At 47.0% G+C, this 140092-nt stretch overlaps 2 protein-coding genes across 3 annotated transcripts; one reads left to right on the forward strand and one right to left on the reverse strand.

Annotated features, from left to right (window-relative positions):
- Positions 1-229: 229 nt before the first annotated feature.
- On the forward strand, positions 230-36203 carry TNFRSF13B (TNF receptor superfamily member 13B). 2 transcript variants are annotated; one of them, XM_058703145.1, is made up of 6 exons: positions 230-350; positions 20022-20159; positions 23949-24194; positions 35058-35234; positions 35632-35894; positions 36109-36203. In XM_058703145.1, exons 1-5 carry the CDS (start codon positions 269-271, stop codon positions 35880-35882), a joined length of 894 nt encoding a protein of 297 aa, XP_058559128.1. In that variant the 5' UTR covers positions 230-268; the 3' UTR covers positions 35883-35894; positions 36109-36203. The 2 variants fall into 2 exon arrangements, with proteins under 2 accessions (XP_058559128.1, XP_058559129.1); XM_058703146.1 differs by lacking the exon at positions 230-350 and adding an exon at positions 409-524.
- A 10879-nt stretch (positions 36204-47082) lies between these two features.
- On the reverse strand, positions 47083-92527 carry USP22 (ubiquitin specific peptidase 22). Its single transcript, XM_058703135.1, has 13 exons — positions 92132-92527; positions 74044-74176; positions 68082-68195; positions 66188-66289; positions 65338-65507; positions 64165-64312; positions 61862-61967; positions 58505-58663; positions 53894-54020; positions 52902-52993; positions 52028-52090; positions 50967-51116; positions 47083-50207 (listed from the first exon to the last, which is right to left on the reverse strand). Exons 1-13 carry the CDS (start codon positions 92300-92302, stop codon positions 50165-50167), a joined length of 1578 nt encoding a protein of 525 aa, XP_058559118.1. The 5' UTR covers positions 92303-92527; the 3' UTR covers positions 47083-50164.
- Between the last annotated feature and the right edge of the window lie 47565 nt (positions 92528-140092).

The following is a 140092-nucleotide window of genomic DNA, read 5'->3' on the forward strand; positions in this document are numbered from 1 at the left end:
GCTTCCCGGAGGAGTTGGCCCCTCAGTGGAGCCTGAGGACCAAACAAGAGATGACCCCGCAATGAAATAGGAAATGGTCGTCAAGGAAGGGGGAAGGGCCTGAGGCTGGAGAGCTGGTTCGTCCTGGGTGCAGCCTGGGGTGTGTGCCAGGGGGCAGGAAACCAGGTCCAAGTGCGGGGTCAGAGCCAGATGGGGGTCATACCAGAGTCTATACCTCATCTCAAGGCCAGACCAGCCCCCCCCTGCTCTGTGGGCCCTGCCGGGCAGCATGCAGAGGAGGCTCCGCAGACAGCACCGTTGGGGACTCCTGAAGCACGCCCAGGCCACGGGCTTCGGCTCCTACCACGCAGGTGCAGGGGCGGGAGGGGGTGCCGCTGATTTACATCCTACAGGTTGGGGGGGAAAACCCAGGAAGTGCAGCTCAGGCACTAATCAAATCTAAGGCTAATAATAAACGTCCTGAGTAATGAGTGGCTTGGGCCGGAGCAGGCGAGGTGGCCGGACCCGGGTGGGCCCGGAGTGGTGTGAGTAGCCGGGGAGGTGGCCGGGTGTGGGGGGCAGTGGGGGCAAGGAGGGCTTGGCCAGGGGCGCCCCGCATGGGTTCGGTGGGGTTCGGCGCGAGTAGCACCCACAGCAGATGGACAAGCTCGGGCTTGTCTGGGGGCCACCCCAAGTCTGGGGGCTCTGGGGGTTTGCAGCTTGCACGCCAGGAGAGGAGCTGGGAGGCTGGGGGGTAGGTATGCACCTTCTGCATCCATCCCCTGACTTTAACAATTATCAACGTATGGCCAGCCTTAGATCGTTTATGCCCGCCATTTTCCCCCTCCAGCCCCACTGGATCATCTTAAAGCTAATAACAAACATTGTATTCTTTGATGTGTGGATGCCTCAGCAGCCATCTCTTAAAAACCTTTTCAGGAAACAACACCCAGAAAACTAACCACCATGGCCTGACCGATTCTGAAAAGAATGACCCCCTAGTACTAGGACCAAATAGCCGATCAGGGTTGAGGTTTCCCAATTGTCTGATCAATGTCTTTTCCAGTCGGTTTGTTCAAATCAGGATCTGAGCCCAGACCACATTCTACCTTTGATTGTATGTGTTAATCTAGAGCAATTCCCATCTGGTCTCATTTATTCCCCCTGCTGTTTATTTATTGAAGAACCTGGATCGTATGCCCTGTAGAATTTTTATCAGGGTTTTAAAGGTTCGTTCAAAGTGACAGAGCAGGAAGCATAGGTTGCTGGAGCCGATGGGACCCACGCTGCTGCTCTGTCCCCCACACGTCAGGCAAGGAGTCTATCTTTTCTCTGATTCCTTTTTGCATCCAGTGACCATGTCCCCAGACAGGTCCCCAGCGAAGGGCTCAAATGTATAAAATTTCTGAGACAGCCGGAACAGGTGAGGACGCCCACCTTGACACAGGGTGAGAGTGCCGGGGCCTCCAGGACCACGGGCTGAGAATCGGTCAGAACCGTGACCCAGTGCTGAGCGAGGCTGCCTGGCACAGCAGAATCGGTACCGGCCTGCAGTCAGGGGTTCTGGCTCCCCATGTTCACGGACTCACCGTGTGATCTTGGCCGGGCCCTTCACCTCTCCAGACTCTGTTTCCCCAGCTGCACAATGAAGAAGAGTCTCTGCCCCGCCAGATGTCCCTCAAAACCTCACAAGGGCTTCGAACCCTCCAGAAGCCCTCTTGAGGAGTCACAAGCAAAGGTTCCGAGAAGGGCTGTGCAACTTCTTTCGCAGGCTTCTATTCTGCCCAGCCTGTGTCGGTCCTGGGGTTTTCCTGCCCTCCTTTGGGGCTGGATGATGGTTCTGGGATTTTATGTAGGTCCAGGTGGAGGTTGGGGAGTGGGGAGCAGCTACGGCACCCTCTGGTCTGCTGGTTGTCGACCATCTGCCAACTATGTTCCCATCAGTCTCCACAGCTTGCTGGCTTCCAGACCATGAATGAGTCTTAGAAGCTCTCTAGGGCTGCCCTGTCCAATCTAACCCACCGCCCACCCAGCCATCCCTTCACAGTGGGTTAGCACCCTCCCTCTCCTGTCCCCAAATGAGGGAAGGGTCAGAGGTCTCTTTTTAATTTTGTGTGATTCTTTGGCGTTTTAAATTTGCTTGTTGAGGGGCGCCTGGGTGGCTCAGTTGGTTAAGCAGCCGACTCTTGATTTCGGCTCAGGTCATGATCTCACGGTTTGTGAGTTCAAGCCGTGCGTGGGGCTCTGTGCTCTCAGCTCTGCACAGAGCCTGCTTGGGATTCTCTCTCTCTGCCTTTCCCCCCTCCTCTCTCTCTCTCTCTCTCTCTCTCTCTCTCAAAATAAATAAGTAAACTTTTTTTAAAAATTGGCTTTTTGAGTAGGTAGTGGTCACGCTTTGCAAGCCCAGACAGTATAAAAAGGTATATAATATGAAGTCTTCTTCCCTCCCTGTCCCCCATCTGCCCAGTTCCTGCCTCCCCTGGAATAAACAGCCTTACCGACATATAATTTACATGCCTGAAAGTTTACCCATTTAAAGTGTACAAGTCAATGTTATTTATTATAGTTACAGACTTGTGCAATCATCACTATAATCTAATTTTAGAACATTTTCACCACTCCCCACCCCTCAGTCCCTCCACGCCCCCAGCCTTAGGCTTACCACTGATTTACTTTCTGTCTCTATCCATTTGCCTAATTTGGACCATTTTATAAAAATTGAACGTGGTTTTGCAACTTTCTGTCTCTACCAATTTGCCTACCGTGGGCCATTTTATAAAAATTGAATGTGGTGCTTTGCAACTGGCTGCTTCTTCTTAGCATGATGTTTTTAAGGTTCATTCATGTTGTGGCACATGTCAGCACTTTGTTCCTCTTTATGGCCAAATTATATTCCGTTTAACGGATATGCCACGTTTTGTTTATCCATTCGTCATGTGGTGGACATTTGGGCCGTTTCTGCTGTTTGGCTATTATGAATAATGCTGCCGTGAACTTTCGTGTTCAAGTATTTGGGGTGACATATATTTTCATTTTTCTTGGAAGTGCGATCGCAGCATCTTGTGGCAATTCTGTGTTGAACATTTTGAGAAACTACCAGATTGTTTCCCACAGTAGATGACCATCTGATCATCTTGCTTCAAATTCTCCACATCCTCACCAACACTTGTCATTTTCCATCTTTTCATTATAACTATCTTAGTAGGTATCTCAGTGTCGCGTTGATTTGCATTTCCCTAATTGACAAATGATGTTGGGCGCCCTTTCCTGTGCTGATTCAGATGTATTTTTGGAAAAATGTCTAACTCCTTAACCCATTTTTAAATTGAGATGTTTCTTCATTGTTCAGTTGTAAGCATTCTTTATATATTCTGGATCCCTTAACAAATATATGATTTGCAAATGTTTCCTCCACGTCTGTGGACTGTCCTTTTCTTTTCTTTTCTTTTTAATTATTTCATTTATTTTGAGAGAGAGAGAGAGAGAGAGAGGCAGAGAGAGAGGGAGAGAGAGAATCCCAAGTGAGGCTCGATTTCACAAACTGTGAGATCACTACCTGAGCCCAAATCAAGAATCAGACACGTAACCAACTGAGCCACCCAAGCACCACCCCCCTTTTATTTTCTTGATGGTATTTTGTGAAACACAAATGTGTTTGATTTTCATGAAGTTTAATCTCTTCATCTTCTCTATAGTCATTTATGCATTTTGTGTCATTGCCTAACCCCAAATAATGAAGATTCACTCCTGTCTTCTTCTAAGCTTGTCGTTTTAGCTCTTACATTTAGATCTATGATCCACTGTGAGTTAATTCTTGTGTGTGGTGTGAGGTAGGCGTCGAAATTTGTTCTCTTACACATGGCTATCCTGTTGTCTCAGCACTATTTGTTGAGAAGATTATCCTTTCTCCCATTGAATTGCCTTGGTACCCTTATCAACTGAACATAAATGCTAAGCTTTATTTGTGGACTCTCAATTCTATTCCATTGGTCTATGCTTATCTTTAGGCCAGTATCAGGCTGTCTTATTTACTATTGCTTTGTAGTAAGTTTTTGAAATTGAAAAGTGTGAGTCTCCCAGCTATGTTTTTCTTTTTCAGGATTGTTTTGGCTCTTCTGGGTCCTTTGCATTTCCATAAGATTTTAGGATCAGCTGTCAAATTCTGCGGAAAAGCCAGTTGGTATTTTTATTAGGATTTCATTGAATCTGTAGAATAATTTGGGGAATATTGCCACCTTAACAATATCAAATCTTTCAATCCATGAACATAGGCTTTCTCTCCATTTATTTAGGTCTTGAAATTCTTCTTTCAACAATGTTTTGTAGTTTTCAGTGTACAAGTTTTACACTTTTTTGTTAAATTTATTTCTAAAAATTGTATTTAAAACATCATTTTTTGTTTCTTACGTTTCTTTGTGGTGTTTCGTTACATATATACCAACTCTTATAGATTTGAACTTCCCCCCTTCTTGCAAAAATAAAGAAAGAAGGAAGGAAGGAAGGAGGGAAGGAAGGAAGGAAAGAAGAAAGAAAGAAAGAAAGAAAGAAAGGAAGAAAGAAACCCTGTTTATTTTTATTTTTGTTTTTCCACATAATATATCTTGGAGTTCTTTCATAGTAATATATAAAGAGCTTCCTCATTCTTTTTTATAGGTGCATAGTCCAGTATATAAGAATATTATAATTTACTCATTCACTCCCTTATTGATGGGCAGTTGGTTTTTCCCCAATATTCTGCTATTATGAACATTGCTGCAATGGATTTATTATCTCACACTTTGAGATAAATCAGAGTTTGATCACTATATCAGTGGTAACTACATCAGTAATTTTGACAAATGTTGTCAAATTGCCCTCCACGAGGGTTATCCCTGTTTCCTCTCTTTCCTTGGTGAATGAGAGTGCCAGTTTCCTTATGGCCCTGCCAATAGAAGGTGCAATTAAGCTTCTGGATTTTTAAGTCTATTAAGGAAAGATAGAATCAGCATAGTTTGAATTTATCTGTCTATTAGGAATGAGACCAAACATCTTTATGATGTTTTCCCCTGTCTCTGAATTGCCTGTTCATTGTGTTTGCCCAATTTTCTATTGGGTAGCTGGCCTTTTCCTTTCTGTTTATAGATAAGAGATGCAAATGTTTTGTTTCCATTTTTCATTTGCCTTTGGACTTTCCTTGAGGTGTTTTTGGCCATGTTTGGTGATTTTTTGTTTGCTTGTTCTGTGTAGTCTATTTTATCAGTCCTTTTACAGATTTTGGATATGGTGTCATAGTTAAAAAAGTCTTTCATATTCTAAGGTTATAAAGAAATATCACATCATTTTTTTCTTTAGAATTTTAATAATCTTATTGTTTTCCACATTTAAATCTTTGGGCTATTTTTTTAATAGAGGGGAAATTATTTCCTGTGCTAGTTTCTGGCCCAGTTATTTAAAAAAAAAAATTGTTTTGATGTCTGTTTATTTATTTATTTATTTATTTAGGTTGATTCATTTTTGAGAGAGAGAGACAGAGTGTGAGCAGGGGAGGGGCAGAGAGAGAGAGGGAGACACAGAATCCAAAGCAGGCTACAGGCTCTGAGCTGTCAGAACAGAGCTGGACATGGGGCTTGAACTCAAACAGTGAGATCATGACCTGAGCCAAAGTTAGGCACTTAACTGACTGGGCCACCCAGGCGCCCCATAATGTTTACTTATTTTTTGACAGAGAGAGAGACAGAGTGCTAGCGGGGGAGGGACAGAGAGAGAGGGAGGGGCAGACACAGAATCCGAACCAGGTTCCAGGCTCTGAGCTGCCAGCACAGAGCCTGACACAGGGCTCGAACCCACCAACCGTGGGATCATGACCTGAGCTGAAGTCGGACGCTTAACCGACTGAGCCACCCAGGTGCCCCTCTGGCTCAGTTACTTTGTTTCTGTCATGAATATCCTCCCCTAAGTTTTGAAAGCAAAAGCCAGCATTTTTTTCTCCTCTCCCTCTCCAAGACACCTTTACCCTGAGTCCTACTTGAATGACAGAAATGCAGGCGGGGGAGGGGGCAGAATAAAACTTAAATATTGTCCCAATCCAGCTGTCTATAACACAGTGCAAAAATGGAGACTGCTTTTCATTCCACAAGTCTTGACTGGGGACAATGATGGACAAGGTCATTTATGAGGTCATTTATCAAGGACCTACTGTGTCCTGCTATTATGGAAGGCACCGGATACAGAGATGAATGAGAGTGTCAGGAGACAGAATGGTGACTCCCAAAGGTCAAATTACAAAACAAGAACCATCACCAGGAAGACATGCTCAGGCCACACGGTCATCCAGGGAGGCACATGTAAGGGCTCAGAGGAGAGGCAAGGGGGCGAGGCAGCTATGGGGGCAAGTGTTTTTAGAAAATTATGGTGCTTAAGCCACAGGCTGAGGTTGTGGGAGCAGTTCCCAGGCCTGGAGTGCTAATTTGATGATACTATTATTATTAATAATAATAATGTCATAATAATTCTCTATCATTATGATTATATGGTTTTATATTACCGTAAGATGATTTTAATTGTGACTACAATTAATCCATTATATTTTTTGCCACTTATATCAGACTAATAACTGCCACTTGGCAGCTTCGTCTCTGGCCAGTTATACGCATGTCACGTACACGTCCTTGAGGGAAACTTCTCTGCAGAGGGAAGCCTGGAACGTCCATTTTGCAGATAACGAAAACCGAGGTTTTGTGCCCTTTGCCAAGGTGATCGGTAATGACACGAGGCATAACTGTGCTTTCCCCACCACAGACCCCTTTGCTCTCTCACGCATGTTCTGCCACTGAACTGTGGCAAATCGATTTTCAAAATGAGCTAACAGGAGGCAAAAACTACAATGGGTAGAAATGGTCGCCCCCTTTCTACAAACACGAGAGGGGCCCCTGGGTGGCTCAGTCGGTTAGGCGTCCGACTCTTGCTCTCACCTCAGGTCTTGATCTTGATCTCAGGGTCATGAGTTCAGGCTCCATGTTGGACCTTGTGCTGGGCGCGAAACCTACTTTAAAAAAAAAAATTCCCTATAAGCACAAAACTGAGAAAGTGACTTGACTAGTACTCCCGGGACTCAGTTTAGTTCTGACTTAGATCCAGCGTGGGGATGGTGGGCTCACCACCCTGACAATCTCTGAAAGGTAGTTTTGGGTGCAGGTGGGAGCTCCCAGGGGTTAGTCTCAGAGCTATTTTCAATACCTCAGAAGAGCCTGGTAAGAAATCACGTACAACAAACCGAAATGAAAAGCCACCTTCTCATTTCCTTCTTTGCCTCCTCCCCTCCCCCTCCTCTCTCCCTCCTCTCCCTTCTTCACGGGAATAAAAGCAGACTTCTAAGTGGTCATTGCCAGTTCTCCCACATGTGCCCCAGGTGTCAGGCTGTGACCTCCTCCGGGGCACACACCCCATCTCTTCATGTTGGAATCTCCTTCTGACCCCTCCCCCCCCCCCCCGCCCCACTGACAGCCTAGTTCAAAGCCCCCAGCTCATGTGTTTACTCAAAGATTGGTGAGAAATTCCTCCTGTCTTGAAGCTTTTTTTGGTCCCTTCTTTTCAAGTCACATTGACAGATTTTCTTGGCAAAATTCCAAAGAACGAGAAGGAGTTGCTGAGGCTTTTATCCATCTTGCTTCTTTCTCATGGGGACAGGACCCTCTCCCCACCATGGAAAAAGGCACAGGGTTGTCTTGGGTCCTTGTGGCAGGAACTGGCCCTTTTAATTTTCCCTTGACCCAGGTCCAGGCCTTGGCCACTACAATACTCCATAGTGCAAGGAGTGGCAATGTTAATAAGGGCAATAGCTCAGGGGGTTAACCTTTTACTAATTGCACAGTACCATACCAGGCAAAGCACCTGCCATGCATGTAATAACCACAATGGCCTTATGAAGTCAGCAATAACATCCTCATTTTACAGATGAGGACACTGCGTTTCAAGGAGGCAAAGTTCTGCCCAAGATCACACAGCTAGGAAGTGCTGGACCCGGGATATATAGTCCAGTGGTTTCCAGCCATTGCTACCTGAATGTCCAGAATATGATATGCACACACTGCTAGTTATTGACTTTTCGATTTTAGACATTGTGCATTAATTTCCTGCTTTCTAAGACGAGAACTCAACTCTTACATCACCCTCTGTGTACCCACCACCTCCCCTTCACCCAGTCTCCCAGAGCACGGTGTTTAGTTAGATCCATGGGGACGGAGAGCAGTTCTGGCGCCAGCAATGGGGCTGACCCCGTGGCAGATGTGGCAGGACCAGCCGACCATACTCCCGACAGCCTGCGCGTCTGTCCACTCTGACGCCCTCAGGATTTCCAGAGTCCATCAACAATGGAAATTCTTTTGGATCCCCCCGGTCAACCCCAGTGCTCAAGGGTAGACTGCCAGCTAATCAGCTTGCCCCCAAATGTAAAACCCTCCACAGTATCGTTCTCCCTTTTCTTCTTCCTCTCTCTCCTAAGTCCTGGTATTGCCTTTGTTCCTTGACAGTGGTCCAATGACGGTCCCCGCTCACGCAGATGAGGAAACTCTTGTATGGGAAGCATAAGTCAGAGTCCTTGAGTTATTCACTGACAGTTGCTCACACGTTTATGATGCTGTGAATTTTGTTCCCAGCTGAACTATCCGTGTGCTATGATTTCCCTGGCGTTGACAGCTCCTGAGTTCTCTCTGCACGTGTCAGCGATTTATCCTCAACTCTGTGACAAACCCAGCCTGTCAGTTGGTCAAACATACTCACTTGTCTATTATTTCAGTGTTCATCAGAGACATTCCTTCCCTCTCTTATTTTAGCTGGGACAGTGTTCCCTCCAGGCCTGCAGGCAACTGTCCCCCGGGATTTCCTTCGGCATCATTCTGAGAATTTCTACCTGCACCTCTTTGCTGAGATGGATCCTGTGTTTCTCCCCGACTTGTCACCATTTGGCTTACTCCCTACACTGGATGGAGTGTATCCCCCAGCAGCTTACCAAGTCACCACTATCTAGATCCAAAATCTCTCATCATCCCAGCTTTCCCCTCCCCTCAGCCCCTGGTAACCCCTGGTCTACTTTCCGCCGCCATGAATTCGCCTATTCTAGGTGCCTCGTGTAAGCAGAATCAGACAGTAGCTGTCTTTTCGTGGCTGGTTTATTTCACTTACCATAAGGTCTTCAAGGTTCATCCATGTTGCTGCATGTGTCCGTACTTTACTCATTTTAATAACTGAGTAATATTCCAATATATATATAGCACTTTTTATTTATCCCTTCATTTATCGATGAACACGGGCTTTCCACTTTCAGTCTATTGTGCATAATGCTGCTGTGAACATTGGTGTACAAGTATCTATGTGAATCGCTGCTTTCAGGTCCTTTGGATGTATATCTAGGAGTGGAATTGCTGGGTCATATGGTAGCTCTATATGTAACTTTGTGAGGAAACATCAAAGTGTTTTCTATAATAGTTGCAGCATTTTTCATTCCCGCAATCAATGCATGAGAGTCCCAATTTCTCCACATTCTTGTCAAGACTCATTATTTTTCACTTTTTGGATAATAGCCATTCTAATGAGCATGAAGTGGTGTCTCACTGTAGTTTCGATTCAAATTTCTCCAATGACTGGCGATGTTGAGTATTTTTATATGCTTATGCGCCATTTGGATGCCATCTTTGGGGAAACGTCAACTCAAGTCTTTCGCCCAGTTTTGACTTGAGTTGTTTCTGTTTTGGCTGTTGAGTCTCAGGAGTTTTTTATCTCTTCTGCCTATTAATCCCTTATCAGAGATGTTATTTGCAAATATTTGCTCCCATTCTGTGAGCTTTTTGTTTTTACTGTCTTGATGGACAGAAGTTTTTAATTTTGATGAAACCCAACATATCTAAGTGTTGTATCAAAAGTGGAATTGCCAGATGGAATGCATGAAGGTGTTACCCGGTTTTCCTCTAAAAGTTTTATAGTTTTAGTCTGAAGTTTAGGTCTTTGATACATTTGAAGGTAATCCTCCAACTCTTCTTATTCTTCAAAATTACTTTGGCCTATTCAGGGCCCCTTGCAATTCCATATGAAGTTTTAGGATGAATTCTTGTATCTGTGTAAAAAAGTCACCGGGATTTTGTTAAGGACTGTAATGAATCTGTAGATCACTTTGGGGAGTATTGCCATTTGAACAACATTAAGTCTTCCAGTCCATGAACATAGGATGTCTTTTATTTAGGCTTCTTTAATTTCAGCAGTGTTTTGTAGTTTTTCAGGATATACTTTTTTTTTGTCACCGTGGTTAAATTTATTCCTAAATATTGTATTCTTTTTTTACGCATTTGTAAATGGAATTGTTTTCTTAATTTCCTTTCAGGATTGTTTGTTGCAAATATGTGTGTGTGTGTGTGTGTGTGTGTGTGTATTTGTGTATGTATATCTATACTTGCATATAGATATATTCGTGTATATATATATTTGTGTGTGTGTATGTATATATATATATATTTGCGTGTGTGTGTGTGTGCATTGGTTTTGTATCCTACAACTTAATATTAGTTCTAACAGGTGTGTGTGTGTGTGTGTGTGTGTGTGTGTGTAACTTTTAGGGACTTGACATGTAAGATCATGTCATCTGTGAACAGAGATAATTTTATTTTCTCCTTTCCAATTTGGATACCTTATTTCTTTTTCTTGCCTAATTTCTCTGGCTAGAACTTTCAGTACTATGTTCAATTGATGCAGGAAAAGTAGGCTTTCTTGACTTGTTGCTGATCTTAGGAGAGAAGCTCTTAGTCTTTCATCATTGGGTAGGATGTCAACTGTGAGTTTTTTCATATATGGTTTTTATCATATTGAGGAAATTCTCCTCTATTTCTACTTTACTGGGTGTTTTTTTTTAAATCATGGAAAGATGTTGAATTTTGACAAATGCTTTGTCTGCATCCATTGAGATGAACATACAGTTTTCTTTCCATTCTTTTACTGTGGTGTGTTGCATTGATTGATTTTCATGTATTGATCCATTATTGCATTCCAGGAATAAATCCCACTTGGCTGTGGTGTAGAATGCTTTTAATATGCTGTTGGAATTTATTTGCTAATATTTTGCTGAGAATTTTTACATCCATATTCATAAGGCATATTGGTCTATAATTTTCTTTTCTTATGTTGTCTTTATTAGGCTTTGGTATCAGTGTAATGTTGACCTCATAGAATGAGTTAGGAAGTATTCCCTCCTCGTCAATTTTTTAGAAGGGCCTGAGAAATACTAATGTTAATTCTTCCTTAAATGTTTGGTAAAATTCACCGGTGACACCATCTGGGCTTTTCATCATGGGCTTTTCATTGAGAGGTTTCTGATTACCATCAGTCTCCTTACTTGTTATATATAGGTCTGTTCAGATAGTCCTTCTTCGTGTGTCAGTTCTTATAGATTGTATGTTTCTAGGAGTTTGTCTATCTAGGTTACCCAATTTGTTGGATGTATAATTGTTCATAGTATTCTCATAATCTATAAAATCTGTAGTAATATCCCCACTTTCACTTCTTTTTTTTTAATCTTTCTCTTTTTTTCCATTTTATTTTAGTTTCATCATGATAGGTGTACTCTTTAATCCTCAGCCTCTATTTTCCCCCTCCCCCCACCCTTTTCTTCTCTGGGAACCATCAGTTTGTTCTCTACAGTTAAGAGTTGGTTTCTTTTTTTGTTTGTTTGTTTGTTTACTTTTGAGAAGGACAGAGAGTGTGAGCAGGGGAGGAGTAAAGACAGGGAGAAAGAGGATCCAAAGCGGGCTCCATGTGAGTCTAATGTGGGTCTCGAACTCATGAACTGTGACATTACAACCTGAGTCAAAGTTGGACGTCCAACTGACTGAGCCACCCAGGTGCCCCAAGAGTTTGTTTCTTGGTTTGCCCTTCTCTTTCTCCCCCCCACTTTGTTTGTTTTGTTTCTTAAATTCCACATACGAATGAAATTGTATGGTGTTTGTCTTTCTCTGACAGACTTATTTCGCTTAGAATTATACTCTCTAGCTCTATCCATGTTGTTGGAAACGGCAAGAGTTCATTCTTTTTTATGGCTGAACAATATTCCATTGTAGATCTATATCACCTCTTCTTTATCCATTCATCAGTTGATGGACATTTTGGCTGTTTCTACAGTTTGGCTATTACAAACAATGCTGCAGTTAATATAGGGGTGCATGCTGTTGGTGGGAATGCAAACTGGTGCAGCCACTCTGGAAAACAGTATGGAGGTTCCTCAAATAATTAAAAATAGAACTACCCTACGACCCAGAAATTGCACTACTAGGTATTTATCGAAGGGATATAGGTGTGTTGTTTCAAAGGGGCACATGTACCCCCTTTCATAGCAACACTATCGACAATAGCCAAAGTATGGAAAGAACCCGAATGTCCATCGACTGATGAATGGATAAAGAAGATGTGGTTCATATATACAATGTAATACTACTCGGTGATGAAAAAGAATAAAATCTTGCCATTTGCAACAACATGGATGGAACTAGAGGGTATTATGCTAAGTGAAATAAGTCAATCAGAGAAAGATACATGATTTCACTCTTATGTGAAATTTGAGAAACTCAACAGATGAACATAGGAGAAGGGAAGGAAAAATAAGATAAAAAGAGAGAGGGAGGCAAACCATGAAAGACACTTAAATACAGAGAACAAACTGAGGACTGCTAGAGGGAAGGTGGGTGGGGGGATAGATGAAATGGGTGATGGGCATTAAGGAAGACACTGGTTGGGATGAGTGCTGGCGTCATATGTAAGAGATGAATCACTAGGTTCTACTCCTGAAACCAAGACTACACATATGTAAACTAACTTGAATTTAAATGAAAAAAAAAAAAAAGAAAGAAAGAAACATAGGGGTACATGTATCCCTTTGATTAGTTTTTTTTGTATTTTTTTGGTAAATACCTTGGTAGTGCAATTCCTGGATTACAAGGTAGTTCTATTTTTAATTTTTTGAGGAACCTCCATACTGTTTTCCAGAGTGGCTGCACCAGTTTGCATTCCCACCAGCAGAGCAAGAGGGTTCCTTTTTCTCCACATCCTCACCAACATTTACTGTTCCTTGTGTTGTTGATTTTAGTCACTCTGACAGGTGTGAGGTGATATCTCACTGTGGTTTTGATTTGCATTTTCCTGATTGTGAGTGATGCTGAGCATCTTTTCATGTCCCACTTTCATTTCTGACTTTAGTAATTCGAATCTCTTCTGTTTTTCTTAGTCAATCTAGCTAAAGATTTGTCAATTTTGTTAACCTATTCCAAGAACCGACTTTTGGTTTTGTTGATTTTCTCTAGTACAGTTTCTTTGTTCTCTATTTTATTTATCTCCACTCTAATCTTTATTATTTCCTTACCTCTGCCATCTTTTGGTTTAATTCACGCTTCATTTTCTAGTTCCTCATAGTGTACAGTTAAGTTATGATTTGAGAATTTCTTCTTTTTTAGTGCATATGCATTTACAGTTATAAATTTCCCTCTTAGCGTTACCTTTTCTGTATCCTGTAACTTTTGGTAACTTGTGTTTTCATTTTCACTTATCTCAAGATATTTTGTAATTTTCCTTGTGATTTCCACTTTGAGACATCAGTTGTTCAAGAATATGTTGTTGAATTTCCACATGTCTGTGAATCTTCCAGTTTTCCTTCCGTCATTGATTTTTAGTTTCATTCCATTTTGATCAGAAAAGATACTTTGAATGATTTCAATTTTTTAAAACCTGTTAACGTTTGGTTTGTGATCCAATATATGGTCCACCGTAGAGAATGTTCCATGTACACCTGAGAAGAATGTGTATACTGCTGTTGCTGAGTGTAGTATTTGTATATGTCTATTATATATCATTGATTCATAGTGTTGTTCAAGTTCTCTATTTCCTTATTGATCTTTTGCTTGGTTCTTCTATCCATTACGAAAAGCAGGGTATTGACATATGCAAATATTATTGTAGAACTATCTATTTCTCCCTTCGATTCTGTCAATTTTTGTTTCATATATTTTGGGGCTCTTTTGTTAGATGCGTGTATGTTTATAAATGTTATTACCTTCTTGCTGTATCAAACTTTTTATCAATATATTTTGTCCTTCTTTGTTTCTTGTAACCTCTTTTGATTTAAGGTCTATTTTGTCTGACAATAATATAACTGCCTCAGCTCCCTTTTGGCTATTATTTGCATGGAATATATTGTTCATTGTTTTTACTTACAATCTCTTAGCGTCCTTTTATCTAAAGGAAGTCTCTTGTACACAGCATATAGATGGATACTGCTTTCTTTTTTAACCCAATTTGCCAATTTCTGCCTTTTAATAGGGGAATTTAGTCCATTTACTTTGATGTGATGACTGATAAAAAAGGATTTACTTCTGTCGTTTATCTGTTTTCTGTATCTTATGTTTTTTGTTCCTCAATTTCTCCATTACTCCCCTTTTTTGTATGTAGTTGGTTACTTGTAGCATTAACATTTTGATTCACTTTTTCTTTCCTTTTTTTAAATGTTTATTGATTTATTCAGAGACAGTGAAGTGGGGGTTGGGGGGAGAATCCCAAGCAGGCTCCATGCTGTCAGCAAAGAGCATGACACAGGGCTCGATCTCACAAACCGTGATATCACGACCTGAGCCGAAATCAAGAGTTAGATACTTAACCGCCTGAGTCACCCAGACGCTCCTCCTTTTTTGTACTTTTAAAGGTTATTTCCTTAGTGGTTACCTTGGGGAATATAATTAACATTTTAAACTTATAACAACTTAATTTTAATACTAACTTAGTTTTGATAATATACAAACATTTTCTTGCTATATCTCTGTCCCTTCCCATTTACATTGTTATTGTCATAGATTACCTCTTTATGCATTTTATGCCCATTAACATAGGTTTATAATCGTTTTATGCATTGATACACTAAATCATATAGGAAAAAAAAAAGAGGAGTTACAAACCACACAAAAAGTACAATAATACTTGCTTTTATATTTACCTATGTAGTTACCTTTACCAGTGTCCCTTATCTGTTCTCATGGCTGTGTCTACATCTAAGGTACTTTCATTTCAACACAAAGGACTCCCTTTAGCATTCCTTGTAGGGCAGGTCTAATGAACTGGGAATGAACTCCCTCAGCTTTGAAGGATAGTATTGCTGGATACGTAATTCTTGGTTGGCAATTTTTTTTTCTTTCAGGACTTTAAATATATCATCCCACTGCCTCTTGACCTCTATGGTTTCCAAGGGGAAATTAGCTGTTAATTTTATTGAAGGTTACCTGTATGTGAAAAGTTGTTTCTATGTTGCAACTTTTACAATTCTCACATTTTGATTACAATGTGTCTCAGCATTGGGCTCTTTGAATTTACCTTATTTAGAGTTCATTGAGGCTCTTGAACATATATTTATGTCTTTCCTAAGATTTGAGAAGTTTTCAGCCTTATTTTTTTTTCAAATATTATGTCCTTTTCTCTTTCTCTCTCTCTCTCTCTTCCTCTCTCTTTCTGGAACTCCTAAAAATTTATGGTGGCATGTTTGATGGGGCCCCACAAGTCCCTCAGGTTCTGTTCACTTTTCCTCATTTTTAAAAATTTCTGCTTCTCAGACTAAGCAATTCAATTGTCCTTTCTTCTGCCTGCTCAAATCTGTTGTTGAGCCCCTTTAGTGACCTTTATTCATTTCATTTATTAGATTTTTCAATTCCAGAATTTTTTTGTTTCCACTTTTTTATTTAAAAAAAATTATAAGAATGTATTTTGAGAGACAGAGACAGAGAGAGAGAGAAAGAGAGAGAGCAAACACAAGCAGGGGATGGTCACAGAGAGAGGGAAAGAGAGAATCCCAAGCAGGTTCTGTGCTGTTAAAGCAGAGCCCGACGTGGGACTTGATCTCATGAACCATGAGATCATGACCTGAGCCAAAATCAAGAGTCAGATGCTTAACCGACTGAGCGACCCAGGTGCCCCTGTTTCCATTTTTAATAGGCTATTTTTAGAGCAGTTTTGGGTTCATGGGAAAATTAAGTGGGAAGTACAGAGAGTTAGTTCTCCTATACCTCATTCCCCCAAACATGCACAGCGTCCTATACGATGAACATCCTGCACTAAAGTGGTACATTTGTTACAACGGATGAACCTATGTTAATACATCATTATCACCCAAAGTCCATAAGTTTACACTAACGCTTATTTTTGGCGTTGTACAGTCTACGGGATTTCACCAATGTAGAAGGACATGTATCCACCATGATAGTATCAAACAGAATAATTTCAGTGCTCCCTTCCCCAACCCCTAACAACCACTAATCTTTCTACTGTTTCCATAGTCTTGCCTTTTCTAGAATGTCAGATAGCTATAATCATGCAGTAGTAGCCTTTTCAGCTTGGCTTCTTTTAGTTAGTAATATGCAGTTAAGATTCCTCCCTGTGTTCTCATGGCTTGATAACTCAATTCCTTTTTTAAAAAAAATTTTTAATGTTTATTTTTGAGAGAGAGAGAGAGAGAGAAAAAAAGAGCATAGGGGCAGAGAGACAGAAAGCGAGACATAGAATCTGAAGCAGGCTCCAGGCTCTGCGTTGTCAGCCCAGCGTCCAATGCAGGGCTTGAACCCACGAGCCATGAGATCATGACCTGAGCTGAAGTTGGACGCTTAACCCACTGAGGCACCCACGTGCCCCAATAACTCATTTCTTTTTAGTGCTGAGTAAATTCCATTGTTTGGATGTACCACAGTTTATCCATTTCCTTACTGAAGGAAACCTTGCTTGCTTCCAAGTTTTGGTTCCTGTTTTACAACTTCTATCTCTTTATTCATATTCTCATACTTCATTCATACATAATTTTTTGATTTCCTTTAGTTCTTTGCCCATGATTTTCTTTAGGCATTGAATATACTTAAGACAGTTGATTTAACATCTTTGACTAATATTTCCAACGTCTGGGCTTCCTCAGGGATAATTTCTGTCAAATTCTTTTTTCTGTAAATGTGCCATATTTTCTCATTTCTTTGAATGTTTCATAAGTTTTCTGAGAACTGGATATTTTGAGTATTCTGTTGTAGTAATTCTTAATTCTCCCGTTTCTCAGGGATTACTGTATCTTGCTTGTTGATGGCTGGAGTCCATTTGTGGCTTTTCCAAACTATTTTTGCAAAGTATGTACTTATTGTGTGTGGTCACTGAAGTTTCTGTTCCTTTATCTCTGCAGTCAGCCAGTGACCGGACAAAGATTTCCTTAAATGTCTGGCTCCCAAGAGCTGGGGGGAGAAGAGCACCATCTCTTTAAAATTCCCTGGAAGCCACCTCAGCCGTTGGGGGTTGAAACAATGGTCACCAACCTCTGTGCCAGCCCCTCACTGATCAAAAGCAGCAAACAGCAATCCGAACCTACAACCCCAATGTTTGGAGGACAAGGTCCTCCTCACCCATCGGGGTTCCAGCAAGTTTCACCGGCAACATGAGCAGCTGCCTGCACAGTGGCATACGTGGGGTTGGAAACCAAGGAATGCTAGCCACCACCATGAAATACATTGAGATGCACCAAAATTCCAAAAACGTACCAGCTTCTTCCTCCAGTTCTCCCTGGGATAACTTCCAAAACAGTCACTTCAGACGGTTGCTGCCAGCTCAACATCTGTTAGGCGGGAAGGCAGATTACTGGCGCTCCTACTCTGCCGTCCGCCCTGACACTGTTCTCACATCCCAGTTTTGATTTGGGATCTCCGCTGACTTCCTAACGGAACTCTGTGGGTAGCCTGCTTGTTCTCGAGAAGGTTTTAGAACCTGCTCTTAATCTCTGGTCCTCCTACGTTTTATGATGATGGGTCATGGCTTGTGAGAATTTATTGTGCCGGACACCCGACTGGTTCTTTGAATCTGGAAGCTGTATCCTTGAAGTCTGGAAACTCCCATTTAATCAACCTCTGGGCTTCCTAAAGTGATTGTACAATTGTCGTATCTTTTCTCTCCCTATTTTCTAGGAAATTTCTTCAATTACATCTTGCAACCCCTTCTACTGATGTTTATATTCTGGCTATTATATTTTTAACGTCTAATAATTCTCAGTTGTTCTATGCATATTCTTTTTTAAAGACAGTACTCATTCTTTTTCATGAATGTAAAAATTCATCTATCTTTCTATCAATATCAATATCAATATCAATATCAATATCAACTGTTGGTATTGTTGCCTTTTAATTTTCTTCAGTTCCTTGCATTGTCTCTCTTGGCTCCCAGCATGTCCCTTCTGCTTGCTTTGTTTGAGTTCTCTTTCATGTAGGGGTGGCACTCCAATATCAGGTGACCTGTGGCTTTTGGCTCAAACTCAGATTGAGGCAGAAACAGCTGTTGGAAGTTCTGGGTAAATGAATGGGGTTGTTAATGTAGAAGCTTTGCTCTCAGAGGGTCAAGCAGCAAACTTGGTCATTTTCTTGAGAGAATCTCCCAGTTAGTGCTTTTAGGTCTTTTCCTCTGGGTCGGTTTTCCCAGAGAAGGGTCTGTTGATTCCCTGCCAGTTGCTGGATGGGGAAGGAGACGTTTTTTAAAAACATGGTCACACTACTCCTTAGGTAGTATTTTGGGGAGTGTGGACCTTAGGGCTGCCCTCAGCTGTGCCTGAGAAGACACCAGATCTTCTGCTCGGGTTGGTGAGAGGCTGTTACCTGCCTGGAGATGGAATCCGGCTGGGGTCAAGCTGTCTTTCTGTACATTTTCAACCAGTCTTTCTTTCATTGTTTTGCCTTCCCATCTCCCGTTGTCAGAGATACTTGGTACCTCCAGTTCCAGAGGCTTCCTGGGGTTCTGTGGCTCAAGTCAGCTTCCTTCTCCCTGAGGGCATCAAAGAAAAGAGACCTTTAACTGAAGTCAGTCACCCCAGTCCACGTGCCTTCCGTATTCCAAAATGTCGCTCACATCTGTCTCCTGCTGCGGTAACTTCTTCCGCTCTCTTTCCCTTTGAGGATAAATATCGTTTTGGAGAAGCTAATACCAGGAAATCAGGCAGAAAATTCTAGAAAACGTGGTGCATTCATAAAATGGGAGACTCGTCAATACAAAGCAAATGATTGAGAGAGCCTCAACAGAGAATGTGTCCCAGATATCTTGCGGAGCCAACACCCAGACACAAAAGTTCAAGGATGGGCAATATTAATGACCTACAGGGATAAAAGTCAGAATAGAAGTTACCGGCGGAAGTGAAGTATTGGACGGGAGGGGACCCAAGAGAGTCTTCAGGGAGCAAGAAATTTCTAGGCCTTGATGTGGGTTGTGACACAGGTGTATACATATGGAAAAATTCATCAAGTCGCACACCTAAGATCTGTGCATTTTACACACATCATTTTGTGTGTCTCATACCGCAGTAAAAGAAGAGAAGGGGAAGGACACTGACATTTATTGAATGCTTGCTGTATGCTAGGCACTGGCTGGATCTGCTTTTCTTTTTATTCGCTTAATGAGCACCTAATATGTCCTAGGCATTATCTAGGTTCTGAGGGCCGAGCAGTGCACAAAAAAATTAGAGTTCTCGCCCGCATGATGCTCGCAGCTAATGGGGGAGACACTATCAAATAGTCCCAGTCATAAAAGTGAAGTGAAAACAGTGACAAGTAGTGCAGAAGAAGAGGAGTGTCCTAATCTGGGAAGAGAGTCGGGCTTTTCTGAGGAAATGAAATTGAAACAGTGACCTAAAGGATCGGGAAAAAATAACCAGCAGAGAGGGAAGAAGGGCATTTTATGCAAAGGGACAAGCAGGTGAAAAGGCACTGTGGTCGAAAGAGGCACATTGGCAGGACAAAGAACGAGGATGAGAAGGGCACAGCTGGTGGAAGAGCGGCGGCCCCAGAACTGCCATCTCACACATGGGGAAACCGAGGTTTGGGGACTTGAGATGGTTGCCCCAGGTCACCCAGCAAGTGCAGCTGGGGTTGGAAGCTAGCTTTGTCTGGTTCCCCCTCTGCGTGCCGGGACAGAGTAGGAATGTGAGTGGGAGAGGCTGGGTTCTGACCTACGGCAGGGTGCCAGCTACCCTCATGCTCCCTGCCTCTCAGCTCCACAGGGCCTGCGGATGGGGGTGGCCATGGGTCAGTGCCCCGAAGAACAGTACTGGGATCCCCTACTGAACATCTGCCTCTCCTGCAAACTCATCTGCAGCCACCAGATTCCACGCACCTGTGCAGCATTCTGCAGTGAGTTCCGGGGCCTGAGCCCCATGGGCTGGATCACCCCTTCCTTCCCTGCAGAGATCCCCCTGGCCCATTGTACTTGGGTGCCTGAGAAGGAGGTGGGGGAAGGAGATGTACACTGTGGCACCCCTTTACCCCCGGATCTTTCTGCTCTGGCCACACTGGCCTCCTTGCAGTTTCTTGAACATGCTGTGTTTCTTCCTGCCTCAGGGCCTTGTCACATGTTGTATCTTCTGCTTAGAATGCCTTTCCCTGTTATTCTTCCCTCAGCTCCCTCCTATTCAACCAACCTTCAGGTCTCAGGCCAAATGTCAGAGGTCTTATCTGATGGCCTAATATATTAAATCCCCCTTTGTCATTTTCTGTTCTGACTTGCTTTTGAAGCTTTTTATTACAGGAACTATCACAGAGGATAGCATAATAAATCCCTATCTACCCATCATGAGCTTTATAGATTCTGCCTTTTTATCCCCCAACCACTTTTCTTTTTTGCTTGTGCATTTTAAAGCAAATCCAAGAGCTCATGTAACTTTACCTGTAAATACTAGATCATGAATCCCCAACACATAAAGGCCTTCAAAATATAACCTTAATATCTCGTCACCCACAGCAATAATTCCTTAGCATCATCTGTACTCAGGCTATATCCAAGTTTTTCTGATGGTCTTGAAAAAGATATTCCCCTTGCTATTCTTTTATTTTCAATGCTTGTTTATATTTGAAAGAGAGAGACACAGAGTGCAAGCAGGGGAGGGGCAGAGAGAGAGGGAGACACAGAATCTGAAGCAGGCTCCAGGCTCTGAGCTGTCGGCACAGAGCCCGACGCGGGGCTCGAACCCACCAGCTGTGAGATCGTGACCTGAGCGGAAGTCGGACGCTTAATTGACTGAGCCACCCAGGTGCCCGTGTTTGTTATTCTTTTTCATAACTTGTTTTTTTCCTTGATGGAACTTCTCATGATTTGTGTTACGTTCTTTTGTGTGTATTTGTTTCATGTATACCTCAACCATCAGTCCGCGAACTCCTTTTGAGCCTAGCACCATGACTGAAACATAGTAAGCGATTCATAAATACGGATTGAGTAGAGCTCAGAGAGGCTGAGTTGCTTGCCCAAGGTCACACATCATAATAATGGAAAAGTTAACATTTGAACTGGGACTCTCTGACTCCAAAGCCATGACTCTACACTATTCACGGTTGACTCTTCTATCATTAGGAGGTAGAATGTTCATTGTGTCATTCCACGAATATTCATGGAACTCTCTAGCCCCTTGAAAATAGGAAACTGATGTGATCCTTTGAAGGGAGTATCATCTGACAGGAGAAATAACTACAATTCAGGGGAGAAGAGTAAAGTACCATAAAACGCTACAGTTGGGAGAGATGCCCCCCCCCCCCCAGCTGATGGGTTGGGGGGCAGGGAAGCATTTTTGGAGTAAGCGCACCGGAGATAGATTATTAAGGGTCTGTAGGCGCGGCAGTCAGATGCGGGGGGCAGGGCACTCCAGGAAGGACCAGTATGGGCAAAGGCAGGGAGGTAGAAAACACAATAGGAAATATCAAGGTCATAGGGGAAGTTTATGGGGTTGGGCAGTGAGGGTTGGTGGCCACGCTGGGGGCCCTGAGGAGGGGAGGGGGTCCACACATAAGACCCCGGGAACACCACTGCCCTCATATCAACTCTGTCTCATGAGTGGCGGAGCCAGTGGTCCTATGTGACTTAGTGGGACCCCGGGGCAGAGACGGGGCAGGGGGAGGTCACCGGTCCCATCTGAATCTTCCCTGAGATCCCGGGTCGACCGTCTTCCTGGTCTTTTCCTTTCTTCAGTCAAGGACATAAGAGCTGCTGTGTTTGTGCTGCAAAGAGGCACCAATGAATATTCTAGTTAAACCTCCCATTCACCCAAAATTCTTATCACGCATCGGGCACTGTGCCGGGAACTTCAAATCCTCATAGCGACTCTAAGATGTCAATATTATTATTACCTCTGTCCTGGAAGTGAGGAAACTGAGGCATGGAGAGGCTAAGACCCCGCAACCTTCAAAGGTAGGGCCAGGGATGCTCTTAACCCTGTCTGACCTTGAAGTCTGTGTTCTTACCCTCTATCTGGCACTGCCTCTGGAATGTGCCCTTAAAGATCTGTGTGAGTCCCATTTGCACATAAATAGAATCTTATTTTAAGACAAGGGAAACTTGCCCTGTGAAAGTATAGATTGCTGTTATGCACTCAAAATTGCTCTCTGAGGGGCGCCTGGGTGGCTCAGTCGGTTAAGCATCCGACTTCAGCTCAGGTCATGATCTCATGGTTTGTGAGTTCGAGTCCCGCATCGGGATCTCTGCTGACAGCTCAGAGCCTGCCTCAGATCCTCTGTCCCCCACCCATCTCTTCTCTCTCTCTCTCTCTCTCTCTCTCTCTCAAAAATAAACATCTTTTAAAAATTCCTCTCTTACAGCAAGTGTGATTAAGCTGTAGTTTGCGTGGCCTCTGCTCCTTGGCACTGACCCCTGTTTAAGCTCTTCGAATTCTCACTCATTACAACAAAAGAAACACTATCAATTTGAGCTTTTCCTTCTCCCTTCCAGCCCCCTCCCTCAACTTGCCAAGGTGGTTTCTGGCCAATTCCTCCAATCCTTATGTTAAAATGAAAGGTTCCACCTCTATGAAGTTGGGAAAATGCAAGTACACGACTTATGTGATGATGTAACAACCCAGACTTCAATTTTAAAAGATACCTAGAAAATTCTTATGTTTAGAAGCTAAGAAATGCACTTTTTAAGTTGTTGCGGGTTTTTTTTAAGTTTTATTTATTTACTTTGAGGACAAGAAAGAGCCGGTGCATGTGTGCACTAGTAGGGGAGGGGCAGAGAGGGAGAGAGAGAGAGAGAGAGAGAGAGAGAGAGAGAGAATCCCAAGCAGGCTCAGCACTGTCAGCATGGAGGCCATGGTGGGGCTTGAACTCATGAACTGTGAGATCATGACTGGAGCCGAAATCAAGAGTCGGATGCTTAACTGACTGAGCCACCCAGGTGCCCCAGGAAAGGCACTTTTAAATAATCTATAGGTCAAAGAAGAAGTAATAATGAAAAGGAAAAATAGGGTAAAGTAAATATAGGAAAAATACTATGGATCAAAAGTATATATTGTAGCTAAGACAGTATTTATTGGACAATGTATAGCCTTCCACTCATGTATTGGGAAAGGCCTTGCATCACTCTGGAATTTCTTCCGGGGAATTGCATTGTGATTTTTATGTTTAATGTTTATTTATATTTTTAATTTTGTTAATGTTTATTTATTTTTCAGAGACAGAGAGACAGAGTGTGAGTGGGGGAGGGGCAGAGAGAGAGGGAGACCGAGCATCCAAAGCAGGCTCCAGGCTCCAAGCTGTCAGCGCAGAGCCTGATGTGGGGCTCGAACTCACAAACCGCAAGATCGTGACCCGAGCTGAAGTTGGACGTTTAACCAACTGAGCTGCCCAGGCATCCCAATGTTTATTTATTTTTGAGACAGAGAGAGAGAGACAGAGTGTGAGAGGGGCAGAGAGAGAGGGAGACACAGAATCGGAAGCAGGTTCCAGGCTCTGAGCTGTCAGCCGTCAGCACAGAGCCCGACGCGGGGCTCGAACCCACAAACCGTGAGATCATGACCTGAGCCGAGGTAGGACGCTCAACCGACTGAGCCACCCAGGCGCCCTGTGATTTTTTTTTCAACTGTGAAGCCCTTGGAGGCCAGATTCACGGGTCCCGCAGGTCCCTGTCTCCCAGTAGCACCGCTCATTTCTGTCCCCCAGAGTCACTCAGCTGCCACAAGGAGCAAGGCAGGTACTACGACCAGCTCCTGAGGGACTGCATCAGCTGTGCCTCCATCTGCGGACGTCACCCCAAGCAATGCACGTACTTCTGTGAGAACAAGTTCAGGAGCCACGCGAACCTCCCGCCAGAGCTCAGGAGACAGCGGGCTGGGGAAGCTGAAACCAGGCCAGACGACTTGGGAAGGTACCAGGGAACAGAGCACAGAGGCTCCGAGCCAGTTCCAGGTAAGCCCCCTGAGGCCGGCCTGCACGGTGCCTGAGGGTCAGAGCAGGAAGCAGGGCCCGTGCCAAGCCTCCACAAGGAGGGTCTGCAAAGCAGGAAGCGCAGAGTCAGGGCAAATGGCCAGAAGGCAGGGGAGGGTCATCACAGGATAGAAAAACTTTTAGGCAAAAGATCTAGAAGTCTGTGGGCCAGAAGGAAGGGGGGTGGGGGAGGGGTGGGGGAGGGGGAAAGACCTGGTCATTGAGAGTCTTATAACAGAGGCTAAATGAGTTCTTAAAACATGAGCAGCAGCTAACCAGCAGAGCTGACCTTGTGAGCAAGGTCTCTGATTCCAGTTAGACACAGTGGGCACTTCCTAAGAATGAGAGGGACCGAAATATCACAACACAACTTATGCTGGGGGTTGGCCACTTGGGATATGGTGAGAAGGGTCCCTTGAACCGGACATCTACCGCGTGCCAAGCATTGAAAGTGTTTAATGATCCTCCCAGAAAACACCTCTTGGCTTACCCACCCTGCTCGTGGTGTCGGAAAGAATGGGAGGGGGGTGCCACGTGGATCCATAAACACTTGAGATAGTTACGCTGCTCTTGGCCTGTCAGGGGAGAGACAATAGTCCTGAAGGCCCCTGGGGCCCCGACTGGTTTCTTTTCTGTGCTGTGACTTTCCTCACAATGGCATCATTTCTGTGATGCCAGAGCTTAGTGCCAAGACACCAAAGGACAGGTGTCGTGCACCCTGATAATGGAGGTTGCCCAGCTCCACGTTCTACTCGGTTAGACTGTTGTCTTTTACTCTTTTCTGTTCTCCTGTCAGTGAGCTGTTGCTGTGTAACAAGCAGTCCCAAAACTCAGTGCCTTATTATTCTTCTGTATCTGGATTTTGGCTGGGGTCAGCTGTGTTCAGCTGGCTCAGCTAGACGTGGGTCTGCTCCATGGATCTCTCTTCGTATTCCTGGGGCCAGCAGGCTGGCAAGGCGTGTCCTTCTCGTGGTGACGGCAGGAGTGCAAGAGGTAGAAATACACCAGGCTTCCAGCTGCCTAGGCTGGGGACACGCATTGTATCATCACTGCTACCTTCTATCACTCAAGTCGCAAAGCCAGTCAGACTCAAGGATGGGGAAAGAGATGCCACCTTTTGGTGGGAGGAGAGACCAAGAATTTGCAGCCACGGTGAGGTTGTGGCTGATTTTAATCTAGCACAGCATCCTTCTCATGAGAACTGCAGATCCGCATGCATAGGACGTGGATACAGAGGGAGCGATGTATGGGACCATGAAACGGGGCTGGGGGGGCACCCCCGTTCCTCTGGTGTCGGTGACCTGTGTGTCTAGCCTGCCGTTGGCAGTGTATTTGGATTCTTCCAGCCAGACCCAGAACTTTCCCACCTCTGATGCACTAGAGTCCCCTTCAGATCAATCTCACCCATTTCACGCATCAAGAAATGGAGTCTCAGAGTTTAGGGTTACTTGCTGCGAGTTGTGCGATGAGTTCATGAGCAAAGCTGAGCTGAGATCGAGGCCAAGTCCGGGGGTCCCAAAGTATATCCCCTCTGCTGGAGCCAAACTCCCAGAGCGGCATGCACGGGGTTATCACTTCCTGAGGGTAACCCGTTGTCCGTGGGACACGATTAGCTATTCCTGTGTGTGATGACCCATCGCAAGCCCCATCCCTACAGGGCACCGGGTAGAATCTGGGAGCCTCATCTGGGCTCCAGGAATAGATCCCCCAGGATGTGTGGATGGGGATGTGTAAGGACATGGTGGGGGGCGAGTCATACCTGACCCTGCAGCATTAGCGGCCCCATGCATACCACAGCCAGGGGACACCACGCGTCCCCCCAGGGACTCAGGGAGTTAAAGACTGTCTTGTTGTGCCCTGCCCCAGGCCCGAGTCTCTCCAGAGGCCTGGGGTTTGGGTCCCTTCTGCTCTGTCCTCTGACACCTGGGTGTGCTGGTGGGGCAGGAGCTGGGCTTGGCATGGATTGTAAACCCGGGAGGACCAGGTGTGGACCTGTTCGAGGGCGTGGACTACAGGATGTCACGTGACCAAGCTTGCCTCTGGCTGCAGCCAGTGTGGAGCTGATGTGATCCCGTCCCCTGTGGGCTCCACAAATCCGGCCACCCACCCCACTCACTCCCACCCCCGCCAGGCCCCACCTCAACCCTACTCGGGGTCTCTCACGGGTCCCTCCCAGGTTGTCATTCCTCCATGTGACATGAGGTGTCTCGAGCACGACAAATCCTGTCCCCGGCCCCACAGAAGTCACAATCTAACAGGAGAGTCAGACATAGACAAGACTCACACAAATGGTAAATTAATCGCGGTGCATGGTGGCAACGTAACCCAGCCGGGGGTGCGATGGGGGGCAGGGCAGCCTTCTCTGGGGGGAGGGGGCTTGGGGCAGACTGGAGTGATGGGGGGTGGGGCTGCGGAGCCAGACCCTGGTTCCATCCTTCGCTGTGTGACCGTGAGCAAGTTCCTTCACCTCTCTGAGCCTTGGTTCTGTGAGAATGGGGTCACACACCTTCCTGGGGCTGTTGTGCAGAGTACAGGAGAACGCTCCCTGGGGTCAGTGAGTGCCCGCTGTGCGTACATAACCGCTCGTTTAAAAAGAAAAGGGGGGCTCAAGAGACAAGGTGGAGGAAGTCTGCTCCAGGCAGGGGGAACAGCATGTGCAAGTGTTGTGAGGAGTAAAGTGGCTGTGACATGAGGGGCTAAGAGGAGCTTTGGGCCAGAGGGGGAGCCCGAGGAGGGGCGGAGGGCTGAAGCCGGGACAGCAGAGCACGCTAGGGGGCGGACAGGGCCCAGAGAGGGATCAGGGCCCATGACAGAGGGCCCTATCTACCAGGCTGGGGAGACAGACGTGCTCCTGGGGGCAGGGAAGTCGTGGGAGAGGTGGGGACTGGATGGCGGGGGGTCTTGAAGGGTAGACGCTGGCAAAGGCAGCAGGGGCCGTGAGAGCCTCTTTCTAGCAACAACGAAGGCCACAGATGACAAGGACTTGGATGGTCCTTGAGAGGCAGCACATTGGCACGGGATCGGTGGGACGGAAGGGCCCTCACGTCTGAGTGGCCGTGGAGGCCTAGAGCACAGCAGGGCCACTCAGCCTCTGGGATGACCAGGCACCAGGGGACCCCTTCTGGGAATAACTTAAAAGTGCCTCAAACAGGGGCATCTGGGTGCCTCAGTCGGTTAAGCATCTGACTCTTGATTTCAGCTCACTCAGGTCATGATCTCCCAGTTCACGAGATCGAGCCCCACATCAGACTCTGCACTGACAGCCTGGAGCCTACTTGAGATTCTCTATCTCTGCCCCTCCCCTACTCATGTGCAAGCTCTCTCTCTCTCTCTCTCTCTCTCTCTCTCCCTCTCTGCTCCTCCCCTACTCATGTGCACGCTCGCTCGCTCTCTCTCTCTCAAAATAAAAAAAATAAACATTTTTTAAAAAGTGTAGGGGCACCTGGGAGGCTTAGTCAGTTAAGCCCCCAATTTCAGCTCAAGTCATGATCTCACAGTCGGTGAGTTCGAGCCCCGCATCGGGCTCCGTGCTGACAGCTCAGAGCCTGGAGCCTGTTTCAGATTCTGTGTCTCCCTCTCTCTCTGCCCCTCTCCCACTTGCTCGCTCTCTCTCTCAAAAATAAAAATTAAAAAAAAAAGTGCATCAAACAAAGCACATAGGGCTACAAAGAAACCAATGACATTGAGATACTATCAATATAGTATCTCAAAATATCAAATCAAATTAAACATTAAATCAGAGTATTACCAGAGTCTGGCACAAATTGCAACCTCAGAATGAATCTGCGTGCTTCTCTATCAATGCATTAAATGGCGAGACGGGGCGGTGGGCTGGATGACGACAGGTGATTTCAAACTGCTAGGAAGCAGACAACATCGCAGGCTGCCCGACCCACTGAGGCAGGATACGGAGACACCTGGGGCTCTGCTATTGACAAAGCCACAGTCCGCTGCTTGTACAACTCGGGGCCAGCCTCTACAGAGGGTGGAAGCGAAAGCCAAATCTCAGTTGGCCATCAGTGAAATAAAAGATGCATCTTTCTTATCCGAGCCTGCGGAGCCCCCTGACCCCATCCCTGGGCCCCCTGGGCCCCACGTTAGGAGCTCTGGGTGGTGTTGGGAGCAGGGCTCCCAGCGAGCCTGCCGGCACCTGGATTCCAGCCCATGCTCTGGGTGAGCCAGGGAAGCTTCTGGATGGCTTGCGCCTGACTGTCCCCACCTGTAGTGATCATGACAGCACACAGGGCTCTCGTGAGGCCTAACTGCCTCTGAGACTTGGGGGCACGGGGCCGCGCCTGGCACTTCAGGGACGTCGCTGGGTAGGACGAGCAGAATGTGGGTCCTTTCCCGGGCTGGCGGTGTCAGCGTCCTGCGGCTGCCGTAGCACCATGCCACAAACAGCGGGGCTTAACGCAGATGTCCTTCTGGCTGTTCTGGAGGCTGGAGGGCTGAGATCGAGGTCTCTGCAGCTGTGCTCCCTCCTACGGCTCTGGGGGAGGATCTTTCCTCGCCCCGTCCAGCTGCTGGTGGCCCCGGGCCTTGGCGTGTGGTGGCCCCCATCTTCCTGTGGCTCCACTCTGTGTCTTCTCTCTTTCTAAGGACACTTGTCATTGAATTTAGGGCCCAGCCTGATCCACACTCTCTCTTCTTGAGATCCTTAACTTAATCACACTCACAAAGGCTCTTTTTTTTCCCGAATAAGGTCACAGTTGCAGGTTACGAGGGGGCATCTCTTTGAGGGGATGGAACCAGGGTCGCCGGGGAGGAAACCAGAGGGACCCCAGAGCTCTGAGTTGGGTCCCCCATGGGCAGGTGATGCCAGCCTTGGAGGCAGCCAGGACCCCTCACATGGGTCCAGAGCTCTGGGGAGCATCTCACTGGAGAACTTGGATTTCATGGGCCTGTGGGGTGGCAGTTTTGGTACCAAGAGTGGAAAAGATTCCCTGGGGACCTAGGAGGTGCGAGGAGAAAAGGGCTGAGAAGGAAGCTGTCATGGGAGAGGGGTCTGCCTCTGAGGGGTCAGTAGAATGTCCCCCAGACACACTGCAAAGGAGCAGTTGGGGAGGTCAGAGCAGAGCCCAGAGGACCGTATGTCCACAAAGGCAAACAAGGAGGAAGGTTCTGGAAGGAGTAGGTCACACCGCAGAGAAGTTTGCAAATGTCCACCAGTTCTGGCCACAGTGAGGTCAGAGGACCCTCTGAAGGGCCACTTTCAGGCGTCCCTGGGTGGAGGCGGTCCTGACCTGAGGAAATGGTGGGGGCGAGGCAGGGAGCCCCTCTCTTACCGTCCATGAGGCCTTTTCCTCTCCCTTTCCATGCTCAGTCCGATCCCTTATCAGGCCTTCAACATTCCCCCCTCAGTCTGTTTCAACCTCATTCCACCAGATGGGAATGCGCAGGGGCAGGGTGGGGGACACAGGGGCATAGACTGCCCGCCAGGGCCCCGCGTGTTCACTGAGCAGCTTAGGAAGCCGGGCCTGGAGCTCACAGCCCCACCGTGACGATCACAGGCGGGGGCGCCGAGGTTGGAGGAAGTGAGGGCGCGTGGGAGCCGGGCGTCCGCAGTGTCCAGGGTGGGGGGCAGCGCCGAGCTGTGGGGCACACGCACCCCAGGGAGAAAAGGCCCAAGGCGGTCAGAGCTGGAGTGCCGGCTCGGCAAACAGGAAGCACGACAGGCCTTTAAGGAAAAGAGACACAGGGACTCATGCATTTGCAGGTCACGTGTGCAGGGTGGGGAACAGCCGTTTTCTCACTGGGGGTCACAGCCATAGAAGGATTTGGGGGTCGGGGAGAACGCCACTTTTGTCCCAGGAATCGCTCAGGGTTTCCTTTGGTTTGGGAACTACAGCTCCACAGGGTGGCCCTGGGGGTTGGTCTTATGCTTGGCTTTTCGTTTGTTCCCTCAGGGGACGCAGTGCAGCCCCACCCCACCGTGACAGGCCCCACATGCCCCTCTCCCCAGGGCGGAAGCTGAGGTCCTCACTAAAACCCTCTTGATAAAACATGGGGGCAGAAGCCAGAGAAGAGAGCGTGGACCAGTGACCTAGACGTGAAGGCACGGAGAGGACCGTGGGGAAATCGGGCAGTAGCGGGATTGAGAGCCCGGGGTGCAGGAGGCTTCCTTCGTCAGTTGGAGCAGGTTGAGCAAGTGGAAAGGCCGATGGGCCTGATGCAGGGCTGGGGAGAGGGGCTGCACAGGAGCAGTGGCCGAGTCTGTGTAGGAGCCCTTCCCCCAGCAGGATGGAGGGTCACTCTCAGAGGGGGTGGCCCCAGAAAGAATGGGGACTCGGGGATCCCAGGCCCTGATGAGGGGGTGTGAGGAATGGGGGGGATGTGGTATTCTGGAAACAGAGCCCCCCATCCTTTCCCAAATTGTCTCCCAAAATGGCAGCCAAGTGTCTCTCTCTCTCTCTCTCTCTCTCTCTCTCTCACACACACACACACACACACTCACACACACACACAATAGGGGGGCCTTCCGTGGGCATTTGCAGGCCCCCAATAGCCTAATAGTGAGGCTCACACTCACTGCAGGAAACCCCTTCTCAAGGCAAACTTTGGACCAAGTGTCACCGGCATGTGCAGAGGGAAGGAGGGACAAACAGAGTGTCCGGGATGCTGAGCTGGCCATCCGCGCGGCCGCAGCCCACAAGGTGTGCCCAGAGTCTTCCCAGAGGGAGGAGGGGCAGAAATCCCCATGTGTCTGGCGTCCTGCAATTGCCACCCCAAACCCACTCCTCCCCTATGGACAAACTGCCCTGCCAGCTGAGTGAGCTGTGGCAGCATGGGGACACCTGGTGACTTTTGCTGGACCGGTCCTCCCAGGCCCAGCTGCCTCGTATGTATTTACTTGTATTATGTCATGGATGCCAAACAATGCTGATCGGTATATCATTCTCCATTTTACAGATGAGGAAACTGAGGCCTGAGGAAGCAGAGTAAAATGTCCAAAGCCACGTTCGCCTCAAGCAGTTGTGGCTGCAGGGCCCAGGCTTAAAATCATGCCTTCCTGCCCTCAGCTACCTCCGGCTGAGGCAGTGGCGTCTGGATTCTTGCACAGCCCTTGCCAGGGCCACAAAGGCCCCTTTGCTCTACCTCTAAGTGACAAGTTATCATGTTAAGGTCCCTTAACTCTGTCCCTAACAGACAAGTTATAATGTTGACCGGCTGGCCAGCCTCAACCTGAGCTGGGGACAGCAGCAGTCTGGGGGAAATTCTATTTTTAGATAAGACAGGGCTTTGAAGACAGTGAAACGAAACAAAACAAAAACAAAACCCAGCTTGCAAATAAACTGTCCTTGGGCTAGGGCCAGCCTAGCTCCCAAGCAGCCAGAAGCTTTGAGTGGTGCCTCCTGGTGGCGGTTTCTGGGAACTTCACCTCCAGGGGCTGTATCCCCAGGGCTCGATTTTCAGACAAGGACAGAGAATGCATCCCTTTTTCTCACAAAAACTTTTGATTGTGTCCCTTTGCTGCTGGGGGGGGGGGGGGGTGCAGACAGAGAAGCACGGGGCAAGGCCTCTCTGTCTTGCAGGGTCCCGGTCACTGAGGGCTGACAGAAGGCCACTTCTGAGGTCGTGGACCCAAGTGATCTTGGAGACTGAACGAAGAGCAGAGAAGTGCACACTCCCCACCTCCAGCCCCCAGGAGAGTCTGGGCGCTCACCGCTGCCAGACCTAGTGCAGGGCCCACTCGGGTGGTGCACAAAGCAGCGGGGACAGCTTTCCCGTTAGCGGCCCCGCCAGCTGCTGGAACTCTATGACTTCCCTGTCCTCCTGGTGCGCCTTGTACACGGTTCTTTGGACACGCGGACCGCTAGAGCAGCTTCGAGCTGTTTTGTGTTTTGAATAGACGGCACACACAAATCACCTGAGAGAAAAGGAAGAAGGTGTGGGGGGAAGTCTTCAAGGTGTGGGGAGAGACACAGAGAGAGAGACAGAGCATGAGCAGGCGAGGGGCTGAGGGAGAGGGAGACACAGAATCCGAAGCTGGCTCCAGGCTCCCAGCTCTCAGCACAGAGCCAGACGCGGGCCTTGAACTTACCAACCGCGAGACCATGACCTGAGCTGAAGTGGGACACTTAACCGACTGAGCCACCCAGGCGCCCCGGGGACATCTGTACTTTTAACCTGCCCTCCTCGTCCTGGTCCAGGAACTCTGCAGAGCATGTACTAGGGGCAATCACCAGGCAGGAACTAGGTCCACTGGCCGCAGGAAGCAGCAGATCGCTGGTCTGGGCAGTGGGGCGAGGAGCAGCTGGGACCAGCCCCTCAGGAGCACTGTCACCGTTTGGTTGTTTACTGCAGCACCCAAAAGCCACTGAAAACGTAGTGGCCTCCAAAGAACCGCTTTATTATCTTGTGTGGTTCCGTGGGTTGCTGGGCTCAGCTGGGCAGGTCTGGTGTCTGCTTGGGGTCTCCTTGTAGCCACAGGCAGGTGGCGCGGGGCTCTGAATCTGGGACGGCCGGGCCTCGCTCCTCCCCGCGGTCCCCTCTTCCCGTGACTACTCCGAGGGGCGCCTCCACGTGGCCCCTCCAGCTGACCTTCTCGAGGGGTGGCTCAGCGCTCCCAAGAGAGCAGAAGCAGGGGCTGCGGGCCTTCGGAGGGCGCAGAGCGGGGCTGGCGCCGATGGCCTCTGCCGTCTGAGGTTTCAGGGAGGCCCAGCCCGGCCCTGGTTTGAAGGGCAGGCTGTGGGGAGGTGGTTCTCTGGGGACCATCTGTGTGCACTTGCTGCCAGGTCTGGGTGTTAGAATTTGTGCTGAGAACATCTGAAATACGCAGATGTTTGGACTCCCTCCTTGAACCTACATGGCGGTGCATCTGTGCTTAGCAATCTGGTAGCCGGGCACCCGTCCCTGATGCAGAGGCTGCCGGCCTGTCCCCTGCTAAGCCAGCTGTACGAGGTCATCTTACTCCAGAGGCGAGCAGGAGCAGGTAGGCAGACGGAAAGACCTGGGAGTTGGGACGTGTGGATGGCCGGCCTGCTCTGCCTGAGGCCCTGTGACCTCCCTTGGTTCCTCTTTCCTCTTCGGGCCTCAGTCTCCAGATCTGTAGCACTGGCACACGGTGAGCCGCACTGGGGGTTCTCTGCATCCCCCTCCTCCGTGGCTTCTCTGAGCTCTGGGCAGGGGACAGAAGGCCAGCACCGCCCACCCAGAGCTCCCATTCTCCCTCTGTAAATGTCAGGTGGCACCTGCCAGCTGTTACTGTATAAAAATCGTGACTCTGAGGAGCATGTGCAAGGAAGAGGGCAGTGCCCTTCCCGCTGCCTGTGTGTGGCCAGCCCGGAGCACTGGCCTGGAGCCCGTCAGACCCGACCCCAGTAGCAGCTGCGACTGTGGACAGTGTGACTTTGAATCTCAGTTTTGTCACCTGCAAAGTGGGGTGTAAAACGGTGCAGTCACGGTGGAAAACGTCCGGTTTTTCCTCAAAAAGTTAAACGTAGAGTTACCCTCTGACCCAGAAATTCCACCCCTAGGTGTATACACCCCAGAAAACTGAAAACGTGTGTCCAGATGCACACTTGGGCACAAATGTTCACAGCAGCATTATTCGCAACAGCAAAAGGTGATAACGACCCAAAGGCCCATCGGCAGCTGGACGGATAAACAAACTGTGGGGTGACGGTACAATGGAACATTATTCAGCCACAGAAGGGAGGGAAGTCCCAACACACGACAATGACGATCGGCCTTGGAAACATGCTCAGCGAGAGAAGCCAGACACAACGGGCCACACATTGTGTGATTCCATTCGTATGAAGTGTCCAGAATAGACACATCCGCAGAGTCGGAGTGTAGCTTAGTGGTGCCAGGGGCTGGGGCAAGGGAGGTGGGAGGTGACTGCTAGGGAGTACGCGGGTGACAGAAATGTCTTCAGATCAGACAGTGGTGATGGTGGCACGACCTTGTGAATATACTAAAACCCACAGTTGCCCGCTTTAGAATGGTGAATTTGATGGCATATGAGTTATATCTCAATATCCAAAGGTGGGGTGATCAGTCCTCGTTCAGATTACGGAGACACTGCCCGAAGCACCTACATATGGTAAGGGCTCGGTGGGGGGCCCACACCATGCGTATATTACACACACACTTACTGACTCTGGCTCATCTGTCCTTTTCTACCTGGGGCCTACGGAGCACCCCAATTCCAGGAGCCAGGAGAAATTTCAAGGGGAGAGCTTCGGCTCAGGGCTGCCTTCCTCTGGCACCCAAACCAGAGGCTCAAGGCCCTGGGAAGAAAAGTGACCACCCCAGCTCCCCAGGACTCTCCTGGTTTGCTAGCCCAGATTCACCAGCAACTGCGCCTGGCTCACTCTCAAAGTATGCTTCCCCAGGACGGCCCCCTCTTACAGGAGGGCCCAGGTCAAGACAGAGACATCTTCCGGGGACTATAGTCTGTCCATTTTTCCATCCACCACTGGTAGTGTCCCGATCCACATCCTGTAGCAAGAGCAGACGTAAAAAGGGCGAGCTCCAGAGGTGTCCAGCTCTGAGGTCTTGGAAGAAGTTGCCACCAGCCTGGGGTGGAGGGGGGCTGATTTCTTCCGGAGTCCAGAAAAGGGTCCACACGAGCCAAGCTTCAGGGTGAGGAAGGGAACCAGCTTCTCCAGGAGCCAGACAGGTCCACAACACGCCAAGGGCCGGGGGCCGGGGGCTCGGCCCTCCAAGGGGGCACGGGGATGGCCACGTGGCTTGCTTGGGTCTAATGAGGGAAAAGAAAGACGGTAGGACAAGGGGGATGCTAGCCCGAGGAGGGGACACTTCAGGGAAGGGCCCTGGGCGGTGAAGGGCCCCTCCTGATCTCGGGGCCTCATGGCTGTCTTGCAACCCCCCCGGCCCCAGGGCTGAAGCTGAGCGCCGACCAGCTGGCCCTGGTCTACAGCACACTGGGGCTCTGCCTCTGTGCCATCATCTGCTGCTTCCTCCTGGCCGTGGCCTGCTTCCTCAAGAGGAGAGGGGACCAGTTCTCCTGCCAGCCCTCACCGGCACCGTGTCAGACCCAGGCCAAGTCCTCCCAGGGTGAGTGTGAAACGGGCACTGGCACCGCATGTGGGGCCGCTGCGGGAGGTCCCTCTGTCCCCGCACCGGCCCTGCTTCCGAACAGGAAGCATCTTTTCGGTCTTGGTGAAATCAGGTTCCACATGGAGACAACAGATGGGGCGCCCGAGGAAGGGTGGGGGTGCGGCGATGGCCATCGGGTTGGCAGGGGCGCAGGGCTGCCAGGGCGCTCCCCGAGGCGTTCCTACACAGGCTTCCCCAAGCAGAAGGGGAGCTGGTGCCGGGAGAGGGGGGCTGCCTCTGCGGCGGGGGGCGGGGGAACCCGACCGCCCGGCCGCGGGTCCCCTCCGTCCGTGCAGGGCGGTAGAGAAGGGGTCAGGGCCAAGGCCAAGGCCATCGCCCTCTCACCTTCCCTCAGATCACTGGATGGAAGCTGGAAGCGCGGAGGGCGCGTTGCCAGAGCCGGTGGAGACGTGCAGCTTCTGCTTCCCGGAGCGCAGGCAGCCCACCCAGGAGAGCGCGGGCGGGCCCGGGACCCCCGGCGCCGCGCGCTCTGGGAGGTGGGGGCGCCTCGGCCGGACCGCGATCGGACAGCCGTGCGCGCGCGCCCCGCAAGGCGGCCTTGAGGTCCTGTGCGCTCCTGCGGAGGAGGGAGGCCCGACCTCGTGAAATGGGGGCAGGGTGAGACCGGGAGAGAGATGGGGGTAGGGGAGAGAGGCGGAGGAGGGGGGGAGACAGGTGGAGGAAGGGGCAGAGAGGTGAAGGCACGGGAAGGGAGGCGGAGGAGGGGGGAGAGGTGGGGAGGAGAGAAGACAAAGGGGGAGAAAAGAGCTGGAGGGAGGGAGGTGCGAGGGAGGGAGGCCTGTCACCAACTTTATCCACGTCTCCACTGTAGGTCGCCATCACCTAAACACCTGCAGTGAAGTCATACCTACCTGCTGGCCACAACCCCCAAGAGCCCTTCTTTAGAAATAAAACCCTCCCCGGCTGCCCGCTCCTCCCTTTCTCTGGTTTTCGTCGTGTCTCCCCCGTGATGACTCTGGACGTCCCACCCTTCCCGCTGCCACCACAAGGGGTCCGCCTGGTTTCTGAGGCCCTGCAAGCTGATGGTCCCACCAGGCTCACGACCGAGCTCGTTGACCTGTGCTGGGTGGGAAGCGGGTGGGGGGGGGGGGGCGGGTACACGCTGGGACTGTGTTGTGCCTTTTCGTTCAAGAGGGGAAGCCAGAGAGAGGGGAACGCCAAATGGCCTGAAGGAGGCGTGCCTCCCACCAGAGGCCTGGGCTCTTTACATTTGTTTTATTAAACAAATTCCCCACCACCGTGCCTCCTTAGGCACAGCAAAGCACAGTGCAGTGTGTGTGTGTGTGTGTGTGTGTGTGTGTGTGTGTGGTGGGGAAGGCACAGGCTGAGCCCATTGCCTAGCTGCTCTGAAAGCCCCAGGCTAATTGCCCGGATATCAGCAGGAGCGTTCTCGTTGGCACCCACCTTTGGCCCCATCTGGCCACCAAGTTGCACTGTTCGTGGCTTAATATTCTTCTTTACATCAACTCACCTTTTCTTCTAGACCGGCTCTGACCTCACGCTGCATTTCCTGCATTCTGACTGATAATAAGCAATAATACCTGAACATCCACAAGTGTTAGATGTTACCTAGAAGTAAAACCTTGGATCGCGAGGAAATTCTGCCAGGGTCCCGCAAGACGAGCAAACACGTCTAATAAATTTTAACCTGATAAACGAGCGCCGCTTGCCTTACGGGTAGCACGTGACGCCGAACGTCACATGATCACACTTGAGCCAACGGTTCTTGGAATTCGCCCTGATATGCAAATGCTTTGGGTACACGCGTGTTTCCGGAATGAGTTATGCTCGCAAACCAAGGTTTTACTGTATTTTATATGTTGAGTAGCATCGAAACCCGCACTTTAGTCGCATTTAAAAGGCATAACTGTTCTTAGAAGCATTTACCCAGTAAGACAAATACATGGTTCTGTAAATCAAAGTAATTCATCCTGTGCCACCCCAAATTACCTGGCACAACTGTGAGGTTCACATAACATGCTTTGGGAGGTGTAGACGGGAAGCCTGATGCTTCCCCCAATGCGCTACAGGCCGTATCCGCTTCCCAGGGCTCTTCGAACAAAGTAGGACGCGCTGGGTGGTGTCCCCCACTTCTTGAGGTGTGACACCTGCCGTCAAGGTGTCTGCTTCCTTCTGAGAGTCCTCCTGAGGCCCGTGAGGGAAGGGCCCTCTGTTCGGCCGGCGGCTCCCCCATGTGTGTCTGTGTCCGCATTCTTTCCTTTTTATGAGGACACCAGTCCTACGGGATCAGGACCCGCCCTCACGTCTCATTCAACTTGATCACCTCTGTTAAGACCCTAGCTCCAAATAAGGTTACATTCTGGGGACCTGGGGTTTAGGGCTTCAACACATGAATTTGGGGGACACAATTCAGCCCATCACCCAGGCCCTCCCCAAATCCACCTCTGCTTCATATCCCTTGACAGGCAAGTTGACTTCTAATTTTTTTAAGACATTCTTAAAAAATTAAAAATTTTAATTTTTAACAATTTAACGTTTTAAATTGTAACTTAAAATTTAATTTAATGTTTAATGTTTAATTGTTTTAATGTTGATTTATTTTTGAGAGAGAGAGAGAGAGAGAGCATGAGCAGGGGAGGGACAGAGAGAGAGGGAGACCCAGAATCCGAACAGGCTCCAGGCTCTGAGCTGTCAGCACAGAACCCAACCTGGGGCTCAAACCCACAAACCGTGGGATCATGACCTGAGCTGAAGTCGGACAGTTCACCGTCTGAGCCACCCAGGTGCCCATGTTCGATCAACTCTTCAAACACCACTATTTTTGCTTTAGAAAGCTTGCAGAGTGATTAAAAAGAAGAAAAACGAGGGACATCTGGGTGGCTCAGTCTTCCGACTTGGCTCAGCTCATGATTTCATGGTTTGTGAGTCTGAGCCCTGAATTGGGTTCTCTGCTGTCAGGGCAGGGCCCACTTTGGGTCCTCTGTCCCCCTGTCTCTCTGTGCCCTTCTCCTGCTCGCATGCTCTCTCTCTCTCTCTCTCTCTCTCTCTCTCTCTCTCTCTCTGTCTCTCTCTCTGTCTCTCTGTCTGTCTCTCTCTAAAAAGTAAACGTTTTCTACAAATAAGAAAAACAATGCCCTTTATATTTACCTTACTCTCTGGAAATCCTCACTGTTTGGTGTAGATCCAAGTCTGTTAACACGTTCCTTCGTCTGAAGAACTTCCTTCTGCAGGAGATGAATTCTCTCCATCTGTGTCTGTTTGAATAAGTCGTTATCTCTCTTGCATTTGTGAAAGATGTTTTTCTCCTGGGTATGGACTTCGGGGTTGCCAGTTCTTTCCTTGGAGTATTTTAAAGACATTATTATCCCTGGTTGGCATAGTTTCTGACAAGACATCTGCTTGGATTCCTATCTCTGTTCCTCTGTAAGCTGTGTCCTCAATTTTCTCTCTTTCTCCTACCTTTGTAGCAGTTAGAGTATGTTGTGTCTAGGAGGGGTTTTTTTGGGGGGAGGGGGTAGGTTTTTCACTTATCCTGCTTGGGGTTCTCTGAGATTTCTTGATCTGTAGTTTGATGTCTTTCATTATTAGGAGATATATATAGACATAGACATAGACATAGACATAGATAGATAGATATAGATATTACACATATCTATCTATCTATCTATATCTATATCTATGTCTATGTCTATGTCTATGTCTATATCTATATGCCATTCATTATCTCTTCCAGCTGTTTGATATCATCACAGCTCTGGTGCCCTATTGTTTTGTGTTTTTTTTTTTTCTTTCCATTCTTTCTTCTCTTTGTGTTTCAGTTTTGGTCATTTCTATTGACCTTCAAGCTCACTGCTTCTTCCCTCAGCTGTGTTGAGCTTACTGACGAGCCTTCGTCTGATGTATGTGGGTTTGTCTTCGGTTTCCATGGGACTCTTCCTCATAGTCTCCGACTCCCTGCTGAAGTTCCCCCATCTCTTCAGGCATGTATTCTACATCTTCCATGGGAGGCTTCAACTTATGAATCTTTTAATTATTTAAAAATTCCAGCCTAATACTGTCAACACCTAGATCACCTGAGTCTGGCTCTGTGGAGTGATCTGTTTCTGGGCAGTGGGTTGTTTTTACCTGCTGTCTGGTGTGTCTTGTAATATTTTTAATGAACTCCAGATCTGTGCAGGGCGGTGGGCAGACTGAAGTAAGAATGTGCCCGGAAACGGGCACGCCTTTTCTCCTGCCAGGCTGTCAGTGGGAGGGGGTGAGCTGAGCTGGATCAGGGTTGGTTGGTGTTAGGTCACCTTCTGCGCCTCACTGGCTTCAAGTTCCCCTGTCGTTGCCATGTTCTTGGTGGCAGAGGGTGGCCGGGTTTGTAATGTTCCTGCTACACCCTTGGCTCTACCCCTTCCCTGAGTGCCTCTGCCTAAAGAGGGTCTATCTCCATTCTGGGCCTTCCGTCGGGGGAGACTACCCTACTTGGTGCTTGCCAGCCTAGGCGGCGGCGGGAGCTGCCTGCGGTCCTGTTCCATCTCAGTGGCGGGCAGGCCACGTTCCTGGACTGGGGGAATCAGCCTCGTCCGGTGATCCCTCCCTCCCTCTAGGAATGGAACCCCCTCCCATGGGTCGGGCCCACGACAGCTTCCTGCCCAGCCGCAGTAGAGGGTATGTCCCTTCCTACCGCCCGCGATGGGTTTGAAGTCCGTGGACAAGAACCTCCAAGTGGGTGCTGACGCCCCTTGTTTGCAGTTTCCAGTTCTATGCTCTCATGCTAATCCATACTCAGTCTTCGGCAATTCTTTAAAGCATTGGAAGGACTCCTCTTGCCCACTCGCGTGGCGGCTCTGCCTTCTTCCCTGTGGCCGCCGTTCACATCGCCACTCTCCTTGGAGGCACCTGCCTCCCTTAGACTTCAGGCTACTTGGTTGCCCTGTGGCTGCAGCTCACAGATGGGCTCAGAGAAGACACGGTTTGGGGGGTTATCCAGCTTATTATCACTTAGGGAGGAGTGGTCCTCTCTCTGGCTTCCTACTTCCTAGGTGCCACTGGAAGCCAGGGAGATCTGTTAAAAATATCACTTACAGGGGCGCCTGAGTGGCTCAGTCGGTTGGGCGTCCGACTTCGGCTCAGGTCATGATCTCGCGGTCCATGAGTTCGAGCCCCGCGTCGGGCTCTGTGCTGACAGCTCAGAGCCTGGAGCCTGTTTCAGATTCTGTGTCTCCCTCTCTCTCTGACCTTCCCCCATTCATGCTCTGTCTCTCTCTGTCTCAAAAATGAATAAATGTTAAAAATATATATATATATCACTTACATCCTGTCTTTTCACGGCTTAAACCCCTCCAGTGGGTTCTCCACACAGAATCAAAGCTCAGCCTCTTACAAGGGCCTTTGAGCCCCATGTGCCCTGGCCTCCTCTCAAACTCCTCTCAAACTCTGCTCCTATCACACCCCATGGCACCCACCAGCCTCCAGCCCCACTCGCCCTCGTCCTCAGGGAGGTTTTCCTTTCCTCAGGCCTGCCCTGAGGCCTTGGCCTTTGCTGTTCCCTCTCCCAGGAATGCCCTTCCCTGCATCTTCACTCAGGTTGAAGGGGTGCTCCTATCGTGCAAGCCTCAGCTCAAACGCTACCTTCCCGGAGGCCCTTTCCCTCCACAGTTTCCCTTCTCCCTGATTTCCCAAAATTTCAAAAATCTCCCAGATACGATCTTGGAACAGAGGAGACAGGGAAGGGAGAGAGTTCCTCCAGCTGTCCTTCTCTGGCTCCTGATATTTTACTGGGGCTACCGGGCCGGCAGCTCTCAGCCTTAGCTGAACATTAGAACCCCGGGGCGGGGAATCTGTAAAAATTCCCGAGGCCTGGGCCACACCTCAGACCAACTAAATAAGATTATCCGGAGTTGGGGGGCAGGCCTCAAGAGGCTTTGTAGGCTCCCAGGTGGTTCCAGGTGGAGAACCAAGTGGTCTGGTCCTAAAACGGGCCCTGTCACCCACCAGCCTGACATTCGGTCTCTTTCGAACAGGACAGGTCCCACATCTCTGCCTCGCAAAACACCCTGCTTCTCCTTCCCAATTTTTGTTGACACTCTCTCATTTATAGACTAATCAAAGGAAAATCCCAAAACGTGTCCCAGGAAAGGGGCATCTGTGCTTGTTATGCATTTTCCTGTTGGAAAATACACCGCAGATCCCAAACAGCCCGGAGCTTTGCTCTCGGGCTTGGGGCTTTAGAGAAATATTTACAGAATTCTTACTACATGCCAAGCAGTTTTCCTAAGCAGGGTGCAATTGTTTTCCATAGAACAATCCTGTGAGAGGATGTTACTAATGTCCCCATTTTATAGGGGAGGCTCACGGTTACCCAAAGGTACCCAGAACCAGGATTCAGGCTCAGGCGGTCTGGCTCCACAGTCTGCCTCTTACTCACTGGAATATACTACAGAGAGGGTTCAAATTACAATGTAGGGTATTAGGGAAGCTGGAACTTCTATATCTTAGCACGCAGAGCGTGCCCCTGACACGGGGCAGGGAAACCACACGAACCCGCTGGTGTGGAAAGCATGAACCATCCTGGCTGGAGACCAGGAGGAATTTTTCCACTGGCTCCTGGTGAGAACCAGGTCACAACATCGGTCAGAGGTGCAGTGGTCACACAACGTGCTTCCTGCAAGCCCTCGAGACTCGGCTTTTGGAATCAAGGGGAAACCGCCAGTGTGAGTAGGATTCAACGGGAGACCGCAGGGAGCTCGCTAAGGTGTGTCCCTCTGAGCCTCAGTTTACCCATCTTTGAGGACACGCTGTTCCTTTTGCCTGGAACGTTCTACCTCTGAGAGCCTGTGCTCAGTCTCCCTTCATTCAGGTCCCTGCCCCGAGGTCGTCTAATGGGAGAGCCATTTGACCACCTGTGTCAACAGCATGCCCACTGCTGTCCCACTCTGGCCCCCGAGCCTGTCTCTTCTACGCAGCCTGACACATATGTGTCCCCATCAGACCAGACGCTCCATGAGAGTGGGACTGTGGCCTCTCACTTCCTAGTGTCCAGAACAGTCCGAGCCCTGCGGGTGTCAAACAGTTGCCAAATGAATGAATTCAGGAGCCCAATGTGATCATTGCTAAAGTCATTTCTAGTTTGAACATCCTACAAACAGGCAACTTATTTACCCTTCCTCTTCCTCTCTTAGCTACCGGCATTTACATCCATTGGTGACTGGTTTCACCACCAGGAGAAGCAGGGAGAAAAAAATCTTTAGACTCATCCAACGTCAGGGTCGGGAGGGAGATTCCCGACCACCCGTTTTAAGCTCTGCCTCTTCCTCAAGAGAGTCTCGAGCCGCAGGAGGCACTGCCAGAGAGCACGGAGCCCCAACTAGAGGGGTCATCTCTTGTCCCCTGAGAAGAGTCTTTCCTGCTACACCGAACCGCTCTTTCTGGAAGCAGACCGAGACAGGATGGAGGGGGTCTCGGGGATCTCTCCTTGGTCCGTGTTAGTCTTCACAAATTTGTGGCATGAAGGGGCGCCTGGATGGCTCAGTCATTAAGCGTCCGACTTCGGCTCAGGTCATGAGCTCACGGTTCATGGGTTCGAGCCCCGCATCAGGCTCTGTGCTCACAGCTCAGGAGCTGGAGCCTGCTTCGGATTCTGTGTCCAGCCCCCTCCCACCCCTCCCCTGCTCGCACTCTGTCTCTCTCTCTCAAAAATAAACATTTAAAAAATTTAAACAACAACAACAAAAACAAATTTGTGGCATGAAGCGTATTGGTCTCAAACTTAGATGGCCCCCACATTGGGATAAAGTGCACAAGGTTTCAGGCGGATACATTTCTTCCCATGGAAAAGGCGGAGTACGCCTCCCTCACTGGCAGAGCTGTGTGTGGGGGGGAGCCAGGGACCCGGAGAGAGCCAGGGAGGAAACCGTCCTGCCCTGTGAAATTGGTCCAGGTTGATGCTTCGGGTCTGCTCTGGATTCCACTGGCCATCGTGCCTGCCGCGGGATGGGACCGTGTGCCTGTATTAATGCACGAATCTGAGAGTCCCAGGAGTCAGAGATGTCACTGAGCGTGATGGGCACTGTGGTACATGCCCCAGGACCCCCAGGCCTGAAGCACTCGGTTCCTCCTCTGGAGAGCTGCTTGTCAGTGGCTCTAGTAACTGCCCTCTAATCAACAGAGCCACCTCACCCACACCATTGCCCTGTCCTGCTGAATGTCACTTCCTCAGCTAGGCTCCCAAGAGCCCTGTAAGGTTTCCAGAGCACAGTCACCTGAGTTTGTCCGCATGTCTCACAGATACTATGTCAGCGCTTACTTCCCTTCCCGTAAGTTCCTTGGGGACAGGACCTGGCCCCTTTTTGCTCAGCGTCATATTCCACTTGAGATATTCTCTTAAAGGGGCGCCTGGGTGGCGCAGTCGGTTAAGCGTCCGACTTCAGCCAGGTCACGATCTCGCGGTCCGTGAGTTCGAGCCCCGTGTCAGGCTCTGGGCTGATGGCTCAGAGCCTGGAGCCTGTTTCCGATTCTGTGTCTCCCTCTCTCTCTGCCCCTCCCCCGTTCATGCTCTGTCTCTCTCTGTCCCAAAAGTAAAAAAAAAACAAAAAAAAAAAAACAAAACGTTGAGATATTCTCTTGGGACCGGAGTCCCAGGCTGAGTAGGAGAGTCCACGAATATTACGGACCAGACACTATGTTAAGTGCTGTGGATACGAAAAGACTAGATCTGGCCCATCCGCATTTCTACACATCATTCTTTTATCGATGCAGCCCAAGACAATAGCTTTTTTTTTTTTTTTTTTTAAAAAAACAAGTATTTTTTGCTCACGTAACCTGTCCGTCCAGCCTACAGGTTCTCCTCCATGTCATTCTTTATCCAGGACATTCTGGTTGATGGACACTCCTTAACCGAACACTGGCAGTGGAGGCAGAGGGGGAAAGAGAGCACAGGGAAACATGTACCAGTTCTCAGAGAGTCTGTCCAGAAATTGTACATACAATGTTTTTTTAATGGAAATCTGTTCCGTCCACTCTGGGGTTAATTCCCCAGTTCCCAAGTGTATAGTGCGCATCCTTGAACATTAGCAGGATCCCTGTATTGACTTTTTATCTGCTACACGAGGGCTACTGTGGTTGGAAGGATTATGTGGAGATTCCTGGAACTTCACCTCCCCAGCAGGACCACACACCAGGAAGCAATATGTAGTCGTGGGGGGATTTCCAAGGGTAACGCCCCATCAAAGAATTAAAAGACGCAGCAGTGATAATACCTATCACATTCCCACTTAACTCCCTTGCACGGCCTGTGCTGAAGATGTGAGAGGACAATGGCAGACTACTATAAACCTAATCCAGTGCTGTCCAACTGCAGCTGCTGTCACAGAGGTAGTGACAGCTTTCCTGGAGCAAACCAACATGGCGCCCGGCACTAACTATGCATCCACTGACCTGGTTAATGCATGTTTCTCCCATACCCATTTGTAAGGACCACCAAGGCAGTCTGCTTTTACTTGTCAGGGCCAACAGCATACCTTCATGGTATACACTTGGGGCCACATTAATTCAGCTTTCTGCTCCAAGAGTCTACATACACATTGACCACCTTGTTGTTCCAGAATTCATTGCTCTGGTCCACCATACTGATGACATTTTGCTGACCGCATCTGATAAGCAGGAGGTAGTAAATTCTACAGAGCTTTAGTAAGGCAAGGGAACTAAAGCATGAGAAATACACTCCCCAAAACTCAGGGGTCCCCAACTCAGTGAAGTTTCTGGGGGTTCAGCAGTCTGAAGCCTATCAAGATAGCCTCCTCAAGGTGAAGGACAAATTGCCTCCACTCGCACCACCTACTGTGCAAAAACAACGGCTGACAGGTGTTGGGTGTTGGAGGCAGCTTACACCGCATCTGAGTGTGTTAACTCGATCCACCTACAGAGGCTCCATATGGCTCCCAGTGTCAAGTAGGACCCAAGTTCAGGCTGTCACACATGTTGTACTACCACTCCAATCTTATGATCCAGAAGATCCAAGGATACTTAAAGTGTCCCTGGCAAGTAAGGATGCTTTATGGACACTCCAGCAAGGACCAATAGGAGAGAAACAGCATAGAGCTCCAGGATTTCAGAGCAACTCCAATCTATGTCCTCCTTTGCAGATATATGTGCTTTCTAGAAACAGCTTCTGCTTGTTCCTTAGATGCAGCAGACCGGGCGAGTAATCACAGGACGCCAGTTGACCATGCAGCCTGGCCCTCCCATAACGAAAGGAGTGTTGTCTGACCCGTTCGGCCTTAAGGCTGGGCGTGCGCAGCAGCCATCCACCGTCTGGCAGAAAGGGCACGTCAAAGGGTGAGCGTGGGCACGTCCGGAAGGTAAAGTGCAGGAGTAGGTGTCTCAGACTTTCAGCGGACACCTGCTGCATGGCATCGTTTTTTGTGGCGAGATGACTGAGGACACTTAAGGACAGTGACGAAGGAAAGTCCTCCGAGGGGAACTCTGAGCCGTACGTCTGGTTACCCACCTTGTCTGGAATGAGATGGGGCCAAAAGTACTGATCTACATGGACTTGCGGTGAATTGCTAACAGCTTGGCTGGATAGTCAAGCATCTGGAGCAGGATTCAAAGATTAGTGACAAGGTCTGGTTGGGGACAGACCTCTCAAAATGGGCACAGGCTGTGAGGATGTGTGTATCCATGTGTGCCTGCCAGAAAATCCCTAGAGGGGAGGCTATTAATGATCAGGGGGACAAAATGGCCTGGCTTGTAAATGTAGTCAGGGTCCTTCCCCAGTCACCATGCTTGCTGGATGGACCCGTGAACTAAGTGGCCATCAAGACGGGTGGGGACTAGGATAGGTTCAACATCTTAAACTTGCCCTGCCCAAGGTCACCAAACTAACGACTGCTACGTGACTTTTATGCATTTAACCAGAGGCTATTATCCACTGCAGATGCCCCCCCACCCCTCACTGCAGCCAGAATACAGGGGTCTGAGGATAAGGTGCAGGAGTGGGGTTGACACTTTCCAGTCTTATACTTAAGAACCCAATTACAGAATCTTTTTATTCTAGGCCAGGAAAGTTTGGGCATTGCTGGTTTGATGGTCTTAGACCTTAAGGGGGATAAACTTCCCCTGAGGGTCACAATGCTGGTTCCAGTTCATTTGAAGAGAGTGCCTAGGACCCAGAGTGATTCTCTGGCATCTCTTGGTATTTGCATGTAAGGGAAGTAAAGGAACTTGCAGCAAAGGTCTCTAAAAAAGAACAATTCCGCCATGAAGGTCTGCGTCAACCAGGTAATAACCAGCTGGGGGAGGTTCTGAGGACAAGGGAAGTGGGGAGGTTGGAGGGGAAGAAGGATGTCACGAACGTCAACTACAGTACTGTACCAATTACAGAATCAAGGGCAGTGCAAACTGGACACATTGTCTCCTTATTTCTACACGCTATTTTCTCATTTGGGGAGCTGGCTGCAAAACCACACGTATCGTTATACCACGTCCCGGATCCTGTCGTCGAACCCTGGTAAGGATTCCTGCATTTAAAGAAGCTCCTGAAAGCCCACGGTTGTCCTGAGTCCATGGATATGTCCCCACAAGAGGAGTGGGCCAAAGAGCAGTGAGCCCATCACAGGACATGAGGAAACGTGGGGTGTGTGGACTCCCCCACACTCAGAGCAGTCGCTAGACTGGTCCAAACCAAGCATGAGGTCTGGCCGCGGACCTTGGCGGGGTTCCCGTCACGACAAAGTGTGCCCAAGCATCCGCACAGTGTGGCCACTCATCCACCGTGCCCTTTTCAGCTGCCGTCATTATGTGTCAGCCTAGAAGAAGAGAAGAAGAGCTGGCCAGATTTCGGAAGAAAATGTAGCTTTATTATGACATAGGAAAGACTACAAGCCATTAAGGTAGAAGGGTCGACAGTTCCTTAAAATGACAGGTAAGAGGCGGGTGTAAACATCTTGGTAATAAAATCCACAGCACGATCATTGGAATCTTTTTCTCACGATTTTCGTTTTCAAGGTTATAGTAAATGAAACAGTCACTTGAATCGTCAAAAGAATGGCAATTTTACCCGGTGAGAGCATACACACCAAGCCAAACTACAACAGCACGGGGCGACGTGTCGTGGGGGCTGGGGCGCTGCCGCAGGAAGGAGACCTCAGACTGTCCTTCGCCCTGGAGCAGAGGCCCGGCCGCTCGGGCCGCCTGCCCCACTGCCCCGGCCCGGACACTGCTCAGAACGCACAGCAGACTCTGAAGATGGAAAGCTGGTCTCACCGTGGAGCATGGAAATGACTGCCAACATCTCAGAAAGGCAGGGTGTTTTAAAAACACTGGTGGGGGCGCGGGGGTGGGGGTGGGGGGGAGGTCACCCAGTGATCCCTTAGTGTCAGACACACTCGGTAATGACCTGAACACCTATACAGGGGTGGTTACTAGGAAATGAGAAAGCCATTTTCCGGAATTTCACAGCTGGATCGGGAGCAAAGGGAAAAATTCCCAGGTCTGTCACGCAGGATTTTGTTCCTAACGTGGTAAATTCACACAAAAACGCCGACGGCAGGATGCCCTGCTGGCGGCACGGGGAGAGGGCAACCCCTGCGGTAACAGCTTGGCCAGTTCCTCCTGCCACGGGGGGCTTCCCGGCACAGGCAGAGAGCGCCAGGGCCAAAGGGAAGGCAGAGGATTCATTTGGGTATAAGCATTTAATGTCTACAAAGGTTAACGTGGCCTGTCTGTCCCCAGTCCTCCTGTTCTTGGAGCAGCCGAGCTCCTGAACACGAGCAGCGACAGACGGGGGAAGCAGGGCTGACCAGACCACAGGGAACCTGCCAGAAAACCCAGAACAATCCAGTAAAGCCAGGCCACAAGGCAGCAAAGCACATGGCTCAGAACTCTGCAGGCCAAGTCAGCTCTTCTCCCAGGGTGCTCCTTATTAACGGGCAACGGCTCTCCCCAAAAGACATCTTCACAACACAGCCGGCCTCTCTCTCTGTCTCTCACACACACACACACACACTCAGCACACGTGGCCATTTCTGGAAATCTGCACCCGTCCATATTTCTGATGACGCCTGCTATCTTCAAACACTTACTCCTAAAATGAGAACGAACTGAGCAAGTGCTTTAAAAACTGCATCACTAGGGAGTCCGTCACGTGTGATGCTGCTGCAGCAGATGACTGCTGTTTCACGCATTCTAGCATCTTCCACGCTGAGCAGTAACTACTCCACTCCTGCTGTTGCTACCACTTCCTCAATTGACTAGGCTAATGAGCTGGATGTGGTCCGCTGTTTCCGCACGGCCTGCCGGCTGAGAACAGTTTGTACATTTTTATGTAGCAGGAAAAACGATTTCATGACATGTGAAAACTGTCCAATTTCAGCGTCCACGGGAAGGTTTCCTGGAACGCAGCCACACTCACGTCTTTATGCATTACCTGTGGCAGAGACCACTTGGCCCACAAAGCCTGAAATATTCACCACGTGGCTCTGTACGAAACGGCGTGCTGAGCCGGGAACAGGATTCTCCTCCTCTCCAGGAAAGAACATTCCACAGTTCAGATGCAGACCAGGCTCCCGGGACAAGCACTGCTTGTTGCACGAATCATATACTAAAGCAGCATTTCCTCCCCCACATCTCTGGGTTGGTAAGTTCTCAGAAGCGGACAATCTAAGCTTGGGTTTGGACAGACAGATGCATGCAAGGTATCTTACAAGGAACAATGCAAAGTGTTTCCATCTCCTCAAGCGGCTCCTCCCTCTCCCCCCCAGCTCGATCACAAAGCCATTTTCTCCCTGCTACCAATTCAAACTACACCAAATGCAGAGCAGAGGCACACGGCAATGAAAGCAGGCCCCACCGGGGGCCACTCCCGCTTCGGTCCCCCACGGGAGCCGCCAAGCGGCGACAGGACAAAGTATGAGGAAGGGAAACGAAGAAGCCACTGAAAACACTTCATTTACTCAAAAGGTTAATACGACAGAGACACTTAGCTGCAGCCTGACTCTCCTCTGCTGCGTCTGCCTGGTTAAAACCAGGACACGGACACTTCCGGAGGGAAGGGCGGAGGGGAAGCAACAAAATCGGCCCCGATTCAGAAGCAAGATTCACTCTCGAGAGAATAAAGGGAAACGACCTCAACTTCAGTATAAATTCAGTAATTCATTCACGTTACTACCATTACATTTATGAAAGTCACCATCGTGGAAAAAGAGAGAAAAGGGAGGGAGGATTAGAAAGTGCCTATTTCTAAAAAAAAAAAAAACAAAAAAAAAAAAAAACCAAGAGAGAACACCTGGGCTGACGCTTCCACATGCAGTTTGATGCTAAGTTATCTGCAGAACAGATGTGCCTAGAAACCCCAGGGAGTGGGTCTTCGGTTCCACAGGCTCTGGGGGGGTGGGGGTGGGGGTGGGGGGGTTTCTCTGTATCTGCTGACAAGACGGCGGCTAAGAGTTCCACACTATATATATTTAATACTAAACTCACAGAGAGAAAGGTACTTGCAAAGTCCTTTGTCTTCACGCAGTGTCTTTGGCTCCTCTACTTTCCTGCTTTAATGGACCCATGATTTAAAAATGGACCCCCCCACCCCCACCCCGGCCCCCGCACATTTTCTTGAGGAGCACAGGAGACACCAGGGACGCGGCCACTCTGCCCCCGCCCACACAGCGCACACCCGCGTTTAAATGCTTCCGTGGCGTGGTCCCCGGGCCTCCTTCCGAGCGCAGCGCTCATCCATGTCAACGCCACGACCCCCCAGGCACCGACCCGGGCCGCCGCTGGGCCCAGGCCACGGAGGAAGCCGGTGCTCTTGGGGGCGCTTCCGTGGGGGGAGGTGGCGTCATGCAGTCGGGGAGGACGGGGACCGTTCTGTGAGGCTCTGCCAACTCATCGCCCTCACCTCTCCTGTCCGGCCGCAGATAAGGCTACTCGTATTCCAGGAACTGTTTGTGGTAGAACAGCAGGTACCTGAGGAGGCGAAGAGGAACGCAAGCTTATGTTCTAACTCATGAGAAGGGAAAACAAAACCACCCCCCGCCACCTGCCACTGGCCTTGCACGGTGGCCTTGGCACACGCTGCCAGTCTGAATGCTTGCTTGGCTGGGTTTTGAGTCTTAGTTCCCAAGGGGGAGGGTCCTTGCCCCCGCCTAACGCTGGAGCCCCAAGCGCATCCTCCCACCTGCCCACCGGCAAGTCGTGAGCCCCATCAGTCCTGCCTCCCGCTTCTCTGGGTGAGACCCCGCAACGGCGTCTAGTCCAAACCCGCCCCTTTGGGTGGCCTCCTCAGGCCCACAAACTGTGCTCTCAACACAAATTCCACACCGATTCTAGCGAGAGGCCTCCCTGCTGCAAGTAAACACCAAGGGCAGATGCCTCACAGAGTTCACGGCGGCTCATCCCAGCCCACCCCTGGGGCTGGGATCCCACTGACAGCCTTCGGAGGAATAGGGATTTAACCAAGCAGGGGGGGCCAAGGAGGAATACGATGGGTAGAGAAGAACGAGCTCCCCGAGAACTGATGTGTCAGCTCACGTCGTGGGTAAAATAAATGACTGCGTGGTCTGAATTAAGGTACGATCCAGAGTGACCAAGAGGTATATCCTCTCCTGGCCAGCGACCGACCCAGGCTGGCGTCCTGTCCAGAACAAGCCTCATTACTTCAGCGACTGACGGTGAAAATCCCTGAATGGCTACACACTCGGGGAGTCAGCTGCTACCCAGACATACCCCTCGCTGTCCAGCACGTCCTCGATGCTGGCCTTGGTGATGATGGCATCGTCACATTTGAACCACTGATCCTTGTGCTGCCGGATGAAGCTGGTGTAGTGGCCGCTCTCCAAGGTCCCTTGGTGGTTAACTACCGCAAACAGGGAGTACCTAGCATGGGAGCAAGGGCGAGGGGACAGAGGGGTGGGGAGAGGGCGTGGTCAGCTCAGCGGTATCACCGGCAGAAACCACATAGTCTGAAGAGGCCAGAAGCCTGCAGTCAGTAGCCCCCTGACACTAAACGGGAACACCCCAGGAATGAGAGCTGGAGCACGGAGGGAAAGAAAGCCTGCCTAGCCCCACTTGGCTCTCGGGCTGCTTTGCGGGAACCACATTTAGTGGAAGTGGGGACAGCAATCCGTCCTGGGGGTACTGGAGCCACGCTCTGCCTTGTGCTTTCTACCACACCACCAGTAAAAAGGGTGGTGGAGGAAACAACAGAGGCTTTGGGGCGCCTGGGTGGCTCAGCTGGTCAAGCGTCTGCTTTCAGCTCATGATCTCATGGTTCATGGGTTCGAGCCCCACGTCGGGGTCTACGCTGACAGCTCAGAGCCTGGAGCCTGCTTTGGATTCTGTGTCTCCCTTTCTCTTCCTCCCTGCCCCCGCTCGTGCACGCTCTTGTGCTCTCTCTAAAATAAATTCAACATAAAAAAAAAAAGAACAGAGACCTTATTGCAATGCCAGTGAAGGCAGAGGCCAAGAGGCCTACAATTCAGACTCCGAGCCTTCGCTCTAGAAATGCAGGGGCCAGGATGACCTTCGTGCATGCACAGAAGCCAGGAGAGACGGGTCAGGCTCCTACATCAGGGAGGTTTATGGTGCAGCTGTGAAAAGCCCTTTCCTAACAGGGCTTAAGCGTCTTCAACAGGGGTCGGGGGGCAGCAAGACAGGCAGCGGGCCAGGGGCCGAAAGAAACAGGAGGGCTGCCACCACAGGGCCCTCCCTGCCAGGCCTACCGGAGGTCCCGCACCTCACCCCCCACCTTGGAGATGCCCAGGGCAACCCCACAAGGTGCCACTTACTTATTGTCATTATTGAGACTATCCGTTGGCTGCTGGTACTGTCCGTTCATCCTGCTCTCTTTGCTGTAAGAAACAGGAGCAAGACTCAGCATCGTTGGAAATAATAACCAAGCAGACGCCTGGCTCAAATGATGTACCACCACGACCGGGGCCTCCTACACCAGACGCGGCACCAGGTACGCTCCAGACATGCTTTCTAGGTCTTCCAGCAGCTCTCCCTTCTAGGGGCAGACTATGCCCAGGTGAAGGTGAGGCGATGGGAGGCTTAGGCTGGCGAACTGACCTGCCCAGAGCGTCTGCCACGAGGCGCAGAGCCAGCCCAGATCGAACTGACCCCATGTCCCGGCAAGGAACAGAGTCTTCCCCAGGCGCTCCCAAGGATGAGCGGCTGTGGCGACACCTTGCTGCCTCAGGCCAAGTTTGTGGTAACTTGTTACAGTGGCCTAGAAAACTAACACATGTCTAACATATTAGGGAAGGTTGCCCTTACTTGGAGGATAGATTTGAGGTGGTCTAGGATATCAAGACTTGAAAACAAGAGAAATGGAATCTACAACTGCAAAATCAACTGTGTTTATCTGTAGCCAACATCAGTCCCACCGGCGATCATGCTGTTTTCTCGCGGTGATCCCACCTCGACAACATGCCAAGTCTGAAACCTGATCGAGGATCACTAGGGAGAACCCAAAGCTGAAGCAGCACATCTGAGGAAACTAAAATGTGTCTTGGGTCAAGATCAGGATAACAATTCAGTTTTAGCACGTATGGATACATCAATGTCTAAACCGGCTCATCGGGACCCCAGTGCCAATCACTGACCCCATAGAACCACACCCTCCTGATCACAGATACGGCTTAACAAACCCTTTCATACCTGGACGCCATGAAGGGGGTCATGTCCAGTTCCAGGGGAAAGGACACATACGTGGTGATCTTCCTCCTCAGTTTGGCCGAGTGTTCAAATCGCTACAGAAATTTGGGGTGGGGGTGGGGGGAGAGAAGGAAGAGGATGAAGCTCTAAGGGTTTCCCCTGATGGTGCCTCTCTGTGCACTCCCCAAAGGGGGCTTTCCCTTTCTGAATTGCCCTTCGGCCACGTCTAGAGCTAACAGATTCAGCAACATGATATTAATCCATACAAATCTAATTTATACAGTTCAAAAACGAAGTCTTCAAACGATGGGATTGTTCAAAGTGAGCGACATCAAGCGTACAAAAAAGTAATCCTACGACAAACCCGGCAAAGTGCAAGGTAGTAGAAAACAGAATATCCGTAACGTCTGGGAGCAAAAAGGAACATACTGTTCTTTTCACCAGACAAAGACATTCCTCTGCCTAGACTCGGGCCACCAAATCCAGCTAGAAAGCCAGGAATGGTTCGGTTTCGTTTTTTGTTTTTGAAAGGGCCATAAAATAAAACAAAGATTAGGAAACAAAGGTTCTGTGTGGCTGTGAAACCTAAAATATTTACTGTCTGACCCTTTACAGAAAAAGCTGACCCACCCCTGGACTGGATCATAATGCTAAGGGTCTTGTTTGCTTTTAAAAAGTAAAAGGACAACAGAAAACTGATGTCGAGGGGGAAAGAATCCGGGTGGGAGGAGAAGTAAAATTTTAACCACCCCCCCCACCCCCCACCCCAGTAGAGCAACTCACATCCTGTTTTCATCATGAAGTCATTACTTTCGTTTACCACAAGCCTCTCTGGGCAACAGAAGACGGGGAAAGAGTTACAACTTACCACCCTCTGGTTTCTCCAGTGTTCTTTCCCGAGTCACCGCAGTTACAAGACATACTTCCTACACCAGACCAAGAGGCTCTCAGTTGTACTGGGGATTAAATATGGAGTCTGCCACTGGAAAACTTACTTTGAGATGAAAGCAGGCTACGATGGGCAGTTTCTTCATGGTGAGCTGCTTAGTGGACTCCTGGTAGCTATGGCAGCCGCTACACTTGATCTTGGCGCTGCTTCCTAAGTGCTCTGGTCTCGTAAATCTATGAGACATTTGTATTTTTAGGAAAAAAAGGTGGGAGAGGTGAGAAAAGGAAAAGACAGAAAAGAATTATTTTACCACTTTTGATCGGCTAATTTCCCTACTTAAAAACATTCGTATAGTTAGGGGTGTTTGGATTTCAGAAAAAGGAGATGACGCTCACACAAAAACTGTACACAGATGTTCTGAGCAGCTTTATCTGCTTTAATAGCAAACCAAAAAACAAAAGAAAAACCACGAAAGAAGCAACCCAGAAGTTCCTTAGTGTACGAAAGGTTACGTGACACCATGGAATACTGCTAGTCAGGAACAGAAAGGGACAAACTATGGATCCACACAACCGGAAGAATCTCCAGAGAATTATGACTGGGGAGGTAAATGGGGCCCTAAAATTACATGTCCCAGGGTTCCATTTACAGAACATTCTTGGAATACTGAATTTACAGAAATGGAGAACAGATTCCCGCTGCCAGGGGTTAAGAGACAGCAGCAGTGGGAGGGCAGGAGGAGTGGCTGTGAGTCGCGATGCAGGGCTGGGTACCAATGTCAGTACCGTGGTTGTGATCTTGAACTCTAAATTTACAAGATGTCACCACTGGGGGAAATGGTAAAGAGTAAAGGGTATCCAGTTATTTCAGATAAATGCATGTGAATCTGTCTCTCAAAAGTTAAATCTAAACAATGGGGAAACGAACATTTTCTAGTGGTGAAGACAGATCACAACATAGAATAGAAAGGTTGCACTAAGTAAGTCGGCAAGCATTTCTGTCACAGGTGGTGGTTACTAGAGGGAAAAACGCATGAAACAGGATGTTTCAATAGGACTTATGCCAAATTTTTTAAGTTTAAAGCTGAAAAACAAATCAAATTCATGTTTTCACATTGGGCCTGGAAATCTTTGGTTATGCTTTGGAAATTCTGGGATCTCACTAGGGGCACGACGCCGCCCCCTTATGACCGACGCTGGCCCTGCCTGCCCCATTTGGTGCCCAGGAAGTGGAAATCTGAGGAAAGCAGTTAGATCTCATTGGGGAGAAGAAGGACGGAACAAGGCATCTGTGTTCGCTGTAACCTGCGAGAACTAGCCCACAAAGGCATCAACAAAATCCAGAGTGTGCATAATTCTGTGGAAAACGAGCTTCTCGGCACAGAAACAGCAAGAAAACAAAAGGGGGAGCGGAAGCCTACGGATTGGGAAGGGACCTGTGAAAGCAACCAACCAAATGTAATGTGTGGTCCCAGTCTGGGATCCTGATTTGAACAACGTGCACAAAATAGTTTTTTATAAAAACAATCAGGGTAGTTTGAATACTGGATACCTGACTGGAGGGAGAGAAGAATGCACCTGTGTTGAGAGTGAAGACTTTGGATATACCTGAATCGCCACAACCCTACCCCACGATCCAATTTTCCAACTCAAAACAGTCTGGCCCCATCCCAACCAGACTGCTCAGGGCCACCCCAGGGGCCACACCCGCCTCCCTAGCGTCTCCACAAGCTGGTCCAGCCAGCACTGGCGATGGCAGGCCCAGGCTCGAGTACTCAGACCATGCGTCACTACTGAGCAGAGAGCACTGTGCGCTCAGGAAGAACACTGACTTCTAGATCTGGAAGCCCGATGCCAACCCACAGCTAAAATTAGGCCTAGACTCTGCTGGCCTGCAAACACTCAGAAAGGTGATCGACAGCGGAAAGCAAGCGCCCAGGGCAACAAACCTACCAGGCCTGGCTGCAAAGAACACTTCCTTAGTGGAGCCCCCGGCCCGCACCAACCTCGCCAGAGAAGGAACGAAAGCCAGACACTCTGCTCGGTAACAGAGGCTCCAACTCCCCGAAACGCAGCGTTCTGGGGCTTGTCAATCAGACCGCGGGTGAAACATTCCATCTCTCCTCAAATCTGATTCACACACTTTATGCCAATTATATTCACTTGACTACCTAGTCTTGATCAAGCTACTGACCAATAAGCACACTGCTTCTCACGATGAGACGCTTATACAATGTGCACCAACGGGGGTGCCTGGGCAGCTAAGTCGGTTAAGTGTCCGATTTCGGCTCAGGTCATGATCTCACAGCTCGTGAGTTCGAGCCCCGTGTGGGGCTCTGTGCTGACAGCTCAGAGACTGGAGCCTGCTTCGGATTCTGTGTCTCCCTCTCTCTCTGCCCCTCTCCCCCTCGTACATGCCCTCTCTCCTCTCTCAAAAAAAAACCAAAAACCAAAAACCAAAAAAATTACAAAAAAATAACATGTGCATGTAAGTCAAGAGTCATCTTTTGAGGTTTTCCCATTTTTAATTCTTCTGGAAGTTCCTAATCATCTGTCATTTTTCTTTCCATGTGCAGTGCCCCTAAGCTGAAACACGCCTACCCCCACCCAAATCCCTGTCATCTCTGCCAAACTATGTGAACTTTCTGACACGAAATATGTCAACCAAACCTGCTTCAGCGCCAAGAAAATGTACTGAACAAGTCCCACGGTGCCAGACACGAAGAGGATTTGGCTTCAAATTCACATAGCCGTAAGTAAAGAATGGAAGGACGACAGAGCCCAGGTCACAGATCTTGTCAATTATGTATCCGGCTCACCCTCCACTCGTGTTCGGGGAATTTCCAAACCTAGGTGGGAGGCAGGGCTGTCTCCCTTCATGGAGGCTTACCACAAAAGCCAGGTCGTTGCTTTTCCCACCCACCTGCATGGTGGGCACACGACCTAGGCTTGACCAGCCGGATGCCCGTCATTAGGCCTCGGTATCTGGAAAAATCATACTAAAGAAGCAAGCGCAGGAAGAACTTGTACTGTCAGGGAGCAGCATCTCAACTGCACCTGAGGGCAGCCGGCCCAGCAGCGGGCTGCACCTTCCGGATGCTGGTCGCCGAGCCTCTTCTGGACACCACCCGCTTGCTGAGCAGGCTTTTCTTTAGCCTTCCTGTGGATTCTGCGAACTCCCTGGTACCTTTACCCGCTTAAGCTCACCGGAGTCCATTTCTACCGTCTGCCGCCTCGCAAGCCCTCCGGCCTGGCATACGCGGGCACGCACACACTCACGGGCGCACACGCACTCGCGTGTCTACGAGACGCCCATCGCCACGGGAGGGGCCGCGGGGGCGCACAGAGGTGGTATGAGGCCGTCTCCTCCGCGCTGAGAAGACACAGCACGTAAACGCAGCAGAACTGAGAGCAACACAAAGAGTCAGAGCCCACAGAAAGGGGGACATGGAAACCTAGGAAAGCGACAGGCCCGTTCTCAGGAAGGCCTTCGTGGTCCCGCTGAGAGTCCACCTCCTCCGCAAAGGGTTCAGGGCGCACAGTGAGCGCTCCCTCAGGGCAGCTACAGAGGGGTGACCGCCTCCTAGCCGCGCCGGACGGAATTACAAACACCCCCGCCGGCTTCGTCATCTACTCCCATAGCGGGACTGGAAAAGGGACCCTTTGCAAGTGACACAAACTGGAGACAGATGTGCTCCGCCTCTTCTTGGCCACGCGGGTAGGGACCTGGCTCCGCGGCACTCCTGCTCCCGACCTGGCACTCCCTGTGCATCTCAGCTTGCCGCGTGCTCCCTCCCTGCCTCTGCGCTGTGGGCACCCTTCCAGTTTTACTGAAATTCACAACTAAGTTCAACGGAGTTGTAAAGACTCCCTTGGAAAATGGTGGGGTTTTTTGCTTTGAGCGTTCGCTTGTTGTCCAAATTACAAGTCTGATGCCCCATTTACACCTGGACCTATCAGTGTGACAAAGCCGATGCACTGAAAAATTCTACACATGCGCCTTTGAGCCTGCTGACGTACAGGGCAAGATAAATGCCAAGAAGCTTGTCCCTCTTTTTAAGGAACGCCTCCGCCCAAGAACGTATCTACAGCAACCTTTAATTCAACAAAGGTTGTCGAACACTAAACTCAATTAAAATAAAGCGTGGGAAGGGCTTCCGTCCCGCAACACTGCGGGTGACACCAGCTACCTTAACACGTTTCACAGCAACCCTGCCCTAAACCTCAGCACTTGTCGAAATCGGTGGTGTGGTAAAGGGACACACACAACACCACAATAGGCTAATCGCCTCCAGGAAGGGCCATGTGCCACAGCGGGGGCCAGACTCGGGTGCAGAGCATTAGTCCCAGAAGGTGAGGGAACTTCAACTTCAACTTCTGCTCTGTGGCTCCGTTAACGGACACGGGGCGGGGTGGGGAGCGGGGGGAAGCAGCCGTGCCACACACAGGCTACAAGCAAAGCCGGCTGAATAGAAATCTCTAGTCATCGTGCAAACATGTGACAGACCACGGGAGCCACCTGCAGGCTGTCGCATCTTTCCTTGTTGTCTACACAGGACATGTGAATAAAAATACTACTGGGGCCCTGGGGTAGCCCTGAACTTATCAGGACTTTACTCTGACCAACCACTACCCCAAAGAGCCTCAAGGCAAGAAGAGACAAGTGCCTGCAAGGAGAGACCATTCTTTTTCTACAGAAGCGCGGGCGGCTTTCTTACCTTCGCAAGCAGTCCGTGAGCGTAGTGGTTCCCGCTACGTGGCTTTCCCCATTCACCACGCTGCCCTCGCTGCCTGGGCTCAGGGGCCAGAACGGGGTGGAAGAGCCAGGCAGGTCTAAACTGATGTCCCAGAAGGGGTCGATGGTGGTGGAGACTCCACTAGAAGCAAGAGGAGATAAACGCAGAGCTGAGAAGGGACAGCCATGCAGCTTCAGGGGCACCCCCTGGCGGACGGCACCTCGACGTCCTCTCACAGCTCTGCCCTTTCATCCAAAGGGCATCGAAGGTCAGAAAGCACACGGAGTGCCCCCACACACCACGTCCTGGGCCCCCAAGGTGGCCCTACAGAGGAACAGCAGGTAAACCACTTAAGGCAAAGGTTGCTCCCAAAGCAACCATTTCCAAACCCAGGAGATCATCACAATCATTTTGGGGTTTTTGTGAAAAACAGAAACTTCTGGGCCCCACGTCCAGAGACTCTGAATTGATGGATGTGCGGCCGCAGCATCTGAGAACCGCAGAATGTTTGCCTGGGAGCTGGAAACCGCGGGCCTACGTGGAATGGAGACATCAAGCACACCTGACGTGGAGAGAACACCGACCAGGCACAGCCCCACAGCCGGACAGCGGCATTTAATGCTCTATTTAACAAAGCCGGTTCCCTCTAGCGGAGAGGTTTATTTTATTTAATTAATTAATTTATTTTTTTAATGTTTATTTATTTTTGAGACAGACAGAGACAGAGCATGAACAGGGGAGGGGCAGAGAGAGAGGGAAACACAGAATCGGAAGCAGGCTCCAGGCTCTGAGCCATCAGCCCAGAGCCCGACGCGGGGCTCGAACTCACGGACCGCGAGATCGTGACCTGAGCTGAAGTCGGACGCTTAACCGACTGAGCCACCCAGGCGCCCCAAGAGGTTTATTTTAAAGGACACAGAAAGGAAACTCACGGACTGGAATGTTACTACAAATATTTAAGCAGGGTATTGGGGCCCCTGGGTGGCTCAGTCGGTTAAGCGTTGGACTCCGGCTCAGGTCACGATCTCATAGTTTGTGAGTTCGAGCCCCGCATCGGGCTCTCTACTGTCAGCGCAGAGCCTGCTTGGGATCCTCTGTCTCCCTCTGTCACTGCCCCTCCCCAGCTGGCACTCTTTCTCTCTTGCTCTCAAAAATAAACACTAAAAAAATAAAATAAAATAAACAGGATATTAATCCAAGACAACCTCCTGCTGAAGGAGTTCAGCAACACAGAGCCAACGAGGAGGTTCTTCAAAACTGTAAGTCTAGGGGCACCTGGGTGGCTCAGTTGGTTGAGCGTCCCACTTTGGCCCAAGTCACGATCTCACGGGCCCCACTTCTGCTGTCAGTGCAGAGCCCACTTCAGATCCTCTGTCTCCTCTCTCTGCCCCTCTCCTGCTTGCGCTCTCTTAAAAATAAATAAAACTTTTAAAAAAGGAGGAAAAACCGGGAGTCTAAACACTGCTTAGAGCAACGGCCCACGATGACACAAGCTGTGTCACAGAAAACGGTGTTCGTAACAGGCAAACTGTCCCTCTTCTGGTATCTAGTCCATCCTATACAAAGTGCAAGTGGTAATCCCATAGGTTCTGAAATAATTTTAACGGGATCATGACTAGGTTTTTTAAAAAACTGGGAAAAAAAAAAAAAAAAAACCAGGAGCATGAGCTGAGGTCGAAAGGGAGGGTTCCTGCAACCTCGCCAGTCAGTGCCTTCTTGAAGCTCCTGGAAATAAAAGCTCTGCATGGCAAGCAGAGGCTCCAGCTGTAAATAATCAGGGACGCTACTCTGGAGAAAACGGAAAAGGAAACCGTAAAATAAAAAGCAACCCGCTCTGGAGCACGTGGGCCAAGAATCTGCCGTGTGCGCCCCAGCCCCCCCCGGAAGGCAGGGCTCTTGTTCAGCTCCTGGTGTCAGGGACACCGGAGAGCAGAGATGGGGGGGGGGGGTGGGAAACACAAGAACAAAGGGGGCCTCGGCACGAAGGGCCGCTGGTCCCTGGGCACCCTGCTCTGGACGACCTGCTAATGTGCATCTTCTGTACTACAGCTATTTTATCTCAACACATCTGGTGACTTGGCTGCTTACACTGAACCTCTCCTTCTACCATGGCGTATTACCCAGCGATCAGAAAGAATGAACTCTTGGCATCTGTAATGACATGGATGGAGCTAGAGAGTACGACGCTAAGCGAAATAAGCCAGCCAGAGAAAGACAAATACCATATGACTTCACCCCTATGTAGAATCTGAGAAACAAAACAGATGAACACAGGGGAAGGGGGAAAACAAAAGAGAAAGGGAAGGAAACCACAAGAGACTTAACTGTAGAGAACTGAGCATTGGAGGGAGGTGGGTGGGCTGGGGGGTGGGCTAGATGGGGGATGGGTATTAACTAAGGAGGCAACTGTTGGGATGGGCATGGGGTGCTATATGTTAAGTGATGAATCACTGATTCTGTATCTGAAGCCTATTTTACCATACGTGTTAACTAACTGGAATTTAAGTAAAAACTTAACCCATAAATTTCGAGAATTGTACGTCCCACAAAAGGAAAAAGTAAGTATCAAATCAAAATTATCAATCTAAAAAAAAATAACAGAATCTGGTTCACAACTGCTTGCTGCTGCAGATGCTCCCCTATAAGGACCAAACGTTCTTTTTTTTTTTCTCTTTTAATGTTTGTTTATTTTTGAAGGAGTGTGAGCAGGGAAGGGAAAGGGAGGGGACGGAGGATCCGAAGCGGGCTCTGCGCTGACAGCAGAGAGCCCGACACGGGACCTGAACTCATGAACTGTGAGATCAGGACACGAGCCGAAGTCAGATGCTTAACCGACTGAGCCACCCACGCGCCCCACCAAACATTGTATTTATCCGCACATCACCAAAAAGGCACTGTGGTGGCACCAACTTCTAGCTCTAGATATAAAACTTGTTAAGTTTGAGAGAGAGAGTACGCACGTGTGCACGCACACACAGAAGGGGCAGGGTGGGTGTGGGGGGAGAAAGAATCCCAAGCAAGCCCCACGCTGTCCGCGCGGAGGCCGACGTGGGGCTCCAACTCATGAACCACGAGATCCTGACCTGAAACCAAGAGTCACGCTTAACCACCTGAACCACTCAGGCGCCCCTCTAAGTGTAAAACTTTTAAAAACCGTGCAGAACGCAGCAGTTTCGGCGGCTAAACATGTGCCACGATGTTCAACAAGCAGCACCCAGAGTAAAGTCGGCCTCACCGACAGGCCCTGGGGTCCCACATCACGGTCTGGCCGGCACGGCCCCGACAGCTTTCCGTGCTCCGGAAGAACCCTCGGTGCAGTGCGGGACGCCTCGCACTTACTGGCAGACTTGGCAGGTGACGTCCGACTGCAGTCCGCCCGTGAAGATCTGGTCTATGATGCAGTTGCAGTGGTTGGGGTTGTTGGCCTTCTTCCCGTTGTCATCACCTGGGGAAAGACCGCAGCTGTGTGACCTGCAGCTGTGCCCCCAGAGTCCGCGCGTTTCCAGGAGCCACGACCCAAGGGGCAAGGCCATTCGCCTACAGAGGCGTGAGGAAGCCAGAAGTGCCGACGCTTTCGAAAGGGCACAGGAAGATACTTCAAAGAGGGAGACTTGGCGGGAAAAGAGGAAACAACCCGGCTGGCTTCTTCTCAATTCTCTTCTTTGTCTCCACTCCCTAAGATCTGCTTGGCTTCTACCTTGGCACCAAAATGTATCTAATGCCCAATAGCTGGGGAGAGTTACGGATTCCCTTTTCCACGTATGGAATGACCGAAGAGTTTCGCGGTGGCGTGGCCCGGTGGACTGTGCCTGTGGCGAGCCCAGGGAACCCCCCCGCTTCCCTGAGCTAGTCCTGCCCGGGGCCCTGACTTCAGGAAGTCCCTGTGCAGCACTCCTGCCAGTCTCTGCTCTTCTCGTCAGCTCCTGCTCTCCGGAACCTCAAGAACAGCTCTGCTTTCCTTCCGATCGGTTGGACCGAGGTAAGTACTATTCCCATCCTCTCTACTTCGATGTGTGTGCACACACAGGGGTACCAAGCTTATGTGGTGGAGCACGGTACACATTAAGAAATACTGTAAACACATACCGTGGAACTTTCATTCAACTAGACCATGGGGATAGACTATTTGTGCTATCTATATATATTACATATCAAAAAGGTTAAATTATTACACAGGAATAAAGGATGCCCATTAGGTCTTTTGACAGCAAGAAGACACAGAGGAAAATAAGCCAAAAGACGCCGGATGGTCATAACCACACAAAAGAACACAGTCAACGGCATGGCAGGCCTGGCTAATGGGCCTTCCTGTGTGCTGTGACCTAGCAAGGCTGAAGGAGAATTCTGATGACCGTGCTTCTAACGAGAAGAGCCGGACATTTCTTTTCACATGTGAAATGGGATCATGTCAGAGAACGGGATCACAATCACTGTATTGTGTTTTCATCACATGAACGTTGTTTTAACACCAGTGCATTGTCAAGCAGTTGGTTTTCAGGATAGACTAATGCTGGTTACAGAAGTTTCCTGATTATCCTCAAATGCTTGGAATAATAATTTAATAATCTTACACAGTGGCTCTTTTCTGTGTGTACGTTGTACTTCGTGCTGGGAAACCAAACCCTACCCGAGCCACGAAGCACTGTTTATTAGGCTTCCCAGGCAAGCACTGAAAGGATCGTGTGTGTGTCTTTCAGGAGAAAACAAATTAAGTACACAATAAAGCCAGAACCCAAAGCCACGACAGCTGATCGGAACAAGCCGCCTTATTTCAGGTTTGGCTTGCCTCTAAGTTGTAATGTGAGACAACACAGGGCATTTGTGAGAGCAGCTCAGTGACCGGAGAGAGGCTGGGAAGGAGCCGTAGGAGGCCGTTCAACAAGACCTGGAAAAAGTGGACTCTGCTCTTTAACAGAATCCATGGAAGACAAAAAGAGCCAGTCAGGAATCCCCTACCACCGGCTGTACCAGCCTGGAGGCCACAGGTTACCCCGGCACACTCCAGCTACACTGGGGCGTGCTACCTGAACGGGCCGCATCAGCACCGCGTGGGAACGCGTCAGGAACAGAAACTCCTGACCTCACTCCGCACCCAGCAAACAGGAACACCAGCAAGCCCTCCAGGGGCTTGCTGTTATTCAGCGGCGTGTTATTCGGTCCTAATCTCCTGTCCGCTGTCCCCTTTCCGAAACTCTCAAAACCCACACGCATCTGAGACCCCTGGGGAGGCTGTGACCCTCTGGGGCTGGGCTGTGAGACAGAAGCCAAGATCCAGGGAGCTCCTAAGAGAGGTCTGAAAAAGCCCTTGGCTGGACCCAGAAATGAACGTGACTCAGGGTCAGGGAAACTGCCAAGTGTGAAGGTCTGGTTTGTGTTCTCAGCTGTCTGGCTATGTCAGAGCAATGACCAGTCCTTCTGGAGACCCGTGACGGGAGGGAGCCGGTTTTGATGGCGTCTGAAGCATTTTTACAGGCCCGCTGCCACACTCTTCCACCCCAGCAAGGTCAGAAGACAGCACCCAGAACGTTTCCTCCGCCCTTAAAAACAAACTGTGAAGAACCTCTTTGAGGTATTAACGGCGTGTTTCTTACGGGACATGAAAACCCCACCAGGTCACCAGGGAGCTGTAGCAGGCTCCCCACCTTTGCAGTGCCGGTGCAGGACGTCCAGTGCCGCGATGAGGAATTCGTGGGCGTCCTGCTGCTCGTACCCCGCCAGGTGCCGGGCGTGAGTCCACACCAGGTGCAGCAGCTTGTACGGGATGTGGGGGGACCGGTGCCCAGAGTAAAACTGCTCAGACACACACACACAGAGAAGGAAACGGGGGGGAAAAAAAAAAAAACCTGTCAGGAATAAATATCATCCTCTGAACACAAAGCACACACAATAAAAAAAATAATTAACTGCCTAGAACTTCTTACGGCTACTCTGACAAAAAATGATTCCAGTTTACTCCCCCACTCTGTTTATTTTGCAAACTGCATTTTTCTCTGGACTCACTGGACTTTTTGAATCCGTCCTCTCCCTTCCGTTTTCTACAGATAAGCCAAAATGATGAATTAGGAGCACCCGGTATGCAAACCAGGCGGGCAGCTGCTGAGTGGGAGTGAAATGCTGCAGCAAAGGTACCGACAGAAACAGACGAGGCTCCTCTGCCGGACCCCGAAGTACATCCGGGTCCTGTCGACAACCAATGGGGCGGCCGAGCAACTTCAGCCCAGGCACGCTTTTTGGCCACTAGGCGCACAGGATCCAGCTCAAGGATACCTGAGCCCAGGCCTGAGCCCTGTCACGCTCTAAGCGATGGTCAGGGAGACAAGGATAGGCACGACCTGGGAGCAGCCTAGGATCCAAACAGGACAGAACCCGACGACAGAGACGTTCTGGTGAAGCACACTCAGGTCTGGCAAGGGAACAGAAGGTCCACTCTCCTCGAGAACAAAGGAGGGAAGCGGTGTGTGCATCCACGTGCGCTGCTGTGAATCGGGACGGCAGACCCGTCCCCCAGAGGAGGGAAGCGTGAGATGCCACAGTATTTACAGGCAAAAGTCTTCCACCGGCTATGCCCCTTTCCAAGGGCTCTTTCGCATCCTCCCAGCCAGCAGTGTGCCTCGAAGTGATGCCTCCGGTCCCCACCTAACAGTTCCCTTTGGAAAAGGGCGATGTTCCATAGCAAGTGCATATGTTAAATACTCGCTGTGTGAGGTTTCAGAAATCTGCTTCCCTTTATTCCGTCAGCCTTATTTTTTTTTTTTTTAAAGGGAGAACACAAGTGGTGACAGAAACGTTACGCTGCCAGAGTCAACCGCGCTCACCTCCTGAAAAAGTGAGGACATCTCACACACCAGACACGAGCTGGGGCTCTGCATTTCACACCGGTGCCTGTCAGAGAGGAAGAAGTCCCGCAGGAGCGGCGTGTGGGTGAGAGCCTGGACGATGCAGTTCATGAAGCACGTGTTTCCAAGGTTGATCAGCCCCCGCAGACCTGGGCAGGAGGCAGACAGGACAGCAGGGCTGACGGGCACTGAACTACAAGTCCCACTGAACCCCGATGGCACTGCTGTGCCTCCCTTTACATGTACACGCTCGTTGCCTTTCATGCATTCGTTCAAGAGGCAAAAAGAAATGCAGTATTTTCCAATTTTTATGCCACTTTTATGGGAACTGTCCTGAGGAATGTTCACTATCACCCTACCCCTCACTTCAGCTGTTATATTTTGATAGAACTGCTCACAAATATTCTAGAATGATGGAACAGGTCAGAAAGGAGCCTATTAAAAAGTTTCTAAAATGTATTCTTGAAGTCTTACCCCAGAGAACCATCTCACACACATCCTTTTCTCTCTCACTGAAGATTATGTACAGCCTCCATTTGGTCAGAATGAACTTGAATCTTTTCCCAGGAGAGACCATCAGGGCCACGGGGCAGGGACCATTTCCGCCCATCACCATTAGGCACGTTAGACTACTGCAGCCCCCCACAGAGGACAGATGCTCCAGAAGTAGTTGGGGGTGGAGGGCAATTGATGGAATGAGTTATACACAGGTTTACAGAGAGCTGTACTATGAGGCCCACCTGTTTACATCTATTGTTAAACCCAGAGAAGCAAGCCTCGCTGGCAGCGAGGACAGACAACCGGCCGCTCCAAACACTCGCCCACCTACCTATGGTGCAGTTAGAGGTGATCTTTCGCCTTTTCGGGTTGTGTTTCAGCAGTTCAAGCTCCCGTTTGGTTGGTTCCCAAGTTGAAAACTTCTCCCCAACGCCTAAGCGGATGGAAGACAGTTCCAGGCGCCATGAGCTCAAATTTCATCAAGTGTGTTTATAAATAAAAGTGATGGTGATAGAATACTTAATCGCGTTGTATTTCAAAGCGGGGCATCCCATAACACGAGGTCTTTCTAGAACCATATTATATTGCAATGGGCTAAAAAGCACACTTGAAAGGAGTTTCTTTTAGAAAATGTGTGAATAAGTGGTTTTCCGTGAGAAAGAAAGCAATACCTCCAGTTAATGCCACAGTCACGCTAATGCCAAGACGGATGTTTTTTCAAAGCCTTTAATCCTTGAATAGAGAGCCTGTAGCATCAGCCCTGGGGCGGGGATGGGGGGGGGGGGCAGTGCTGCACTTGGCACTTAGATGAAGGCTCTCCTTGAACGAGTGAGTTGACAGGGAGAAAATGCACTCGCCGTTTGAAAATACATGTCGAACAGCCAAGGACAATGGCGTAGATGCCACTAAGTGTCACACTTCATGCAAATACCGATTCACTCAAAGGTACTTGTTCCTTGCAACCTAAAATTTCTGCAAAATTTAATAAACTTTAAAAGATATAATATCTCACTGACGGATGGAACTGTAGAATGACTTTATGTAGAAGAGGTCGATTTTATTCTGGGACATGCATTTCTTAGCTCCTGTGCGTTAAATGTCCTTGCCAAAGAAACGATATATTCGGACTTACTGGCAACGTTACTAAATTTCTGAGAGGGAAAAGAGTAGGAAGTTGGTAAAGAGACTGTTCAGAAACAATCCTGATCACTGAGAGCACCTGTTTCTATTGTTCTGCTCTCAAAAAATGGGGTTGTTTTAAAAGCAGAGCAATTGGGGACGCCTGGTTGTCTCTGTCAGTCAAGCGTCTGACTCTTGACTTCAGATCAGGTCATGACCTCCGGGTTTGTGAGACCGAGCCCCATATCGGGCTCTGCGCTGACAGTAGGGAGCCTGCTTACCATGCGCTCGCTCTCTCTCTCTCTCTCTGCCCCTACCCCACTCACACTCATGCTCGCTCTCTCTCAAAAAAAAAAAAAAAAAAAAAGGCGGAGCAATTAAGGCCAAAAACTGTAAAACAGAGATGTTCTCCTTGTGAGCAGTGATGAGAACCGTCACCAGTTGAGAAATGCTCACCAGCCACACGGGGTAAACTACACCTACTACCGTTGAAACCTGTGAGCATCTGCCTAAAGAAAGAAAAACAAATCAAGGAACCAAAAAATACACCAATGAACAATAAAGAAAACCGCTGCATAATGTTTGTGTCCATCCCCGACAGCACCCCTTGAAGAGAGCCCGTGTGAGGCCAGGGAAGCGACAGCAACGGAGAACCCCACGCTGGTACCATAGCCACTGTGAGAGCAGAAAACATATACTGGTCTCTGCCCCAGGTTGCTGGCACAGAGCTCCCCAAACTCTTGTAACCTCCTAAGTGATAAGAGCGTGAGCATTAGGAGCAGCTTCTGTTCTAATGAGGTGACTCTCGGTGGGTTCCTGGAGGCGGGCTGGTTGCCAGAAAGACCGAGCCTCGATGAAAAGCTTGGAAGGTTCAGCTCCCTCCCCACGCACCTGTCTGGCCAGTCACCTGACCTGCCTCTCGCCTACAGGAGGGAGTGAGCAAATCAGAACCCAACCTGCAAAAACCTAGCTGCGATCCTAGCTCTCTAACGCTCACTTTCTCCCTAGATGTTGGTCTTTCTCTTGGGAAGTTCTGCCCTTCAGACACACGAGGGGATGCAGGACTAAGAGACAAATCAGGCACACAAATCTAGGCCACACCAAACCTTGCATTTTCCAAGCCTTCCGCTGTTCCTCTTTGGCAATGATTTCCATGTCTTTGTCGTATATGTAGTCCTGACACAAAAAGCAGTAGATCCCTCCATACATGAGATCTATGGCTGCAAAGAGAATGGAGGGAAGAGATCAGATTTAATTACAAATGTACAGGTAATGCTTAAGGTCACAAATGAAACCCCAAAGTGTTTTAGACATTTCACTGTTTATACCATTTCCCTATTCTCGAATAATAGAACCCACCTGTTGCAAAATGATTGGTCCCTCCCATTCAGACCTCTATCCCAAGCATGTGGGGTGTATACTAAGCAGGTGTATTTTCCCCCGGAAGCTCCTATGAAGGGCTGAGGAACCCAAGAGAGGGGTCAACGTCCACATCTCACAAAGAACCTAACTCTAAAGTATCAGGACCTTCTGTCTTTTCTCTGAAAGAGTGGGGTTTTTTTTATTTTTAAACACAGGGGAATTTTATTTATTTATCTTGTAATGTTTATTTATATTTGAGAGAGTGAGAGAGACAGAGTGCCTGTGGGGAGGGGCAGAGAGAAAAGGAGACAGAATGAGAAGCAGGCTCCAGGCTCTGAGCTGTCAGCACAGAGCCCAACATGGGGCCTGAACTCACAAACTGTGAGATCATGACCTGAGCTGAAGCCAGGCGCTCAACCAACTGAGCCACCCAGGCACCCCGAAAGAGTGGGATTTAAAACAAGGGAGAAATTTCATGGAGTACGATCAGCTCCTAAGGATTCTCGGCCACCTGACACATATATCTATATGTTTTACTATATCTAGAATTCCTACAGGATTACAAAAAGGAACACAACAGCTACCGACCTACTCTCACTTCAAGGACAGCTGTAAAATACGCTCTAACCAGAGAATCTTGACTTCCTGACCCACAGAGCTGACTGCTGCTCTCACGTATTTTCTCAACCACCTCATCTATAGAACCCGGCCCTTAGTTACTACATTAGAAAGTAAGATAAAGTCCTTTAAGCACCTGGAAGAAAGGTACTATCTCCACTCAACAGTTAAAAAGAATGTTTTTGGCTGAGATTCACCAAGATGTTTGAGAGGCAATGCAGCATGGAGGCTTTACAGATTTACAGAAACTGGTATTAATCCTAGCTCTGCCTTGTACCTTTATGGACCTCTGATAAATTACTCCACTTCTCTGAGCCTCAGTTTCCTCTTTGGTATAAAGGTGATAGTAACAGCACTAACACCTCATAGGTTTGCGTGATAATTTTATAACGTCACAGTACACCTAGTATACGGTAGTGTCTTCATAAATCACAGCTCTGATCACATTCCGTGCCTTAAGTTACTATGACACAGATCGGTAATACTCTGGTGGATCTCTGAAGTCCTCTGTAGCAGGTGTACGAAGGCTCAGTTTAAGAATCACAATCTACCCTCGCCCCTCCCCGCAAACTGACAAAATTCCTACAAATTCTTTGAAAGTCCCCATCAAAGCTTTGCGGACAGCTCGGTTCCTCCTCGGCACTTCGTATTCCTTGAATAGGAAAAGTTCCTGGTGTGGAGATACCAAAGCCAGAGACAGACTACAATGAGGTGGTACAGAAATTTTCAGGAAAGCAGAGACATTCAATACAAAATATGCCAGGGGTGCCTGGGTGGCTCAGTCAGTTGAGATTCCGCCTCTTGATTTCAGCTCAGGTCATGATCTCATACTTCGTGAGATCGACCCCATGTCAGGCTGTGCACAGACAGCATAGAGTCTGCTTGGGATTCTCTCCCCCTTTCTCTCCCCCACGTGCTCGCTCAGTCTCAAAATAAATAAATAAACATAAACAAACAAATAAAGTGCCAAGCATGCAACCAACAGCCCAACTACCAGCCTGGGGAAGGCATTTAAACATTTCAATGTGTGTTCAACTCGTCCTAGACAAGGTCTTCTTCAAGGCACCTTTCCACACCCTTTCCACACCCTTCACTCACTGTGTAAAATGAATGAGGTCAGCTGGGGTGCTAAGACCACTCAGTGGGGGAAGAACAACCTTTTCAACAAATGGTGGTAGGATGACCAGAAATCCAAAAACAAAAGAATGAAGCTCAACCCTTACATCATATACAAAAATGAACTCCGAATGCATCAGCAACCTCAATAAAATGCTACAAGTATAAAACTAGTAGAAGAAAACATAGAGGCTAAGTCTTCATGACCTCAGATTTGGCAATGGACTCTTAGGTTTGACAACAAATTCACAAGCAACTAAAGAAAAAAATAGGTAAGTTGGACTTACTATAGGTAAGAATAGGTAAGAATAAGAATACCTATATAGAATAGGTAAGTTCATCAAAACTAGACTTTCTACACCAATGGACGTTATTAAGAAAGTGAAAAGACAACCCACAGAATAGGAGAAAATATCTGCAAATCACGTCTCTGCTAAGGATTTGCTATCCAGAAGATATATACATATATCTCCAAGGTGTGTGTGTGTATGTGTGTGTGTGTGTGTGTGTGTTTCCAAAAAATATATATATACATACACACACACACACACACACACACACACACATCTCAGAAAGTACAACAAAGAGACAAACAGCTCAACCCAATTAAAAACATGAACAAGTGACTTGAATAGACAGTTCTCCAAAGAAGACATACGAAGGACCAAGAAGCACATGAAAAAATATTTACCATCACTGGTCATTAGGAAAACGCAAATCAAAGCCACAATTAGACACCACTTCACACCCATCATGGTGGCCAGAGTTATTAAAAAAAGAAAGAAAAGAAGTGTCGGTGAGCATGTGCAGAAACAGCAACACTCAGGCACTGCCGGCAGGAACGTAAAATGGTGCGGCCACTGTGGGCAAGTTCGGTGGCTCCACAAAAAAGTCAACACGGAAATATCCTGTGACACCGCTAACTCGCTCTGGCGAATCCGCTCTAGGTATACATCTTAAAAAAATGTAAACGTATGTCCACATAGAAACTTACACATGGATGTTTATCACAGCCTTATCATAAGGGCCCAAAGGTGGAAACAACCCAAATATCCATTAATGGATACAAACATAAGCAAAATATGGAAGGTCCACACAATGGAGTGTTACTCAAACATACAACGCACGGGCTACTGACACATCCAACGGGTGGATCAGCCCTGGAAACATGCTAAGAGAGAGAAGCTGGACACAAAGGGTCATATACCGTTTAATTCCTGTTATGAAATATTCAGAATGGGCAAATCCAGAGAGACAAAAAGCAGATTAGCGAGTGCCAGGCGTTGGAGGGAGGAAAGAATTAGTTCCTGGAGGTGGGGTATTCTTGTGAGATGACGACGAGGTTGGAGAGTAGAGGGGTGGTGGTTGCACAACTGGGGAGTGACGAAAAGCCGCTGGATTGTATGCTTTCAAATGCTTCATTGTACATCATGTGAGTTTCACCTCAACATAACATTTAAAAGCCCAAAGCAACACCTCCCATCAAGGTAAGCTCCCCTGGAAAATTCTTTCATAGTCAAGATGAGGGTACACTGGCTTCCTTGGGAATTCCCAAAGCCATCAGCTCACAGAAGCACCGTGCATGCACCATACAAGGTCCTTTTCTGTTTGGTCGCAGGGTAACCTCGAGAATGGAGGAAAAACACCGGCGATTCATAAGCGAACTGATATCCCACACCCACCAACACATGCTCTAACTCTTGAAAGACACACGCACACACAGAACAAAGCTAAAGGCATTACTTTTACACCTCTGTGGCTCATACAGACCAAATCTAAGTACCCTTGGACTCAGCACAAAACTAGACCTGCATGAAATTAGAAGGTACGAACACAAAGCAGCTCCGAGTCTGTCACCTGACTCTGCTGTACCCGCCCCACAGCTGGCTGGAATATTCCAACACCCAGTTTGGGACACCAACCCGGACAGGTGGAAGCATACCAGCAAAGCTGAGTGACTACCCCGAAAGAGGGGAAGTTCTCTTCCCTGAAGTGTGTATTTATCACACTGCATTAAGGCAACTTGATAGGGCAGGACCTCAGACTGCTGTCAGAACCCTCCTCGTCCCATGCCACACTCGCCCGTCCCTCCACAAGACCTTCGACAATGGCCTTACTCTACCAATACTCTGTTTTTAAGTGCATCGTCCACAATATTCAGACAAGACTCAGTTTAGGCCTCCGTGCTACTCCAACGAAAACCTGGATGCCTGAGAACTTCAGGTCTCAACATCGTACTACCACATATCCCCTGGGAGGCAGAACGAGTGGACCACCGGGAAGTCGAGGCCCCTCACTCCCCATACCACTGCTCAATCACTTTGCCCTTGAACGTCCTGCGAAATACTCTGTATGAAAGGACAACCAGAGTATCGCCAGCCTAGAAGTTGCTCTGGAGATAACGGGCGGGAGCAGCAGTTGGGACGCACAGGGCGGAGGACGGGCAGGTGACCTCCTAAGTGGGGGAAACGGAGACCAAACCGCCAGGCAGGACCGGGGCTGCCCATCCCCGTTCTTCTCCTCCAGCACTTTGCCGCTTCGGCCTCACTCTCCTGTGCCCGCCACCCTCCTGTCCACCTGGACACAGAAACTAATTCTAGCTTTTGGTTAAACACATACACGTGCAATCTCCAATACGTTCACGGACTCAAACGCAGCACAGAACTGGATCTTTCTCCGATTTCAAGGTTTTGTTTCTGAAAGCAAGCCTTCTAAAACTTACTCATTCCAGCAGAAGTAGAGAACGAGTGTATCAATCAGGTTAAAAATGAACGCATTTCTGAAGTGATTTTTGTAGACGATCCTGCGTAACAATGTAATTCTTCAGATAGCTTTTTCAAGTGCAAATATACTTCCAATTCTCCATAACCCTCTAACCACATGGAATCACAGCCTGGGCATAACAGCAGAGCCGCCTAAATGGGGCTGGTCGGAGAACAGATACGGCAGCATACTCCTCATTCGTACCGGTAAAAGCAAAGATGTACAGTAAGTGAGTACTACAGAGTTTGATCACATCCACACGGTCCTGACCAGTGTCTTTTGCCTCTGGTCACTCAATGTAAGAAGAGATTACAAACTACCTTGTTCCTCTGTGGACAGAGCTCATGACAGCACTATTAGGTCCGTTAGTTCTCCTTCCAAAAAGGCCAACGAGCTCAATGTCACAACCTGAACCCCTAGCTCCAAGCACCCTTTTCATTCAGGCTAACTCTAAGTTGTTAGTTACAAGTAAGTCCAGCAGAGAGGACTGAGTCCTTACATTCCATTTCTACTACCTAAAAAGGCCCAAAAATACCTTTAACTGGCATTGCCGAGCCACCGTGAAGTAATAGCTCTTTGGCCTGGACCTCGTGAAAGTGACTTTCTTAAGGCCAGCCGAAGAGCCTCCCCATCACTCAAGAGAAAACATCACACATACTAAAGGAGAGAGACACTTAACGAACACGGTCAGAAAAGAAAGCCAAGAGCAAAACGCCGCTTCGTGTAATTTCCAGAATGTGCGACAGCTTGAACCTGCAACTACACGAAACAATCGATCTTGATGCCACGGTGCTGTCAGCCTTTTCGTGACTCTGTATTATCGAGAACCATGAAAATCCATCATAGGAAGCAATAAAAATCACTCAACTCCACGCTGGCGTTAATAACTAACATCGCAGGGTTCCTGTTTGGCTCAGTCGGTTAAGAGTCTGACTCCTGATCTCAGCTCAGGTCACCATCTCACGGCTGGTGGGTTCGAGCCCCACACCGGGCTCTGTGCTGATGGCACAGATATTAACATCCACTTGAGAGCCCCAAGGCCAGCTGGGTGCATAAGCCTGTTGAGTTCATCTGTTCATCAACTCGCCCCTGGAGTTGCACGAGGACTTCAGACAGGGCCCCGGATGAGCTGGGAGCCACGACTCAGGGAACAGCAGGCCGGGCAGTGGCCGTCCCCACACCAGGGACGCTATTCAGAAGGCGCCTTACCCAGGTTGTGCCGCTTGGACTTCGCATGCTCGTGAATATGTTTCTTTGTGAAACAGCCAAAGAAGACACAGTGCAGGCAGGAGTGGAGCCTGTTCAGGTGGACACCACAGACGTGACAGACACACGACTTTGCCTGAAATTGAGAGAAGAGAGTTAAGAGCCAGCACATGGCACGACAGGCCTTCTTACCGAGAAAGCGGTCGAGCAAAGTGACCGATGTGGGGAAAGGAAATCACAGCATACCCTGTATGACCTGAGAGACCCTCCGTTAATCCTTTCAACTGCCCCAAAATGTACATTAGCTCATTTAGCTCAAAACTAGGTCCATGTAAAAAACCTTAGCCCAGGGGCACCTGGGTGGCTCATTCGGTTCAGCATCCAACTTCAGTTTGGGTCATGATCTCAAGAGGGGCAGGTTCGAGCCCCACGTCGGGCTCTGTGCTGACAGCTAAGAGCCTGGAGCCTGCTTTGGATTCTGTGTCTCCCTCTCTCTCTGCCTTTTCCCTGCTTGTGCTCTGTCTCTATCTCTCAAAAATAAACAAACGTTTAAAAAAAAAAAAAAAAAAAAAAGCTCATTTACCACATAAAGCTTGAGGAGCCATCAAAGTCTTCGTGTTCTCCTCCTGAGTCCTGACAGGGCACCCCAACCCTCTCAGCTCCTGTCCCCACCCCAGCCCGGTGGCTCCAAGCCTAGTCACCCTTACCATGGATGTCACTGCGCGTTTGATATTCCAGGTCACAAGACCACAGCAAAGTTAGAAGCAATCAACCAACCAACACACAGGGACGTTGAGTCAAAGTGATACAGAAGAAGAAGAAAAAGAAACAGTTTGTTGCCAAGAACTAGACCACAGAAACCTAAAACTCTAATCTCAGCAATTGCGAGTCGTTAGGATTCTCATACACCCAACCACCCAAGAACGCCACGGCCTTCTCGCACAATATGACAACCACACCGTAGTCACTATAAACTCCCTGCAGATTATCAAATTCAATTTCCAACCTCCGAGACGGCAGCACGGAATACAAGTCTCTTCTGTTCTGACAGGTGGGCGGGAAGCAGGGAGACGGAGGAAAGTGGAAAATGAACAGGGTCCGGGGAAGGGAAGGTTACAACAGAAAGGGCTGCCCACACAAGCAATCCGTACTACCCGCCACATGCACTCTAGACCCTGGTGCCGGGGGTTTCAGAGGACTTAACCTCATTCAGTCCTCACAACCCTCCCACCCCCCAACCCACCCTGGGTGGGGGAAAGGCTTTAGGCTCTTCCGACACCCGAAGAAAGTTATTGTATATGCTTGTGACCATGGGGGTGGGGGACACAGGGAGAACGTGAACTAGGACGCGCCTACCCCGGCAGCCCCCTCACCCTGGAGGCAGCCTACTCCTAAGCTTCACTCTGCACACACAAGAAGGCGGCAAGTGCCAAGCCCAGGGATGACAGGCTGTGCCTTCACCTAGAACAGAGGGTGTGGAGGGAGGAGAGGGTCTGGGGACTAGGCTCAAACCACATTTACTGTAAAACACGAACCACAGTTTTTACTTAGATGGAAGCTGCCTTATGGGCAGGGAGGGTGCACGGATGTAACTCCTTGAAGACAACAGAGCCTAGTGCCTGAAGCCCGAGGTCGGAAGACAAATTAGGTGAGCCAGAACCGTACGCACGCTGTGGCCGAATCGCAGACGTATCTGCACGTCAGGTTCTCCGAATGCCCACCCAGCCGGGAGCTGGGGAGAGATCCAGATCCTGCCCAGGAACACGGGATGGAACAAGGCCCGAGGGGCATCCCGAGGACCACAGACCCACACCACTCTCAGGGTGCCAAGGCGGATCCATCACCTTTCAGCTGCTGGTAGTTTCATCTCTGGGCCCAAATGTAAACCTGATCGTTAAGGGGCGCCTGGATGGCTCAACCGGCTAAGCGTCCGACTTTGGCTCAGGTCAAGATCTCAAAGTTCGCGAGTTCAAGCCCCGCATCAGGCTCTGTGCTAACAGCTGAGTCTGCAGCCTTCTGATTCTGTGTCTCCCTCTCTCTCTCCCCGTCCACGTTCACACTCAGTATCTCTCAAAAATAAACATTAAAAAATAAATAAATAAACCTGATCATTAAAACGTCTTTCTTCTTGGGGAAACAATTACTCTCAATGGTCAGTACTTATGTTTGTTAATACGAAGAAGCTACCTCTGAGAACCCCGTAAGGTTCGCCCCCAATGCAGGACTTCCCAGTAACACCACCACGGACACGTGGGGCCTGGTAATTCTTTGCGTGTGTGCGGGAGGGTGTGGGGTGTTTCCTGGGCACCACGGGATGGCCAGCGGCATCTCTGGCCTCTGCCCACGAGATCACAGGTGGCACCCTCCTGCCGGTTGAGAGCCACCAGCCTAAAGCAAGGCCACAGGACGCTGCGGTCTGTGTGGAAGACTTTTCTGAAGTGCCGTAGGAATACAGTTAGCAGTTGTATCATCTATTTATTCTTCCAGTGACAAATCGAAGAGATTAATTCACTGTAACTGCTTTCAGGAATACAGAGGATGTTTTTAAATTACATATACGATTATATTTGATGCAAACAAATAATATAGGTATCAAGGAAAATTCCCCGTTAGTTATAAATACTATAAGACAACAAATTCCTGGAGATTCTTAGTTACCACCACAAGCTAGAATCTGTCTGCCATTCGCTACAATTACAGATAGAAAGAAAAGGAAAGATTAAGAGGTATCCTTTATTTTTACCACTCAGGATATTTTAAAGGCATTATCATGATTTTTAAAAATTCCTCTAAGAACTTGAAACAGGAAATCCAATTCTATAGAACAAGAAAATTCAACAGTAGCATTGCCCTGAAAACATAAGCTTATCTGAATAATTACATTAACTATCACACATTAATTTTCCCTTAAAACACACAAAAAGGTTGTTTTGGGTTTTTTTTAACGTTTATTATCGAGACAGAGCATGAGGATGGGAGGGGCAGACAGAGGAGGAGACACAGAATCCGAAGCAGGCTCCAGGCTCCCAGCTGTCAGCACACAGCCCGACGGCAGGGCTCGAACTCACATACCGCGAGATCATGAGCTGAGCCAAAGTCAGACACTCAACCGACTGAGCCACCCAGGCGCCCCTACACACAAACAGTTTTTAAAACAGGTAAAAATTAAACTCTGAATTTTAAATGTAAAAATATGCCACCTGTTCTTTTGCAGAATTTCATGAAAGAAAAATCTGCCTAAAGAAAAAGATCTTGGGGCGCCCGGGTGGCTCAGTCGGTTGAGCGTCCAACTTCGGCTCAGGTCACGATTTCGCGGTATGTGAGTTCGAGCCCCACGTCGGGCTCTGTGCTGACTGCTCAGAGCCTGGAGCCTGTTTCAGATTCTGTGTCTCCCTCTCTCTGACCCTCCCCTGTTCATGCTCTGTCTCTCTCTGTCTCAAAAATAAATAAACGTTAAAAAAAAAAAAAAAGAAAAAGAAAAAGATCTTAGCTGCACAAAAAGAAACCAGCAATTACAAAGAAGCAGATCAGCTCCAACTAAAAACACAGAAGGGGCGCCTGGGTGGCTCAGTCGGTTAAGCTTCTGACTTCAGCTCAGGTCACTATCTCGTGGCTTGTGGGTTCAAGCCCCGTTTGGGTTTAGTGCTGACAGCTCAGAACCTGGAGCCTGCTTCAGATTCTCTCTCTCTCTCTCTCTCTCTCTCTCTCTCTCTCTCTGCCCCTCCCTGCTTGTGGTCTCTCTCTCTCAAAAACAAAACAAAACAACAAAACAAACCCCACAAGTAAATAAACAGTTAAGCACACAGAAATTGATCATGTCCTGATACTATCAGGTCAGGGAAAGAAAGCCTAAAATACAAATAAATACACACACATATTCAATATTCAGCTAAATCTCTTCATTTAAATAAAGTTCATGCTCAATACTTTTTTTTTTAAGTTTTATTTATTTTGAGAGAGAAAGTGTGTGCATGAATGGGGGGGGGGCAGAGAGAGGGAGGGAGGGAGGGAGCAGGAGAGAGAGAGAGGGAGAGAGAGAGAGGGAGAGAATCCCAAGCAGGGTCTGTGCTGTCAGCACCAACTAAGCCACCCAGGTTCCCTGCCCCCACCCCCCACCCCCACCACTCAATACTCCTTTTAAGGCAGCAAATCAGATTTTATTACATGGTGTGCCCCTGACATGCTCACCACTGATGTAGGTCACAAATCTATTATCCATAAACAGGAATGACTTTGCCACACACCCTGGCCATGAACAATTCTTGAACTGGCGTTTGAACATAAATGGACACCTTTTATAAGCCACTGACTCTAACACCAAGGGGGTCAAGTGAGAAAGAATGGGAGCCGACAATTCTGGTACAATTTGAACATAAAAATGAATACGAATGGATTACAGTGCACCTGGGTAGCTCAAACAACGGACTCTTGATCTAGGCTCAGTTCATGATCTCAGTTTGTGAGATCGAGCCCTACACAGGGGTCTGTGTGAACAGGGTGGAGCCTGCTTGAGATTCTCTCCCTCCCTCTCTCTCAAAATAAATACTTGAAGAAAAAAAAATGGATTATACACTGAATAAGAATCCCCAAGTCCATTCTGATATTACTACACACACACACACACACACACACACACACACACACACACACAGTCTTAACAGACTTGTTCACAGGCGAACTCCCAACTAATCAACGTAGTAGGAAGGACAAAAATACAAATGCAGAATCTTCACTTTATAATCATCACGGTAATAATGGGTTCAGGCAAGAATCAGCCATGGATGCTAAAACCACAGGGTAGAAAAATACTGGGTCACTCACAATAGTTAGAAAGAAGAAGAAAGAGCCCAATGTCCATTAAAGGATGAATGCATACACAAAATATTACATATACACAACGGAGTATTATTTGGCCATAAAAAAGAATGAGGTTCTGATACCTGCTACAACACGGATGAACCTTGAAAACATGACGCGAAGTGAGAGAAGCCAGACACAAAAGGTCACATATTGTGTGATTCCATTAATATAGAATGCTCAAAAGAGGTAAATCCAAAAAGACAGAAGAGACATTAGAGGCGGCCAGGGGCTGGGGAGAGAGAGAGATTGGGGCACAGATGAAAGTCATTTGAAAGTTGGTAGAGATAGGATGGTGACTGTACAACATTATGAATACATTGAGTTGTTCATTTTATTTTTTATTTTCCAATTTTCCATTTTATTTTACTTATTTACTTATTTTTTATTTTAAAGAGAGAGAGAGAGCGCACGCGTGCGCACAAGCAGGGGAGAGAGGATCCCAGGGCTCAATCCCGTGACCTGAGCTGAAATCAGGAATCAGACACTCAACGGAATGAGTCACCCAGGCGCCCCATGAATACTTCATTCTAAAGTGGTTATTTTTTAAGTTATGTGAATTTCAACTCAATTTTAAAAAGATACACTGTATACACTGTATGTTAGCCAACTTGACAAATTATATTTTTTATTTTTTTATTAAAAAAATATTTTTTAATGTTTATCTTTATTTTTGAGACAGAGAGACACAGAGCATGAGCAGGGGAGAGTCAGAGAGAGAGGGAGACGCTGAATCAGAAGCAGGCTCCAGGCTCTGAGCTGTCAGCACAGAGCCCGATGCCGGGCTCGAACTCGTCAACTGTGAGATCATGACCTGAGCCGAAGTTGGACGCTCAACCGACTGAGCCACCCAGGCGCCCTGACAAATTATATTTTAAAAAATACACTAAATGACTTACATATCCATGTGTGCATGCCCGAGTACACATGTGGATGTGTGAACATATGTCTGTATATAAGTATACTGGGGCACTAGATATTTAATTTCAAAGTATCACCCCAGAGATCACTTCTGTTAATTGAAAAGGCAAAAGAGAACTGGCCAAAAAACACCACCTCATTCAAACCCTAACGTTCCCCAAAACAAACAACTGCTGAATCTAGACAGATGTGTATGATACTCATTTTAGTATTCTTGCTATTTCTGTAGGTTTCATATTTTTTAAAATAAATCAAGGGAAAACAACTATTAAATAATACATACCTTAAGACTCAATTAACTCCATTCCTAAGTTTAGGTATAAGAGAAATGGGAACTTACACATGACAGAAATACATGTATCAAGGACACGAAAAGACACATAAAAGAATATCGTAATGGTAATACCCCAAATGTGGAAATAATAAAATATTCATCTGTAGCAAGAAGAATAAGCCGTGGTACCAGAGCAACAAAAAGGAATTCATGGTACATCCAGCAAGGGTACATCCTCACCACATGGTACATCCTCACATGGTACATTCATGGTACATCCTCACAACAGAGCACGGAGGCGGCTGGCCACAGAAAATTACATACTGCCTGCTACCGTCAAACAAAGTCCTAACGCCAGCAGAGGTGATTTCGTGGTCACGCATGGGTGGATAGTAGATTCTCCTGAGGGAGGAGGGTTGGGACCAGGAAGGGGATCAAAGGGGACACCTGGAGCGTTGGGTGTCAACTCTCCTCTGTGCGGCCAGGACACGAACATGTTCACTTCACAGAAATTCACCAAGGAGTATGCTTCTTCAAGAGGAGAAATAAAAAGGGGCTCCGGGTGGCTCAGTCGGTTGAGCGTCCAACTTCGGCTCAGGTCATGATCTTATGGCTTATGAGTTCGAGCCCCGCATCGGGCTCTGTGCTGATGGTTCAGAGCCCAGAGCCTGCTTCGGATTCTGTGTGTGTCTCTCTCTCTCAAGAATAAATAAAAAAACATTAATATAATAATATAATTAAAAGTAATAGGAATAAAAACCCGTAATAGAAAATAAACAGAGATGGGGCGCCTGGGTGGCGCAGTCGGTTAAGCGTCCGACTTCAGCCAGGTCACGATCTCGCGGTCCGTGAGTTCGAGCCCCGCGTCAGGCTCTGGGCTGATGGCTCGGAGCCTGGAGCCTGTTTCCGATTCTGTGTCTCCCTCTCTCTCTGTCCCTCCCCCGTTCATGCTCTGTCTCTCTCTGTCCCAAAAATAAATAAATAAACGTTGAAAAAAAAAATTAAAAAAAAAAAAGAAATAAAAAAAAAAAAGAAAATAAACAGAGATAACATATATGGTTAAGCTGAGAAACACAAACCAAATGTTATGAAATTTACAAGGAGAACCACATCCGGTGAGTGAACACTGGGGAAGTCAGAAAGCTCAATTCTATGGAATTCTATAGAACAAGTGTTTCTTACAAGGGGTGTGAACTCAATTCATATGGAGTCAAGAGAATTAACCCAACATGGGAAGCCCTGCCATCACTAAGAACAAGAAGGAAAAGCGTTTCCACATGGACCTAATTGCTTCCTCTGGGTGACCATTGTTCACGTGTGTAAAACCCAGGACACTCAACTGCAGGGCACCTACCAGTGAAGGCCTTTTACTGAGTTGATGGATTCAACAATTAAGAGACCAGTTCTCGGGGCACCTGGGTGGCTCAGTCAGTTGAGCATCCAACTTTGGCTCAGGTCATGATCTCACAGTTTGTGAGTTCAAGCCCCACGTCTGGCTCTGCTCTGGCAGTGCAGAGCCTGGCTGGGATGCTCTCTTTCTCTATCAAAATAAATAAATAAAGTAAAAATGTGGACGCGTATCTACCTCATACAGCTATTACGAGGGTTAAAAGATTCGATGCTTTTTCATGGACTGAGAACACTGCCCATAGGGTTTGTAAGGCTGACAGTGGCTCCCTAAAAGGTGTGTCCCTGTCTTAATCTCCGGAACCTGTGAATGTTACCTTAGTTCAAAAAAGTATTTTGCATATGTAATTAAGGGTCTTGAGATGAGAGGATACCTGATGATCTGGGATGGCCCTAACTGCCATCCTGAGTGTCCGTGAAGGAGACGCAGAAAGACCCCATACACAGGAAAGAAGGCAAGTTGAAAGAGGAGGCCAGAAACTGGAGGGGATGGGGCCGGGTCGGCCACAGGCCAGGAGTGGTTCCCCTGTCCCCAGAGCCCCCTGGAGGGGCGTGGTCCTGCCAACACCAGATTCTGGGATCCTGGCCTCCAGAACTTGTTCGAAACCAGTTTGTGGTCACTTGCTAAAGCAGCTGCAGGAAATAATACAGGGTTGACGTTAGCTATTATTATTCTAACTCCCGCAAAGGCTAGACACCCCTGCACCACACACCGGCCATCTGAGTGGGCCAGGGAGAGGCACAGGGACTTCTGCTTTCTGGAACAGTTGGCTGCCGCAGACGGCAGGTTTCCTCGATCAGCTGATCTTACAGCTTCCTGCCAGGGAGGCACTGCACACAGTCCTGGATCTGCAGAGGCAGAGGGATTCCGGAGGCTGGTGGGGGATCCAGGAAACTCAACCTGGAATCTACTGCTCGTGGAGTCCTCGAAAAGATTTTTGTATGAAATCCCTTTCTCCTAGGAGTTACTTCAAGTAGATTCAGGAGCCCACAAGTAATCCTGAAACGCAACGGGGATTTTTATCGATAGGAGAAGCAGATAGGATCAATGATTTAACAGTTTTGTTTGCAGCTATAGGGATGGGGCTAGAGAGGACTGTGCTAGGCAAAATAACATAGGATTTCACTCAAGTGTGGAATTTAAGGAACAAAACAAACGAACAAAGGAAAAAAAAAAGAGAAAACAAACCAAGAAAGACTCCAAACTATAGATAACTAATGGTCCCCAGAGGGAAGGTGGCTGGGGGTGTGTTAAATGGGTGCTGGGGGTGGGGTGGGGCAAGGTGGCTCAGTAGGTTAAGCATCTGATTTCTGGCTCAGGTCATGATCTCACTGTTCATGAGTTGGGCCCAAGTCAGGCTCTGTGCTGACAGCCGGGAGCCTGGAGCCTGCTTCGGTTTCTATGTCTCCCTCTTTCTCTGCCCCTTCCCTGCTCACACTTTGTCTCTCCCTCTCTCAAAAATAAACATTAAAAAATTTTAATTAAAAAAATAGGTGCCAGGGGTTAAGGAGGCCACTTAGGATGAGCACCGGGCGATGTACAGGTGTTGAATCACTGTATTTTACAACTGAAACGAATATTACAGTGTATGTTAATTAACTGGAATTTAAATAAAAACTCAAAGGGGCGCCTGGATGGCTCAGTCGGTTGAGCATCAAACTTCAGCTCAGCTCTGACCTCACCATTCATGCTGACAGCTCAGAGCCTGGAGCCTGCTTCGGATTCTGAGTCTCCCTCTCTCTCTGACCCTCCCCAGCTCACTCTGTCTCTCACTCTCACTCAAAAATAAACATTAAAAAAAAAAATAAAAACTTAAAAAAAAAAAGTTCTGAGTTTACATAGTACAAGAAATGCACTGAAAGTCCATTCATTTGGCCCCAATATTAACAGCATTTCTTTGGATACCTTAATCTCTATTATCTCCTTTCTCACACCCTCCTCACTACCCCAAGAAGGATCGGAGGGGGCAGAAGGCGCATGGCCCTTTAAGTCAAATACAGGTGGACTCACCCATAGGATGACTCAGGTGTGCAGTGAATTTTGAGTCCAGCTTAAAGAAAACTACAAACAGGAGACAGCACCTTAAGAACTAATGCACACTTCACATATTACCCGTGACCGGAACTACTACTGGTCTATTAAAATCTGACAATTGTAAAGAAGGTATGTTTAATTGTTACGCATTCTCTTCAATGACTTTTTCAAGGGCTCAATATACTGTTTTACCATCACAGACTCTGATCTAAGCAAAGGGACAGGAAGACGCAACATTTTCTACATGAACTGAGGCACTAAAAGGCAAAGACATAACTGAAATTAAACAATCTCCTCAAATTTCCCAGTCTCAGAAAGCAAGACTTGGGCCTTTGAATCTCAACTAAAATAGATTTAGTCCAACTCCTTCAAGGTACAAATGTGGCAGCGACATCACTGTGATATAAGAAAATACATACTGTATTCTGGTCTTCCTTCAAAGTTCCAAGCACAGAGCTCCTAAACCCCTTGGAATGTTTAAGTGATGAGATTGAAAAGGGTGTCTTTTGTTATTGAAACAAGTCCCTTTCAACCAGTAAGTTATCTTAATGAGGGGATAAAGCTCAGGGAGAGCCTCAGGGTGGGGTCTGGATGTTAGGGAACCAACAGTGTGATCAGAGGGCTGGAACTTTCAGTCCTACCCCAACCTCCACCAACGGGCCAATGATTTGATCAATCATGTCTGTGTAATGATTTGATCAACGCCTGCTTGATCGATCATACCTTAACTGATCGTTATGAATGAAGCCTTCATAAAAATGCTAACAGAAAGGGTTCAGAGGGCATGTGTGTTGATTGATGCACCCACGCCCTGGGAGGGTGAAGCACCCTCCCCTGAGACCCTCCCGGGATCCAGGACCCTCGTGTGCCCAGGACCCTCCCGGACCCCATCCTAAGCACCTCTTCATCTGCACCCTCTGGAGTATCTTTTAAAATAATCTAGTAAACATGAGTAAATGTTTCCCTGAGTTTTGTGAACCATTTTAACAAATTACTGAACTCGAAGAAGGGGGTCCTAATCAGTTGCAAACAGGTGACAACGTGGGCTGGTTATCAGGTCTGTGTTTTGCTGAGATTAGAGTATACTTGGGAATACTGGAAAACATTCCAGAATAAATTAAGGGGGAATATGAACTCCACACTCAAACTAATCTAATTTGAAGGTTCAGACTTGATGTTCACTCTCAGTGCCCTTGGATAGATCAGGAGACTTACCTGCCAAGCCTACCTAAAAAAAAATGTATCATGAGTAAAAAAAAAAAAAAAAAAAGTGTATCACGAGTAACAAAACCAAAACGAATTTATATATGAAAAAATGCTTTACAAAATATAAAATACTATGTAAATATAAAGTACTATCATCATAATGAGAAATCAGTGAACTTTTAAGGCACAATTAGGCAGTCAGAGGGTGTCAGGATGGAGTGTGGTTATGACAAAAGAATCTGATTGTTACAAATAAATGTATGCTATAACTCCAATGTAACTGGTGTGGGGCAAGTTGCCTAAATACCTTGGAAATGAGTGGAGAGTGTGAAACTATAGCCCAAAGGAGCCATACCTAACCCTAACGATGCTTCTCAAAGGTGGGGGGGGGGGGGGGCAGATTAACAATTCTGAAACCACTATTAAAGGGGAAAAATTTCCCTCTACCCTTTAAGATTCTTCCAGCTGGTCTAAGATTTAAATCGACACGAGACATATTAACAGAAGAAAAAAAAATTCACTTATGTGCACACGGAGACCCAATACTGAAATTAAGACCCAAAGAAATGAAAAAAGACTGGTAGTTCTTTTTAGACAAAGAAACAATACATCTGAGAGGAATTGACAGGACAAAAACTTATGTTCAGGAGCTTCAATTAAGAAGGAATTCCACACAGAATCTGGGCTGGGGTAGTAAATTGGTAAAAAGTAACAAAGGTTGTTCAGCCTTTTTGGTTCTAAATTCCCCACCTCTGACCATAAAGATGTCTCTTTAGCTCCTGGTACAAAGAGGGTACCTTTCGACATGGAAGATTTATTTCCTGCTTTCTGGAGACAAAGGAGGATCAGAATGTTCTTGCATAGGCGATTTTTAAGGAACTTTTTTTTTTTTTAATTTTTTTTTTTTAACGTTTATTTATTTTTGAGACAGAGAGAGACAGAGCATGAACGGGGGAGGGTCAGAGAGAGGGAGACACAGAATCCGAAACAGGCTCCAGGCTCCGAGCTGTCAGCACAGAGCCCAACGCGGGGCTTAAACTCACGGACCGTGAGATCATGACCTGAGCCGAAGTCGGCCGCTTAACCGACTGAGCCACCCAGGCGCCCCAAGGAACTTTTAGTTAAAAATAAACAATATGTCAAAGTGTCATATTTGGGGGTGGCCTACCCTTGCCCCCTATACATGTACACTGAAATTAAACAGATAAGTACACGGATGGTTGATAACTTCCTATGTTGGACAGAGAAGTTACAGATAAGTGAAAGGGGAAGACTAGAATGACCCATGTGGTACAGGATTAGAGTTGGGAGACATCACTACAAACTCAGGTATAGTTTAATAGGAGTGGAGGTGAATAACCACAGACTTGTGTGTACGTGAATTAGTGTATGCCAGCCAATTCAGAGCTGTTTCTTAGCTCTGTCCCCCGAGGGTTGAGAAGCCACAACATTGGTACCAACAAGCACAGCCACTGCCCAAACCATATATTCTAACTCTATTCTCCAAAAAAAGGAACTAGGACTCCTTGGAGAAATGGCAGATTCTAAGACCGGGGCGCAAAATATGCAACATAAACCTAGAAAGTCTGACGGTACCAGAAAGGACGGATGCCCTCAAAAACCACCACCAACCGACCAAAAATTGGTGAGGGTATGTCAAAGTGACACAGAAGACAACCGGAAGAACTCTCACTGGCTAAAGCTGGAACAGCCTGAGCAACAAAACAGAGCACTGGATTATAACCCATAGTATAAAACATCCCTGAGTCCATACTGATACACGTGGTGGAATAAATACTAAAGGAACAAGAAAGTACAAATATTTCCTATATAAAATTTCCAAATAATTTCTATAGATATTCTGGCCTCAAGGAGGCATCCACTCCTCAAGTGGACATGTGCAGAGTGACTCTGTTCCAAAGAGGACAGTAGGGAAAGGAGGGAAGGAGCCACTTCACAGAAGAGCAGCCTGACAGCCCTGTGGTCAAGTTCACCACCAACAGTGTTAAGTCATGTTGACCGCATCACCTCTGACAGAACTTGGTCTTCCCCAAACCTGTAACCACAACTAAGAACCATGAGAAAAACATCAGACAAGCCCCAATCGAGGGGCATCCTAGAAGATACCTGAGCAATATGCCCCCAAAACTGCAAAGGTCATCAAACACAAGGACCGTCTGAGCAGACGTCACAAGCCAGAGGAGCCTAAGGAGACATGACAACTAAATGTACTGTGGGATCCTGGTGGGATTCTGAGAAAGAAAAAGGAGATCAGGGAAAAATTAATGAGATCTGAATAAAGTATGATTTCTAGTTAGTAACAACCTATCAAGCTTGGTCATTAGTCGTGACAAATTGTACCATCGCAACTAAGATGTTAACAATCAGGGACATGGGAGGGGGAGAATCTGAATAAAATAGGCGGATTACATCACAGAGGTATCCTGATTGTTAATATTTTATTATAGTTTGCAAGATATTACCTTTGGGGGCAACTAGGTAAAGGGTGCAGGGACCTCTCTGTATTATTTTTCACAACGGCATGGCAATCTACAAGCATCTCAAAAGGAAAATTTTTTTCTGCTTTGGATCTTTTACTTGCAATGACTTGTCCCCTGCTTCGTAGGAACTGTATAGTGTTTTGTTGTAAGGATTTGAAAGATCCACGGCATCGATAAATAAAGCAAAAGTGAATTCCTCAAAGCAATAAAATTTGAAAAGAAAAAACTTTACTTAAAAAAAAAAAAAAAGACATATCCAACAAATGAACTGAACTTAAAAAGTTCAAAAACAAAGGGCTTAGTGGCTTTCTCACCATCACGTTTAAGTGCCTGGCTGAGTCAGTGAGGACTAATCTGTTTCACTGGTGGGGCCAGCGCCCGGTTTATGACCTCCCAGTGTGTCCTGTCACCCCATGTAGTCTGTCTAAGCCAGTAACAGCAGAACTGTTATTCCCCAATGATGATTTCTATTAAAAAGTTCAAGTACTAGAGATTCACTCGGATCTCAGACTCCAGGACTAAAGCAGCACTGATAAAGAGAGGACCAGTGTTGAGTCCTACAGCACATCTTTTCCTAACACACAGGGCAAAAGTACCACTCAAGATAAGTAAGACCATTTCCTACCTCCTGAGCCACACTTCTACAACACTGACTGTAAGAGCTACTCTCATTGTAAGCAAGTGTCCACAGGCTAGCAATCTATATTGTTGCTTTGTAAAGATTCAAAATGAAAGGGCACTCCACTTTTACTCTAAAAACTACTACCCTCAACTTTTGCTGCACATTGTTTTTATATGTTTCCTTTTAGCTACCTCCCTCCCCATTTTTTTCCATAAACAAAAGTGCACTTTTAATTTTTAAAAAAAATTTTAATGTTTATTTATTTTTGAGAGACAGAGCGTGAGCAGAGGAGGAGCAGAGAAAGAGGGAGACACAGAATCCAAAGCAGGCTCCAGGCTCCGAGCTGTCAGCACAGAATCCAACGCAGGGCTCGAACTCACAAACCAATGAGATCATGACCTGAGCCTAAGTCAGCGGCATAACTGCCTGAGCCACCCAGGCGCCCCAAAAGTGCACTTTTTTACACGCATCTCAGGTTTGATGTCAAGTAGACAAATCACGTTTCAGTATCTCAGCAAACAAAAACATAAAAATGTCTTGCCTAAGATTATTCCTTCTTTAAACTGATTACCAGGTTTAAGTTTTACAAATTCTTGGTAAATTCTCCAAATTGAAAGCTTGAAAAAATGGGGGAAATACACAATGCTATTTCCACTCAATGGAGTATTAACTGCACGGCTCAACAGATTTATGGGCAACAAGTGAAAAAAGGAACCAAGATACACAGCATGTATATTTACATAAATAAAAACGTGTAGCTTTGCTTTATATGTACACACGTGTTTATAATTTTTAAAAAATTTGAAAGACCCAGGCATCAAACATATTGTCTGGAGCCAGAAATGACTCACCTTACATATTCAATAAGCCCGGAAGGTGTTTTATTTTTACACATTAAGAACATGTTCACGTGGTCACTTCTGTTTTTTTAAAATACACAGATTCATGAATTTTAACCTTCCTCAGTAAAACTTACCAACAATTAAGCATCTAGAATTATTTACGCATTCTTTTATATATGTTCAGGCTCTAACTACCCTATGTGTAGGAATTATCATTAGGCATCCACAAATACTCTACAATTTAAAGCAGATATTTATTATCTTACTATGTGATACCTACTATTTAACGGGTTTTGACAATTCTGATTTCAATTCCTCAAGATAGAAACCCAGGGATCCGAGTTGACTCTGGACTGAAGAGAAAATGAGAGGTCTAACAATTAGGGAATCATTCCACTTTCTTCCAGAGGGTACCTATTCCACATCTAAATGGTGGTGTGAAAGACCACAAATGTAGAAACAGAACAAATGACAGGTGTTTTCATTTGCTAGGTAAGTTTCCTTCTCTCCAGCCCCTTTCTCAAACAAAATATTTCCCTAAGAATTTCTACCCCAAAGAGCTGGTTGCTCTAGGCCCCAAATTTTGTGCCTCGGAAGCCTTCCAAAGCAGTTTCCTGTCCAGATTACTGACCAAATTAAACCAGTATCCATAATAATCCAAAATACTCACAGTATGTTTGACAACTCTTCTTCCCTTGTGGCAAAGTATATTTGATAAGAGAATTTACTACAGCTACAAAGAGGGCTGTGTTTTGAGGACAAGCGGCTGGAAAATTTTAGTCACAGAAGTCGTTCAAAAAAGAGAGGGGTCTTTAAAACATATTACCTGTTCTCCCAAGGGTCCACGTATTCAAAATAAAACGTAGACTATGTTAAGTCATAATAACCAGCAGCACTGTAAATTCTTGACGTTTTTATTGCCAGTTTCTTTTTCACACACAAAAACCCTAACGGTAAGACATGTGCTATATTTAACACATGCCAGAAATGCAGAGTCCACTGTGGTAGCACTGAGTCCTGAATGGTGGGAACAGTTTTACATTCCGTAGTAGGTAAGTCTTACTGCAAACCAAGCCGAAATTGGATAGAAAGTTATCAAATCTGATCATGTTCTTCTCACTCTGTGCCTATCAAAAGAAGAATCAAAGTTGGATACAAAAACCATTAACGCTTCTACTTAAAGTTCTCTCTTTGCATCCAGGGCTGCGTTTCTATGGTTACGCTGCAGCTGCGACTTCAACCTCAAAAGGCACTTTATTTACAGATATTATAACTTAAATTGAAATATTTTAGTAGGAAACTTCATATTGTTAAAACCAAAAATATACTAAGCCTACAGATCTGCTGAGAATCCCACACAGACAGACAAATGTGTATTGTTCATTGCTAATAATGGTCTGGGTTAAAGGATTTGTCAAACCAACTCTTCCTTGGCTGGGCCACTAGAGAGTGCTAGAAATGCAGTTATATAGGACCCAAAAGATACAAAATACCGCCCCGCCCCCCCCCCCCCCCCCCCACCAAGTCTGGAGCATAAAAGATGAAGGACATTAAGATTCCTCGCTGGTATACTACCAAAAAGTATTGCCAACACTGACAGATCTGAAGTTTGAGAGTATTTATCACCACCTCTTACCTGTCTGTAGCTCGAGTTCTTACTAGTGAACAACAAACAAAGATGTGCTTCAACAGCTTTCAAACTAAGCAGCTGACATTAAAGGTTAATCCAAAACACAGTGCGCGCACGCGCGCGCGCGCGCGCGCACACACACACACACACACACACACACACAGTGATTCCTTCCTTTAGGAAATGAGACAAAGTTAATGATGTGTTAAACTGGACTGTTAAACAAAAATTTTTTGTTAAAATATTACAGGGGTGGGGCGAAAGAGAAGAAAAAAGCAAAAAGCAGGGGATTCCTTACTTAATCCAATATGGAGAAGAATCTTACAGAGATCATATAAACCCCAACCAATGAACTAATATGCGGCGGTAACAATACAATCACCTGAAGACCGATGGTTTCAACCAGGCTATTTTTTTAAAAGCATATAATTCCATTAGCAAGAATCTCACTCTGATCCTAATAGAAATCATTTCCGATTTTAGTTCATTCTCAGAGGTAATGCTTCCCAACACCGTTACTGTTAAAAAGAAATAAAACCGGTGCTTAACATTCCCTACAATCTCAGGGGATGTTAGTTCCCCCTCCCCCCCCACCACCACACCAAAAAGCTATTCAAGGTGGAACCTAATACACCTCTCAACCTTCCTAATATGCAAAATCGCGTCACGCTGTACCAAGGTTATTCAGATAAGAATGCCGTTATTTTCCAATTTCCAAATCATTAATAAGCCTAACAGGACATACATCTGAAAAATATAACGCTAAAAATGTAATTTCTTCAACATGTCACTGGAGGCGATCAGTTTCTGACTAAAGCCTCTTAACGAGAAGGCACGCCACTCTCCCACCTTCCCAACAGACCGATCTTTTCTTGTAAATCCATTCCTCCGTAGCTACAAGCGGTTCTCCAAACCACAACCGTGCTGATAACGAAGTGGCTCTCCCGGATATAGGTCTGAACACTGGCTTGACTTGCTCCATTCCCAACGGTCATTCCCTCCACCCACGTCCAAATCTGAAATGAGGCGGGGCGTTGCCATTTCCCTACAGTCGTTCCTGCGGACCCGGGAGCCGGTGAGGTGTTTTGCCCAGGCACCAAGACAATTGTAGCTTCACCCTAACAACTCCCGATCCCGACACGTGGTTCCGTTTCCCTGACCCAGGTAAGCTTTGATGCACACTCCTTCTAGAGCCCAAAATGGTGGCAAGCAGCTGGCCCACAGCAGGCCACCCAACAGTCCCCGGAGTCTTTGTCCCCTTTTAGTTTTCTTTGTCTTACGTTTTCTTCACTGCCCCCACCCCCCCCCCGAACCCTCCCCCGCCCTGGAAGATTCCCGGGTGAGGCCCAGCGCTGGAACGTGGGACACCTGCTTCCTAGGGACCAAGCTTCCACCGCAACCCTGGAAGAGAAAACCTCCCGGTTCCCAGATCTGCACTCACCCACCCCCGGAACTGGACACGCCCCAAACCCCGCCCCTGCTCCGTCCCCACCCGCGCAGCGGAGGGGCGGAGGAAGGTGGGGGAGGGGAAAATAGGGCGCGGGAGGGAGGGGGCGGAGGGAGGGTGGGGGGGAATTGGAAAGGAGAAGCGGCCTACCCCCCCCCCCCCCCGCCGCCTGCGAACGCCGCCCAAAGGGGTCCGCAAGAAACTAGCAAGCCCTCCCTTCCTTCTCTTCGCCCCCAACAGGGCCCAAAAGCCCCATCACAACCACCTCGCCGGGCAGCGCTGCAGCACGACGGGTCTCCTCCGGCCCCCAGCGCAGCCCGCAGTTTTCCGGGGGGAGAGGGGGTCGCACCTTGCGCTTGCGGGCCTCCGCCGTGCCGCTCCACACGAAGCACTGGTAGATGGCCCGCAGGTTCTGCTTCCAGTTGTCCACCTTGAAGCTGCTCAGGTGCGAACAGCCCGGCGGCGTCACCACCAGCTCCGCGTCCATGGCCTCGCTCTCCGGCTCCGGTCGGGAGACCATGGGGGGCAAGGCCCGGCCGCGCGCGGGGGGCGGCGAGGGGGACGAGGACGACGCCAGCGCGACGCGGGGGGCTGCTCGGCGGCGCGCCCCGGCCGGCGGGAGACGGGCGCCGTGAACAAAGCGCGGGCGGCCGCGGGGCCGGCGGACAAAGACCCGGCTGCGCGGACGCCAAGGGGGGAGGCGGTGGCCAGCCAGGCGCCGCCCGCGCAGCGCTCGCCCGGTTCGCGGAGCGCGGCGCGGGGCGGGGCGCGGAGGCCGCAGGCGGAGGTTACGTCATCCCCCGCCGGGCGCGGGCGCCGCACTGCGCAGGCTCCGGCCGCTCCCGGGCCCGCCCCGCCCCCCCTCCGCCTCCCGAGCCCGCAGGCTCCGGGGTAGTCCGCGCCAGAGTGGACGGCGGGGCACGGAGCCGACGGGGGCCGGCCCCCCGCCTACACGCCGGCTCGCAGGTCTCCCCGCAGCGCCAGCGGTGGTTGTCGTTAGCTGTCAGCCCAGGCCGCCTGGTTCAGAGCTGCCTCTGGCCAAGCTGGCCACTTGCCACTCCCCGTCTCCCAAGGAGAACTAGGGAGGAGGGGGCGAGCGGAGGCTTGGGTGCTGCGGTGTGTCCGTCGGGGCACTGAACCGGTTTGCACCGGCCTGAGCTCTGCCGCAAAGAGGCGGAGCCACGGGCTGGGCCTTGCAAATCCACGCAGTCTCCCCTGGCCTCCGGCTCCGTGCCAAGCCCCAGCCTGGGCTTTCCCACCCCAGGCCGTACTCCTTGGTTCGCTGTCAGTTTTGTTCGCAGTTGGAGTCCCTCATCTAGGACTCCTCAGGCCTCTCCCATCTTTGTACCCTGTCTGGCAGTTGCCGGGCATTGAAATGATTCAGATCATATTCTACTTTGAGAATCCCACAATGGATGCTATGATTTCACTTACGCGGAATTGAAGAAACAAAACAAATGAACGAAGGAAAAAAGAAAACCTAGACTCTTCAAAACAGAACAAGCTGGTGGCTGCCTGACGGGGGACTGGGGTGGGGGCTTGGGCAGGGGGTGGGCATGGGTGAAATAAAGGGGATTAGGAGTACACTTATAGTGATGAGCACTGAGAAACTAATATAACACTTTATGTGAATTACACTTCAGTAAGAAAAAAATTCCACATTGGTATGTAAATTGATGAAGCCACTGGAAAACATTAAAAACACTAAACATGTAACATGGAAATACTACATGAGATGGTAAATCCACAACTGGGTATTTACCCAAAGAAAATAACACTATCTGGAGGATATCTGCACCCCTTTGCTTATTGTAGCACTGTTTATAATAGACAAGATATGGAAGCAACCCAAGTGTCAATTGGTACATGAATAGATAAAGATGTGGTACGTATACACAATATAGTATTACTTGGCCATAAAAAAGATTAAGAGCTTGCCATTTGCGATAACATGTAGGGACCTAGAGAGTATTATGCTAAGTGAAATAAATCAGACAAATATCGTATGATTTCACTTATATGTGGAATCTAAAAAACAGACTGAACAAAGCAGAAACAGTCCGGTGAATACAGAGAACAATCTTGTGTTTGCTAGAGGGGAGTGGGAGATGGGGGGATGGGCAAAAAGGGGTGAAGGGGATTGGGAGGTACAGCTTCCAGTTATGGAATAAGTCACAGGGATGAAAGGTACAGCATAGGGAATACAGTCAATGGTATGTATAGGGCTGTATAGTGACCGATGGTAGCTACCTGTGGTGAGCATAGCATAATGTACAGAGTTGTGGAATTACTATGCCGGAATGTGGAATTAGTTACCTGTAACTAATGTAGGACATTGTGTGTCAACTATATTTCATTAAAAAAAAAGAAGAATCCCACAATGTAGTGGAATAAATAGCAATATTAGCAGGCAATTACAATAGTATGAAATTGCAGAGATAAAGGAAAGTCCAGGTATGAAAACACTCCAAAACACCTCTCACCCTAATCCTGCCCAGACATAGTGGAGGGGATCCGAAATGTTTAGTATGCCCTTGCATAAGTGTAGAAGGAGACATAGGAGTTGGCCGTTTTTAAAAATAAACAACATGTTAAAAACAAATAAACAACATGTTAAAAACGGGGGGGGGGGGCACCCAGGTGGCTCAGTCAGTTAAGCGCCTGACTTCTGCTCAGGTCATGATCTCACGGTCCAGGTCCGTAAGTTCGAGCCTGGCGTGGGGCTCTGCACTGACAGCTCAGAGCCTGGAGCTGCTTCGGATTCTGTGTCTCCCCCTCTCTCTGCCCCTCCCTCACTCATGCTCTGTCTCTCTCTCTCTCTCTCAAAAATAAATAAGTAAAATAAAATAAATGACATGTTGAGAGATTTGCCTTCAACAGTATTGCCCACCACCCATGAGACTACCGTGGTCTAAAATGTTACTTTCTGTATCTGTTTTTTTTGTTTTCAAATTTAAAGAAATGTAAAACACCCATGGAAATATGTTTCCAAGATGATCTAACCGTCCCTCAGATGGCAACTATGATCTCTGGAAACAATACGAAAACAAACACCAAACACCTGAAAGCGTTGGAGAGTGAACCAAAGTGAGAGGTTTGGGACCTGCCCAAAGGAAGTAACCTGTTTTGTATGGTTTATACATTGAGTGCAGGCTACACTCGGAGGAACCCAAACAGGGAGGCTGAAACTCTGATAGAAGGCTCCCCTCTTTCTTGACTGAGGAAGCGGAGAACAGAGTACAGACCAACCAAACCACTGAAAAGTGAGGAGAGAGAGAAGGGGAGCCCCAGAGTCTATGTGTAAACTATGTCTAAGTATCTAGTTGACCACTTAGCCATTCATGGCTGAGGCAAATTCCAAACAGCCCAAATAGAACAAAAAAAAAGCAAGCAGAGATTTAAGCTGCCACCTAAGGAATAGTTAAATTCTAAATTAGTGCCAGCTGAAACAAAAATAGCTACTCTCTTTGGAGGTACATGACAAAATCCATACTGAAAACAATATACCATTTATAACATTCAGGATATGATTCAAAATGATTTGACATATGAAGAAAAATATGAAAATACAATTCATTTTCAAGAGATAAGACAGAGGTGAACAAAATGGCTATGATAACTGCTTTGTGAAGGAAAGGACAATATCCTTGAAATGAATGAAAAGATAGGAAATAGCCTCAGGAAATACAACCTATATATAAAACCGAATGGAAGTCCTGGAACTGAAGTATACGGTATCTCCAATAAAAAGGTCGCCAATAGGGCTTAAGACCAGAATAGGAATGACATAGGAAAGTAAGGAAACTTGAAAATAGATCAAAGGAGGGCTGCCTGGGTGGTTCAGTTGGTTAAGCATCCAACTTGGGTCCAGGTCATGATCTCACGGCTCATGAGTTCAAGCCCTGCATCGGGCTCTGTGCTGACAGCTCAGAGACCGGAGCCTGCTTCAGATTCTGTGTTTCCCTCTCTCTCTGCCCCTTCCCCACTCACACTGTCTCTCTTTCTCTCTCAAAAATAAATAAACATTAAAAAAATAAAAATAAAGAAAATAGATGAATTGAAATGATCCAATCGGAACAAGGAAAAAATATTGAAAAACTGAACAGAGCCTCACAGACCTGTGAGACAATATCAAAAGGACTAACATATGTGTAATTCAAGTCCCAGAAGGAGTGGGGAGAGACTATGAGAGTGAAAATATATTTGAGGAAGTAATAGCAGAAATTTTCCCCAGTTTGGTGAAGGATATAAATGTACAAATTCTAAACTGCCATTGAATCCCAAGTAGAATACGTGTGAAGAAAACATGTCTAGGCACAACATGGTTTACTAAAAATAAAATAACAAAGGACAAATCTCTTTTTTTTAATTTTATTTATTTATTTTGAGAGACAGAGTCTGAGCAGGGGAGGGGCAGAGAGAGAGAATCCCAAGCAGGCTCCATGCCAACAGCACAGAGCCTGACGCCCGGCTCAAACCCACAACTGTGAGATCATGACCTGAGCCTAAATCAAGAGTTGGACGCTTAACTGACTGAGCCACTCAGGTGCCCCAAGAACAAATCTTGATAGCTGCTAGAGAAAAACAAGACATTATATACTGGAGAACAAAGGAACAATGTTTTGAAAGTACTGAAAGATACTTAGGTATTGCAAATGGCAGGATTTCTTTTTATAGCTGAATAACATTCCATTGTGTTTTTATAGACACAACACATTTTCTCTACTGTGGTCAATGGAATATTATTCAGCCATAAAAAAGGAAATTCATAACGTGGATGGACCCTGAGGGCATTATGCTACATGAAAGAAGTCAGAAAAGACAAATACCGAATGATCTCACTTATATGTGGAATAAAAAAAAACAAACAGAAAACAGCAGTGTCTGAGTGGCTCAGTCGGTTAAGCGTCAGACTTGGGCAGAGGTCATGATCCCACGGCGGTTTGTGAGTTTGAGCCCTGCGTCAGGCTCTCTGTGCTGACAGCACGCAGCCCGCTTTGGATTCTCTGTCTCCCTCTCTCTCTGCTCCTCCCCTGCTTGTGCTCTCTCCTTCTCTCTCAAAAATAATAAACTTTTTTTAAAAACCTATGCTAACATTTAAAATACAACAGAAAACCAAAAAACCCAAACTCACTGATGCAAAGGTTAAATTGGCAGTGGCCAAAGATGGGGATGGGTGATAGGCAAATTTGAACGGTGATGGACATTAATGAGACATTATTGTACTCACTCTGCAATATATATATTTATGTCAAATCACTACGTTGTACACCAAAAACTAATATAATGCTATATGTCAGTTCTATCTCAATTTAACAATGGCAACAACAACAAAAATAGCAACGCCAAAGTTGTATTTAACTTATTAACAAGGGAGCAACAGGAAGACATAGGTCAAAAGATGACATGGGAAAATGGGATTTTGATAATCAGTGGAAAAAAGGGAATGATAAAATAAGATTTTCTAATTATTGCTTTAAAACTCGGTTACTGTCCTAAGCAGTGGTTCTCAAACTGGAGCGTATAACAGAGGAAACTTGGGATGCTGGGCTTCACCCCTAGAGTTTGTGACTCCCCTAGAGTGGAGCCTGAGAAACTTCATTTCTTATACATTCCCACCTGGTGCCGATGCTGCTGGTCCGGGAACAACACCCTGAGAACCACTGTTGTCTAAGAAAGTGCAACTGCAAGCTTTGGGGTAGTCTTTTCTCCTGGTCATAAAAGAACATCATCATACCTTCCTGCTGTCTATCATTAATTTTCAAGTTTCGAGAATTGTAAAATGTCTGGTTCCTAATTGATTAAATAGTAGGTTAAGCAGAGCTACGTTTCCTTAGAGAACAGATCATGTCTGGCACATTCAATGTCATGCAGCCATCTTTTACTCTGTTTCCAAGCCTTGGATAATACTTCTAAATAGTCGTGCTGATTGCACAAATGTGTTGCCAAATTAGAGATTGCCCTAATCACCCGGGACAGTGTTTTCCGGTAACAGGAAAAACAGCGGAGAAGAAAAATATCACCATCCTTATGTGTCATCCTTTATAGGTTTCAAAGGGATAATACACATATTATCTCACTTGACCTTTGTCATAGCCCTATGAGGAAAGTGGTTTGATCTCGTTTTTTAGGAATAAGTAAACTGAGCCTCAAAGGAACTTAAGTCACCCTCTCAAGGTCACAGCGAATGTGGAGTGTGTCCTTTGCATGGAATGAAATGTGAATGGAGTCCTGCAGTCCGTAAGCATGTGGCTCTGGCCACAGCCTTGCAGCCTCATTGCCCCTTATCATTCTGTTGTTTTGTTGCTAATTCAGTTTTACAAAATGAAAATCTTGCTGGTTTGCCCAGCAAACTGGGGCCTCTTGAAATAGCCTGGCTATTAAAATCCCTTCTGTGTAGAAGAAAGGGGAGAAGAAAGATTTTTCTACAATAGCTAGGAGTACATATGCATCTCTGCAAGGGGCAAAATATGACATTCTGTGTCAGAAATTGCAACACCCTGTTTCGGAACCTGATGAATGTTTTATTAGTGAGAAATGCTTTTTTGACCACTGTGTTCTGTCACTTACCAGCCTGCTGAGGAGGCCCCAAAGCAAACTGCAGCCCCTGGCTGGTCTCTAGGCTCTGGTGATGGGACCACCTCGTGCTGAGTCTTGAGCTGCCTCTGACCAGGAAGGCGACCCTTTAGCAATCTGAACACGTAGCGAGCTGGGCTGGATGCTCTGCAGCCTAGCAACCATGTCCGTTGCCAAGGGACGAGAGAGGGACAATGGCTCTTCCTTTACAGAGCCACCGATGCCTCCCCTCTCTCTCTGTCTCTCCTCGCTGCCTTTCTCCCTGCCATTTTGTACTCCTGTCTCCGTGTCATCTCTGTGGTCCCTGACAAGGCGTTTCTGCCTGTCTCTGGCATGCAGCGAAAACTGATGAGGCATTGCAGTCGGCGAGGGAGGGGACAGCTCAGTGCTGGGCTGGCCACATACTCTTCCCTAAAGTGCCCAAGACTCCCCTGCCTCCTCCCAAGGAAGGAGGTATGTGTGTGCGCGTGTGAGTGCCCATCAAGGCACATTTAGGGGTCATTGCGTGCTTGGACCAGACAACCTTTGTCTCATTTACAGCCCCCATCACCTTGCTGCCTACCCTCTGGGCTTCCATCCCGACCTGTCTCTGTCCCCACTTCTCATTCTCTCCTGAGCACAGGCGGCAGAGCATAGAGGATAAGAGCAGAGGTCTGGGGCCAGACCGCCTGGGTTCAACCCTGTCTCCAGTACTTACGGGTGTGTGACTTCCAACAAGTTAATTGTGCCTCAGTTTCCCTATTTGTGCCATGGGGGTGACAATAGCAGCCACCTCGAGGACCTGTTGTGAGGATTAAATGAATGAGTTACACCGAGCAAAGAATTTGGGACAACGCCCAGCATATGGTAGATCTGAGTCACGCATTTGGCCCAATCACCATACTTACTGCACGATTTGGAAGTACAGAGACACAGACCAGATGGGCTCATACAAAAGTAAATATCAACACCACTAAAGCACTGATTATATCCCTACTGTGTGTCAGGCATCATACTGGTCATGTGAGAGCCAGCATCCTGCAGGGGGGTGATATTAACCCCCCCATTAGAGAAGGGACCGGGACTAGACAAGTTCGACCACCTGCCCAAGGTCACATGCCGTCCAATCCCCAAAGCCAAAGTCTTCCCATTGTGCCCTGCTGCTCTGCCTGCGTGGCGGACCAGAAATGAGTCCCCGTCTGATTTTCATACTTCCTGTTAATTCCACTATTGTCCCATAATAAAACAAATGTAGACTGCCCATGAGCTTCTGGAAAGACAGGGAGGAGGAATGAGTGGCTGCCTCCCCAACCCATGAGTGGGGGGGGCTAAGAGGAAGAGCGTGTCCGTCAAGGCCAAATTCGGCAAACCTCACGCTTTCCGAGGCTCTAGCACGGAAGTTGTCCACGCTAGTGGCAACTGGGCAGGAGATCGCTTCCCTGGAAACTTCCAGCCCCCCATCCCCTGCAGTCCTTCTCAGGGAGTCCTTGACACTTGGATAGTAGGACACCAAGAAGTCTTCCTCGGCGTGAAGCGGGATCCGGCCATCATGTAACTACTTTTTGTGCTGGGCTCCTAAGTTTTGCCAAGGGACGAGTGACCTAGGATGTGCCGACAGGATGGGAAGACCACTCGTTAGTCACCTCTGCGGGGAGCCATAAGGGAGTCACTCATGTGGGGTGCCTTCCCCTCTGGTATCGGGATGCCTGAGGCCCAAGGATGATGAGAGCTGAGCTGAGCAGACTGCAAAGTTGAGTCCTGTGAGGGCTGCGATGTGGTGGATCCTTCCAGGGTCGTCTCAGTCCAGGTGGCAGCTGGGGAGCGGGTAAGTGTTTGCAGAGCACGGGAGGAGGAGGGCCACGCTGGGGCCGCCCCTTACCACTCAAGTCAGGTGATTCAGCTGGCCCTGGGATGGGGGCTGGCGCCCGAGGCCCTTATTTCTATCCTCCAGATGTGCTTTTCAGTCCCCAGAGTTTTCCTGTTTGGATGATAAAAAGTTCTGTTTTTCATTTCCTCCACTGCTCCTACTGGACGAAGAAGACCTCTCTCTCCTCCACACCCAGGTGGCATTCCGGCGTGTTAGAGACCTGGCAAGACAGCAAGCAGAGCTGGCCACAGAAGGAGGGCTTACAGACAGGGTGAGAGGGCTTGTCTGCAGGGTGCCCACCCCGCCCTCAATCCCCCTTCCCCTTGTGGCCTCCAGACCGCCATGTCCAGAAGGAGGGCCGGCCAGCACCTCTGCTCTGGACCAGTCCCCCACCATCTCGTCCCTGGATGATCGCTCTCAACCCCAACGGGTGTCCCTCCCTGTCCACCCTCCTGCAGCAGTCGGGGGATGCTGTCGGAACAGGCACCCCTGGGTCCTGTCCTCCGCTCAGAGCAATGTCCAACACGTCACGCAGAATCAAAGCTTGGTCCTTGAAACGACCCAGAGCCCATCAACACAGGAATAGTCCAGTCAAAAAATTGTGGTGCATCTATCCAATGGCCCATTACTCAGCTATAAAGAGGCGTGAAGTTCTGACACACGTAAAACATTGTCGAAGCCTGAAACCTTATGCTAAGGGGAAAAGGCCAGACACAAAAGACCGCATATTGTATGATTTCATCTCTGTGAAATGTCCGGAAATCCATAGAGGTAGGAGGCAGATTAGTGGTTTCCAGGGGCTGCAAGGAGGGAAGAGTGGGGAGCGACTGCTTAATGGGAATGGGGTTTCTATCTGGAAGCATGAAAGTGTTCTGGAACCAGACGGTGAAGGTGGTTGCACAGCAGTATGAATGCACTTAATGTTGCCGAATTGTACACTTCGAAATGGCTAATCTTATGTTACGTGAATTCCACCTCAATACAAGATGTTTTAAAGCCTCGCATTAAAATAAGAAAAGTGGGGGCGCCTGGGTGGCTCAGTCGGTTAAGCGTCCGACTTCAGCCAGGTCACGATCTCGCGGTCCGTGGGTTCGAGCCCCGCGTCGGGCTCTGAGCTGACAGCTCAGAGCCTGGAGCCTGTTTCAGATTCTGTGTCTCCGTCTCCCTCTCTCTGACTCTCCCCCATTCACGCTCTGTCTCTCTCTGTCTCAAAAATAAATAAACGTTAAAAAAAATAATAAATAAAATAAAATAAGAAAAGTGGCTAAGGTGATAAATATTATCGTTTGTGCATTTTACCACACACGCAAGAAGACGAGTTAAGATTTACCATGTGCCGACCCTCTACAGCTCTCGCCTCCTGCCGTCTTCTTGCTCTCCCATGCCGGCCACACTCAACTCCTTCCAGGCCCTCTCACGCACCAGGAATGCTTCTGCCTCAGGGCCTTTGCACCTACTGTTTGAGGCCTGGACAGCTCTTCCCCAGGTATGGCTTGGTCCCTCACCAAGTCTTGCTCAGCGAGCCGTTCCAGACCCTTCTATTTAAAATTGCAAACATCTCCTCACTCAGCGCTTCAGATGTCTCTTAGCCTGTTTTGTATGTCTTCTTATCATATCGCTTTTTTATCTTATTCTCTCTCTCTCTCTCTCTCTCTCTCTCTCTCTTCCTGTACCAGAATGCAAGCTCTTTGCAGGTAAGATTTCTTAAACTTGATGTGCACCCGGGGTCTAACCCGTGCCCAATACTCAGTAAATGCTCGTACCTGGGTCAGTAGACTCACCCGGTGGCCCATCTGCCTGCCCAGAGGCTCTAGCACCATTCTCCTTGCCAATCCAGTCTCTCCCCTCCCCCTCCCAATCCTGTAGCCCCTCCTCCTCAGGGTCCCTGTCCTGCTCTTCCTTCTGCCTGAAGAGCCCACACTGTGCCTTCATGGGATTCTTCCTTTTTGTCCATCACTAAGCCCTTCTCATTCTTCCTTCAAGGAAAACCTGCTTTCTCCCCTTCCACATCCATCGTCAGTCCTGAGTCTCCCACGGCCAGTGACCCAGCCTGGTTTCTCGGTCCCGTTTGCCCCGAGCAATCTTGTACAAGCACAGATCAGATCATGTCTCTCCATTAGTTCGCGCTGCCCTTGGAATAAAATCCAAACTCCTTGGCACGCCCTTGGGGGTCCCGAGTGACCCCTCCCCTCCCTACTCCCAGCTCAAGGGAGTGGCACTGGCTCTCCCCCTGGTTTTTACTGTCACCCAGGTGCGCGCTGGGCAGTCAGACGTCAAGCGGCCTTCCTTGCCCTCCCTCAGAAGCCTCCCTGCACCCAGCAGGCACCCGGCCTGGTGTCCTGCTTCATTTCCAGCATGGCCCCAAATCTTCTCTCATGGTGTGAGGCTAGGAGAGCATGGAGTGGATATCTGGTGCAGACCAGCTCTCTGCAGCCCCCGCTGCTCTCTGAGATCACCAGGGAACTTTTTTCCTTTTCAATTTTTCATTTACATTCTAGTTAGTTAACATACAGTGCAATATTGGTTTCAGGAGTAGAGTTTGGTGATCATCCCTTACGTACAACACCCAGGGCTCATCTTGCAAATGACATTTCTGTTAAAGGGTTAGTATCTAAAATCTACAAAGAACCTATCAAACTCAACACCCCCAAAACGAATAATCCAGTGAAGAAATGGGCAAAAGACATAAGGGACATTTTTCCAAAGAAGACATCCAGAGGGCTAACAGACACATGAAAAGATGCTCGACATCACTCATCATGACGGAAACGCCGATCAAAACCGCAATGAGATACCACCTCACCCCTGTCAGGATGGCTAAAATCAACCACACAGGAAACGACAGATGCTGGTGAGGTTGTGGAAGAAAGGGAAATCCTCTTACGCTGTTGGTGGGAAGGCAAACTGGTGCAGCCACTCTGGAAAACAATATGGAGGTTCCTCGAAAAGTTAGAAACAGAACTACCCTACGACCCGGCGATTGCACCACCGCATGGTTGCAGCTGGAGAGTATGATGCTAAGTGAAAGGAGTCCGTCAGAGAAAGACAAATACCGTATGATTTCAGTCATATGTGGAATTTAAGAAACAAAAGAGCAAAGGGAAAAACAAAGAGAGAGAGTCAAACCACGACATAGACTCTTACCTATAGAGAACAAATTGGTGGTTAGCAGAGGGGAGGTTGGTGGGGGGATGGGGAAGTAGGTGGCGGGGATTAAAGAGTGTATGTAGCATGATGAGTGCTGAGTAATGTATAGAAGTATTGAACCACTATATTTTGTACCAGAAACCAACGTAATACTGTACGTTAACTGTCCCAGAATTAAAATTTAAAAGCTTAATAAAAAAAAAGTGTACTTAAAAAAATAAAAAATAAGAAGTTTGCAAAGAATGAAAAAAGTCATGCAGCCATTCAACAAACATTATTCACCGTCTAGGAAAGAGCAGGAACAGGTTCTTTTCAACCCCAGCGACACATTAGAGTGATTTGCGGGACTGAAAAATGTGTACATTGATGCCTCTTTCTTGCCCGAGAATGATTAAAAGGAGTTTGAAGGGCACGGAGTATGGACATTAGTCCTTGATTAAAAAGTGAGAAAAAAGTTCTTGGTGTTTTGATAAGGATTGCATTAAATGTGTAGCTTGCTTTGGGTAATATAGACATGGTAACAACATCTGTGCTTCCGATCTGTGAGCATGGAATGTCTTTCCGTTTCTTTGTGTTGTCTTCTTTCATCAGTGTTCTATAGTTTTCAGAGCACAGGTCTTTTACCTCCTTGGTTAGGTTTATTCCTAGGTCTCTTAATTCTTTTTGGTGCAGTTATCAATGCAATTGTTTTCCTTATTTCTCTTTCTGCTGTTTCATTCTTGCTGCATAAGAAACGCAGCAGGTTTCCGTGCACTGGTTTCGGGTCCTGCAGCTTTACTGAATTTATTTCTCAGTTCTAGTCCTTTTTTGGGGGGGAGTCGTCAGGGTTTTCTACATATGTAGATGGTATGATGTCATCCGCAAATAGTGAAAGTTTTACTTCTTCTTTCCAGCTTGGATGCTTTGTATTTCTTTTTGTTGCCTCACTGGCTAGGACTTCCAGTACCACGTTGAATAAAAGTGGTGAGAGTGAACATCCTTGTCTTGTTCCTGATCATGGTAGAAAAGCTCTCAGTTTTCCACCATGGAGTATGATGTTGTCTGTGAATTTTTCTTACGAGGCCTTTATTAGGTTGAGGTATGTTCCCTCTAGACCTACTTTATTGAGGGTTTTTATCACGAATGGATGTTGTACTTTGTCAAATGCTTTCTCTGCACCTGTTGAAATGATCATATAGTTCTTATCCTCTCTTTCATCGATGTGATCCATCACAGTGATTGATTTGTGAACATTGAACTGTACTTGCATCCCAGGAATAAATCCCACTTGATCATGGTGAATGATTTTTTTTAAATGTATTTCTGTAGTTCGCAAGTATTTTGTTGAGGATTTTTGCAACAGTGTTCGTTAGAGATATTGACCTATAGTTCTCTCTTTCTCTCTTTCTCTCTCTCTCCCTCTTTTGTGGCGTCTTTATCTGGTTTTGGTATCAAAATAATGCTAGCATTCTAGAATGAATTTGGAAGTTCTCCTTCCTCTTTTATTTATTTATTTTTTTTGAACAGTTTGAAAAGAATAGGTATTAACTCTTCTTTAAATATTTGGTAGAATTCACCTGTGAAGCCGTCTGGTCCTGGACTTTTATTTGTTAAGAGAACTTTGATTACTGGATGATAATTGGCCTGTTGAAAATTTCTATTTCTTCCTGATTTAGTTTTGGAGGGTTATATGTTTCTAGGAATTTACCCATTTCTTCTAGGTTGCACAATTTGTTGACATATAATTTTTCATATTCTCTTACAATTGTAATTCTGTGGCATTGGTTGTTATTTCTCCTCTTTCATTTGTGATTTTCTTTACTTGAGTTCTGTCTCTGCTTTCTGTTTGCTTGTTTTTATGAGTCTGACTAGAGGTTTATCAATCTTGTTGATTTTTTTCGAAGAATCAGCTCCCGATTTTATTGATTTGTTCCATTGCTTATTTAGTTCCTATATCATTTATTTCTGCTCTAATCTTTGTGATTTCCTTCCTTCTACTAGTTTGGGGGTTTTTTTTGTTCTTCTTTTTCTAGCTCCTTTAGGGTAAGGGTAGGTTGCTTATTTGATTGTTTTTCCTTGCTTCTTGAGGTAGGCCTGATTGCTATAAACTTCCCTCTTAGAACCACTTTCGTTGCATTCCAAAGATTTTGCATCGTTGGCTTTATCCTCATTTGTTTCTATGTAATTTTTTATTTCTTCCTTGATTTCTTCTTTGACCTATTCATTATTAGTAGCATGTTGTTTACCGTCCATGTATTTTGTGCTCTTTCCAGATTTTTTCCTGTGGTTGATGTCTGGTTTCATACCACTGTGGTAAGAAAAGATGTACGGTATGACTTCAATCTTTTTAATTTGCTGAGAGTTGTTTTGTGGCCTAATATGTGATCTATTCTGAAGAATGTTCCTTGTGCACTTGAAAAGAATGTGTATTTTGTTGTTTGAGGATGGAATGTTCTGAATATGTCTGTTAAGTCCATCTGGTCCAGTGTGTTATTCAAAGCCACTCCTTCCTTGTTGATTTTCTGCTTAGATGATCTGTCCATCGTTGTAATTGGGGTGTTAAAGTCCCCTACTCTATTGTATGATTATTTATTAGTTCCTTTATGTTTGTTATTAACTGTTTTATAATAACAGTTAATCACAATATATTTTACATATTAACTGTTTGATATTGGTGCTTTCATGTTAGGTGCATAATAGTTACAATTATTATATCTTCTTGTTGAATTGTTTATTATTACATAGTGTCCTTCTTTGTCTTTTGTTACAGTCTTTGTTTGAAGTCTATTTTCTCTGGTGTAAATATTGCTACCCCACTTTCTTTTGACATCCATTTGCATGATAAATGCTTCTCCATCCCCTCACTTTCAATGTGCAGGTGTCTTTAGGTCTGAAATGAGTCTCTTGTGGGACTCCTGGGGGGCTCAGTTGGTTAAGCGTCTGACTTTTGATTTCACCTCAGGTCACTGTCTCACATGAGATTGAGTCCCGTGTTGGGCTGCATGCTGGGCATAGAGCCTGGATAAAATTCTCTCTCTCCCTCGCCCTATGCCCCTCCTCCACTCACTCTCTCCCTCTCAAAAATGCAAAACATTTTATATAAATAAATAAATAAATAAATAAGTCTCCTGTAGGCAGACTCTTGTTTTTTAATCCACTCTGTCACCCTGTGTTTGCATCTCTCTTTTTCCTTAGAGAGAGAATGTGAGCAGAGAGAGGGGCAGAAGGTGAGAGAGAGAGAGAAAGAGAGAGAATCTTAAGCAGGCTCCACACGTAGTGTGGAGCCTCAGGCAAGGCTCAATCCCATGACCCTGGGATCGTGACTTGAGCCAAAATACGAGAGTCAGATGTTCATCTGACTGAAATCGCCCAGCCCCCCCCCCCCCCCCCCCCCCCCCCCGCTTATCCACTCTGTCACCCTATGTCTTTTGATTGGACCATTTAGTCCATTGACATTCAAAGTAATTATTGATAGGTATGTATTTTTGTCATTTTATTACTTGTTTGGTGGCGGTTTCTATAGATTTTTCTCTGATCCTTCCTTCTCTTGCTCTCTTTTATGGGTTGTCATCAAAGATTTAGAGAGTTTTATTGTGTGTTGAACTGTGTTCCCCCCACCCCAAAGTTGTTTCAGAGTCCTAACCTTTAGTGCCTGTGCGTGCGACCTTATTTAGAAATAAGGTCTTTACAGATGTGGTCAAGTGAAGATGAGGTGATGCTAAATTAAGGTCAGTCCTAAATCTAATGACTGACATCCTTACAGGGAGAGAGGGAGACTGCAGACACACGGACACATAGAAAGAACAGAGCCAGAGGTTGGGGTGGTTGCACCACTAAGGGGTGCTCACAATCATCAGGAGTCTGGATGGTTCTGGCAACCACCAGAAGCTGGGAAGAAGCAAGGAAGGATTTCCCCCGGGAGCCTTCAGAGAGAGCACAGCTCTGTGCTCTCTCTGAAGGCATCATGAAACATCATGATTTCAGACTTCTGGCCTTCAGAACTGTGAGAGAATACATTTCTCTTGTGTTATGCCGCCTTGTTTGTGGTAGTTTGTTACAGCAGCCATGGGAAACGGATACAGATTTTGGTACGTGGAGGTGGGCTTCTGGTGTAACAAATACCTAAAAAGGTAGAGGGGCTTTGGAATAGGGTGTCGGGTAGAGGCTAGAAGAATTTTGAGACCCTTGACAGACAAAGGCTGAATCAGCCTGAAGAGACTGCCGATAAAAATGTGCATGTTAAAGGTGGTTCTGCTGAAAGATCCTGAAAGACGTGAGAAGAGTAAGTTTCTGTAGTCTTAGAGAATACACATACATGCCATCACGAGCAGAATATTGGCGTGCCAGCCTGCCGTATGAACGTTAAAGGCTCCTGGTAAGGCTTGGAAGGAAATGAGCACATCGTCGGACACTGGAGAAAGAGGAATGCCTCTTATAATATGGCAGAGACTTGGCTGAATTGGGTTCTGTTGTCAAGTGGAAAGTAGCACTCGCAAGGGACGAACTTGGATATTTATTTAGGTGAGGAGATGTCCAACCAAAATATGGGAGGTGCAGCCTGGTTTCTCCTTCCTGCTAATAGGAAAACGCAGGAGGAAAGACATAAATGGAGGAAGAAATTGTTAAGCAAGAAAAGGAACTAGAACCCAAAGACTTGGAAAATTCCCACCATATCCAAGAGATGAGAATATGTAAGAGAATACCAAGCGTGTGCCTGGAGAAACCTTTGCTGGAGAGATTAGGGGTGTGAGTTGTGAATCTAATCAAAGATCCCTGCGGAAATGCAAGGATGCTTTAAGATTTAAGTCCCCAGCTGGGACTGAAGAGGAAGAGAAAACAACGATATCAAGACACACAGACACACATGGGGAGAAGGCTGTGTGAAGATGGAGAAAGAGACTGGAGTGAAGCATCTGCAAGCCAAGGAATGTCAAGGATTTCTAGCAACTTCCAGAGGCAGCAGAGAAGCATGAAACAGTTTCTCCCTCAGACCCTCCAGTAGGCACCAGCCCTGTCAACACCTTGATTGCAGACTTCCAGCTCTGAAAGTGTGAGAATAGATTTTGTTTTAAACCTCCTGGTTTGCATTCATTTGCGATGCTAACCCTAAGACAATTAAAACACCCACTTTAGAAAGTAATTATCTAGCACTAGCGTTTAGAGGGGCAGGTATCCTGGCAGGGCAAACTGCTATAAGCTTTTAGAGGGCAATATGTATATAAATATAAACACTTGTACCATCTGCTTAAGCAAAACTACTTCCTCTGTGTTTGCATCTTTGCACAAAGGAGGGCATTCCAGGAGAATTCATTGCCACATTGTTTGAGACAATCATCAGGAGTCTGGATGGATACATTAGGGAACATCCTTTCAATGCAATACCTCACAAAAAGAAGCCGCCAGTGTCAGGAGCGTTCTATTTCTTCAAAAACAATAAATGAGACCTGAGGAAATATGGTGAATTTTATTTATTTATTTTTTAGAATGAAATTACAACATAGGGATGCAAGAGCAAAATATACAATGTGGAGGTGGGAGGGGGGACCTCCACAGGATAAACTGTCCCATTTCTTAAGCAAGTAAATTACAAGGAAGGAAACACAGAGACAGGAGATCTACAGCTTAGGAGAGATCGAAATTGGGTTCTGTTTCGGGCGTGGCAGGGCGAGCTTCCACTGGAACTGACGAGTGTGCAGAGAACTAGAAACTCGGAACAATAACAACAAAAAGAAACAAAACCAAAGCAAAAACAATGACCACAAGGTATCAGAGAGCGAACAAAAGCAGGCAGTTTCTGGAGTGCAGTCAACACCTGGGCGAAGGACTGACTCACAATGAATTTCGTGTCATTGTAGCTTTTAACCTAAGGGTAAGGAACAGTGTCTATGGCATGGGATGGCTCAAACTCCAGTAGAAAACCTATAGTTGTTCTGACCTGAAAATCCAGAGTTCAGGCAAACCATAGCTGCTAGCACCTGACAGAGGAATTCTGGAAAAAAAGAGGAGCCAGAGAAAAGGAGCCGCAAATTCTGTATGTTAATGGATCCCAGTCTGCCTTATCCCCAAAGCAACCCAGCAAAGAATAAAGAACTGACCGGAGATTTGAGCTGCCATCCAAAAAGACAGAATCTACAGTTAGGACTTTGTTGTTGTTTTTTAAAGCACTCTTCGGAGGACTGGAACAGAGTTTAGAATCTCCTCAACATAATATTCACAGTGTCTATGTTAAAATAAAAAATTACTCCGCTTGAAAAACCAGGAAGAAGTCACCTATTCTCAAGAAAGGAGACTATCCTTGAAGATTAATCCTAAAATGACCCAGATACTGTAGAGCAGACAAAAATTTTAAAGAATTATGCTCAGTGATATAAAGCAGAAGTCACCAAACTTTTTCTGTAAAAGATCAGATAGCAAGTATTTTTGGTTTTCTGGGCCACAGAGGATCTCTGTTGCAAACTGGACTTAACTACTCAGCTGCAAATCGTACTGTAAAAGCAGCCATATGAGACAGAGACGGAGAGGGTGAGCAGGGGAGGCACAGAGAGAGGGGGCGAGAGAGAATCCCAAGCAGGCTCTGCATTGTCAGCATGGAGACTGATGTGGGGCTCGAACTCACAAACCATGAGATCATGACCTGAGCCGAAACCAAGAGTCACACGCTTAACTGACTGAGCCGCCCAGACGCCCCTGTTTTGCAATAAAATTTCGTTTATGAAAATAGATAGCCAAATTTGGCCCACAGACTCTCTTTTCTTGACCTCTGAGATGGAGAAAAACATTGTCACAATGAATGAGAAGATAAGAAATCCCAGTAGAGAAACAGAAACTACAGAGAGAACCCATAGGAAGGGCGCCTGGGTGGCTCAGTCGGTCGGGCGTCCGAGTTAGGCTCAGGTCATGATCTCACGGTTTGTGAGCTCGAGCCGCGTCCGACTCTGTGCTGACAGCTCGGACCCTGGAGTCTGCTTCTAATTCTGCGTCTCCCTCTCTCTCCCTGCCCCTCTCCTGCTCATGTCTGTCTCTCTCTCTCAAAAAGAAATAAACATTAAAAAAACAAATAAAATAGGCAAAAGACTGGAACAGGTACTCCACAAAGGAGATATACAAATAGCCAATAAGCACATGAAAAACACTCAACATTGTTAGTCATCAGGGAAATGCAAATTAAAACTATAGCATACATCCATTACACACCATTACACATTTGTCAGAACAGCTAAAATGAAAACAAGTAACAACATTAAATATTGTGATGATGTGGAACAATTGGAACTCTCACATCATTAGTGGGCATCTGAACTGGGACAACCCACTTTGGGAAAAAGTTGTAAAATTAAACACACCCTACCCAGTGATGCAGGCTTCCACTCTTTGATATGTACCAAGAGAAATGAAAATATATTTTCACGAAAAGACTTGCAAAATAATGTAGCCACTTTATTCATACAGCCCCAAATTGGAAACAGCCCTAGTAGCCATCAGTAGGAGAATAGGTTAGCGGCGCCTGGGAGGCTCAGTCGGTTAAGCACCGACTTCGGCTCAGGTCATGATCTCGCGGTTTGTGAGTTTGAGCCCCACATCAGGCTCTGTGCTGACAGCTCGGAGTCTGGAGCCTGCTTCAGATGCTGGGTCTCCTCTGTCTCTGCCTCTCCCCTGCTCACACTCTGTCTCTGCCTCTCAAAAATGAATAAAACGGTAAAAAAATAGAATGGGTTAAACAAATGATGGTGAATTCATTTGTTGGAATACTACTCATCAATAAAAAGAAATGAATCACAACTACCCACAACAAAGATACATCTCTAAAACCTTTTCCTGAGTGAAGGAAGCCTTACACAAAAAGAAGCATAGTATATGATTTTATTTATATGCAGTTCTAGAAGAAGCAAAATAAATCTGTGCTGAAGAAAACCCTCAGAATAGTGGCTGCCTCTGGGCGATAGCAGGTGAGCATTGAACAGAAAAGGGCATGAGGACGCTTTCCGGTTTATGGTAAATCTTGCTATATTTTGACTTCTTTATACGTGTTTTTGTCAAAACACAGAATATGCTACCCGATATTTGTGCATTTCATTGTATATAATATGTTCTTTTTTATTGTGGCAAAATACATGTATCACAAAATTTGCCATTTTAACCATTTTTAAGTGTACAATTTGGCGTCACTGATCACATTCATAAGGTGACAGCCATCACTGCTGTCTATGCCCAAAACTTTTGCATCACCCCAAACAGAGATTCTGTAGCCACTAACCAACCAATGACTCCCCACCTCCTCGTCCCCCACCTCCTGGTAACTTCGAATCTACTCGGTACGAATTTGCCGGTTCTACGTGTCAGGAGCTCAGCTCTGCTGGGAGAGAGAGAGAGAGAGAGCGCTGAGCTGCCAGGTGTTGGAGCAGATGACTAGAGCGACAAACCCAGAATGCAAGCGTTAAGCTTTAACCACTTACTGAGACGATCCGGGCGAGAATCTAAAACTGGAAAAGGCCGACTCCCCCCGTTCCACTCATGAAACGGTGTACCTGTTGAGGAGCGGGGGGATCGGCACAGGTGTGGGGGGTCATCTTACTGTGGAGGGAGTCCCAACAAAAGGCAGTTTTATTTTTTTTTATTTTTTATTTTTTTTTATTTTTTATTTTTTTTCCAACGTTTTTTATTTATTTTTGGGACAGAGAGAGACAGAGCATGAACGGGGGAGGGGCAGAGAGAGGGAGACACAGAATCGGAAACAGGCTCCAGGCTCCGAGCCATCAGCCCAGGGCCTGACGCGGGGCTCGAACTCACAGGCCGTGAGATCGTGACCTGGCTGAAGTCGGACGCTTAACCGACTGCGCCACCCAGGCGCCCCAAGGCAGTTTTATTTTTATGAGGCCTGAATTCGGAGGCAAGGCGAGGGAGAGGGCTCAAAGTGGGAAAGTATTGAGTACTGAGCCCGGGGGGAGAAAGTGCCTTGGAGGCTCCCCTAATCTCCCTCCCCCATAAAGAGGCTTCACAGAAGCACCTGGAGATCTCTGCCCAAGGCCTCAGATAAAGAGATCTGACAGCGAAGGCACGAGGGCCAGGGATGCACACAGGCAAGGAGCGGGGCCAGCCAGGGGGCCTGAGTCCTTGACTGCAACTCTCCTTGGAGACTGAAGGGCGCCTGCCCGTGCCCAAGCCCAGTGTGGGGAGAGAACCTTGACCCACACCACCCCCCTCCCACCACTTCACCCCCACCCACGCCAGTGAGGCCTGACTGAGTAAGCCTTTGTGATGGCCTGTGGTCAGGCCTCAAGGTCACCCCAAGGTTTCCAACCCTTCAGCAGTGTTTTGTGGCTTTCAGAAGAAGGATTTTCTTCTGCCCGCAATCTTCTTGTTTTCTGCGTGTCTTACGAGTTTCTTGCTCGTCAATTCTATGACTATATTTTAGGTGATATAGTTTAGTTATTTATTTAAGTTAAGTAGTTAATCTATTGTAGCGTATCATTTGTATGTAGTGTATTTCCCTCTTCTTTCTTTTTCTGTATGTTTTTTAGTTATCTTCTTAGTGGTTATCTTTTCGACTACAGTTAACATCTTAAACTTATTAGCAACCTAATTTGAAGAATACCCACTTTGCTTTCCATAGTACACACGCTGCTCCCATACTTGTCCCTTCCTCTCACTTTATACTGTTGTTTTCACAGGTTACGTTTTTATACATTGTGTACCCATTGACAGATTTATAAATATTGTTTCAGGCATTTGCCTTTTAATCATAGGCGGGGGGGTGGGGGGGGGGCGGGGAGAGGAGTTACAAACCAAAAGTACAATAACATAAGTCTTTATACTTAACTCTGTGGTTATCTTGTTTTTTTTCTTACTTCATATGGCTTCAGGGTACTGCCCGTTTCCCTTTCATTTTAGCCCAAAGGGCTCTCTTTAGCATTTCTTATAGGGCAGATCTCCTAATGACTTTGAATTTCCACATGATTTTTTAAATATTTTTTAAAAAGCGTTTATTTATTTTGAGAGACAGAGAGCCCGCACGTGAGTGTGGGAGGGGCAGAGGGGGAGGGAGAGAGAGAATCCCAAGCAGGCTCCATGCTATCAGTCCAGACCCTGACTCAGGGCTCAATCCTATGAACTGTGAGATCATGACCTGAGCTGAAATTGACAGTCGGACCCTCAACTGACTGAGCCAGCTTAGGCGCCCCTCCTAAGCATAGTTTTGCCAGATGTAGAATTCTTACTTGATGGTTTCATTCTTCATCACTTTAAGTATGCTATCCCACTGCTTTCTGGTTTCCATGGTTTCTGATGAAAAATAGGCTGTTAATCTCATTTAAGGTCTCTGGCACATGCTGAGTTGCTTTCGGCTGCTTTCAAGATTCTTTATCTTTGACTTTGAGAGACTTATTACATTACATGTCAGTGTCAATCTCTTTGTATTTATCTCTTTAGAGTTCACTGTGCTTTTTGGATGTGGAGATTCATGTGTTCCTTCAAATTTGGGAAGTTTGGGGCTGTTCTTTCTTCAATTTTCGGATGTCTCTCTTTCTATCTCTCTTTCTGAGACTCCCTTGGTGCATATATTGCCACTTTTGCTGGTGTCCTGCAGGCTTCTCAGGTTCTGTGCTTTTTCGTTCATTCTTTTTTCTTTCTGCTCCTCCGACTGGATAATTTTAACTACCTTATTTTCAGGTTTGCTGATTCTTCTGACTACTCAAATTTACCGTTGAACATTTCTAGGGAATTTTCATTTCAGTTACTGTACCTTCGAACTTTGGAGTTTCTAGCTCCTTTTTATAATTTTTCTCTCATTTCCTACTTGTTCATACATTATTCTTCTGATTTCCTTTACCTCGTTGAGCACATTAAAGACAGTTGATTTCATGTCCTCAAGTAATATAACCAATGTCTGGGCTTCCTCAGAGATAATTTCTGTCAAATTCTTTTTTTTTTTCCCCTGAGAATGAGTGATATTTATCTGTATGCTTTGTAATTTTTTAATTTATAATTGGACATTTGAGTATTCAATGTGGTAACCCTAGAATTAAATGCTTTGTATGATTTGTAATTTTTTTATTTCTAATTTGACATTTGAGTATTATAAGGTGGTAATCCTAGAATTAAATCTTCTCCCTCCTCAGAGATTGTTTTTGTTTCTTGCGGAGGGCTGCACTTGTCTGTTTGTAAAGTGACTTTTCCAAAATATTTTTTAAACTTTGTATTCCTTATTGTGTGTGGTCACGGAAGTTTTTGTTCAGTTATTTCCGTGATCAGCCTGTGACCTGATAGAGATTTCCTTCAGTGTCTGGATCAAAGAATAAAATAAGATAAACTAAAAGATGATCTCTCTTTAAATCTTCTGATAAATGCCAGCTGATGGAGCAGCCTCTCCAGTCATCAACTACTCCCTTGGTTGCTGTAAATGTCTGATCACGTTGTGGAGTTTTGTTTTGTTTTGTTTTTTTTCAACGTTTTTTATTTATTTTTTGGGACAGAGAGAGACAGAGCATGAACGGGGGAGGGGCAGAGAGAGAGGGAGGCACAGAATCGGAAACAGGCTCCAGGCTCCGAGCCATCAGCCCAGAGCCTGACGCGGGGCTCGAACTCACAGACCGCGAGATCGTGACCTGGCTGAAGTCGGACGCTTAACCGACTGCGCCACCCAGGCGCCCCATCACGTTGTGGAGTTCTGGCATTATTGATTCTGATGATTTTTCCCAGCGTAATGGCTCTTTCAGTAGACCACATACCAAGCTCTGAATCTTCCTATCCACCATTTTCTAAGATGTTACTCTGTATGTAAATTCTACATGAAAAGAAAAAATGTAAAAAAAACCCCATAGATTCTAGTTAATGATATGCATGGTAAAGTATTTAGAAGAAAGTATATGATAGCTGAAATTTACTTTTAAATATATGACAGGGGCGCCTGGGTGGCGCAGTCGGTTAAGCGTCCGACTTCAACCAGGTCACGATCTCGCGGTCCGTGAGTTCGAGCCCCGCGTCAGGCTCTGGGCTGATGGCTCGGAGCCTGGAGCCTGTTTCCGATTCTGTGTCTCCCTCTCTCTCTGCCCCTCCCCCGTTCATGCTCTGTCTCTCTCTGTCCCAAAAATAAATTAAAAAAAAAAACGTTGAAAAAAAAAATAAATATATGACAAAATATACTGGCTTAATGAATGGATAGAGAGATGATAAATATGTGATAGACTAAGTATATCATTCAGGGTTCAACTAGAGAAGCATAACACGTAAAACATATATATTAAGAGATTTATTGCAAATAATTGGCTTACGTGATAGTGGGGGCTGGCTGGGAAAGCCTGAAATCCAGGAGCAGGCTGTTGGGAATAGCAGACTAGAACTCATGGGTGTGGGTTAAAGCTTCTTTTCTCAGGGAAGCCACAGGCCTGGTTTTAAGGCCTTTCAATAATCAGGCCCGCCAAGAGTATTCTAAGTTATTATGAGATTATTCCAGATTTAATCACACCAACCAGATGCATTCAGGCAACATCAAGATTAATGTTTGATTGAGTGTTTAGGAACTGAGTCTAACCAGGCAGACTCATGGAAAAGACCATCACAAGAACATCTGGGTGAATTTGGATATATCTGAGAACGTTGTACGCATATTTAACCCAGTCTTCCTTGCTTGAAGGCCATGTAATGACCTCATTTGAGGTAGCTGCTTTGTAAGGGGTGAGTGATCTTCTTCCAGGGACTCCCTCCCCCCATCTCTCCTCATTGCCTTCAGACCCTAACTACAGTCAGATCCCAGTGTGCCCCAAGGAGACGAATACAATGTCTGATGCCAAAAGAAATATATTACGCACTGGAAGAACTACAAGATGATGAAAGAATTATAAGATTTTACTAACGTATATGCCAAAACCTGGGAAATGCACGGAAATGGATTTTAAGGGCATTGGATCAAGGGGAAAAGAGTATTTTGTTTGATTAGACAGAATTTAGGGATATGGATTCAGTTGCCAGGATTTCTGGATTTGAAATATTAGCTTGAGTATCTGGAGGTGGTTTTAATGGGTTGTTTCATTGGCCGATTGAGACCCGAAATCATCTCAGCCTGTATTCAATGAGGCTTCAGTTATTCCTAGTTTAACACTGAACAGTTGTTCTCACACTTACGTGTGTCTGTTAGAACGCAAGCTGGTGGTCTTCATTCCTGAAGATTCTAATGCAGGAGGTTTGTGGCAGGAGCCAACAATTTCCATTCATATATGTATGAAGAATACATATTCTTGATATGTATGAAGAATAAATATAAACATATAAATATATATATCACATATTTATCATCTCTCTTTCCTCTGTCATCTCTCACCTGCCAGCCAGTTGTTGAGAGAGCCAGACCCCTTTGTATGTTTTACATGGAAAGTAAAAACTTTCATTCGGTGCTCAAAACTAAGATATGAGACTTTGTCTTCAATATCTTTTTCTTTATCGTCACCGTATTACAGAAACTGGGACATAGAAAAGTTTGATAACTTGTCTGAGGTTACCCACAGCTAGGCCAGGGAACCAGGCAGTCTGTTCCCTAAGCTCTCTTTGACTCTCCCTGCCATGTTCTGGCCACCACTTGACTTGGAAGTCCCTGCTACGCTGAAGGTGTAGCTGGCCCCAAGTGACTTACTAGCCCCTGTTTGTTTGTTTGTTTGTTTGTTTGTTTGTTTCTAGCTGTGTCCCATTAGGAATACAGAGGATGAAAAATGCAGGCACTTCCCACATGAGTTTAAAGTCTTAAATGGGGGCATCGGACAATCAGACATTGATTATAGAGCATGGTGGAGATAGGCTAGCAGAGGGCGCTGGTGGTCCAGATGAAGGGCGCCTCACCCAGCCTTAGAGGTCACAGAAGGCTTTCCAGAGGTGAGATACTGGAACCAAGTCTTGAAAACCGAGGATTATCCAGATTATCCAGACAGAGAGAGAGGGAAGGATTGTCCCATTAAAACTGTTCTGTTTATTGGGGCACCTGGGTGGTTCAGTTGGTTAAGCCTCTGACTCTTGATTTCAGCTCAGGTCATGATCTCACGGTTCATGAGATCAAGCCCCACGTTGGGATTCTCTCCCTCCCTCTCTCTCTGCCGTTCCCAGCTGGTGCATGTTCTCTCTCTCTCTCCCAAAATAAATAAATAAACACTTAAAAAAAAAAAAAAGAAAAAAACTATTCCAGTTATCTATTGCTATACAACAAATCATTCTAAACCTTGTAATGTAAGAATGTAAGAATCATTACATTCTCTCATGGTTACGGGAGTTGATTGCCACGGTTCTGTGTCAGGATCTCACCCAGTTACAGGGAGATGGCTGGAATCCTGGGCTGGATTCCAAGAGCGCACATCCCAAAGAAGCTGGGAGGAACTGATCTCACGTTGACTTGGAAGTGGCGTGGCCTCGTCCCTCCATAGTTACCAGCCCTCCCAGATTCAAGGGGAGAGGTGCTACCTCTCAATAGGAGGAGCATCAAGGTCACCTCTCTTCTCACCACTCAGATGTAATTCAAACACAAACAACCCTAGACCATAAAATAGGTGCAATACAGCTCAATAAAGAACAGACTTTCCCATAATGACTCCTTCCATGCATTTTGGACTTTTTTTTTTTGGAGGGGGTTTTTGGGGGGTGTCCCTACTTTGCTGGTGCTCTATGCATGTGCTCAAACTATATGTTAGGCGTTCCAGGCAGAAGGAGCAGCATACGAAAAGAGAAGAAATAGAAGAACAAGGTTAAGTACACTTGAGTGAACAAGTATTGACGGGTGAATGGGGAGATACCATGCTGGAAGGTTGTTAGGGGACAAAGGATGAGTGGCCTCGAGAACCCATAGCAATAGCATGCATCCTTTTGTTCTTAGTATTCTAGGCACTTTTCATGTATTAATTCATTTAATCATTCAACAATCCTGTAAAGTGGGTAATATGATTACTTTATTTTACAAACGAGGAAAACCGGTTAAACATTTCTTCAGGTTCGTGTGACTAGTGGGAGGCAGGGATAGGATTTAAGCCCAGGAAATCCCGCCCCAGAACCTGCTCCTCTAACCACAATCATTATGTCACTAATCAAAGGAGTTTGTAGTGCAGCCCAGAGATGATAGGGAGTGATTTATTAGAAAGTGAAATTTGAATAAAATGAAAGTAGAGCGTTCCCACTAAAACCTTCCAACCCGATTTCAGATCCTATGGGAATACTGACTCAAGAATGAAGTGTTAACATCCATCAACAAGAACAATACAGGCCCCAAATGACACTGCTTAGGTTAAAGCCCCGAGTCAGTAAACCAAGACTTAATACTTAACCTAAATGCAGTTTCCGCCCCCCAGGAATGTAACCTTTAACCACTCAACGTGGGAATTCATGGTCAGCACTAGGAAGTTTGCTCATAGACCTCTTCCATTCCCTTTGGGAGGGTGACCTTGCCCCAAACCATGAGTTCTCTGCTAATGATTTTCCTTTTTTTCTGCTCCCCCTCTACCTTTAAAAACTCTTCCAATTCTGGAGCCCTTTGGCATTCCCCTCTACTTGCTAGATGAGATGCTGCCCCATTCACGAATCAATAATAAAACCAATTAGATCTTTAAATTCTACTCAGTTGAATTTTTCTTATTTAACATACTTTACTTTTTTGCAGCATAATACACATGCAGTTGTTATAATAAAGTGCACTAATCTTAAGTGTACACATGAAAAATGTTCACATACGTACACATGTATTCCCAAATCAACATGTAGACTAATTCCTGTACCATCAGGCTTTCTCATGGCCTGCTCCCCATCACAATACCAGCCCCCAGGGAACCACTATTTTAGCCTCTGCCGCCTCCATCGCCTGTTCCTGGACTTCATGAAATGGTACTCAAATTTCTCTTTGTGAAAGATCACTCATCGCTATGTCTGTGATATTCATTCATTTTGCCTGTAGTCAATTCTTTTCCGTTGCTTTGCTAACAATGCATTGAATGATTACACCACAAATTGTTGACGAACGTTTGGGGTCGTTTCTGCGTTTTGGCGATTACTGATAAAGTAGCTGTGCACATTCTGGTACATCTCTCTTGGCAATACACCTACCAGTGGAATCACTGGGTGGCAGGGTGGGCTACACCTTCACTCCCTCAATTCCGCTGCCTTGCCCGCGGCAATCCCTGGCCCAACGTCCAGAGACCACGGGTTACTTTCCGAACACTAGGACCCTTCAGCATCAGCACTTAGGGAAGAGGAGAGGTAGACACAGAGCTCAGCAACCCCTCCTCGGGACGCCGGGGCTGGTCTCGTCTCGGGTACTGACATCTCGTTGGCCCTCCAGGCTGCAAGGCATCATGGGAAGTGTAGTTTTTATTGAAGATAGAGTGACCTGCTAAAAACTAGGGGACTTTTACTCCAACATCGACTGAAAGAATCAATATTTATTACTGTTACAATGACAAAAAGGGATTTTAAAGGAAGGAAAGAGCAGGGATTCAGGGAACAGAAATTAACGGACAACCTCACAGGACAGGATGCTAGAAAGTATCAGCCAAACTCCCTCCACTCATTTTTTTTTTTTTTTTCTTTTTGGACTTAACGTCACTTCTCGCAAAAGCCCTAGAGACAGAGCCTGATCGGTCCAGACATGACAGAAGCCCAACCTTTGATGAAGACCTCTTGATTGGAAGAACTACCGATCTCTAGACTGATGGACAATCCACAGACGGGTGGACTGACTCCCGCGCGCGACCACAGTCGGTAAAGGGAAGGAGAAAACAATTCCTTGCGAGTGGATCCGGGGGAAAACACTACCCAGATCTAAATCGAAACCACTCCTGTGTCTCCGGCAACACGCTTCCTAACGCTGTCGGAGAGAATTTTACAGTCATTGACACCCGCCCAGCTACAGAGCCGGCTGGGTGGCCGGGGGAGCTGCCTCCCATGAGGGGGTCAGAAGTTGCATCTCTCCTCTTTTAATTTAAGGTGGAAAAGGAGAAAAACCAGTATCTCATCGGAATCCAAATGTGACGTGTGATTCCCCAACAACTACCAGGAGGACGGTATCCATTTCACACAGAGCCAGAAACTGCGCAAAGAGAAAGTCAGAATTTACATGAATTCCAGGCAGCAAGCATTTTCTTATCCTTCAGTTAAGAGGCTTGCCCCTGTCTGTTGGCGTTCAATAATAAACTAATTGACATTTGGACCCCAGAGCACTTTACAACCTCAAAATAACTCTAGTATCATCCAGACTCACTTTATAGATAAGTATCCCTATGGCTGACACATTAGTACCTGAATTACAGGGGGAAACTAGGCATTCGTAAGCACAAATGAAGGTAAGATGCTTTAAAGTTTCATATCTTTAAACTTTCCTCAACAAAGGATTAATAGAAGTGGGTAGAAGGAGGGATAAATAAACAGAGTATAGAGGACTTTTTTGGGCAGTGAAAATACTTTGTGTGATATTATAGCGATGGATATATGTCATTACAGTTTTGTCCCAACCCACAGAACGTACAACACCAAGAGTGAATCCTGTCGTAAACTGTTGCCTTGGGTGGTTATGATGTGTCAATGTCAATTCATCTTGGTTAAAAAAAAAAAAAAGTATCGTTCTGGTGAGTCATACTGATAATAGTGGAGAGAGTGTATGTTGTGGGGACAGGAGGTATGTGGTAAATCTCTGTACCTTCCTCTCAATTTTGCTGTAAACCTAAACTACTCTTTGTAAAATTGTCTTTTTAAAATGTTTATTTTATTTTGAGTGGGGGAGGGGCAGAGAGAGAGGGAGAGAGAGAATCCCAAGGAGGCTCCACGCTCAGTGGGGATCCCACCACAGGTCTCGATCTCATGACTCTGAGATCATGACCTGAGCCGAAATCAAGAGTCAGACACTTAACTGACTGAGCCACCCTGGCACCTCTGAAAAATACTCTTTTTTATTTTTATTTTTGTATACATTTATTTATTTTTGATAGAGAGAGACAGAGCCCAAGTCGGGGAGGGGCAGAGAGAAGGAGACACAGAATCCGAAGCAGGCTCCAGGCTCTGAGCTGTCAGCACAGAGCCCGACGCGGGGCTCGAACTCACAAACTGCGAGATCGTGACCTGAGCCGAAGTCGGACGCTTAACCGACTGAGCCACCCAGACGCCCCTGAAAAATAGCCTTTTTAAAAATGTTATTACCGCTTAATATGTGCCAAAAAGGATGAGATGCACAAATTCAATTCCTGTCCTTGAGAATCTGTTGGTTGAGGTGGAGGGAAGACCAAGGGTGGTTTGGATAATTAACACAAGTATATGGCTAATTTAAAGTATAACAAGTCATTCAGTGACATTGTTCTCTCTCATCCTTGTCCCTGCCTGTCCCGGTGGCTGTGTCTCCCTCCTTTGGATTCCCTCTGAGCTTGGTCTCATGTGCATCTGTGCTTTGATTGGGCTTTTGCTCAGAATGCTCACTCTTCTCCCCCCGCCCCCCAAGGTGGTAGAATTTACTTCTCTCCTGCTGACTTTGAATTTGACGTTCCTTTACTTACTAGAAGTTGGGCAGAAGTGAAAGTGCGCCATTTCTAAGCTGAGGCTTTAGGAGATGTGGCAAGTTACCTCCAGGACACTTGCACGCCTGCCATCTGCCGTGACAAGAGCTTGTATTTTTCAGACTGGGCCCAGAAGGAAAGACATGTGGAGTTTACCGGAACCTGACTGACAGGCTGAAGCCGTCTGACCCCGAGATCCGAGAGCAAGAAAATGTTGTCGTTGTTGTAAACCAGTTAGAATTTGGGAGGTGGCATATTTTGTTTGGTAGTAAAATTAGGCAGCAAAATTAGGCAGTTTCATTTTGCTTTTTTAACTTTATATAGAAGTCACCAAGATATATAGTGACTTTGCATATTGGAACATAGAGTTTCTTCTTGAGTTTCTTGAGATCTGTGCCCCACTGTATCTAAGCAACCTTCCACTGATGAGTGCTTGGGTTGGTCCAGCCAAGCTTGGGAAACTGAAAGGACTCTGTCTTGGAAGGGCTTTGTCTCTGCTGTTTTTCTGCTAGGCCCCATTTACTCATGTTCTATATTCTATCTGGCGATTGAATAAACCCAGGAAGCTATGTTCCCACTCCAAGGAGGAAGCAAGAAAGTTAATCATTCTCTGAGTTTTGTCCTAGGCCTCCAAACACCTGATAACATCTAAGAAGAACCAGATCCCAAACATGTTCCAGTACATTGACTTTGAACAAACCTCGGCCACACTGGCACCAATGCCCCCTACCTTCAATGATGGGTGAAATAACACCTGTTATTCACCCATCACTCACCTTTGATTGGACGCTACCCTGGATTCCTGAAGGAACACACACCCTGGACCCCTTTCCCATGTAAACCCCTCACTCGTAGTGATGAGACTCGCTCTTCTCTCGTTTCTGAGTCTCCCACTCAGTCTGCTATAACCTGTCGCTGGATGCTATTCAATAAACTTTGTTTTCTCTTCCTCCTGGGTCGTATTTGACTTCTATCCTGTGTGAATCTACCTCCAGGCTGGTCCTGCGGGGCCCCCTCTGAGTCCTCAGACCCGGCCTGCCTACATCGCAACCTTTTGCTGTCACAAATAAAGAGGCACTGAATAGTCTTGTACATATGTCATTTTGCGTATGCGCAAAGGTACCTTTAGAATCTTGGAATTTCTGGGAAGGAGGGAATATGAAAATTGAAATGCTGGAAGATATTGCTCAATTGCCCTACGTAAGAGTTTATCAGAAACAATGACATTGATCCTCAAATGAAAACCGGACAGGATTAAGAAGACACTTTAGTTTCTGTATCATATGTGTTCCCATTCTCATCTCATCCTCTTTCTCGGAGAGTCCCCTTCTACATCTTCTTTTCCTCTTTTCCCTTAGTTCACCAGATCCTGGGTATCAGGCAGGACGAGCCGGGTTATGCTGTGTAAGAAATGACCCGTGTCTCAGTGGAAAGCTTGCTTCCTGGTCAGGTGCATGCCCATGGTGAGTCTGTGTCTTCTGCAGGTCTCAGCCTATTAATGACCAGTTTTGTGGTTCTTATTATGATTGCAAGGTGCCCTCCAGCAAAAGCCATCAGGAAACCTTGAAAAAACAGAGGCTTATTCCTTACAAGACCTGGAAATTATACAACACATCTGGAGTCACACAGTGAGGTTGAGGGAAGAGACAGAAAGAGGGAGCATGGGCCTTGAGTTCTACTTTTATTGGGGCCAAGGGGGCGGGGTTAGAGTTTCACAGGTTCACTCCTTATTGGCGAGTTGAAGACATAAGAGGCAGAATTTAAAGTGTGGGGAGGAGGGGTCCTGAGTGGCTCAGTCGGTTAAGGGTCCAGATTTCAGCTCAGCGCACGGTTTGTGAGTTTGAGCCCTGCAACGCGCTCACTGCTGTCTGCACAGAGCCTGCTTCAGATCCTCTATCTGCCCCTCTCTCTCCCTCTCCCTTGCTCTCTCTCTCTCTCTCTCTCAAAAATAAGTAAAATCATTAAAAAAAAAAAAAAGAAGTGTGGGGAAGAGAAAAGACAAGCGGCCCAAATAGTTATGAAATCAATCAAGATTTCTAAATCGAAGGGCCCCCAGTGGGAGGGAAGTGGCCTGGCTTTTTATGTCATCCTGTGGCTGGCAGTGTGTTTATTGGCCTTTGAAGTGGATGCCTCTTTGTAATAGACGCCTTGGCAATCAAACCTTAAGCCAAGCACTTGCACTGAGAGAGGGAGAGCCACCCTCAAGGCTTATGCTACAGTCTGCTAAGGTCCCCACCCCTCACTCTCCTCACGCCAGGACCCACGCTATTGGAGATGCCTCTACGTGGGACACTGCTCATATTAAGGCAGGAAGAAAAGGGGCATGATAAACCGCACACTGATTTCTACAGTTTCTGCTTAGGAGTGACACATGTCCCTCGGCCCACATTTCATGGTTGATGCAAATATTAGGGCCACTCCTGAGTTCTACAGAGCAGAGACGTTTAATCCGTCTTCAGGTGGGGTACCACATATGAGTGAACAATAATTCAATCTACCATGGCCCTATTCTCTTCTTACGTTGCAACGTAGACCTGGGGCTCACGCCCTCTCCCTTTCCCGAGGGTGACCCTAGGAACTCCCACGGTCTCTGCTCTGTCTCAGGCCTGACAAACCGACAAATTCAGTGCATGCTGGGCTGCTCTAGTGGGTTCCCTTGCCAGAACCTCAAACCCAACACATCTAAAATGGAGCTCATTTTATTCCCCGTGCCCCAGCCAAGCCTGCTTCTTCTCTTGTGCCTACATCCCCCTGGGTCATGCTTAAGTCACGTTTGCCTCTTTTGACTCTCCTGTTCCCTCCCCTTCCATCCAGCACTTTGCCAAGTCACACTGAGTCTTACACGTGCCTTGTCTCTGCATTCCAGCCACTCTCTGCTCCATTTCTATCTGTGCTCAGGGCCTTAATTTTGAAATCTGTTCCCTTCATTATTACTAAACCACCTGGAACACGGGAGGTATGCACAAAATATTCATTAAATGATGGATCAACTTTCTTTATTTTTAAAATTTTTAAAAAATGTTTTTATTTATTTTTGAGACAGAGAGAGACAGAGCATGAGCAGGGGAGGGGCAGAGAGAGGGGGAGACACAAAATCTGAAGCAGGCTCCAGGCTCTGAGCTGTCAGCACAGAGTCTGACGTGGGGGTCGCACTCACGGAGTATGAGATCATGGCCTGAGCTGAAGTCGGATGCTCCACCGACAGCCACCCAGGCGCCCCCCCCCCTTTTTTTAATGGATTAACTTTCCATAAATCTGTCATGTGTTTTCAGCAAACTTGCGATAAGTTCGGGGCTGGGGATGCACCTGTGAACAGTGTTACTCGTGTGTTCTAACTGGGCTATCCGCCTCCTCTCTCAACCCTCTTCAGTCATGTTTCAGAGAGAGGTTGTGGAGATCTTCCTGATGCGGTATGCAGAACTGCTCAGTTCCCTGCTACAAAGCCAATCGTGGCTCCCCACCTCCAGCTGGACAGAGTCCAATCTGATCCTGTCTGCTCTCCAAATTCTCATTTTCACCTGCCTGCACAGTAGCCAAATCAGACCACTAATCATCCTCTGTGCCCTTGCTAATGTCGTAAGAGCACAATGGACATATCCAAAGACACGCAAATATCTACTTTTCCACGAAGCCTTCCTGGATGCCCATCGCCACTCATCTCCTTCTAAATTTCCACAGCAGTGTGATGGAAACTCTTCTATACTGCATGCCATTTTCTCCTGTTACAGCTAAGTGTGTTCACGTCTTCTCCCTCCCTCGGATGGTGAGTTTCTTGTGTGCTAGAGCTGTGTCTGCTGTATCCTTGTACCCAGCAGTACCCTACACGGAGTAAGCAGGCCATAAGCATTTGTTGAACGGATGCAAAGGAAAGAGGAAGTAAGAAAACGAGGTGCTTTTCTCCACAAAGGTACCTTGATCCAGGCGGACGCCTGGTCGGTACTCTTCCGAGCATTTACAATATACTTCAGGACTTCAGGCCTGGGCTCGAAGCAGCTGAACCCACAGGCTGCTGGGCTCTCATTGTGTGATCTACCACCCGCTCCTGGGTAGGTAATGGTGGGGGCTGTCACCTCCCATTTCACCTTACAGATCTACGGTTCAACCCAGAAACGTCGCAGACCGTGTGGCGCCATGGCTGACGGGGCTGCATGTGGGCGGTAAGGGTGCAGATAGCTTTTCATAGATCCTTAAACAGAAATTTGGAGAATCACACGTGTTTTCAAAAGCCAGAAATACCTTCTCCACGGCGGAAAGGCTCAAAGCTGCAAAATGGCCGATGCTGCAGTTTTGAGCCCCCAAGACGATTCCGTTTCCTTCCTGGGAGGAACCTTGAGATCAAAGCTTATTTGTCCGCCTCAGAGAGGGATGTGACCACCTCAAATATACAAACACACCCAGAAATCCATGGCCTCTGTTTTGGCTGCATCTCTGTGCTAGGGTAACAGGGGAAGGGCCAACTGACCAATGCCTCGTTCTAGGGCAGGTGGAATTGCTTTGTGAAGCTGTGTCTTTAAGGGAAGACAAAGAACCGAAGATATCCACCCTCCTGACCAGAGTTATTTACACACAATTCTAAAAAGAGGAGCTTAAAGGGTAGGGTAGCTGGCAAGAAGGTAAGAACGGCACAGACAGGTCACTCCTCTCGAGAACATCATCAGCACGGCCGCCTCCCGGGAGAAAATGGAAGCTTGGAAGGGCAGCCCGCGCCAAGATGTCTCCTCCCGCGCCAGCGCGCCGCTCGCGGGCGCCACCTGCTGGAAGAGTTCGGAACACACCCTTCTTCGGGCCCTGCTTTCCTGGTGGACGAGGCTGGTAACCCCGGGCCGCAGGGCGAAAAGCGTTCGTCCCCTGCCTGGTATTCAACAAGGTCCTCAGTTTTAAGACTTCTGGCTCTATGGCCCTGTGAGGCCACAGAGTCACAGAGAGACGCTGACGGGAGAAAGATGTCGCTCCTCATACTATCTACCCTCCTGTCCCCACACCACCTCTAGGGCAGCAGTCAGTAAATTTCCCCATGAATTCTGGAATTGTAAACCACACACGTGCATCACATTTTACTAAAATCATTGATTAGTTAAAGGGAAACTGAAAAAAATATTCCATAACTGTTGTGATCCCATTTGGGGAATTTTTTGTTTTTTAATTTTTTAAACACACGGGGAAGTTCAGAAAGTGGAAGCCCTGGGGTTGAGTACAGAGGAGAAAGGCAAGTGAGACTACCTCTCATCGAATCAGGATTGACACGTTGCAACCATTGAATAGATATGTTTTGATTCAAACGAAACCCAAACGGTTCTGGTGAACTAAAATGGAATTGGTTTTGAGGCAGGGTGTGTGTGTGTGTGTGTGTGTGTGTGTGTGTGTGTGTGTTGCAGGGAGGTGCTTTAGTGTCCAGGGCCCAGAATCAGAGAACTCAGTCCCTGGACTAGAAGAGAAGACCGCTGGAGAGCTGTGCTCTCTCACTGGAAAAGCTAAGTGGCATAATTATTTCCAGGGATGTGCCCTGGAGTAAGACTCCCCAGGTTCAAACTCTGGTGTCTGAAGGTTGTTTTTTCCATTTGACGTTAGCACATTGTCTGACACACAGATGTCTTTGACAGGAGTAGAGGTATTTGGTGGAAATAATGGTGTGGAAGGAATGTTTTTCAAAGTTAATGTGCCCTTGCCATGACTCATCTAGTGCTGTTCCACAGAACTCTCTGAGAGGGTAGAAAAGTTCTGTATCTATGAACACTTGAAATGTAGCTGGTGTGACCGAGGAACTGAATTTTTCATTTTGTTTTAATTGATTTACATTTAAATAGCCATGTGTAGTTAGTGGTTACCGTATTGGACAGTGCAGTTTTAGCCCCAAATGCCACCAGCTTCCTGTGGAAAAATCAATTGTATGAAAATGTTTATTCCATCTGACACTCAGCCTTTCATGAATGTTCCTCTTGAATGTTATATCTGATTAAAATTTTGAAGAAACACAGTGTCGGTATTATTAGTTGAAATAGGCTATAGGATCCTACAGGAATTTTTACTTAAAAAGTTTTATATCCAGGGCACCTGGGTGGCTCAGTCAGTTAAGTGTCTGACTTCGGCTCAGGTTATGATTTCGCAGTTTGTGAGTTTGATCCCTACATCAGGCTCTGTGCTGACAGCTCAGAGTCTGGAGCCTGCTTCAGACTCTGTGTCTCCCCCTCTCTGCCCCTCCCCTGCTCATGCTCTGTCTCTCTCTGTCTCAAAAATAAATAAACATTAACAAAATAATGTTTCTTATAGATCCTTCCTCCCAGGGAAGAAATATAGGCTTTCTTATTTCCGACGGTCACAATCTCTCTTTCAGCAGCCACCAGCCCTTGCTTTTCTCATAAGTTTCAGTGAGTAGCAATAAAACTCCCCTTCCTGCCAGGAAGAGGAACATTTCCCAGGAACCACAAACAATAGAACATGTTGTACGTGTTCCAGCTTTCTGCTTTCTGTTCTTAGACGGGCAACGTTAAAAAGTGCATTGCCTTTCTTCTGCTACCACTTCCCAGTTGTCCTTCTGACCATTTAGTATCTTCGACGTAACATTTACACACACAAGTTCATCTCCAAGGGGGAGAGGTAGTATGATAACTGCAAACTACCAATTCAATCCCAAGTGCTTTGGGAAGGTGGTGGTCTTTCCTTGCAGCTCAATTCGGTGGAGGAGTTATGGAAGGGTCCTTTGTATCTCCCCCAGCCTTTAAGTAGCATCATACAAAGCACAAATCAGAAGGAAACATTATATATATACATATATACATATGTATATGTGTGTGTGTGTGTGTTTTGAGAGAGCAAGTTGGGAAGGGGCAGAGAGAGAGGGGGACAGAGGATCTGAAGGGTGCCCTGAGGTGCCCCAAAGGAACCGATTATATTTAAAAAAATCCATGGGGTGGGGGGGAAGGGGTCATGTTAGAGTTCATGTCACTAATAGAAAATTTCTCCTTAGAGCTATACAAAATCTGTGTGATTACCATTGAAACATTTTTTTTTTCTTTTTCTGCTCTCATCAGAGGAAGATATGGGTATGTATCCTTGTATTCTTGCAACAATTCCACCACGGACAGCAATGAAAACAACAGCCACAATTTACTGAGCACTGACTTATGTGGCACTTTACAGGTGTTACTGCCTTTGGTTTCATACTTTATTATCTTCGTTTTAAGATGAGACTGCTGAGGTGTTAAGAAATTCAACATTTGTCGTGTGTGTGTGTGTGTGTGTGTGTGTGCGTTTAAATTTTAAACTTTATTTTTTTATTTTTTAAATGTTTATTTTTGAGACGAAGAGTGAGAGAAACAGAGCACAAGCGGAGGAGGGGCAGAGAAAGACGGAGACACAGAATCTGAAGCAGGCTCCAGGGTCTAAGCGGTCAGTCCAGAGCCTGACATGGGGCTCGAACCCACAAACCATGAGATCATGACCTGAGCCAAATCATGCAGTGTAGAGCATGATTATAGTACAACATCAAAACCAGGAACCTGACAATGCATGTGTGTTTGTGTGTGTGTGTGCAGTTCTGTGTCATAGGAGTAGATTCATGTAACCACTGGTGCATCCAAGATACAGAATTATTCTATCACCACAAGGATCTCCTACTAGCACTTTATAGTCAAAATCATTCCCCTTTCTCCCATTCTTTTTTTTTTTTAAGATTTTTAAAATGTTTTTTTTTATTATTTTTGAGAGAGAGAGACAAGAGAATGAGCAGGGGAGGGGCAGAGAGAGAGAGAGAGGGAGACACAGAATCCAAAGCAGGCTCCAGGGTCTAAGCTGTCAGCACAGAGCCTGACGCAGGACTCGAACTTATGGACTATGAGAGCATGACCTGAGCTGAAATCGGGTGCTTAACCAACTGAACCACCCAGGCGCCTCCCCCTCCTAGCTTTCTCCCATTCTTAACTAACCCTGGCAACCACTAATCTGTCATTCCAAGAATTAATGTTATATAAATGGAATCATAAGTAGATGACCTCTTGAGGTTGGCTTTTTTCACTCAGCATAATGCTCCTGAGAGTCAGTCAAATTATTGCATGAATCAACAGGTCGTTCTTTTCCCTTGTTATGTATTATTCCACAGTGTGGATATACCATCGCGTGTTTAACCATGAGGGCATTTTGGTTGGTTCCAGTTTTTGTCTATCACAAATAAAGCATCTATGAACAATTGCATTCAGGTTTTCATCTTTCCGTAAGTTTCTATTTCTCTGGGATCAATGTAATTACTAGGTTTTATGTTCAGTTTTTTGTTTTGTTTTGAGAAACTATCAAACTGTTTTCAGGAGTGGCTGTACCATTTTACATTCCCATCAGCAGTGTATGAGAAATCCACTTTAATTTCTTCTGTATGTCCTTTATTTCCTTGCCTTACCTTATTGCACTGGCTAGAACATCTAGTACTAGATTAAATAGCATCAGTGAAGTTGAATGTCCTTGTCTTGCCCAATTTTAGAGGGAAAGCTTTGGTCTTTATTAGGTATAAGGACAGCTGTGGGTTTTTCATAGATGCTGTTAATCTGATTGAGAGTTTCCTTTTATTACTAGTTTGTTGAATTTTTTTTTAATCATTAATGGGTATTTGATTTTGTTAAAATATTTTTCTGTGCCAATTGAAATGATAATATTTTATTTTCTTCATTAACCTCTTATGGATTGCATTGATTTTCAAATATTGAAATAGCCTTGCATCCCTGGGATAAACTTCACTTGATTATGATGTGGAATTCTTTTTACATATTGCTGAATTGCTAGTGTTTTGCTGAGAAGTGTTCCCTCTATATTTATGAGGGATGCTGGTCTATAGGTTTCTTTTTTTTTCCTGTTTTTTTTTTTTTTTTTTTTCTCTTTTGGTACTGTTTCTGTCTGGTTTTGGTATCAGGTTAATACAGACTGACTTCACAGAATGAGTTAGGAAGTGTTCCCTCCTCCTCTATTCTCTGGAAGAGATTTGTAGACTGGTATTACTTCTGTAAATGGTTGGTATAGCTCTCCAATTAAACTATCAGGGCCTGGACATTTCATCTTTGGCAGGCTTTTAATTATTTCTTTAATAGTTAACAGGCTATTCAACGTTTCTATTTCATATTGGGTGAGTTATGGTAGTTTGTACTTTTCAAGAAATTGGTCCATTTCATCTAAGTTGTCAAATCTATATGTATAAGTTGCTTTACTACTCCCTTATTATCCTTCTGATGTCTGTGGGTCTGTAGTGATACCCGCTTCATTACTGATATGAGTAATTTGTGTCTTCCCTCTTTTTTCTCAGTCTTGCTAGAAGTTTATCAATTTTATTTATCTTTTGAAAGAACTAGCTTTTTGTTTCATTAATTTTCTCCACTGCTTTAAAATTTCACTGATTCCGGGGAGCCTGGGTGGCTCAGTCGGTTAAGCGTCCGACTTTGGCTCAGGTCATGAACTCGCAGTTTGTGAGTTCGAGCCCTGCATCAGGCTCTGTACTGACAGCTTGGAGCCTGCTTCGGATTCTGTGTCTCCCTCTCTCTCTGCCCCTCCCCTGCTCATGCTCTGTCTCTGTCTCTCAAAAATAAATAAGTGTTAAAAAAATTAAAAATAAAATAAAATAAAATAAAACAAAATAAAATTTCATTGATTCCTGGAGCACCAGGGTGACTCAGTCAGTTAAGCATCTGATTCTTGTTCTCAGCTCAGGTCATGATCTCACAGTTGTGAGACTGAGCCCTGCATTGGTCTCCACACTGAGCATGGATCCTGCTTGGGATTCTCTCTCCCTCTCCCTCTGCCCCTCCCCTGCTCACACTTTCTCTCTCTCTCAAAATAAGTAAATAAGCATGGTTTAAAAATAAAATGAAATATTATTGCTTTCTGCTATCTTTGTTATTTTCTTCTGCTTGCTTTGGGGTTATTTTGCTCTTTTTTTTTTTTTTCTAATTTATTTTTAGCTTGTTTGCTCTGACACTGTTCCCTTTTCTAATGTAAGCACAGTGTTATCCCTCTCAGCACCACCTTGGCTGTGTCCCACAGGTTGTCATATATTGTATTCTCATTTTCGGTCATTTCGATTTATTTAATTTTTTTTTTTTTTTACTCTATATAATTTCAATTCTTCTAAATTTGTTGAGGTGTTTTCTTTTTATGGCCCAGAATACAGTCTATCTTGGCCTATGTTCTGTGAATGCTTAAAAAGAATGTGTTTTCTGTTGTTATGGGGTGATGTTCTACACATGTTGATTAAATTCTGTTGGTTGATGGAATTGTGGAGCTCTTTCATGACATGTGGCATGGGAGTTGGCCTTGTTGAGGCCACTTGCTGAGCAGTGGTACAGGTCCTGACTCTTCATCTAGTTCCCTCTAAGACCATCCCAGAAAGGAAGGAGGGGGTTACCTCCTCACCATCAAGAGGGGGTGGACGTTCAGGTTCCCCACGTGGAACCATAACACCACATTGGGTGAGAGCCTTCTGCTCAATGGGAATGAAAGTCCAGCTCTCCACTTGGCCTTCTCTGACATCACATCAGCAGAGGGAGGAAAGCGGTAGTGGTGTCCCTTTATTACTTACCTTGAGAAGAAGCCTAAGCTTTCCACTTAAGTTTTTTTCTGGCAGGAGTGGGTGTGAGGCTAAAGCATCTTTCAGAGGTTTTGGCTGGAGTAGAGCCATTGTTGAAATTTTCTGTCTTTCAAAGCTGCCCCTTTCCTGGTATTTCTAGTTAGAGAGAGTATTGGTCTTTCCTTGGGGGCTTCGTCTTTGCACGTGGGCATTTCTAGGCTGCCTGCCCCTCTGGTACCAGTCTGGGGTAATGAGGCAAAACCAAAAACAAACCCCAGGGAACTCACCACCATGTTGTTCCTAAGGTCCCAAGGTCCCTAGCCAGTCTGCCTTCTCTCCACTTTTCAGACACTGTTTATGCTTTTTAAATATATATTGTCCAGCGTTTTTAGTGGCTCTTATCAAGAGGAATAGTGTGTCTATTCTGTCTTCCTAGAAAGTCCCTGTCCCATTTTCACTGAAAGCCATGGTGCTGTGCTAGCCTGGGGTCTATTGGTATAACATCCTGGCTGGGAAGTTAGAGTTCTTCACTTGCATTTGACAGAAGATCCAACTCAAATTGGCTATAAAAACATTGGAATTTATTTTCTTGCTTCCAGAATGACTCCAAGCAGGACTGAAGTGTATGAAGGGATGGACGATGGCTTGGAAAATTAACCCTAGAAAACTGGCTCAGTCTTGCAGTCAGGACTCAGGATCATATTGGGTTTATTACCGGGACATTTGCACTTTCTGAACTGGCAAGTAGGAGTCTAGAGTTTCCAGAACAGTGGGCAGGGGACAGGCGGGTCTACAAATTCCTGTGAAAATATCTAAGGAAAGCATATTATACATATTATTTGAAAAGATTAGCTAACATTTAGTTAAAAATATAACTTCCTGTTTCTAGATTGTCTGAGTACTTGTGAGGCTCTCCATGAAATTATTAGTTGACGAAAATGAATAAAAGCAATGTACAGAGCAGTATCTACAGTATGCTGTTTGTACAAGGGACAGTGGGGAGAATGCTGAATGTATACGTAATTGCTTGATTATGCATAAGAGAGCCATGGAAAGACAAACACATCTCGTGGCATTGTTACCTAGTGGGAAGAGAACTGGGTACCTGGAGAACAGGAAGGGAGACTTCTCAACTTATACACTGTTGCCATCTCTTGAGTTTTGAGCTATGAGAGGTCTCAGCTTCTCTCTCAACATCCTCTTTTCCACAGTTCCGCTTCAAACAAATTCAGATCGTTTAAAAAATCTACTTGCAAGAATTACTTAGATCTTGTGAATAAAAATCATTTTCAGATATATGTATTGCAAATATCTTCTCCACTCTATTGCTTGCACTGTACTCTCTTTTGTCTTAAATTTCCATGTCTTATATTTAAGGACGCCAGCTTATCAGCCTTTCCCTTTCGGGTTGGTACTCTTCTGTGTCCTGCTAAAAAGGATCTCCCCGTCCCACGGTCACAATATCACGCTGTTGTTTTCTACAGTTGTACCTTTCACAGTTAGGTGTAGTCTTGAATTATTTTTTTGGTCCGAGGTAGAGATCAAGGCTCATTACCCGCCCCCCCATTCCCCTACTGTCATTCAAGTGATCTAGCACTATTTACCTAAAGTAACTTTCCTATTGCATTACGGTGGCTCCTTTGTGGGGGAAAAAAACGCGACTACAAATCTGTGGGTTTGTTTCTAGCCTCTCCTTTTCCAGTGATCTTTTCATTTATCTTTGCTGTTTTAGTTATGTCTTTATAGTTTATAATAAGTCTTGATAACTGTAGCAGATATTCTCCACTGTCCCGACCACGCCCTCCACCCCCGACCCCAACACGCTAACCGAGAGAGCGCTCGAAACACAAACTACGACCTTCCGAATTTCCCTCCAGAAGATGGAAGGAAGGCAATTACGTACGCTTCGCCTCTCTGACCTCAGAGTCGGGCGGATCCTGCCTGCACCTTGAGGGAGGCAGCCCGGCACGCATGCGCAGCCTGAAGGCCGGGATTGGACAGAGCCGCATGGGCTGGGCGAGGGAGGTCTCGCGTCGCTTCCGAGGCGGGAGGATGAACTTGATTGACCAGGTCACTGAGGCGGCCAGGTAGGGGCTAGGGAGGAAGCGACCCTGGTGGCGAGGGGCGCAGGGGCGCGCCCGGAGCTGAGGCGCGCGGGCCTATCCTGAGTCGAGTGCTCTCTGGGCCCCGGGCGAGGGGGAGGGAAGCGGGCGTGGAGGCCGCCCGCCGCCCCTCATTCTGAAGGAAGGCTCAGCTTATACTGGCACTTATACTGGAGTTCCGCCTCTGGCACTTTCTCTCTGGGCCGCCGGCGCCTTCGCGGAGCTCCCAGCGGCGGTGTGTGCGGCCGGAAAGGGCTGTAGTGAGGCCGCGGACCCGCCCGAGCTTCGCCGAGCGCTGGGTGTGCGCCCCCGGCTCGGGCCTGTCCCTTTCCCGGATTCCGCACCCACGGACGTGGCGCCGCGCGGCAGGGCTCAAGCCCTGGAGGCTGGTGGCGCTGGAGCCTGGTGTTAGAGACCTAGGGTTAGCCGGGGAGATCCCGTTTTTCGCACGGCAGGGGAGAGTATGGACTGTTGAGCACCCGCAGCAGGGGACTCTTTTACTTCTCTTACCCGTCCAATCCTTGTCCTGACGCATCCTGACTGTGCACCTTAGGGCAGATGTCTTAAACTCTTGGCGCCTGTGTACTCAGCTGTAATTTTGGGAATAATACGCCCATATTCGTGAGGTTGTTGTGAAATGTAAATGAGATTGCCTGTAGAATGCCGCCCCCCCCCCCCCCCGCCAGTGTCTGGCACATAGTAGTTACCCAATAAATGGTACCTGTAGAATTCTCTTTTAAGTTCCCTTTGGTATAGTGATTTGAGAGTTGAGAAGTTACTTTTGGTGTAACTTCTGAGCTTCATATATACCTGTGTTTAGTGAGCTAATTAATTGACCGGGAAGTGCTTTTCACGTCTTCCGACCGGTATGGAGGTGGGGGTGGGAGCAGGGTTGGTGGTGAGGAGAACCAAGAGGAAGTCAGTTTCTAAAGAAGTGGCAGGTGGAAAAAGGGATCCTTAGCTTGGCGATCCAGAGATAAAATTAGTAAAATGATCGAATTCTTCAGCAGGATAGGGAGGGGAACTAGCTTTTTGAACACCCACGTAAATGTTTTCTGTTGTAGATATCTCTCTTACTCCTCACCGCAAAAGAGTAAAGTGGGTGGTATCTTCATATGCTTTCAGTGAACTTATGCAACAAATAAGTGGAGGAGGCAGGGTTTTACAACTAGGCCTCTGTGTTAAATCTAGTCATTCTGGTCCGGGGGTTGCCTTTGAAGAGGTCCTTGTTAAAGAAGTTATATTCAAAAGGTAATCTGAAGCCTTGTCATAATATAGTTTTATGAACATACAGAGGTCCCCCAACTTTTTCCCAGGGTAGCTTTTGATTTCTCCTGAGGCTTATGATGGGAAGGAGTGGAGATGGGAGGAAGAAGTAGGGCCATGACTGGGCCTTGGTCGGGGGTGATCAGTAAGACTGAGGGCTCCTTCTTGCGGGGATTTTTCTGGGATGGCATTCTGCCGACCCCCAAAACGACATGATGAGGCTTCCAGATTAACAGTTGATGAGAGTTTATGTAGTCCCAATAGGGGTTCCTTTAAAAGGAGGCATTCTAAAAAGGAATATGCATAAATTACATTTTGCTGAATTAATCTTTTTCAGTAGACAGAAGACCACCTGATTTGTTCCATTGTTTTCCTTTGCAACATTTGAAGCTTCATTAGAATCATTCCTTTTATTCCTGGGTGGAGGGGTTTCTTTTATTGTAGCAAACGCAGGACTTTGGAAAAAAAAACACATTTATAGCATTGAAAAGGATCTTTGTTGTGGTTTTTTTTCTGGATTGTAGATTGATTAGGAACCTGGTAGAAACACTGAAACAGTAGTTACCATATGTTTATTTTATGGCACATACTGAGCCATTTACCTAAGAGGGAAGTACTATTTTAGTTCCATTTTTACAGATGAAGAAATTGAGGCTCAGAGAAGTCAAGTGATGTGTTTAAATTTGGAGACTCTAAGAGAGAACAGAAATAATGTTTAAGGGGGGATCTCTTAGGGTTACTCGGATGCCAGACAATATAAGAATGAAGGGACATTTTCTCATGAAGGCATGGAGTTTCCTACTGGGAGAGAAGGGCACTTATCTCAAAGGCAAAAGCCTGGTGTTTTATCTGCATGTTCTGGGCCAACGTCAGCACAGCTGGACTATGGTCCTTTAGACTTTGAAGCCCAGGTCTGGAACCTACTGCCTTGCAGTAATGGGTTGCTGATGTGCTTTGCTTTGAAAGAGGCCGACACTGTACACAGGAGTGTGCAAGGCATATAGATGCGTGATCACTTCACATCCAAAAAGATTCCTGGCTTTATAGACAGATCTATTTACGCTTTTCTTTTTTTTTTTTCTTTTTAAAATATTTTTAAAAAAAAAATTTTTTTTTCAACGTTTTTTATTTATTTTTGGGACAGAGAGAGACAGAGCATGAACAGGGGAGGGGCAGAGAGAGAGGGAGACACAGAATCGGAAACAGGCTCCAGGCTCCGAGCCATCAGCCCAGAGCCTGATGCGGGGCTCGAACTCACGGACCGCGAGATCGTGACCTGGCTGAAGTCGGATGCTTAACCGACTATGCCACCCAGGCGCCCCTAAAATATTTTTTAATTTACATCCAAGTTAGTTAGCATATAGTGCAATAATGATTTCAGGAGCAGATTCTTTAATGCCCCTTACCCATTTAGCCCATCCCCCTTTCTTTTCTTTTTTATTTAAAATTGTTTTCTAGATTTTTAAAAGTCTTAATTCCAGTAGAGTTAACATACAGTGTTATATTGACTTCAGGTGTATGATACAGTGATTCAACAATTCTGTATATTACTCGGGGCTCATAAGGTAAATGTACTCTTAATTCCCTTCACCTATTTCACACCTCTCCCGCATACACCTCCCCTCTGGTAACCATCTGTTTGTTCTCTATAGAGTCTGTTTTTTTTTTTTAATTTTTTTTTTAACGTTTATTTATTTTTGAGACAGAGAGAGACAGAGCATGAACAGGTGAGGAGCAGAGAGAGAGGGAGACACAGAATCGGAAACAGGCTCCAGGCTCTGAGCTGTCAGCACAGAGCCCGACGCGGGGCTCGAACTCACGGACCGTGAGATCATGACCTGAGCCGAAGTCGGACGCTTAACTGACCAAGCCACCCAGGCGCCGCTATAGAGTCTGTTTTTTGTTCTCTCTCTCTCTCTCTCTCTCTCTCTCTCTCTCAGTTTATTTATTTTGAGAGAAGGAGAGAGCAACCATGATTGGGGAGTGGCAGAGAGGGAGAATCCCAAGCAGGCTTTGCGCTGTCCACACAGAGCTGGACGTTGGACTTGAACTCACAAACCGTGAGACCATGACCTGAGCTAAAACCAAGAGTCAGACGCTTAACTGACTGAGCCACCCAGGCACTGCATTCGTTTGTTTCTCTTTTTCTCCTTTGTATGTTTGTTTTGTTTGAAACAAACGAAAACATGGTGTCTTTTTCTGACTTATTTTGTTTAGCATTATACTCTCTAGCTCCATCCGTGTTGTTGCAAATGGCACGACTCCATTCTTTTTTTATGGCTGGATAACACCCCATTGTATATATATACCACATCTTTATCCATTCATCTCTTGATGGACACTTGGGCTGCTTCCATAATTTGGCTATTGTAAATAACGTTGCAATAAATATAGGGGTGCATATATCCTTTTGAATTCGTGTTTTCATAGTCTTTGAGTAAATAGCCAGTAATGCGATTACTGGATCATAGGGTAGTTCTGTTTTTAATTTTTTGAGGAACCTCCATGCTGTTTTCCACAGTGGCTGCACCAGTTTGCATTCCCACCAACAGTGCAAGAGGGTTTTCTTTTTCTTCATATCCTTACCAACACTTGTTGTTTCTTGTGTTTTGATTTTAGCTATTCTGACAGGTGTGAGGTAACATCTCATTGTAGTTTTGATTTGCATTTCCCTGATGATGAGTGATGTTGAATATCTTTTCATGACTCTGTTGGCCTTCTGGATGTCTTCGGAGAAATGTTTGCTCATGTCTTCTGCCCATTCTTTAATTGGGCTATTGGTTTTTTGGGTGCTGTGTTTTATAAATTCTTTGTATATTTGGATACTGCCCCTTTATCAGATATGTCATTTGCAAATATCTTCTCCCATTCAGTAGGTTGTCTTTTAGTTGTGTTGATTGTTTCCTTCACTGTGCAGGAGGTTTTTATTTTGATGTAGTTACAATAGTTATTTTTGTTTTTGTTTCCTTTGCCTCAGAAGATATATCTTGAAGGAAGTTCCGTGGCTGATGTCAAAGAAGTTACCGCCTGTGCTCTCTTCTTCAGAGTTCTTTTAGATAATACGTTCCTATAGTATACTTAAAATATTGTATTCAGACTTGCCACTGTATGTTTGTATAAAGGAGCCGTGTTTGTGTTTTAGTCAAGAGCATGGAATGAATTATGCCTTCCCTAACATATGCATTCCTCTCTTTCTCCATGCTTTAAGAATAATAATAGTTAACATTCATTGAGTATTATGTGCCAGAGTTTATGCTAAGCATCTTTTTTTTTTTTTTTTAATTTTTTTTTTTTCAACGTTTTTTATTTATTTTTGGGACAGAGAGAGACATAGCATGAACGGGGGAGGGGCAGAGAGAGAGGGAGACACAGAACCGGAAACAGGCTCCAGGCTCCGAGCCATCAGCCCAGAGCCTGACGCGGGGCTCGAACTCACGGACCGCGAGATCGTGACCTGGCTGAAGTCGGACGCTTAACCGACTGCACCACCCAGGCGCCCCTATGCTAAGCATCTTATTGAATTATTCAATTCTCGCAATAATCCTATAAAGTAGGGACAGTTATTTTTATTTATAGAGGAAGAAATAAGCTCATAGATGGTAAGAAATTTATACAAAGGCACAGAGCTAGTAAGGGCAGAGCCAACTCGATGTACTCCAAAAACTAGTGCTTATCTATGTATTTCATTCATTCCTTCTTTGGGCAGATATTTATTGAATATAGCTACTCTCTACCAGCAGTGTACTAGGTGTTGGGGATATAGTTATGGTCAAAACAGACACAGTCCTGTTGTTGGGTTGCTTATAAGTCTAACAGTGGAGACGGAAAGAGAATTACAAATTAAATATCAGTTGCAGTTGTAGTACGTGCTCTGGAGGACAGTAGAGGGTGCTAGGAGAATGTATAATGGGGCCATTTGGCAGTGGGAGGGAATGAGGAGAGACAGGGAAGGTTTTGCTGAGGAAATATTTAGCTGAGACCTTTAAGGACTGAGTTGGATTACATTGGGCAAAGAGAAGGGTGAAGAGCTACCAGGGAGAGGGAACCTGGATTGGGGAAGGACTGTGGCTCTTGGAGTCAGCAAAAAGGAAGGGCCTCACCATGATGGTGTGGCCCTCCACCCTGTGTTTCTTACAACTCCAAATCCAGCAGGTCGCAATGCCTCAAGAATAGGAGCAGCTTGTGTCTTGTAGTTACTGAAAGACCTGTGTGGCCAAAGGGTGGAGGATGTTGCCTAAGTCAAACACACAAGGGAGGTAAGGGTCTTACCCTAAGAGCAGTATTGCTCCCCAGTCTTGGATTATGTATAGTCAGGTCCACAAACCATATCTACTTTCCAGTTCTGATTGGAGTCCACCCT

Source organism: Neofelis nebulosa, chromosome 16 (genome assembly GCF_028018385.1).
Source record: "Neofelis nebulosa isolate mNeoNeb1 chromosome 16, mNeoNeb1.pri, whole genome shotgun sequence".
NCBI lineage: Eukaryota > Metazoa > Chordata > Mammalia > Carnivora > Felidae > Neofelis > Neofelis nebulosa.

What these genes read in the sequence shown, in the direction of transcription:
- TNFRSF13B (XM_058703145.1), top strand. Translation starts at nt 269, where the DNA reads ATGCAGAGGAGGCTCCGCAGACAGCACCGTTGGGGACTCCTGAAGCAC. An exon ending in CTTCGGCTCCTACCACGCAG is followed by an intron (nt 351 to 20,021) that starts GTGCAGGGGCGG and finishes CCTGCCTCTCAG; the next exon opens with CTCCACAGGGCCTGCGGATG. An exon ending in AGGCTCCGAGCCAGTTCCAG is followed by an intron (nt 24,195 to 35,057) that starts GTAAGCCCCCTG and finishes CCCCGGCCCCAG; the next exon opens with GGCTGAAGCTGAGCGCCGAC.
- USP22 (XM_058703135.1), bottom strand. Translation starts at nt 92,302, where the DNA reads ATGGTCTCCCGACCGGAGCCGGAGAGCGAGGCCATGGACGCGGAGCTG. An exon ending in GTCCAAGCGGCACAACCTGG is followed by an intron (nt 68,196 to 74,043) that starts GTAAGGCGCCTT and finishes TTCTCTTTGCAG; the next exon opens with CCATAGATCTCATGTATGGA. An exon ending in GAAGGCTTGGAAAATGCAAG is followed by an intron (nt 66,290 to 68,081) that starts GTTTGGTGTGGC and finishes CCATCCGCTTAG; the next exon opens with GCGTTGGGGAGAAGTTTTCA.